The sequence below is a fragment of the Symphalangus syndactylus genome, chromosome 17 (genome assembly GCF_028878055.3).
Source record: "Symphalangus syndactylus isolate Jambi chromosome 17, NHGRI_mSymSyn1-v2.1_pri, whole genome shotgun sequence".
Classification (NCBI taxonomy): Eukaryota; Metazoa; Chordata; class Mammalia; order Primates; family Hylobatidae; genus Symphalangus; species Symphalangus syndactylus.
In genome coordinates, this window is record NC_072439.2 from 64164863 (window position 1) to 64309041 (window position 144179).

At 35.6% G+C, this 144179-nt stretch overlaps 2 long non-coding RNA genes across 2 annotated transcripts; one reads left to right on the top strand and one right to left on the bottom strand.

Annotated features, from left to right (window-relative positions):
- The first annotated feature begins 786 nt into the window (after positions 1 to 786).
- LOC134733301 (uncharacterized) lies at positions 787 to 99491 on the top strand. Its single transcript, XR_010116784.1, has 6 exons — positions 787 to 909; positions 2285 to 2423; positions 90506 to 90559; positions 96242 to 96371; positions 98130 to 98281; positions 99330 to 99491. It is a non-coding gene; the product is annotated as an uncharacterized lncRNA (long non-coding RNA).
- On the bottom strand, positions 80769 to 104661 carry LOC134733302 (uncharacterized). The gene is made up of 3 exons (XR_010116785.1): positions 104578 to 104661; positions 97458 to 97531; positions 80769 to 80842 (listed from the first exon to the last, which is right to left on the bottom strand). It is a non-coding gene; the product is annotated as an uncharacterized lncRNA (long non-coding RNA).
- Positions 104662 to 144179: the final 39518 nt, after the last annotated feature.

The following is a 144179-nucleotide window of genomic DNA, read 5'->3' on the forward strand; positions in this document are numbered from 1 at the left end:
TATTATGAAAAGTGTATAAAATAATAGATGAAGTATCTAAGACACATGCTTAAACCTTGAGGTACAAATAAGTTGAGTGAGGCAATGAAGACTTATTAATGGAAAGTAGCATCAAAATTAAATATATGTTTGAAAGAGTAGAAGACAAATTACACAGAAGTAGATAGCAATTTCCTAGGCAGAGAAAATGGTGTATGCAGAAGCCTTAAGAGAGAAATCATGGGAAATGCAAGTTATTGAAAGAAGTCTATCATGAAGGGAAAATCAATTTAGATAGTGGAAGAAGAGAGCATTAGGTTTGCTGCTACTTCCCCAGAAGTTTAACTATTGCATCAAAAGAAAGAAGGTTCTCTGGAACTTCATAGTATTTGTTGTCATCATTCATGTCTTGCTTGGCTGCTGCTCTTTCTCCTACATGTCTACACCACCAGTGTGGCTCTCTCTGGCCTTCGTCAGGGTTTCTAAACTTTGTGTGAGCACCTAGTGGAAGTCCAAGGGAAATATCTTGCAAAAGGTTACTCACTCCCCTTGTATCAGGGCCTTCAGGATATTCTAGACTGACAAGCTACCCACATTTGATGTTTAGAAAATTGTTCAATTTCTTTTTACCATCTTGTGTGTTGGCTTTGCTCATTGTCCCAGCTCTTCTTTGAGGGTTCTGTCTTTTCCTAAAGTTCAGAATACTCAGTTGCTTTATGACCTCAGTTCTTTGAATGACTCAATAAAAGCTATAACTTGACATTTATCCAACTTTTTCTCACTTTTATGGAGGGACCGACATTTTTGAATGTCATTCATCTTAAAAAGATGAATATATGATTTTAAGAATATTAGTCTCCTTTTGGTGTGGGAAGTAAACTGCAATTTGGAGTAAAGGAGAGAAGTTATTTGTGCCACGTTGTAAAACAGGTAAAAAATTATTATAGTCTAGATCAGAGTAATACTACTAAAAGTGGGAACAATGTATACGAATTCAAGAGAGATTCAGAAGGGAAAATTGGCAAGGGTCAATAATTAATTAGAGATTTGACAGAGAAAAATTCAAAGATAATTTTCAGGTTTCTGGCTTATAAATAAAGGAGAGTTTTAAACCAGTGGATATTTTTCTCATTTTATCTTCTTGATTTTCTTTTTTTGCAATCTCAAGTTGTATTTTTTAATTAATATGTTGGAACCAAAAAATAATAACTTGTCAATTCAATCAAAAACATATGTGCTTATGTTGCCAATGTAAGTGCTTTGTGAAAGTTCTTTTTTCTTTTTAATTATATGCATACTTATGTGCCAGACTCTTCTAGTCACATCTTTTGTTCACATAAAAGGGCTCGATTTGTTCAGGGATTTTCCCTCATACTTTTCACTTTTCTGGGAGACATCAAATTTTGATTTCTTTATCTGACTTGAAAACTCAAATAGGAGCCTTGGCATGTGTTTGTAAAGCTCAATTTTTCCAAAAGTCAGCTTAGAAACAAACTGAAGTTTCACCTGGACAATTTGGCTTTATTTCATCCAAGAAATACAGAAGCAGACAGTATTTAAAGCAGTTAAAATATATTGTATTCAGGACCTATTTCAATAGGGGGAAAAATACCTCAGTATGGAACTAGGCTCAATTCTGAATACAGCGTGGACAAGTGAGGATTTATAACTAAGAAGCAGAGGAGGGGTCAGAAGATAGAAGCATCAGGGATAAGGCGGGGATTGGGGAGTGGGGGTGGAATTCTTGCTAAACTGACCTAACAGAATTCCTGCTGAAGGCAGGCCAGGTTAATCAGATATCACCTAAGGGGTGGTGGGGATTGAAAAATTTGATCAGATATTGAGGATGATCAGATATAGGGGTGGGATTCTGACTAAACCAACTTGACAAGATTCTTGCTAAAACTGAGTGATGTACAGATGAACATGAAAGTCCAAAGGTTGAGGTCTAATTGAAAAGAGAACTCTGAGGAGCCTAACTAAAGTTTGGTAAAGGGAGACCATCTTGGTAATTGAAAGAAGGACACACCTGACTTGTATTATAGACAGATGACTTATAAATTCTTCATAAAAAGTTGTTTTGTCCTTAGGAGTTTTACAGTATGTAATTCAAAAGCAACACATATTAATCAAGTCTAACATTAATTTCCATTGAAATTGAGTCGGAATAGTTCTACAAATTTGTGAGCTGGAAAGAATCAATTACTTATTCTGTCTCTCAGGATTAAAAACGATGCAGCATTTCAAATTATTCTTGACTTTGAGGTTTTCTGACATGGCGATGCTACTTTGCTTCGTCCCAAAGGATGGCATGGAGCATATAGGCCATCTTGGCAGTACAGGGGTGTGTGGCTATCCATCACTGTGCAGTCTGTCAGCAAGGATCTTCAACCAGCCAGGAACATGTAGCCCTCACACAGAGCAGGTATCGATGATGGACAATGGTGAGCAGTGAGAGACAGGAAACCAATTTATTAAATTGGATCAGGAAATTTAAAATCTAAATACTATTCTCAATTAGCTGCTTATTATTCCTATAAGACTTCCAAAGGAAATAAGAGCAGGGAAAATAAATATTTAATTAGTTTCACTAGAACTTAAATCCAGGCATCCTTCTGTCTTTCTAGACCCCGTGTTGTCCTAGCATTGATATGAAGTCTGGATAAATTCTTTTTGCCATGCTTTACTCTGGTTCATCCTTGGCTTTTAGAGAGTGAGAAGGGAGTGAAATGTCTCTAGAAGTGAGAGGGATCCTCTGGCTTCTTTTTTAACACCAGACATCAAATTACAACAGTTCTGAAAGTCAGGACTGTGAAATTCTTAGTTACCAATAGAAAAGTGAGGTGTGTTAGAGTAGAATAAATCAGCTTGAAATCTTAACAATTTGTCTTTTAAAATGTATTTATAGTGAGGAGTTTTTAAGTAAATGATTAAAAACTATTTAATAAATTAGTATTAGAATACTTGACAAATAAAACAAGGATAAGACGACATTTATATTTCTTAGAAATTTGGCTTTTATTTTCTCTGCATTTTATGGTGTACTCACATAAAATGAGAATCGAACTAGCTAAAGACTAAATGAGAATTCACTATATGAAACTTCAAAATGTTAAAAAAGAAACAGAAATAAAAAGCCTAAAGGTATAAAAAAATACATTTCACTTTCTTTTTTTTTTTTTTTTTTACTTTTATGGATTTTTAATCTCACTCAGCTGTCACTCATTCTCATTATTTTGGGCACATTCTTCAAGCCATCTAAATTGTTCCCACAGTGGCAGCCAAACCAAATAAACAGTCAAACACTGAAGAGTGTGTGATTTCACCAGAGACCTTAAACAATAGAGTGGCCCAGAAGTTTTCTATTAAATGAAAAGAGGTAGGAAACCTCAATGGCAGCTTTAAACATAGACGGCAAACAAACATTCTTTGTAGTTTCCCTTCAATGTGTCCCATTAAAACCAAAACATTCTAATAACCCCAAATAAAAAACAATAACAGTGAAAATCTTCTTGCTATGCACTAGATAAGAATTATATTTTAACATGCAGAAAGTTGTACTTTGAAATGCAATGTAGCTCATTTCATATATGTTTAAAAGAGAGTGAAATCCTTAGCAAAAGAATAAATTTATTTAACCTTTTAAAAATTATGAAATATATGTGCTTAACTAGAATTTTATTTTTTCTAGGTTTTTGCTTTATAACGTGAAGTATCACAAATCATTTCACAAAGAAAAATACCTACATAATGAAGGCTTATACAAGTTATTTTTTAAAAAAATTAAGAATCATACTTTCCATATCTCTGAACATACACATTGTCATGTTCTCCTACCTCCAAGAGCCAAGTTAAATCCAAACCTAAATATTTGAAAGTCTTTATTTCTGATACAGAAAAATAAAAAGTATATACATTGTGTAGGTGAAAATTAAAATGACTTAAAATTTATGAACTCTTGTCCAACAACCAAAACTGTAGACTCTACCACTACAGTCTATTCATTTGAAGTAGGAAAAAACTTAAGTTTTATTGTTGGGTGAAATGATTTAAAACTAATACACATGTAGATTAAGAGTTTGTTGTAAATAAATGTAAAACTCTTTCATTTTTATTTAAATATTGTAGCTAAATAATTTCTTTCTCAGCTTTCTTTACATTAGAAACAAATTCATCAGTATTTGCAAATCTATTCAGTATGTGTCCATTTGTTTATTTTTCCTAAAATGTTTCCCTAAATTATCTCCCATAAGTACATGAACATGAGAAAATAACCAGTAAAAATTTCAGTAACGCTTCACACTTAAACACAAATTACTCTTGTTGAAAAATAATGCCATGAGGAAGCTCAAGTTATGTTGAAGCTCAAGTTATTTTTAAGCTCCATGTTAAAATTCTAGCCACATGTTAACATTTTCTAAATTTCAAATACGAAATGTTGGCTTTTGCTCTGAATTTAATTAGTTTTATTTGAAAAAGTTTTAGGAAGCAAAATAACAGTAGGCTAATTTTATATATTTTAGCAAATAATGAAATGTTTCAAAAGCAGTGAAGAATTAACAATATTTTGAATTTTCTTTATAATATGAAAGTTAATCCACACCTTCTTTCTATGTATTTAGTACTGACCTTTGATTTCATTACATCAAGCCATATTGCACTTTTGTAAACCTTACATTCATTCTACGGTTCTCATTTTAATTTCAGGTACAAGAGAAAAATAATTAAATCATTTAAATCGCTATATATATTTTTTAATTACAAAAGTAATACAAGCTCATTGTAGATGGAATAGCAATACTGATGATTAAGATCAAGAAAAAATGATTTATGATTCACCACTCATATTCTTAACGTTATTTTGTGTTTTCTTATTTATTAATAAACATCTGTACATCTAAAAATAGATTGTATGTTTATGTAAAGGTTCTAAAAATAAATATGTAATAATATAAAAGCATGAAAAAAATAGATTGTATGTTTCTGTGTCATGTCAGGGGTCACCAAGAGTAAACCCAGCTTTGGGTACTCATGAGAATGAGTCAACAGGTAATATACTTAAGACTACGATTTCTTACAGAAAAGGATACAAAGAAAAATCAGCAATGGAAAAAAGTACATGAGGCAGAGCCTAGGAAAACCATGGGCAAGCTCCCAAGGGTTCTCTCCTTAGCAGAGTTACACAGGATTCAGGACAACCTTAATTCCATGAGCAATGAGTTTTGACAGCACATGTGAAATGTTGTCAACCAGGGAAGTTCTTAAGAAACTAAGTGCCCAGGATTTTTATTGGTAGTTGAACATGCAGGCACCCTGCCTAGTGCATACCTGAATTCCAGACTTCCAGAAGACAAACAGATATTCACTATAAACCATAGTTTTTGCACAGTTTACGCAAATGAGCCATTCTTATCTGTCTTGGTGGGAACCCTCCTGAAATCTACATTCCCTGATGTCATCCAAGAGTCAATTTTGTAAACACATCTTTCAAAGAATAGCAGTTAGGTCTGCTATGTTAACTCTTTTCTGCACATTTTTATATTATGTTGTTGATTGTTTAATTTTTAATATCAACATCTTTCAATGTCAATAAATATTACATTTAATGACTGCACTGTTTTGAATTTTACGCATATACCGTTGTTTAGCTGATAATTTACTGGTGGATTTTCCTATGTGGGTTCATATTTTCACTGTAATAAACAAAAAGGCAATGAACATTGTAATTCTTTCCTTGGGACAAATTCCCAAAGTAAGATTGCACATTGTAAAGGGTTTTGATTAATACTACTCAGCAGCCCAAATTGTCCTCCAGGACTCAGAATTTCTCACTATTGAAGAAGGATACACATGGTACCCCTTTCTTCTATATTAGTACAGATGATGATTTTTTTTTAACCTTCAGTAACAAGTTTTTGGGGCTTATTTAAACAAAATCTTATACACTAATGGATGTTTATAAGATCTTTTAAACCTTCCATTTTAAGTATTCTAAGATTTGATTTGTTTTTAAGGTTGAAGAGTTGAGTTTTTAAAATAACAATTACATTATTTAAATACACTTGATGGAAAAGTAAAACCTATTTCCAATTACATTATATATGAAAATGTAAGATATAATTTATTATTTGTGAAATTTGTGTTTTTTTTTCTCATGAATTAAGCCCGCTTTCTCCCTAATTACTCTGTTCTTGGGAGCTTTTCTTTTGATGCTATTAAATAGTTTTGAGGGTTAATTCTTTTGGGGGAAAATGCCTAAAATATAATCTCAAATATTTCAAGTATTTGTGTTGATATAAGCTGTTTGTATGCAAGTTTATAACTGGCTGTGGTAAATCTCTCTCAGTCCCACTATTAGCCTGAAAAAACAATCAAATTCTGTATCAAAGTATGTTTTTATTTTAAATTCAATAGTCAAGTTTGTTTACTTTAAATTTAAAGGGTTGATTAAGCAAGTTGAGAAGTAGAATAGTCCCAATAAAAAGCACAAGGTTGCCCTTTATTTAGAAATAATTAAAAATATTTGAAAATATTGTCATTATTTACCTAAGAGAGAAAAGAAAGCGAATGACAGATATAATGATGAGGGCTACACAATAGCTATGATTATAATGGAAATCAGTGAGGTCTACTTTATTCTGCCTCATATTATAAGAACGGGGTATTCTGAACTGGAAAGGCAATAAATTAGAAGTCGATATTAACCTTTTTTTAAAATATAGAGAGTGAGCTAGCCAAATAGTGATTAGAAAAAAACAATGAATACTTAAACATTAGTAAATATTTAATACTAAAAATCCTTGAAACACTGAAAGAAATTTCTTTTCAGTTAATCCTTTGCACATAATCCAATAGAAGTTATAATAAAGCATGTTTGCTTGGCATTTAGAAGGCCACTGTAAGTTGGTAGTCTAAATGAAGACTTCTATATTTGGAGGAAATTATTCTAAATTAATTCAAGAAAGAGTTCACAGGGTGTGCTTTTTGACAGTCATGAAAGAATTCTATTGCACCTGCTTAGGAACGTTTTCCCCTTGTATAAAGTTGTCTGCTATTTTGCTTAGTTTGTGGTAAGTAATTTGCATAAATCCATAATGTAGCTGTTAGATTATTTTTTCTTGTAGCATTATAATGCTAACAAAGCAGTGAAAAAGAGAATTTAAAAAATCTTTTTAGGCCCAACGCCACTACACTTGACATCTACATACTCTGTGATAAATATAGCATGAGACTTTCTATGGTAATGCTTTCATGATCTTCACTTCTGGGCATTAGTGCCACGCAGTACTTGCAGAGGACCATAATATGGAAGTTAGAGAGATGTTTTGTAGTGTGTAAGGTATTCTCCTTTTATTTAAATGGGTGGGAGCAGATTGTGGGTAAATAGTTAAATTAATGTTTAAAAGCTTATAGGCATCATTAGCCAGTCATTCCCTCAGCATTTTTCATTTAAGAGTCATCTATTAAAATGTTTAAGTGAAACTGAGATATAGAAATATTAACATAAAAAATAGACAAACTTATGAGCCCTTTAAATTGTTTATAATTTGCAACCTAGAAAAATATATCTTAAATTATTCACCCCCAAGATTTAAATCTACGAGTTTTTTTTTTTGACTGCTTATGATATTGAAAAAAAAAAAAAAAGTATTTACCACAAACAGGTTTGACTTTCACAAATGTAAAATTTAATCTTGTCTTAATAAGGCACCTTTAAGTTGTCAGGCTTAGAATAAGCAGTCATATTATATTTAAACAGATTCCAGAGCATCTAATCAGAAATTATTTTCTTTTTACATTTATTTTTTCCTTTTAAAATATAATTTTACCTACAATAGGACTACAAGCTGTATCTATGAGTACAAGTTAGATTGATGTAAGGAGGAAGCCAAGTTCTTAATGAATTTTATAACATGTCAGGAAAAACATGAGGCAGTGCAATGCAGAAGTGATTCTTAAGAGAGCATCTAAAAAGCCACCTTCCTTTCAACTGATGAAGGAAGATTTTAGTATACTGTAAAAAGAATAAAAAAAGATTTCAGAGGAGAAAAACATATTATACAGAGATAAATCTATAAACAAAAGCAAGTATGCAATGAGAGAAGAAGTGAGTCCCTGAGCAATATGGCACATCAAATTGTCAAAGAACAAAATTTCAACAAATTGAGTTTTAAAGATCTAATTGGCTTTCTTAGCAACTTATAAACCGGGCAGCATCCAATGTACACAATAGAAAGAAGCTCTATTAGTTTTTGTAAGGTAGCTTGAGTAGGAACAAGGAAACGTCATAGCACAAAAAGCAGATGGCTAACATCAGATTACTTCAGGTTACTTTCTTTGTAAGGGTTAAAACAGAGGGGACTTACTTATCAGGCTGGCTCAAGTTGACTGGACCTCTTGCTTGGTAGCTACAACCCTTTTATTCTTTTGAAAACTAGCATTTTTGGTGATTTTCTTGGTTTCTTTTTTTAAGTTTCAGTTCGGTAATGTGGCATTTAACATGAGTGACATTATTTTGGTTTGGTCTGTTTGGGGACTAGTACAGGAGCTCAGTCTAAAACAATGGCCTCTCATACATTTAATTTAACAAAATAAAGGGCTTACAATTGCAACTAACATACAAAGTTATCAATCCATCCCGGACTGGAAGAGAAGAGGATTCTGAGATTCTTTCTGTTTTTTTTTTTTTTTTTTTTTTTTGACTTTGGTTTGATAACCCTTTCACACATTAACATGCACACACACACACACACACTAACCAAAAATAAATTTTAAAAGGCCCAACTGTTCTTAAACAAAAACAACAATTCAAAACATCTATATGTATACATACAGAAGGATTGATAGGATAACTGGATACACATCTAGATAAACATGTAATTGTGCTGTTTGCTATTTTTGTTTTGTTTTACTATATCTTTAGCAGATTATTAGATATTTAATTACTTTTGTAATTCATCTTTAGTGTAAGTTACTGAGTCATTACTAGTAGTTTACAGAAATTATTAAAACTGTTTTTCCCCCTGAAATGTTTTCTAATGCTTCTTTTATACCTCTTGCCCTTTGCACAATTTTGTAAGTAATAAATCCTCTGCATAAATTCATTCCTGCTTAAAAATGTCCATAATGTTACTGTGGCTTGCTGGTAATGGCCTGATAAATTAGTGTAGAGAATCTTTATATGCTTGTTCATAAATATATTTGTTTCTGCTTTTGTTACTAATATTATTATTTCTCATTGTTTTGTGCCAGGCATGATGTTATATGATTTCACATATTCTACAATCCCCATCACAGACCTGAACAAATGGACATGTGTAGCTACTATTTTTAGGGTTGAGAACACTAGGTATCAACAAGTTTAAATAAATTTCCAAAACTAACTGTTAAGTTATAATCCAGGATTTGAACTCTCATTTTTGTGGCTTGAAATCATTTACTCTTTAATATAAAATAACACTTCTTACAAATGGCTTCATTCAGAAATTTTTTTTTCACTTTTGCTTCTATTAAATTTAGGTCATTCTTATTTAGGATATTTTTTCCAAGTAATATTGTTTACATAAACTTGTATTATTATTACTATTATTCCAAGTTATTTTAGAAAACTTTTATGTAGCCTAATCAAATCACTCATTTTCTTAGTATATTAGCAGCGATGCAACTTCTACTAACAGTATCAGAAAATTAACACCTCTTTAATGTAACATATTGCAAACTGAACTGTGGTGACAAGAAGTCATGGTAGCAAACTAATTAATAGAATGAAACTGATTCTTGCTTAATATTTAAGAGGAAATAAAATTTAGCAGTGAAAAAACTGAAATGGCTTTATGTTCAGCCAATTTAAATACTGAATGTGTATTAGCAGGTGAGAAGGGGGACTTAGTTGTATAGCTAACATAAGTTAAAAGTTTCTTGTTTTGACAGTCACAAAAAGAGATTCTTTAAAGATTTCCTCTTGAAAGGAAGTGGGTAGGCTTATTCTTTCTTTAAAGATACGTGAAAATCTTTAAACCTTTCTTAGTCAGAAGTCTTTCTGCAGCAAGTGATAGAAACCCGTATTACAAACATTTTAGCAAAAGAAAACAATACAAAAAGAGGACTTTCTTGGTGTCTCTATCTGGGAAGTGTAAGGGTTATGTTATCTTCAACCACAGTTGGACACAAGGACTAACACAACGTTTTTAGGGCTTTGTTTCTGCAGGTGGTAATGTACATGTTTGCTGAGTGCTCACAGTTACTTCTCTATTCCATTCATCTCCATCCTGCATCTTACCTTAGCAGCCCCAGTGACATGTCCACATGTCAATCCTGAGAAGGATACTGAATAATTGCATATGTTTTTAAACAAATCTGTTTATGTAACAAATATTTACATACCACATTCTATATTTCAGACATCCTTCTAAGTATTACAGACATTAACTTATCAATCCTCATAACAATGTAAAGATAGTTGTACTATTGTTTTCTCCCTTTTACCCATGAGGGAGTTGAGACGGAGGTTAAAGTCACACATTTCATGAGTGGCATAGCCAGGATTAGAACAGTGCAGTCTGATAAAATTCTATACTGATTCTCCATGTAGGACAAAAAAAAAAAAAAAAAAAGTTGCCAATGCCAAAATGTTGTTCTAATTATGTCACTATTAGGCTAAATTTACATCTGAGATTGAGGTAATTGTCACTACTAGGATTACAGAAAAATGAGGAGGAAACACTTCCCATAGAAATATATATGCTGAGCAGAAAAAAAAAATGCCAATAGATGTTCACAAAAATAAAAGAGTGCTATCTTAAGTTTGTACATGTATACATATGCATATTTATAAACATACATCATGTATATCTAGGTGTATTATACATATATTTCTATTTGAGGATTATATGATGTTTTGTCACATATGTGCTAAGTAGCAAATGTTAATAGTAAAAACACAGCAAAAATATATATAGTGGTATAGTCCTGAAATTATAATGGGAGATTATCAAGCTAAGTGAGTTTATGTTTATTTACTGATAATTAAATATGATTGTGTTGTCAAATAAATGGAAAATTTAACCCCCAGAAATAAAAAATTTATTGTTTCTTTGTGTTCTTTCCTCCATTTAATCACAAATCTTCAATGTTTTGAGCCAGAACTAGAAGAGAACATTTACTGATGAGACTTCAGACAAGGTATTAGATTCTAATGAAGTCTTCTCTGAACCATTCTAAATAAGATGACTTGTTATTATAGTTTAATTATACTTTTTGAATTGTAAAAAATAGGCTGCCATAGTACAATCCATGTGCATTTTCAAAACTCCTGTAACTTAGTGTCTCTATCTGAACTCTTGGCAGAATGTTTTCCTCCTTTTCCATTTTTAATCAGTTCCTTTTACCCATTTGCGCTGATGAACGTGAATGAGTTAATCTCCTTCCACTTCTTCATTGGGTGAAAGTGATGATTATCTGTGTGCTTTGAGGTCTCCACCCTGACTCTGTAGACACACCTGTGCGCAGCCAATGAGAGCACGTCCCCAAGGAATGTGCTTTGTTCTTTCAACCAACCTGCTTCTTCCACGCCACAATCTGGGTCTCAATGTTGGGTGGGGTAAATGAAAGCTGTGTTACATTCCTTTCTAAACTGCTGCTGAATAGCATATGCTAGTGATGATAATGATCACTTTCCTACCCTCAGAGTTCTGAATATTTAGTCATTTTTTGTTACATGGCTTTATTTTGAATACTTAATTTTTTTATTTCATGTGTCCAAAAAAATAAAAAAATCATGAATTATTTCCTTCTAGGATTGTTAAGGAAGCTCCCTTTATGTGAGTGCTTAGTGGAAGATGAATTAAAATACAGATAAAGGAGGGATCTTATACTGCAAGTAGAATAATTCAAATTATTCTATAAAATTGTAGAAATTAGTAGTGCTTACAATCAACTGGACCTGAGTTAATTTCTTTGGTATACTAATTGCTGATGAGACCCTGAATCCCTTCATCTGCAATGTGGAGATGATAATACCTATGCTTTCATATCTAAGGATTAAGTGAGGCTTTATGTACTGATCACATAGTGAATAATAGTAACGCACATTTATTAGTAAGTGGCATTTATTTTTATTTTCTTTGCAACCTAGTTTACAACCTTATTGATAGGAAATCCATTTTCTGACTTAGGCTTCATTCTCATCACGCACCCTAATAACCTCTCACAGGCTTTCATTCTCTCATTTTGACAAACTCATTTGACACACAGAACTATTTAGAGTCCTCCAAAGCATCAGCCTTTTTTCTCCTACCTTACATCTATTTAAGCCCTGGGGTATCTATGCTTAGATTATATTGCTTCAAAGGGAGTAAACTGAGAAGGAATCTTTTCAGATATTTTATTTCTTAGTAAATTTGGCATAATTGGCCAAAATTTGGAGCTCTTTAATTTGGTATGTCAAGAAAAAAATAGAGTTATGATGAATCAGTAAATGACAATATTTTATCTAGCATCAAAAATTTATGGATTTTATTATTCATATGATATTACACAGGCTAAACATGTAAAATGAATTCAAGAAGAAATTAAATTTATGAATGAGAACGAGTAATAGTTTATAAGAGAAAACAAATCTTGCCATGTCCCACAAAGTCTCCCTGACATCACTGTTTAAAGTGAAGACACTTTTGGGTAAGATGCGCTGAGACTTTCTCATACTCTTCATTTTCACTGTAGAATTATTTGTTTAAATATTTTATAAACGGCTACATCAAAGTAGATAAATTAAAGCTATTCTAGTGTTTGCTTTTTCTCTTCTTTTCTGAGCTTTGCTATTGACTTTCAGGGACATTCCCTAGATAAACATTTTATATCACCCTTCTTTCAGTTTTTAAGCATGTTTTAAACCAAAAAGGTTTTGTTTAAAGATGTTTCAGCAGATTGATTTGAAATAGAGAACTGGCCTAAGGAGTCCATTCTTGGCCTATCCTGAGGAAATCTGTTTTCTCAGAAATTTTGTCTCAAAGTCACACTGTGCCCTCAGCAATGTGAACTAAAAGACACAGAGACTAAGAGCAGCAAGAGCTTGATCTAGAAGGCCACACAGGACTGGATTGCGACATGGAATATGTGCAAGATGGATAAACAAAGTGAGCTAGTCAAGGAGGGGGAAGAATGGAGCAGATGCACACATGCATAGGTGGAAGTGACAGACACCTTGTAGGTCTCTCTCTGAGGGAGGATTGGATTGCTCTTGGTTTTTAATGAAGTTCTTGGTCTTTAAGTACATTTTGCAGCAGGTCTGGTATGTCTTGGACTATCTCAGATATCTGCATTTATACACAAAATGTAACTTTTATTTCACCCATGATGAGTGGAGTTTTGTTTCTTCTAATCAAAGGGTTCTACACTAAAAAAGACATTTGAGCTATAAATGTGGTTGCAAGCAGTGGGACCTAGAAAACATTGAGAGATTGGTTAAGGTATCATGGCTGATAAGAAGACACTCAGAATCCTTCAACCAGGAAGAAAGCTATCAGTTCATAGATTTTTCATAGACAAACGCTTAACACAAACTTTCAGAAACCAGAACATACAACTACTTAGGGGGAAGAATTGGGGAAATTTAGTAGAAAAATGTCAGGTTAGTGATATTGTTATTTCTTGGTTACTCCTTATACCTATAAGAACACTAAGAACACAGAAACACTCCTGTTTGGGAGGATCTGGCTGGAAACAGATGATTAAAAAAAGAAAATAATTATATAAAATTGCTTTACAAAGACATTTCTACTGGTTGCAGGCACTCTGAGACCATTGAGGTTCATGTACAAAAATGCAGCTTGCCAATTGAGCCTGACATAGCAAAGGTATCATTTTCGGTTAAAGTCAATGCTTTCATTGAAACAAATAAAAACCAAAAAAACAACAACAAAAACACAGTAAAAGTAAAAACACCCTGGATATTGCAGTAATGTACCTGGAATAAGAAGGATTCCCTGTGTTGTTGGCAAACTCTTCTTGGGGAATCCTAGAAGGACCAGGGTGGTCGTTTCATGGGTGGTCAGGCTGCAAACTCACACATCATCTGGGGGCAGTTGAGGTTGTTAGAAAGTTATGGCTAGGCTGGTGCTCTGATATGGGCAGTAACTAGAAATATTTACATATCAGAAGTTGGCTTTTAACACACTCAGTCTCCAAGAATAAAAATAATAAACATATCCTAGAAGAATTTTATCATCAGAAAATTTTCTTTAACAGGGACAGGTGACTGACTCAAAGTAGCATGGGAATGAGTCCCGAATGCTCATGTAATGATGGGCACTGAGCTGAAAGGCCTGGGATGCAAATACAGAATTCTACAGCTGTACAACCTTGAGGGAAGCATATTCTCCATTGTCCTTCTCAATGCTGATTCTTCTCAGGCAATTGAAGAATTTCACTCTCCTGCTTCAATTGAGCAACAAGAGATTCATCTGGAAACTAAGATAAGCCCATCAGATTATTTATCACAGAAATAAATGTACCCAAATATTGTAGCCAGTTGACAGTATTTTCCCAAAGGGACTTGTAGATTTGAGTAATGCTCAATCTCATGAAAACTAAACAGCGAGAGAAGCTCCCAAATAGAGGAGAATGGATCAGATTTGCTGAGAAAATCAGAGGTGCAGAAACACTGTAGTCCCCTAGAGAAAGACAGAATACATAATTCATTATCCATGGCATCATTCCATTTCCACTTCCCAGGAAGCTGCCTCTACTTTGGATCCATGGTATCTCTAGCCGTACCATAGAACCTCTTTTCAGCTAACTCATTTGAAAGGGCTTATATTGCTTTCATTTAAGAGACCTGGCTAGCAGAATTGGGGAACTCATTATTACTTTTTTATCTTACTTCAGACTGCCAGTCACTCCACCATAATTATCACTGTTTCTCCACTTTAAAGTCTATCCATTTTCTTGAGAACTTTTTGGAACTGAACCAAATACAGTAGTTAGTACACTACAGACTTACGGATTGCTGAAGGACTTTCATTGCCCCGTTCCAGGGCCTTTGTGTATAAAACCCTAAATTACTTCTGTGCCTTTGGATCACTATATCCTATTTCAAGTGCATTTTGACATTTCAGATATTTCCTGAGTTCTCTCTGACATTTCAAAAACAACTGGCCATTGATTTTTTTCATTAGTTATGTCTCCCAAGCCCATGTGACACTTAGTGCCAGATCCAAAGCACCCTATATTAAAATATAGCAGCTCACAAGCTGCAAGGTCAGGTCTGGACCAACCGACCTTCTTTCATTCTCTGCCATGATGTAATAAACATTATCCTGCCACAAAGCTGAGAAGCCTCTTGTCTTATGACACCTACTGAGAATGCACAGTTTGAAACTGCCACCATGGTGAACAGGAGAAATGTACTCTGGTGACTAGGGACTATTTACTAATGATAGTTTAACAGAGGGCAATGGCAGATATTCATGCTGTATAATGAGTATTTATTAAGTGCTGCTTGTAACTGAAGGCACTTGTTATCATTTATGTGAAAATCATCTTTACAAAAGCAATCAAAGCAATAAAATAGCAGCTTATGCATAACAAAGCAGCAAACTGAGATCTGGTAAGTCTACTATTAAGATAATTTATTTATATATTAAAATTCTATTTCTCATGTATGACTTTAGTGAAGTAATATTACTTTGTGTCATATGTAGAGTTCAGGACATCTATGATTTTAAATACATTTTAAAATTATAAATCATTTCTTATAAGGTCCTTTTTAAGGAGATTTTAAAACTTATTCCTATTGATGGCAACAGTGGCTGGAAGGAGCAGAGCAAGAAATATTTCTTTTCAAACTCATCCTTGTAGTGTTTCAAGGAAAGGTCTTCAATTGGTCTATTTCCTGATCAAGATGTTTGTTCTCACAAAATAATAAAAGTTTTCTATTTGCAAACCAGCTCTGCTTGTAGTGAGCTGATTATCTATGTTAACCCATTCCATTTACACCCTAGAAGATGCAGATAGAGGGAAAGGAAAGCAAATAGAGGGGTTTCAAAATGATTCAATGAGTTGGGAAAGAATCAGGGACAGAAAGAAAAAGTCCCACAGTCTTATATCCTGCATGAACTTGGCAGGTCCTGGTCATGTGGACATGAGCCCACATATTTTCTATTCTATGAAAATTTCTATCTCAAACAAATTACTTAAGCTGATGTATTTTTTTCAGGCTTAATTTTATCAATTGTAAAATACAAAAATAATACTTGCCTCACAGAGTTGTTAGGATTAGATGGGCTGTCATATGAGAAAGGCCCTGTAAGATACTTGAGACTTAGCTGAGACTATATATATATACACACACGCACACATTATATATATATAGAGTATAGTTATAATATAACTGTAGTATTATATATTATAATTTTAAATGCTTCATTGAACATTTCATTATTTTCAAGAGTCCAAATCATTTCTAAAATAATATATTTCGATTGTGAGCAAAAATAAATCATTCTGCAGATATGAAGTAGGTATCCATACATAAATTAAAGTATATTTTTAACTTTCTGAAATGTTTCATAATCCTTATCCAAGGAGTTTGTGTTTCATGTGGTTGGTTAAACTTGTAATTTTCTTTCTGAATTATTATTTCTATATTTTGTTCTTTAAAAATTCTGCATAAATCTAATAGAAAATTTATTTTAATTTTTAATATTGTGCAGCGAAATATTTACTACAAGGACTTATGTATGTGACTTACTTACTATTAAAAATCAATAAATGTTTAAAATTTGGTGAAATTCAGACAGCATATCACAAGTAAATGCTACACTGGAGACGTAATAATTTATTATTTCACAGTATTTATTGGCATTGTTGGAATAATTGGACTGTTGTATTTTATTTGTTAACTAACACCTTGGCTGATGCTTATGATATCAGCACTAAGGGATACAAAACCATATGCTACAGCTTCATACTGCTGAATTTCTGGCAATTGAAACCAACAGGGATGGCTTGAGCGACGTTTCAAAATTGTTTCTTTCCTCTGAGTGGTTTTCACTTAATCACAATAATACTCTGGGTTCTATCTTAGGCTCTGAAGTCTTTTGAAGGAACACAGCTAACAAGACATATGTCCTTTTATACTATTTTCATTTGTTAATGTCATGGGATTGTCTTTGCAGTGACCACAATGAGTTTATTCAAGGAAATTAAATGCAGCTAGATGAAAAACAGGAAAAAACAGGTTGGTAATAAAAATAAAATATTGCCCAACAGGGGCTTTTGGCAAAATAGACTTATCAGTTTTGTCAAACATTGTTAAAGTAGCTATTTGGAACATTGTCTATGGAGAGTGTGTTCATGTTTAAGGTCAATAATGAAGTAGGCTGCCTGTGGGAATACCTCCCACGATCTCCTTCTAGCTATATACCCCCAGGTCTACTCCTGGCTTCTCACCAACAAAAGAAACTTACCACTAATTTAGCCTATGTTACTTTATCCATATAGGTGCCAATCTGTTCTATTACTTTGAGTTTCTATCTTAAAAATAGAATGGATAAAGGTCTCCAGCGCTAGTTTTCCTGAATGCACTGTCTTCTACTACTCCCCCATCTCACTTACGTTCCTCTTGTATGTGTTATGGCCTTTGGTTGACCATTCTGATGTGGAGGGGTTTTGGAGGGTGCAGGTTATAAGGGTTTCCATGAATTTGTTTATTCCAACTGTTGCTTTCAGCAACTTGGGAAATTACCCTAGGATGGGTTGAAAAATTCACCGGGTCCACTGAGAGAACAACTTAGGCCATAATTCTATCAGCCAATTTCCAAAAGCCTAAACTTTGGCTAGTTGATTCCAGTAGTGTTTTTGGTACCTAGAAATTAAATCAACTCAGTGTCACTGTTTATAGATCTCTGAATGTTGTATTCTCTCTTTTACCAGTGTGTATGTAGCCATGTTGATAAATGACCTGAGTCCCTTTAGGGAAAACTTTAAGGAAGATTTACAGACCTTTCTTGGCAAAGCATTTCAGTGTCCTTCTTTAAGTGGACCTTCTGGTTTTTCATTTAAAGGGTTTGGCTCTATGACATAGCTCTGGAATAGAAACTTGGTTGGAGGGATGAGACTCTGTGTTATGGTGACCAAAATTAGACGTCTGCTCATGAATCCTAGTGTTTCTCTGTGATTATTCATTAACAAATTATTTAAAAGGCTTACCCTCTATTTTATTTCTAGTGATTAATTAGCTACTGCCAAAAATGTCAGTGGGTCAAAATATTCTGACGACTGCTCTGGACCTGTTCTCCATTATAGCAGCTGTGCTCACCCTACTTCAGGTGATGAGGTAGTGAGGTCATATCTTGTGTCCTCTGCCATCCCAGAAACTTATATTTCAATGGTAGCACCTCCCGGCTTTATCGCTAACCTGGGGAGAACAATCATGAGATTTTCTAAGAATGTCAGAACCTGTCTCATTCCCGCATCTCTCAAATTTGGGAGATAATGGGAGACTGGTGGGTGGGTCGCACATGAAACAATAATGCACTTCAATATTTGTATCTCCGTATGCCTTTGGATCTTTCTTCTAGTAATATATTATCATCAGGAAATTTTGGCATCTTAAGCTCATTTGATGTAATTCACCGTTAGGTCCTGTTCCCAGTCAACCAACCAATAATTGTTAAAGCCACTCTGAGCAGCTGAAGCAAACACATTGATTGAGGGACTTTGGGAAGTTAATCGTAGTAATAAATTCAGACATTTAACCCTTTTCCCGTTTAGGAAAAAAGTGCAGCTCTCTGCCAGTGCTCATTTAATTTTACACAAACACTCTTTTGAAGGCTGAAGCAAATCTGATTGATTTTCAATGTGAAAATAAAATATGCAAATGGTTCTTGGAGTTATTTATAAACAGAACCAACATCAGAATCATCTGAATCATCAGAATCATCCATTTCAGAAAAATAGAACTCATCAAATGAATCTTTGGCCTACAACTGTTCGAGAGCAATGTTAACATCACATGTAGGAAGGAGTGCTACATTTTCTTGGATTTGACATTTTCAGTGATCATAAATTACTATGTTTTGTAAACGGAAATACCATTACTTAAAACAGAATGCTATGAATAGAATGATGTCTTTTGTTTCCAAAGTTGATATACTAGAGTGATGGGAAAATAATAATAAAAGGAAAAGATTTCATGGCAAAGTTATCTCAGAGTAAAGACTGCAGCCACAAGTGCTTTCGAGTATATTCTCATGGCAAACGGAATTAATATAGGAAATTGATTACTTAAACTGACTGCAGGAGCAGGAAGGTTGTGTTATCCAGAGCTCACAAAACCGTGCTACTGAGGCTCCTACAGCTATGTTGTCACTGCTGCTGTTAAAACCACTGCCTCTGACACAGGGCAGGAAGCCGGAAGCCCGCAGTCATGACATCTCCTTTTCTCCTACCACCTATTCTCCAGCTAGTGCTACTTATCAGCAGAACCACATGGAAACCTTTTAGGCAAGTGCACAGGATGACTTCAGTTGGGAGGCTTCCTCTATCTGGCTGAATAGAGGGAAGAACAAATGGGTGAGCGTGGAGGTTAACACCCACCCTTCAGTGCACTTATACTCATTCCCTTTTTTTAGAATGTACCACAAAGCTCTCCAGGCAAACTGCCAGATGTAATAAACAGCAATTGAAGGAATTTCTAAATTTTAAGAAATTTAGAAGATTCAGTGACCTTCTTTTCTTCTTTTGCTTTACAGACTCAGGTGATTCTGGACATTTTACTTCCTTCTTACTGCAGCCCTTCTTTACCTAAGGGTAGAGTCTTTTGACTCTTTTTTTCATTCTCCTAATAATTACATTCTTTTTGCTTTACTTAGAAATGGAGAAAAAAGTTATTTCATCATAATGTTGACACAAAGTGAAGTATTTATTATTAACCTATTTTTAAAAAATATTGATATAATGAATTAACATTTATTAGATATTAAAATATAAACAATGTTTCCACTAGTTTACATCAATGAAATACTGTAGTAACATGCATTTCTCTCCCACTGCACATATTCAAGTAATGAAAAATTTCTGAGACAGCTAACCTATGATTTTTAAATTGTCACCATTGTAACTTATTTAGATTTTCCAGTTTTATGAAAAATGTGTACTGAATAGGGTTTACTTCTATTTCTTTTATTATCTCCTTTCAGATCCATTTGGTCACCTTCTTGGTGATGAGCTCTGTCCTTGGTCTGTTGCTAGTCCTTCCTGAGGCAGTGGTCACTACCATCTAGGATATCTTGGTCATGATGAGTTTACAGGCTTACTCAAGTTCTATTTTTTCACATCAATTTCCACTACCCTGAAATATCCATAATCTTAGGTTTGTCCTCATGATTTATTTTATTTGGAAATTCAGCATTTCACACAGTGGTCTTATTTGCAATGAAATAACACTCAAGTGGTTTATAATTACTTGGTTAACATTAGTCTGTTTCTCATAATTATAGACTACCTAAGTGCAGGACTGATATCTGTTCTGGCTTACCATAAAATCTCTTGGAACCTAAAAAATGCAGTGTGCCATGCTTGACATTCAATAAATAATTTTTACATAAAAATATGGGAAGGAAACAATATTTGGGATATTAGAGTTAGGTTCAGAGAAATGTGTATAGTTTTCATAGGAAGTAAACAAAAAGATAGACTTTGGAATGGAATAGGAGAGTACACTATGTTTTCATGTAATGTCCGATGCCAGTTGAGCTGTCAATGGCAGGAGGTGAGGTGTAATTTCTGATTTTAAGCAGGGCCAGGGCAACAAAAAGAAATGGAAAAAGTCAGGATACTTGGGGGATAATTCAAGAACAGGGCTTGTTGATGATAAGCTGTGGGAGGCTATATGTACCTAGGGAAAGAATGGTGCTTTTGGTTAAAGTAGGGAATGCAGAAGGAAGAGCTGATTTGGAGAAACAAGCATTTGTTCAGTTTTTAATGTTCAGTTTGTGATGTTGCTGGGATACCCCGCTGGTTGACAATTTAGACCTATTGAAGAGAAGGTGGGTTGGGATGTCATTGAATCAGAATCAATTTTGCTGCTGACTGCTTGAATTATAGGAAACCAACTTGGGCCTGTAGTTTTTATGTTTTAAATAAGGATCCTGTTTAGGGGCTAGACGATTACTACGTTTTCTGTTTTCAAGTTTGCTTTTCCACTCTTCTAGAATTTGTAAAAATTCTGGAAGAGCATAAAATATACTTAAAATTTTTTTATTTTTCTGATTGTGATAAAAATATAAATAACATAACATTTATTATATTAACCATTTTTAAGAGTACAATTCAGTGGAATTATGAACCTTCATAATGTTGTATAGCCATCATCACTATCCATTTCTGGAATGTTTTTTCACAATCCCAAACAGAAACTCTCTACACATTAAACAATAACTCTCTCTTTCCCCTTTTTTCTAGTTCTTGTAACCTACATCATACTTTCTGCCTGGCTGAATGAGGTACATAGAATAAGGAAGTTCATAGAAAATGTACTTTTTAAATTAGCATTTAGAAACTTATGAATGTCTGCACGATATTATTCTCATGTACAATATACAATTACATACAAATATAGTATCAGGAATATTACAATATATTATCATTAAAGGGGTTATTAGAACATATTATCATAGAAGTTGTATAGAAGGCTTTTAATAGGGCTTTTAAATCTAACAATTATAATTCAGTTCTAAGAACACTGTCATCTCTAACAATAATATATAAAGGCTATGTATATAAAGGATATTATATCCAATTATAATAATATAATTGCATATCTATTATATCCAATAATTATATGTATAATTGTACAGTCTTAAAGTATGTGTAAGCAATGGAATACATATTTCCAACAATGAATTGTTTTTTGAGTCTAGATGTCATAGTTTATCAGAAAAATGTCTTTGAGAGAGCACCTTTAGAATTTCAAGGATTCCAATCAAGGCCTAGAAAAATAAAGTTTGGCAGTAGGATCAAAATGAATGCTTGATAAAAGTTCTTCTACAAAAAAGTGCAATTTTTCAGTGGTCTGACTTTTCCTTTCTCAGGCAGTGAATAAATATAGCATACAAAAAGCGTGACTTTGATGGTTTATAGCTCAAGCATTAAAAATATCTAACATGAGCCCATAGCTCATGCTTTATATTCAGAAAATGAAAATGCCTTTGACATTGTCTAATATTAATTATCCTAACTAGGTTTGTGAATTCTTGTTAAGATTCATTCAGATAATATTTAAGATCTACTAATTACAAATGTAATATTCTCTATACATGCTCTAAAATTAATCTGGCAATATTTCACCTAAACATTTAGATAAGCTAATCCTAAAATATACCTACTTTTCAGATTTAATTTTATATGTGGGTCATATATCACAGATATTCACCACTTTGATATCCTCTTCTCCCTAAACGCTCAAGAGCAGTTGCTATGTGTGGTATTATAAGCACATGTGTGAGTGTGTTGGGGTGTGGTGGTGGGGCAATGGAAAAACAGGCAGTTGTGCTTTCAAATAACTTACAGTTTAAAGTCAAACTAGTAATATTCATAATATATTTAAGGGAGCCCAGGAAATGGTATGATAATATAAAAAAGAATAAGGTAGATCAAATTCCTGTAGTTTGTGAGCTAAAGTCATAAGACACATTTACATTATTTTATTTTTCTGAATATTACCTTTGGGAGAAAATTATCTTTTTTCCTCTCTACTATATATTTCTTATTTCTTCTGTCAGAAAATGGATTAGTATTTATGTATTCATTTATTTACTCATCAAATATATAATGAGCTTCCCTGTAGGTCCTGGGGATACAGTGGTGAACAAGATGCCTAAGTTTTTGCCTGCAAGAAGATTATATTGTAAAGAGACAGAGAAAGAGATATGAAATAGCATTAACTGCTTTGTAGTGAATTAAAATAGAGGGATGTAGTGGTATATGAATAGTTGGGTGGGTTGTCAAGCCAGGCTTCTTTATGGAGGTGACCTGCAAGCTGAGATCTGTGTATTTGAGAGTAGCCAGCCATGTGATGATCAAAGAGAAGGGCATTCTAGGCACATAGGCCAGTCGGTGCACGAAGCCCTGAAGTAGGACAGAGATTTGGCAGAGAGCAGCAATGAGAGAAATATAACTGAGAAGAGTGAGTCAATGAGGAAAGTAGTATAAGTTGAGGTTACAGAGGTAGACAGGGGTCACATAACTTATGGTAAAAACTTCCGTCACTAGTTGGGCATTAAAGACCCTCCATAATCGGTCACAATCTACTTATCTCACTAAACTTCCACTATACTCTAAAATAATAATTTTGCTCATAGTATTCTAAACAAACCTGTGGCTTTTTCATCTCTGTCATTTTATAGCAGAATTCTGCCCACTTAGAATGTATTTCCCATTTTTCTACATATCCAGATACCAATAATTCTTCAAAGTCTGTTTCTTTATAAACCACAGTATAAAACTGATACTATTTTTAATGTAAAATCCTGTGGAAAATATTTTAGAACAATTAATTTTTGTCTGGTATTTTGATATACTGTCTAGGTTGATGTAATTATATATATATATATTTTTTTTTCTTTTTTGTTGTTCTTTTCTCATTAAAAATGAAATATATGCTCCTAGTAAGACTGTTTGAAATCAAATATACAAAAGAACACAAGGAAATGAAAATCAAATTGTTTTATTACTACCACCCAGAGATATCACTGTCAACATTTTAATCAGGAAACCACTTGCTATTTTTAACTTAAAGATATTTTAAACATTTTATTAATCCATTTATATTTAAGTATAAACAACCTGCTATTTTTAACTTAAAACTATTAGATTTAATGTTATAAATTTTTTATTTTAGATAAGTTATCATTTCATTTTTTGTATATAAAGTATTTTAATCAACCCTAGAATTATATGTTTGGTTGTTTTCTGATTATTCACAGACTAGAAACATTTCAATGAAAAAAATTTTTTTGGCTAAGTCTTTGTTCAATTATATGCTTATGTTTTCAAGATAAATTTTTATGAATGGAATGACTAGCTCAAATGTTATGCAAAATTTCAAAGTTTATGATACTTATTAATAAATGGGCTATTCTGAATTCAACAACAGTCTTATAATTATTTTATTGTTACCTAAGATTGTACACATTAGCAACTTATACTCTTTACTGGTGAAGACAGCACCTTTAATTTAAATTCTTCATATAATTTAACAGAGTGCTTTTTCTTTTAAAGCAGTGAACATATTAAACCATAATTTTACCAGACGATAAGCAATGAAAATAATCTTTGCATACCTATGAGCTTCATACTGTGCTGATTTCTCTCATACCCAGTTCTTCATAGAGATGATCTTGACATTACACACTGGCTTAATGCTGGCACTAGATTTGCTGGCAATAATAAAGGCTGTGTTCTGAATTCAAGAAATCCTGTCCTAATAGGAAATTAATCAAACCACACTGTTTATATTGTCAGTAATGCTGAATTATTTAATGAGTCATAAGAACAGTGTTTATCTTTTGAAATTATGCAAAATTAAAAATATGTCCATAGAATAATACTTTATTTTTTATGGCAGTAAACACTGCCTAGCTCTTTGCTCATTCTTAAATTCAGTATAGAATTAAAATGAATGAATAAAAAAGTTTATAAACAACCTCCCTTAATCCCATTTAGCAGTAGCCTATAAATGTAGCCAATATCTTCATACAGTTGCATCCTCAAATTTAAAAATTCAATATACATTTGGCCATTTAAATCTCATTAGATAGTACTTGAGTAAGAACCATTGCCTTAGAGGTGCTAGAAATATTTCTGTCGTCTATTTTCACAATGTTCACTTAATAAATAGTGAGTATTAAAATACCAATGTTATTTTATAAAAAATCTTCACATAAACAACATAAGCAGAATTAAGCTAAAAATCAAGTATTAAGAAAAGGAAAGGCTTTTCTTTCCTCCTGCTGAGAAGGGCACTTTAGTTGATGATGGTTCTACTCCTGCTGCTCTTAAGTAAATGTCCACTCCAGGGGTCAAACAAATATAAAATAATATATGAAAACAATCATACCAATGTGCTAATTTACAAGTGATTTGGAATGTCTGAGAGATTACCTACTGTTCTCTATAACTTTTTGTGGCATGAGACAGTGTTCTCAAAACTTGAAACAGGTTTGCAAAAGAAAAATTGCCTTTTTACTTCTTATATATTAATACTTTCAATTTAAGATTTTCTTTAGAATTAGAAAAAAATAATAGGAAGAAAGTTTAAATAAATTTTATGTGAAATGTCAAATTTCTGATATTCTATATTTCAAATAAAGTATAAACGATTATAAAATAATTCTAAAACTACAGAATATTACAGAATACTACTTATTTTTGACAAAACACAGCAATGCAAAAGCTCATTAACATGTAAATTTTGACCATTTTAGTATTATTATACGACAGTGTACAATGCAGTGTACAGCCTATGGCATGGCAGATTTGGATTGAATTATTGTCAATAAGATGACTATTTAGACACACTGGGGGAAGTGAGTGTTATACAACATACAAATGTCTGCAGTCTTTCTCTATGCTATTATTTTCTTTAAAAATTTTGGTGTACTATTCTCTCTTAAACCGGTTTTTAAGCATTTTTACTGCCAAAAGCACTAGGTATCTGCAGATTCAAATAACAATCTCATTTAGCATTTTACAGTCATGACAAATGAATTACTTGGCTAAAAATTTAGAGAATTTGAACTAACCACAGACATGTTGCCAAATACCTATGGCATACTATCACTGTTACATCACTAACCAACCATATATAAAAATACACTAAGGAGAACATTTTTAGAAGAGAGAAAAAAATACAAATATTTAGGTGCTTTCTTTTTCACTCACTCAGATACTTGGCACAGGGCCCAAAGCAAAACAGATCATTTTTCTTTTATAAAAACACTTCATATGACTTCCAAATTTCTGTTGAAAAGGTTACCAATATTTAAATCACTCATATTTATAACCGTGAAGTTATGCTTTAATTATCCATTTCCTTCACTCTGTCATCAAGTCTGTCACCAAGTTTGTCTATTTAACTTCTGTACTATTTTGTCATTATTTTTTCTATTCCCATTGCCAGAACTCCTACTGCATATCCCCTGAACTATTTCAATAAACTCCTGAGATTAGTGAAAAATAATAACTCCTGAGAAAATAAGCTCATAACTTCTTTTGGCAGTTTATCGTTTATACTGTCTCATTAATCTTCCCAAAGTAAGATTTGATCAGAGCATTCCTTTCTCAAAAAACATTAAAATCTTTAGTTTTTTTTTTTGTTTTTTACAAATTTAAATGCAGACTTCTGTTATCTGTCATTAATAAGGAAATTTCAGCCAAGACACTCAGATTTCACTTTTAACTTCTTTCCATATCTTGTGCTTAGAGCAAACTAGATGGCTGGTTTTTTCCTAGGAAAACCACAAATATTTCATCTTTGTGACAGGAATTTGCACTGAACAGAAAACTGTGTCAGGGTGGAGATTTAGCTACTCATCTGGAACACAGTAAAATACATCGTAGACACAAGAAACAGACTGAGTTGGAGGAAGCATTAATATAGCTAAAATGTGAGTTATATAAAAGTTTGTCAGTAATAGTTTTTTTTTCTTAAATAATAATTTACTAAGCAGAAAATAAACTCACAGAATGACTTCATGGGCTGCTGTGTCATTTTCCAACATCTATGTCCCTAAACATAGAAAGATGCAAGCCCTATAAATAGAGAATTTCTGAATAATTACTCCTCGTTTTGCTCAGTTCAGTGTACCTTGGTAACTCCAGAGGTATAGTAAGGTCTCTGGAACAGAGTTTCTGAAGAAATATTAAGGAAATCTACAGAACTTATTACCAGATGCATGAAGTTCTAAAATATAGATCTGGTAAGGACAGAAGAGACAAAAGTTACATCCAGATTTTTTTTTTTTTCACAATTCCATTAGTGACTTAGAAACTAACTAAAAGCAAATATAAAATTGTTGTGTTCTTATCTTGAGAAAGTGTTTCCTGGTCAGTGAAAAAGAATCATTTTCACAGGTGGCCACTCAGATTCTGTGACCCAATTCTACCATACGTGTTCTAATTCCATATAGAGAGGGTACAAAAGGGAAATCAAAGACTTTCATTAATTGTGATAAGTGGGTAAATGGAGAGAATGAAGTATAATAACTACATTACTGAAAAAAACAGATAATGTGTGGCAAAGTGTTAGTTTGAGAGAACATGTATGTTAGTTTTGGAGACCCTACAGCAAGATGGAGTGACTACAGGGAAATCATAATAAGGATATATTGCAGTAGTTGAGTTGGAGGACTTGAGCAGCCTCTGTAAAGCAGTGAAGCTGTGGTAATGATGACACATTCGGAACTATTCATGTGTTGGTATTTTGAAGTGTGTGGCAGAGAAAGAAGGAGCCAATGAATGAAGTCTCTACATTTCACAATTGAAAACAAGAAAAACAAAAATATGGAAATCTCATCAGTCTCCTGAAAGGGTAAACTATGAGTCAGGGATAAAATGAAAGCATTTGTTCCTGGCGGGCTTAATGTCTTGGTAGTTTTTCAGGTTTAAAACTTGAAAATTAAAAGCCGAGTTAGAGAATTAATAATCCCAAAGCTTGAGGTGATATGAGGAAAATTAAGTTTACTCAGGATTCAATACTTAAGACTTAAATTTGCTACATATTGTTTAATAAGAACAGGTGCTACATCTATTTTGGACCATAAATAAAAATTCACTGAATGGACATCAGGTCTAAATTCACTAAATATATTCTATATCATTGCATAGATTGTCTTCATGTTTACAGCATAAAGGAATTTGTTCAAATGTTTGAATAACAATGTTATTAACTTATTTTATGGGAAGTTAGCACTAGAACAAGTTTTTCATATGAATAGTGAAGGAAATCTTGGTTTTGAAGTAAATTATAGCTCAATTTTATAGATTAAGAAACAATGAAATAAACATAATATGTTTCTGTGTATATGAGCATGTGTATGAGCATGTGTGTGTGTCTTATCTTTTGAATGTTTGAATGCACATAAGATTTGTCATCTGCTCCATGGTGAATCACACTCTGGAGAATAGGGAATTGAAATTGAAATAGAGTAGAATCTACTAATTACTTTCATTATGGTCATATTAGTTTTCTATTGGTACTATAAAAAATAACCACAAGTATCACGTTTCAAGACAACATAAACTTACTATTTTATAGTGATGTGGGCCAGGAGACTGGAATGGTTCTTACCAGAAACAATCAAGATAGCAGAGCTGCTCTTTTTTTAAATTTTTTTTTAGTTTTGTTTTCTGGACTTTCTAAAGGAGATTCCATTTCCTGCTCATTGAAGCTGTTGGCAGAACCCAGATTTTTGTGTTTGTAACACTGAGGACCCCACCTTCTTGTAGCTGTTAGCTGAGGGCTATTTCCCACTTTTAGAGGGTGCCATAAGCTTTGACACATGGCCTCCTTCCTCCCTCTTTAAATAAAGCAAATGTGAACTAAATCCCTCCCACGCTTTGCATCTCTCCTGCCTCTATTTCCTAACTTGAATCTCTCTGACCTCCCCATTTGCCTTCCTCGCCCACTTATAAGACTTTTTGTGACTAGATTGAGCCCACCCAGTTAACTCAGGAAAAACTTCCCATTTTAAGGCCTGTAACCATAATCACATCTGTACAATTCTTTTGCCCAATAAGGTAACATATTACAGGTTCGGAAGATTGGACGTAGACATCTTTAGGAAGTTATTATAATGCCTATCACAGGGTCAAAATAAATTTTTTTTGAGAATCTCATAGAGAGAAAGACAAACTCTACATAGAAAATTTAGGGTAAATTGTTAACTAATTGGACCTTGGAGTAAGGCACTTGATGCACAGTAAGTCAGATAAAGGCATTTAGAACAATGAATAAGCTTAAACAGAGATTCAACACTGGAGAATCTGAAAAAACAGTTTAGAAATAGTAGCAACTGGTGTAGTTAAAGACAAAGATTTAGTGAGAGAAGATACTGGAAACTGAGATACAATTGATCCTCAATATTTGCAGATTCCCTATCTGAGAACTTTCTTACTTGCTAAAAATGTATTTGAAACCCCAAAATCAATACTCATAGTGTTTTCCTGGTCACTTGCAGACATGCACAAAGCAGCAAAGAATTTGAGTTGAGGGATGCATGCTTTCCCAGCTTAGGGAGAATAAGACTGTGTTCTGTCTTGTTGCTTTAGCTCTCATATATTCATATATGTTGAGAATACTCAACATATGTCTTTTTGGTGGCCTATTCAGTACCACATTTTTCACATTTCTGTGCTTTTTGTTGGTGATTTTACAGTTTAAAATAACCCTAAGCATAGTGTTAACGTGCTATCTAAGGTTCTTAAGAGCAAGAAGTCTGTGCTGTTCCTTATGGAGGAAATACATGTATTATAGAAGCATTATTCAGGGATGAGTCATAGTCCTATTGATCATGAGTTCAATGCTAATGAATTAACATTATGGTACATCCAGGAAAAAAAGCAAACATTATCTAACGTATACAGATACCATCCCAAAAAAGTATTAAATAACACTTGTAGTGTATGATGAAGATATGGAAAGATGGAAACATGGCTAAAATTGTCATGAGATGAAAATTAGTGGACAGCATTGTTATGAGGCTGAAAGCCAAATAAATTTTGGTCATGTTATCTAGGGTCAGGAAAATGTTAAATCCTGCTCAGCTAAAATGTTAAAAGTTTGCTAAGTTTAGAATGTTAAACTCAGCTCTGGAAAATATTTATGTGGAAGAGTAGGTTTCCAAAGTTGAGGAAAGTAGCTTGTTTTACAAAGACATTGGTGAACACATTTATATTAGGCAAATGGCCTCCAAAGTCTCTGGCTTTGGACTTTGGAATCTCTGAGAGACCAGTTTATCACTTTTAAAAATACATTTTAAATAACGTGTCTTCAAATGGAAATACACCAAAAAAGGACTATGATTACAATGTTGTGACCAGAAATGTGCAGGAATGTAACCTGTATTTCTTCTAGGAGCAATGATTGTAAATTGACTAATTTAGTATTTGCAGCAACTTTGTAGAACATAATCATTGTAAATAGTAAGAACCAACTGCAGATGATTTCAGCCACCACTGTGAAGAGTTATGAGATTATTCTGCATGAAGCGAAAAACCATTAAATGCTTTTAGAGAGAAGAATTATTCTGATCAAATATGGATTTTATAAAAATTATTGAAAACCGTTTGAAAATTGTGTGCTGTCGGGTAAAAATCCAGATTTGTGGAGACTGTTAAGAAGCACATCAATTTTCATGGCAATTGATTATAAAGGTTTGAATTAAAGGAATAGGAATGAAAAAGTTTGGATCATTTGTAAAAAATAGCTTGGAAGTAGATTAAACAAAATTGGTCCATTGATTAGCCATGAAGGTGAGGGAGGTGTTATGGACGACGGTTTATGACATGTTTCCCTCATTAAAGAGATAGTGAGAAATAGAATTTCTATGCTATTGTCAAGGATAAAGCTGAGTCAAATTCCTCTCACAAACCCAGCAACTTTATAGATCTTAATCATAATGTGAAAAATTGCTCATTGTGCTAATTTTAATAATTTTATAATTATTTAAATTAATATAATTTAAATTAATATTTAATATATTTAATATAATTAATATAAATTAAATAAATTTATAATTAAATTAATAATTAATAAACTCTCTTTAGTTATCTGATTAAATTTAGCAAAAGGTAGTAAAGGAGAGTGGTTGATCCTGTGTAACACGCAGCCATCATTGCTGGGTTCAAATCCTATTCCTGCTACTTACTAGCTGTGTGGTAAATCAATTTCATTATCATGAGAGTCGTAGGCTGTTTTGTGAAGAATTAATAAGTTAATACATAAAGCCAGTTAGGTAGCATCTGGCTCTGGCAAGTACTTAATAAATGTTAGTTGTATCATTTTAGTGGAAATTTATTTTCACTGATGTCAGGAAGCTATATTATACTTTGAACATAGAGGAGTGAAAGTCAAACTGTTCTGCTGATGAAGGAGACACTACATTTTCTTTGTGATTTAAAAAAAGTTACATATTTACTTAATAATGAAAATATATTTTATGGATTAGCTTCACACTTCAAGATGCAAATATGGTGAAGATGAAGGGAAAATGAAAAACATTTATGTTCAATTCATTCTTATTGTAACATGAGTCTTGAAAATGTTTTTCCTTAGAAGTTTCTTTTTGCCTTATAGTGCTTAAAACCATCTCCGATTGATTGCTTTCTATAAGGACATGTTTAGACCTTATAGAGTATTTTTAAGTATTATATATTATATATTACTATATAAAGTACATGATAAAACATATATATATATATTTGTATTTAATTTTTTCAAACAATTATTTGAATTCCCTCTGCCTCATTTCTTAGGCTAGTCAATAACTCCCCTATGAAGTCATTCCCTCTCTTCTAAATTGGCCAGTAATAATAAAGTTTTCCATAGTTCAAGTAAAATCAGTCAGACATCTGTGCCTAAGTAAATTACAAATAGACTATACTCTTTACTTCTATGAGATCAACTTTGTAGTTTCCCCATGTGAATGAGAACATGCAGTATCTGTCTTTCCGTGCCTGACTTATTTCACTTAACAATGTCCTCCAAGTTAATTAATGTTGCATCAATGACAGTATTTTGTTATTTTTTATAGCTTTCTTATGGCTGAATGGTACTTTGTTTTATATATATATATATATATATATATATATATATATATATATATAACATTTTCTTTATCCTTTCATCTGTTGATGGACATTTAGGTTGATTTCCATATCTTGTCTATTGTGAATGGTGCTAAATAAACATGGGTGTGCAGATGTCTCTTTATTATACTAATTCTATTTTCTTTGGTTATATATACTCAGTAGTGGGATTCCTGGATCTTGTGATAGTTCTATTTTTACTTTTCTGAGGAACTTCTATGCATTTACTGCCAATTAATTTTCATCAGAAGTGCCTAGAACACTCATTGGGGAAAGGACATTCTCTTTAATAAATGGTGCTGGAAAAACTGGATATCCATATGCAGAAGTATGAAACGAGATCTCTGTCGCTCAATGTATACAAAAAAATGACTCAATATGAATTCAAGACTAAAATATAAGACCTGAAACTGAATCTACAAGAAATAATTTTTAATTGAAACAGACACCTTCTTTTTAAAAAATTATAAAATCTTTAAATTTTATTTTTTTCTTTAGAAATAAAAACCCTATTAATGTCTTAAATAAAAGACTTCCTTGGCTCTAGTATGAGGGTTGCTACACATGGCACATAGTTGATTCCTTTAAATTACTCCATGTTTGGGAAAGTTATGAAGAACTCTGTAAGGTTTGTTTATCCTTGTCAAGAACTAATTATTTTAGAAACCAAATATAGATTACATAGAAAAGTGTTATAAAATCATCTTGGGAACATCTCGAGGATTTGAGAAATCATTCTTCACCCTGATCAGGAAGAATTAGAACATAACACAAGGTAAATATTAAAGTTTCAGGCTGGGAATCAATAAATATCAGAGTATAGCTATTCTGTTCCAACTCTATTTACAATCAAGCATAATATACTAAATGAGTGCACAGGTTTATAAGTACACAAAAGATGATTAGAAGTAAACTGAATCCATCCAAGATGAGGCTGCACAACATGAGAACCAGATTGAGCTATAGGAACTGAGGCTGGCAGCAAGGAAGTAGAAAAATCACTTCACAAATCTATTCTCTCTACCAAGGCCAGAGGGATCATTATGGAACAAAACTCAATCTCGTGTTCCTCCTTGAAACCATCCAAACGTTCTCCATTGTTTTTAATAAAATGCAAAGTTTCACATGTCCCATATGCCACTTTGTCCTGCATCGCTGTCTTCTTACCACAAACCCACATGATGTTTACTTTTTCTTTGTTCTTCACACTGAGCTTGCTTCTGTTTAGGGGCTTGGCATTTGCTAATTCCTGTACATGGCATGTAAACTTCAGAACTACTCCCCCTCTAAAAAAGACATCTAAAGGTTTATAAAGAGAGTACAATCTATGGCAAATAATAGATATATGAGACTCAGCAAAGAAATACTAGCAAATGAAAGACTGAGGGACTCATATGTCTGATACAGGAGAAACTAGCATAACTATCAGTGACTTGCGAATAGATTATAAGTAAAATATAATGGGAAAGGAAAATAATGTTTTATAACAAGTAATGTCTATTAAAATAATTCAAAATAGTATTATATTTTTTGACATGGGAATATCATCTATAAGACAGTAGAAAAACTGTTTATGCCTTAACCATAATTAGTTAATACTCAGCAAACAAGTTTAAGTATTTAAAGTTAAGTATTTTTTTAAAAAGTTATTCTAGTACTCTACTGAATTACTTCCAAATTTTGTGCAAAAAATTACAACTACTTTATTTTAACACAATTTTTAGGGTAACGTATTTCTATAGAAATCAGCTGGGTGATTCTTCTGCTCTGTATGGATTTTACTGAGGCCACTTTTTAGGAGTTAGCTAGTAAATGGTTGGTCTGAAGGGTCCCAGATAATTTCATTCAAAAGTCTAGTTCCTTGGTAGAGACAATTGGAAGGCTTGGTGCAACATTAACTATCTACCATAGTGCCTACGTGTGTTCTCTCTATCATAATATTCTTAGTAGAGTAAGATTTCTTATGAGGCTGCTTATGACTCCCAGAGACAGAAAGTGGAGGCTGCTAGTCTTTAAATACCAAAGCCCAATAACTGAAATAACATCATTTCCATGTATTCTATTGGGCAGTGCAGGCCTCCTGTCCGGATTCAAAAGGAGAGGAACAAAGATCCCAATTCCCTTTGAAAAGAGAGTTAATGAATTAGTAGCCTTCTTTAATTTGCCCAAGGAGTTTATGTATTCCTGCTGTATTCACAAGGCAATGCATAATATAAAGTGCAGATAGATTTCTAGATTAAAAAGCAATGATATGTGTATATCTTTGGAGGTATACCAAATGATTTATGAAGAAACAGATAATTTTAGAATTTTTATTTTTGCATTAAAAAATTATACATTGATCTCACTAATTTTATGTTTTCCTCTCCAAATGAATTTTGTTTGTGTATATCATGATTTCTGTTTTAACTTTCATATATATGTTTTACTAAATAATAACACAATTTTGAAATACTTAAAACTTTTTAACTAGTATATTGTGCATATTTTCTGCAATCTATTTGCTTAATATGTTACTGAGGTTTTTGTGTGTTGACATATATGTCACCATAGTTCATTCATTTTAACCATAATGTAGTATTCTGTGATTTAAATATAACGTAATTCTACTGTTGTTGAACATTTTAAACATTTTTTATTTTAAAACATTTTTTTATTTTTCACGATTGTACATCGTTACTAAGAGCATCGTTATAAAGTCTTTTCCCACCTCTCTGTAAGAGGTTTTTCAATGCAATTTCATCAGGAATTGGAATATAGGTCATAGAGTATGAAGTAACTTCTGCTTTACTATATAATGTTTCCATTACCTCCAAAATGGTTTTATCAATGCACTATCAGCAGTATATGAGGGCTGCAGTTCTTCATTTCTTCAAAAACATTAGGAATTGTCTCAATGTTAAATTGTTGTCAATGACATAGGTGTGAAAAGTCATCTTATTGAGGTTTAAATTTCTATTTTTCTTTATAAATACATTTATGAAAATATTTATCTTTATAAATTGTTTATATTATATAATAAATGTAAATATAATTCATATTTTAAAAAGTTTACTACAGAGGGAGGCTATGTGGTTATTTGCCCATTTGGGTTTTTTTTTAACTCTATGAATGGATATCCTATTGATACCCATTGTCCATTTTTCTGTTGTTTTATTGTTGTTATTGTCATTTTGATGTGTTATTACAAAATTTTTCATTCTAAACAAATATTTTTCATAGTCTTTGTGTAGTTATATGTGTTGCAAAATTACCTAGTAGTCTGTAGTTTGTATTGTCATGACATCTTTTATTTGTGTGTATGTGTCCATCCACAAAATTACTTAATGGCAATACAGTTGAATTCATTCATCTTGATGGCTAATGCTTTCTAAAACTTGTTTGACAAATCCATTTCTACTACAAATTCATTAAGGTATTTTATACATGGTTCTGAAGAAAATTTTATTATTTGTATACTCATTTCCTTTATATTTTATGTCTGAATTGGTTTTGCAAGTTAGGTGTGAGGTAGTAATCTAATTTTATATTTTCCTGTAGATAACCAGTTGCACCAGTATCATTTATTGAACAACAGACTGATTTTCAAACCTCTTCTCTCACATATCAAGTTCCCAGTACAAAGTTGAGCGAGAGAAGCTACAGGGAATACTTTCATATATTTCTTATTTTAAAATAATGTCTTATAATATGTTACCAATAAGTATGACATGTACAGATTTTTGGTAGATGTCAGTTTTTTCTTTAAATGAATTATTCTCAATTTTCAGTTTGCTAAAATAGTTTATAAAACATCATGAGTAAACATTGATTTTTAACAATTTTTCATATATTGAGTTAATTATGGAGTTATTCTTTTATAATCACTTAATATAATTACATTAATTGATTTCCTATGTTAAATCATCATTGAAATGCTAGAATAACCTGAGTCCTGATATAAATATTGCTTAGCATTGCTAAATTTTTATTAATATTTTGCTTAGAATTTTGCATTAATTCTCACAAGTGATGTTGCCCTATAATTTTTTTATTTTTATAGAATCCTTGTTGAATGTTGGCATAAAATGACTCAAATGTGAACGTTTTTGTTGTTGTTGTTATTTTAATTTATTTTAGATCTGGAGGTAAATATGCTGGTTTGATACATGAATATATTGCATATTGGTGAGGTTTGGGTTTTTAGTGAACCCATCACCCAAATAGTGAGCATTGTACCAAATAGGTAAATTTTCAACCCTCATCCTGTTTCTCCCTCCCCACTTTTGAGTCCTCAATGTCTTTAATTTACATCTTTATGTCCATGTGTACTCATTCTTTAGTTTCTACTTGTAAGTGTGAACATGAGGTATTTGATTTTCCATTTCTCAGTTATTTCATTTAGGATACTGTCCTTCAGCTCCATCCATGTTGCTGCAAAATACATGATTTTATTATTTTTTTTATGACCGCATGGTATTCAGTGGTGAATATATACCACATTTTATTTATCCAATCAATCATTGATGGACACTTTGATTCCAATACATGGCTATTGTAAATAATGCCCTGATAAACTAGTGCAGGTGTCATTTTGATAAAACAATTTCTTTACCTTTCTTTACCTGTGGGTAGATGATACCCAGTAGTGGGATGACTGGGTCAAATGGCAGGAGAATCGCTGGAACTCGGGAGGCAGAAGTTGCAGTGAACCGAGATCGTGCCACTGAACTCCAGCCTGGGCAACAAGAGCCAAACTTTATTTGTTATTGTTTTTCTTCTGGTAGTTTTGGGTTTGGTTTATTCTTGTTTCGCTAGTTCCTTGAGGTGTGACTTTAGGTTGTTAATTTTAGATATATCTATTTTTCAACATAGATATTTAATACTATAAACATTCTTAACATTGCCTTTGATAAATCCCAGAAGTATATTGTGTCTGTATTTTCATTTATTTCAAGAATTTTTTTTATTTCTTTCCCAATTTTATTGTTTACTCAAAAGTCATTTAAGAGCAAGTTGTTTAGTTTTCATGGACTTGTGTGGTTTTGTTAGTTCTGTGTATTGATTTCTAACATTATTCCACTATGGTCCAAGAGAGGACTTGATATGATTTTAATTTTGCTTAAATTTATTGAGACTTACTTTATGGCCATGTATATGTTCAATTTTAGAGAATATTACATGCACAGATAAGAAAAAAGTATATTCTGCAGTTGTTGGGTGGATGTTTAGTAGATGTCTATTAAGTTCATTTAGTCAGGAGTCTAGTTTAAGTCGAGTTTCTTTGTAAGTTTTCTGCTTTCATGATCTATCTTGTGCTGTCAATTAGGTGTTGAAGTCTCTATTATTATGTGGCTATCAATCTCTTTTCTTAGGTCTGATAGTATTTGTTTTGTAAATTTGGGTGCTCCAGTGTTGGGTGTGTACATATTTAAGACAGTTAAATCTTCTCATTGAATTGTACCCTTTATCATTATATAATGCTTTCTTTCTTTCTTTTTTTTTTTTTTTTTTACTGTTGTTGGTTTAGTCTGTTTTACCTGACATAAGAATAGCAACTCTTGCATTTTTTTGTTTTCCTTTTGCATGGTATATCTTTCCCTCCTCTTTTCTTTGAGCCTATATATGTCAGGTGGATCTTTTGTAGGCAGCAGATGGTTACATCTTACTTTTTAAATCCAATTTGTCAATCTGTATATTTTAAGTGGAGCATTTAGACCATTTACATTCAAGCTTAACATTGATATGTGAGGTTTTGTTCCTGTCATAGTGTTGTTGGCTATTTGCTTTGTAGTCTCAATTGTGTAATTGCTTTAGAGGGTCTATGAACTTTGTACTCATGTATACTTTTATGGTAGCAAGTATCATCCTTTCATTTCTGTGTTTAGACTTCTTTGAACATTTCTTATAGGGCTGATCTAGTGGGGATGAATTATCTTATCATTTGCTTCTCTGGAAAATAAATTATTTCTCCTTCATTTATGAAGTTTAGTTTGGGAAGATACAAAATTCTCAGCACTTTTTTTTTTTTTCAGGAAGGCTAAAAATAGGCCCCTAATATTTTCTGGCTTGTAAATTTTCTGTTGAGAAGTTCACAGCTAGCCTGATGGGACTCCCTTTATAGGTGATTTAACTCTTCTCTCTAGCTGCATTTTGGATTTTTGTAAGTTTACAATTGACCTTGATTCTTCTGATGACTATATGACTTTGTGACATTTGCCCCATATAGTATCCCTTAGGTGTTTTCTGAGTTTCTTGTGTCTAGAGGTCTACCTCTCTAGAAACAGAAGAAAAATATTCTTGAATTTTTTTTCTCCAATATGTTTTCCAAATTTACTTTTTCTTCTTCTCTGTCAGGAATGCCTATAGGTCATTGGTTTGAACACTTTACATAATCTTATTTTCTCACAGGTCCGTGTGAGGAGACCACCAAACAGGCTTTGTGTGAGCAACAAGGCTGTTTATTTCACATGAGTGCAGGCAGGCTGAGTCTGAAAAAGGAATCAGCAGAGGGTGGTGGATTATCATTAGTTCTTACAGGTTTTGGGATAGGCCGTGGAGATAGGAGCAAGTATTGCAGGTAGGCAGTGGATCTCACAAAGTACATTTTCAAGGGTGGGAAGAATTATAAAGAACCTTCTTAAGGATAGGGGAGATTACAAAGTACATTGATCAGTTAGGGTGGGGCAGAAACAAATCACAATGGTGGAATGTCATCAGTTAAGGCTATTTTCACTTATTTTGTGGATCTTCAGTTGCTTCAGGCCATCTGGATGTATACATGCAGGTCACAGGGGATATGATGGTTTAACTTGGTCTCAGAGGCCTGACACTCCTGTCTTCTTATATTAATAAGAAAAATAACATAAAATAGTATTGAAGTGTTGGGGCAGGGAAACATTTTTGGGGGTGGTATGGAGAGATAATAGGCGATGTTTCTTAGGGCTGCTTCCAGAGGGATCGGGGCAGTGTGGGAACATAGAGTGGGAGAGATTAAGGTGAAGGAAGATTTTGTGGTAAGGGGTGATATTGTGGGGTTGTTAGAAGGAGCATTTGTCATATAGAATTATTGGTGATGGCCTGGATGTGGTTTTGTATGGATTGAGAAACTAAACAAAAGACACAAGGTCCAAATAAGAGAAGGAGAAAAACAGGTATTAAAGGACTAAGAATTGGGAATACCCAGGACATCCAATTACAGAGTGTCAAAGGGGCTTCAGCATAATTATTTGCTTGGTTGGCGAGTTTTTGGGCTCTATCCTTGAGTTTTTTTATGTTGTCATATACCAGGCCAGATTGATTTAGGTAAAAACAACACTCTTCATTTAAAAATATACAGAGTCTCCCCCCCCTTTTTTTTTTTAGCAGCGAGTAAGTCAGGGCCTCAGCGATTTTGGAGAAAAGAGAAATGCAAAGCCAGCAATTGTTTGTTAAAGAAGGATTAGAAACAGCTAGGAGAGAGTGACTGAGATTGATAGTATGGTGGAGATAGCTGGGGAGAGGTAGAGGGTGGCATGAGAACAGGAACGAGAATAAGAGTAAGTATAAAAGTAAAGAATAGGACTTCATCAGGGTGAAAGTATTGGAGGGTACCTTGTCACTGAAGATCTTCTATCCACTTAAAGAGAGACTTAAGGGTGGCAGTTTGAGGTAAAACCAGGCACCACTGAATATCAAGAGCCTGAGAAACTCCTTGGATGATTTGACTAGTAAAGGCTGGTCTGTTATCAGACTGTATAGAGGTGGGAAGGCCAAACCCAGGAATTATGTCTGACAGAAGGGAAGAAATGACCACAGTGGCCTTCTCAGACCCTGTGGGAAAGGCCTCTACCTATCCAGTGAAAGTGTCTACCCAGACCAAGAGTTATTTTAGTTTCCTGACTCGGGGCATGTGAGTAAAGTTAATTTGCCAGTCCTGGGCCAGGGCAAATCCCCGAGCTTGGTGTGTAGGGAAGGGAGGGGGCCTGAACACTCCCTGAGGAGTAGTAGAATAGCAGATGGAACACTGAGAAGTGATTTCCTTGAGGATAGATTTCCACGATGGAAAGGAAATGAGAGGTTCTAAGAGGTGGGCTAGCGGCTTGTAACCTACATGGAAGAGGTTATGAAATGACGGCAGAATAGAATGGGCCTGTGAGGCTGGAAGGAGATCCTTGGTCCAAGAACCATTTGCCTTGTGTGGGAAAAGACTGATAGGTGGAAGTTTCAGTGGGGGAGTAGATGGGAGTGACCAGATGAGAAGGAGAAAAACTGCCATGAAGGATAGAAGTTGGAAAGCTAGCTGCTTTTTTAGCTACCTTATCAGCATAAGCATTGCCCTGAGCGATGGGATCTGATGCCTTTTGATGGCCCTTGCAGTGAGTGACTCCAGCTTCCTTTGTAAGTAAAGTGGCCTTGAGAAGAGTTTTTATTAAAGAGGGATTGATGATGGAGGACCCTTGTGTAGTGAGGAAACCTCTTTTTGCCCATATAACAACATGGTGGTGCAGGATATGGAAGGCATTTTTAGAGTCAGTATAAATATTGGCATGTAATTCCTCTGCTAGAATGAGGGCTTGAGTTAAGGCAATGAGTTCGGCTTGCTGAGAGGTAGTGGAGGGGGGCAGAGCAGTAGCCTGAATGATAGATGTGGAAGATACTATAGCATAGCCTGCCTTTGCTGGTGAGTGGTGATTAGGCCTGGTGGAACTGCCATCAACAAACCAAGTGTGTTCAAGGTGAGGAACAGGAAAGAAGGAAATATGGGGAAATGGGGTGATTGTCAGGTGGATCAGAGAGATAGTCATAGGGGTCACGTGTGGTGTCCGGAATAATGTGGGAGGATGGATTGAAGTCCGGGCCAGGAACAATGGTAACTGTGGGAGACTCAACAAACAGTGAGTATAGCTGAAAGAGCCGGAGGGCAGAAAATATACGTGTCAGGTGTGAGGAAGAAAATGGATTTTGAAAGTTATGAGAACCGTAGAGAGTGAGTTAAGCATAGTTTGTGATTTTGAGGGCTTCTAAAAGTATTAGGGCAGCAGCATCCACTGCACGCAGATGTGAGGGCTAGGCTAAAACAGTAAGGTCAAGTTGTTTGGACAGAAAGGCTACAAGGCATGGTGCTGGCTCTTGTGAAAGAACTCCAACCGCACAGCCCTGCACTTTGGCTATGTGTAATGAAAAGGGTTGGGATGAGTTAGGGAAAGCTAGTGTGGGGGCAGCTTCTAGGGCTGTTTTTAAGGAACAGAAAGAGGAGTGGCAAAAGGATTTAGGATCTATGGGGTCAGCTAGGTTTGGTTTTGTGAGTTTATATAATGGTTTTTTTAGGATGGCAAAACCAGGTATTTAAAGGTGAAAGTATCCTACCACACCCAGGAAGGAAAGGAGTTGTTGTAGAAGGGATTGGGGTTTTGGAGATTAGCCAGACACAATCAGCAGGGAGAGCATGTGTGATTTCACGAAGAGTTATGTCGAGATAGGCTATGGATAAGGAAGAAATTTGGGCTTGACTGAAGTAATGGGGGCTGTCCGTGAAGCCTTGAGGCAGTACAGCCCAGGTAATTTGCTGAGCCTGATGTGTGTCAGGGTCAGTCCAAATGAAAGCAAAGAAAGGCTGGGATGAAGGGTGCAAGGAATAGTAAAGAAAGCATGTTTGAGATCCAGAACAGAATAATGGGTTGTGGAGGGAGGTATTTAGGATAGGAGAGTATATGGGTTTGGCACCACAGAGTGGATAGGCAAAACAATTTGGTTGATAAGGCGCAGATCCCAAACTAACCTGTAAGACTTGTCTGGTTTTTGGACAGGTAAAATGGGGAAATTGTAAGGAGAGTTTATAGGCTTTAAAAGACCACACTGTAACAGGCAAGTGATAACAGGCTTTAGTCCTTTTAAAGCGTGCTGTGGGATGGGATATTGGCATTGAGTGGGGTAAGGGTGATTAGGTTTTAATGTGATGGTAAGGGGTGCGTCATTTGTCGCCAAGGAGGGAGTAGAGGTATCCTATACTTGTGGATTAAGGTGGGGAGATACAAGGAGAGGATGTGAAGGAGGCTTTGACCTGGGGCAAAAGGTAGCAATGAGGTGTGGCTATAGCCCAGGAATAGTCAGGGAAGTAGATAATTTAGTTAAAATGTCTTGACCTAATAAGGGAGCTGGGCAGGTGGGGATAACTAAAAAAGAGTGCATAAAAGAATGTTGTCCAAGTTGGCACCAGAGTGGGGGAGTTTTAAGGGGTTTAGAAGCCTGGCCGTCAATACCCACAACAGTTATGGAGGCAAGGGAAACAGGCCCTTGAAAAGAAGGTAATGTGGAGTGGGTAGCCTTTGTATTGATTAAGAAGGGGACGGACTTACCTTCTACTGTAAGAGTTACCTAAAGCATCTGTGATGGTCCAGGATGCTTCCGAGGCAATCAGGCAGCGTCAGTCTTCAGCTGTTGAGCCGAGAAGATCTGGGAAGGAGTCAGTCAGAGAGGCTTAGGTCAGAGTTTCAAGGGCTATGGAAGTGGCTGCCAGGTAAGTTGAACAGTCCAATTTTCAATGGAGTCCTGTACAGATGGGACACGGCTTAGAAGGAATCCTGGGCTGTGGGCATTCCTTGGCCCAGTGGCCAGATTTCCGGCACTTGTAGCAAGCTCTTGGGAGAGGAGGTTCTGGATGAACCCCTGGCAGCTGCAGTTCAGGCATTTGGAGTTCTTGTGTGCTGGAGATGTGGTTGGAGTTTGTCTCAGAGTGGAGGCAAGGAATTGCAACTCAGAAATACATTGCTACTTGGCTGCCTCTACTCTATTATTGTACACCTTGAAGGTGAGGTTAATTAAGTCCTGTTGTGGGGTTTGAGCACCGGAATTTAATTTTTGGAGCTTTATTTAATGTCAGGAGCAGATTGGGTAATAAAATGCATATTGTGAATAAGATGGACTTCTGGCCTTTCAGGGTCTAGGGCTGTAAAGCATCTCAGGGTTGCTGCCCAACGGACCATGAACTGGGCTGGGTTTTTGTATTTGATGAAAAAGAGCCTAAATGCTAACTGATTTAGGAGAGGTCAGATAAAGATAAAGGAGCATTAACCTTGACTATGCCTTTAGCTCCAGCCACCTTTTTAAGAGGAAATTGCTGGGTAAGTGAGGGAGGGCTAGTCACCGAACAAAACTGTAAGCCGGACCAGGTGTGAGGAGGGGAGGTGATAAAAGGATTATAGGGTTGGGCAGCAGAGGCTGAGGAAAAATTGGGACCTAGCTCGGCCTGGCGAGGAGCAGCCTAGGGAGGAGGGGAGAGGTCAGTTGGGTCTGTAGAAAAGGAAGATTCAAAAGACTCAGAGACGCTTGGCGTTGGGACTGAAGGGACAGGTGGGAGGGAAAGAAGCAAGATTTGGGATGAGTTGCATTGGGAACAGAGACTAGGGAGGGACCGATGTGTAAAAGAATGCCTGGTCGTCAGGCACATCAGACCATTTTATGACAAGAATTATTCAGATCTCATAGGATGGAAAAATCAAAAGTGCCATTTTATGGCTATTTGGAACCACTGTGCAGTTTGTATTGGGGTAAAGCAGCATTGTAGAAGAAAATAAGGTGTTTAGGTTTTAGTTCAGGTGTGAGTTGAAGAGGTTTAAGTTCTTGAGAATACAGGCTAAGGCAGAAGAAGGAGGAATGGAGGGTGGAAGTTTGCCTGTGGTGTAGGAGACAAGTTTAAAGAGAAGGGTAGAGACATAGAGAGAAGAGGTGGGGGAAGCTTGCCCCTCAGGAAAGTGGAGAAGGTGTGGGAGGTGCCTGCCCTCCAGGAAAGTAGAAACGGGGTGGGTGGTGCTTGCCCCCCAGGAGAGCAGAAAAGGGGTGGGAGGTGCTTGCTTCCCAGGAGAGTGGAAAAGGGGTGGGAGGTGCTTTCCCCCCAGGAAAGTGGAAAAGCGGTGGGAGGTGCTTGCCCCCTAGTAAAGTGGAAATGGAGTGGGAGGTGCTTGACCCCTGGGAAATTGGAAAAGGGGTGGAGACATGGAGAGAAGGGGTGGCGGGTGCTTGCCCCCCAGGAAAGTGGAAACGGGGTGGGAGGTGCTTGTCCACCAGAAAAGTGGAGAAGGGGTGGGAGGTTCTTGCCCCCCAGGAAAGTGGAAATGGGGTGGGAGGTGCTTGCCCTCCAGGAAAGTGGAAATGGGGTGGGAGGTGCTTGCCCTCCAGGAAAGTGGAAATGGGGTGGGAGGTGCTTGCCCCCCAGCAAAATGGAAAAGGGGCAGAGACACAGAGAGAAGGGGTGGGGGGTGCTTGCCCCCCAGGAAAGTGGAAAAGGGGTGGGAGGTGCTTTCCCCCCAGGAAAGTGGAAAAGCGGTGGGAGGTGCTTGCCCCCTAGTAAAGTGGAAATGGAGTGGGAGGTGCTTGACCCCTGGGAAATTGGAAAAGGGGTGGAGACATGGAGAGAAGGGGTGGCGGGTGCTTGCCCCCCAGGAAAGTGGAAACGGGGTGGGAGGTGCTTGTCCACCAGAAAAGTGGAGAAGGGGTGGGAGGTTCTTGCCCCCCAGGAAAGTGGAAATGGGGTGGGAGGTGCTTGCCCTCCAGGAAAGTGGAAATGGGGTGGGAGGTGCTTGCCCTCCAGGAAAGTGGAAATGGGGTGGGAGGTGCTTGCCCCCCAGCAAAATGGAAAAGGGGCAGAGACACAGAGGGAAGGGGTGGGGGGTGCTTGCCCCCCAGGAAAGTGGAAAAGGGGTGGGAGGTGCTTGCCCCCCAGGAAAGTGGAAAAGGGGTAGAGACATGGAGAGAAGGGGTGGGGAGCAGCCCTCGGCTGCAATGTGGGTGAGCAGTCAAAGCAGGCATCCCTGCAATTGACTTGCCACCAAGGGAATGTGGGTGAATGACCAAAGCAAGTGTCCCCGTGAAGATCAGACACCAGTGGAATGTGGGTGAATAATTAGGCAGGCATCCCACAATGATTAAACACCAATGGAAGGCTGCCTTCCTGAGTCCCTGACTGGCACCAGAGTTTTGGGTCCACTGATAAAATGTGTCTCCTTTGTCTCTACCAGAAAATGAAAGGAATTGAAATTAATTGAAATTAATACATGTATTAGTATACATACATGTAATATAGTAATACATACTGTATTACACACTGTATACATACTGTGTTATTTCAACTATATTTATTATATAGTGACTATATTACTATATCTCATATATAACTATGTAACATGTTACATAGTTAATAGAGAATGTATAGTTACATAGTTTCTGTAAAATAAATATCTATATTTTATTTATACATCTAAATATATAATTTAATATTTATATAACATATAAATATATATTCATTATATATAATAAATATATATAGTAAAAGGCTAAACAGCATGTAGCATTTTCAGATGGTTCTTCTTTCACTTAGTAATATGCATTTAAGATTCCTTCATGTCTTTTCATGGATTGGTAGCTCATACCTTTTAATGCTGAATAATATTCTATATTCTGGATGTACCAGTTTACTTATCCATTCATCTACTAAAGGACATCTTGGTGGTTTCAAGTTTTGGCAATTATGAATGAAGTATCTATGAACATCTGTATGTAAGTTTTTGTGTTTTAAATTTTCAATTCATTGGGATAAATATGAAGAACATTAGCTAGATTGTATGTTTAGTTTTTAAAAAAATTGACAAACTATCTTCTAAAGTGGCTGCCTCATGTTGCATTTTCTATCAGTAATGCATGAGAGTTCTTGCTACTTCACATCCTTGCTAGCATTTGTTGTTAGTGTGTTGGATTTTCTTTGTTTTGTTTTGAGACGGAGTTTCTCTCTTAGTGCCCAGGCTGGAGTGCAATGGTGCAATCTCAGTTCACTGCAAACTCTGCCTCCCAGGTTTAAATAATTCTCCTGCCTCAGCCTCCCAAGTAGCTGAGATTATAGGCATGCGCCACCACGCCTGGCTAATTTTTGTATTTTTAGTAGAGACAGGGTTTCTCCACGTTGGCCAGGCTGGTCTCGAACTCCTGACCTCAGGTGATCCACCCACCTCGGCCTCTCAAAGTGCTGGGATTACAGGGGTGAGCCACTGTGCCCCACCTCATTCTTTTTTAACTTGCTATTCTCTGATGATTTATGATTTTAAGCATATTTTCCCATTCTTATTTTCTATCTGTACATCTTCTCTGTTAAGGCATCCGTTCAGCTTTTTTTTTTTTCCATGTTAAAGTGGGGTTTTCACTTTCTTGTTGAGTTTGAGTTCTATGTATATTTTGAATAACAGTTCTTTATCAGATATGTCTGTTGCAAACATTTTCTCCTAATGTATGTCTTGTCTTCTCATTATGTTGACATCTTTTGCAGAACACAAGTTTTTTATTTTAGTGAAGTCTAGCTTATCAATTATTTTATTCATTAATCATGCATTCAACATTGTATCTAAAAAGTTATCACCATACCCAAGATAATCTAGATTTTCTTCTGTGGGTTATTGTCTAGGAATTTTATAGGTTTTCATTTAACATTTACTTCCATTTCAAGTTAATTTTTGTAGATGGTGTGAGGCCTGTATCTAGATGTATTTTTTTGGCATGGGATGGCCAGTTTTTCCAGCACCATTTGTTGAAGAGACTACCTTTTCCCCATTGTGTTTCATTCGCTCTTTTGTCAAAAATTAGTTGATTGTATTTATGAGTGCCTATTTTTGGGCTCTCTATTCTATTATATTGCGTTTTTTCACCAATTCCACACTGCATAAACTACTGTAGTTTTACAGTAAGTCTTGAAGATGAGTGGTGTCAGTCCTACAATTTTGTTCTTCAATATTGAGCTTATCATTCTCTGAGTCTTTTGCCTCTCCCTATAAAATTTAGACTCAATTTATTAATATTCACAAAGTAACATGCTGAGATTTTGATTGGGATTACATTACATCACATTTATAGATCAAGTTGGTAAGAACTGACATCTTGACAATATTGAATCTTTCTATGCATGTACATAAAATATTTCTCCATTTATTTAGTTTCTTAAAATTTCTTTCATCAGAAGTTTGTAATTTTCTTCATATAGATCTTGCACGTATTTTGTTAAATGTATACCTAAGTATTTAATTTTTGGATTGCTAGTATAAATGGTAATGTTTTTTAAATTTCAAATTCCACTTGTTTATATCTAGTATATAGGAAACCAATTGATTTTTGCATATTAACCTTGTATTGTGCAATATTGCTATAATATTAGTTCCAGGACTTTTTTTAATGTTGATTATTCCAGATATTCTATATATAAATGATCATGCCATCTGTGAAGCGATACAATTTTATTTTGTTTTTCACAGTCTGTATACCTTTTCTTTCTTACTGTATTATCTAGGACTTCTAGTATGATATTGAAAAGCAATGATGAGAAAAGACATCCTTACCTTGTGTCTGATCTTAGTAGGAAAGCTTTTAGTTTCTCATCATTTAGCATGATGTTGACTTTAAGTGTTTTATAGATATTCTTTATTAAATCAAGGACATTCCTTTCTATTTCTGGTTTTCAAAGAGTTTTTATCATGAATGAGAGTTGGATTTTGTCAAATGTTCTTTCTGCATCTACTAATATGATCATGTGATTTTTTTCACTCTTGTTATTTAGCAAAAAGATATGAAAAATTACATAGTTTACTTTTGAATGTTTAACTTGTCATGAATATTTGGAATAAAACCTATTTAATCATAGCGTATAATTATTCTTATAGATTGTTGGATCCAATCTGCTATTTTTGAGGGTTTTCACATCTATACTTATGAGAGATACAGGTTTTTAGTTTTTTTTTCTTTTGATATCTTTATCTGACTTTGGTTATTAGGGTGATACTGGCTTCATAAAATGAGTCAGGAAACATTCCCTTTGGTTATATCTCTTAGATGTAAAGTATTGTTGTAAATTCATCCTGAAATATTTGGTAGAATTCACAAGTGAATCTACCTTGGCATGACGTTTCCTGGTTTGGAAGGTTTTTAAATATTGGTTCAATGTATTTAATAAATGTAGGCCTATTCAGATTGTGTCTTTTTGTTTAAGTTTTCCAAATTTAATTTTTCAAGGTATGAGTCTATTCATCTAGGTTGCCAAATCCATGGGCATAGAGTTGTTCATAATATTCCTTTATTATCCCTTTAATGTTTGTAGGATAGACAATAATGTCTTTCCTTTATATCTGATAACAGTTTGTGTTTCCCTTTTTTTTTTTCTCAGCCTGTCTGGAGACTTATTCATTTTTATTGACATTTTCAAAGAACCAGCCTTTGGTTGTGTTGATTTTCTCTATTAGTTTACGGTTTTCAATTCACTAATTTCTGCTGTAATTTTTATTTTTATTATTTTTTTCTTTCTGCTTACTTTCTTTGTTTCTCTCTCTCTCTCCTCCACTCCCCCACCCTCAGTTTCCTAGGGTGAAAGCTTAGATCATTAATTTTAGATATTTCTTCTTTTCTAATATATGCATTCAATGCTGTGAATTTTCCTCTAAGCACTGCTTTCACAGTACCTCACAAATTTTGATGTTTTAATTTAGTTCAAAATATATTTAAATTGTCCTTGAGATTTCTATTTTGACCTGTACATTTATTAATTTGTTGCTTAGTCTCTAAGTATTTTGCATTTTCTAGCTATCTTTCTCTAATTTATTTTCTAAAACAATCACTGGAACTCTATACATGTATAGCTCCCTGACAGTAGATGATTCTTTGGACTAAAGCTCACTATCTTTATTTTAAAAAAGATGTAATCTTAAATAAATAGTTTTAAGGATTCTTCCTGGGTAATGTGCTATAGTTTACTTGAATATTCTCTTTGGATTTTGAAGCCTTTCTGTATATTATATGAGTTAATGTCTACAAACTCAAAATAGAATTTCCAGATTGCATTAGACAAATTTCTAAACAAGCAAAAACCAATCTTTTTTTAATTAACCATTTTTGACTGTGGTTGATATATGTAGTTATTTATTTAAGATATTTCTTGGTGAATTAAAAGAAGGGAACTAACTTCCTAATCATCATAGCTCAAATAACAGTCATAATTTTGTCAATATGTGTTGCTGATGCCTATCTCTAATAACAGAATTTATACCCTAAATTTTAGGTGCCAATTAATATTTCAAAATTTTTAAAGAGTGAAATGAATCATTTAATTAGTATTCACAAACTTTTTAAAATAAAAATTGCCAGATTTTATAGTGTCTTAAAACTTAAACTTTGAATCCTTTCTCCACAAATTGTTGTCCTAATTTTTTCTCCACAAATTCTTGTTCTTTCTCACATAACTGTAGATCACTGCCATTTTTAAATACATTACTGTAGATTTTCTTGCCCAGTTGAGAAAATTAAGGACTAATTTCATATTTTATACCCAGTTACTGTGAATAATGTATCCCATTTACTTCATTTTCTGCTTTTTTTGGAGCCACATCATTCATATACAATAATTTTTGTGTGCGTGCTGTGTACCAGATATTATATTAGAAGCTTCTATATCATGGCAGGCCAAGTCTCTGTCCTCATGGAGCCTATAGTCCAGTAGGGAAGATAATCAGCAAATATTGTAATTTCAATAATGCTTATTGGATTTGATGATTAATCCAAAATTAATGTGCTCCCCAAACATGTCCCCTTGTGTTTCACTGGTCTGGGCAGGAATGCCTTCTTTCTTGACAAATACTCTTCGCTGCATTTCCAATTTAAGTCCTATATTGCATTAACATTCTAGCTCAGACTGAACTTCCTCCATTAGTTATTTCAGAATTTCCACAGAAGAGAATCAAGCATCCACACTCCTGTTCCTGCATTATAAATCATATTATATATTACCACACTAAGTATCATATATTTGTTTTCCCTCCCAGAACTTTCCCTCTAGATCATTCTTAACATGAATTCAACATGTGAATCACAGTGGGGCTTTAAAAATGCCAATGTCTGTCCGCAGTGGCCTGCTGGTAAACGTTTAAAAACTAGCTCCTATGGGAAGGAGAATGGAAGGGGGGAATCTCTGATTTGTATCATTTGTAGATTTCTGCAGTTTAAATGCTCCCACCGTGGCTGATTTCAACCTATCAAAAGGATATTCCTGAACGTGGAGCAGAGAAAAGATCTGCAGTAGCAACCACAGCATTTTGCATTGTATTTTAAGCAAATTCTTAAGCCCACCTCAGACCTATTGATTCAGAAACTGTGGGAGTGGGGCACAGTGATTCATGTATTAACAAACTTTCCAGGTGATTCTGATGCATGCTAAAGCCTCAGAACCACTTATCCAACATAATACCTGGCATGTAATAGAATCTTAATGCATATCTTTTGAGTTTGCTTGCTTCAATGATAATGTAACCAGTTTCATAAACACCATTTACACTAACCACCTTATCCTACCTGATCTTATGCTTTAGACAATAATAAAGAAAGTGATTTAAATAAAAATAATGTATGAATGATCATGGGATGGAAAATGAATATTATTCTTGAGCTTAAATTACTCAAAGGAAAACAATCTGCACTAAGTTCAAATTGTAGCTGTGGAAAATCTGCATTGTGTGAGGTCAAATACTCAGGCCAAAGAGAAAACAAAGTCTCTTCAGTATAGAGTCACATGCAAAATGAATTAAAAAACAAAAGACAAAGAATATGCCAATATCTCAGCTTATATTGTCTCACAACTGTGACCCTAGGTTTTTGGTAAGCTGAGAAACATTTTATTATTCTGTCTTATCTCTCCTATGATAATTTACTAGCATAAATATTCACAATCAAGCATTGAGAAAAGAACAAGAAGAAAATTCTTGTTTTCGCAGTTGTTGAAAAAAGATATGCCATTTAAATAATGCTGTATGTAACTTGATTAGTCAGTAAATCTTTGTTGTGAGAGAGCATGCTAACAGAGCAGAAGAGAAAGTAAAAGTACCAATCTAATCAGACAGCTTATTATGTCCTTTCCTCAAACTGAAGCTGTCTACTCTTGTGCCCCATTGGCCTTTTAAGTTTTATATTGAAATTTAGTAAACTGCCCTTTGTGTATTTGCCTTACCTTAACCACTAGACTTTTTTAACTCAAAATTTCTGGTTTCCTCATAGAAATGCATTTCCAATAATCTTTACCCACTTAGTGTGGAGTAAAAATCGAATCTCCCCACAGCCAGTGCAGTTATGTGTCTTTAAGCTGCTTCTTCCCAAACACACACACACACACTCACTCACACTCTCACACACACACTCAAAACCACCAGCATCAACTCCACTGTAGCCACAACACAGCATCAGAATGCTTTCTTTCTTGTTGTCTTAGGGTTACTTAGATTCCACTTTGGTGAAATTACTATTTTTATCTTGCCAGTTGAGCTCATTGATAATTAACTCTGGCTATATTAGAATCGCCGTGAGAAGTGGCTTCAAGTATCAAAAACCAATGTTTGAACTGCACATGAACCAAATAAATAACAATATCTGAAGGTGAGAACAAGGCATGTGTATCTGTTATGTGTATGATGAATATTTGCAGCCTTCCTTGAGAACTACTGTATGCATGGCATACCTGAACAGGAATGTCATTCTACTTAGCTGGACAGCCTGAGCTGGGCACCAATGCTGACATAACAAAAGGAAATTGAATCCACCTGTGTGAAGAATGCCCCCTTAAAAGCTGAGTGGATCCCTTTAGCTTGGGGTATTGCAATGCCAACTAAAACATTAGTTTAAAATGTATAAACCAACACTGTGAAAGTAGTTATTTCTATTTTATTGTAAAGTTGACTAAATCAGATTCTAGATACTCAAGAAAATATGGGAAATCCAAATAAAAACACCCAAAGTGTGTCATTGTTTTCCCTCTCATCCGTGATATATTAATAAAACTGGCATCCTGGGGTGGGCATTCTACTCCACTGTACATCTGCTTTCCAGTGAGCTTTGGCCTCCTTAGGATATCTTATAACATTTGAAGAAGAACCTTCGTCCCAAGCTCAAAAAAAGCCTAAAAGTAATTCATTTACCCCAATTTCTTACTCAACTGGATGTTTACACAGGAAATCTCTGATTCATGCATAAGACCTAAACTAAAATTACGATGTCCAGATTGCAATAGACAAAGAAGGACAAAGTCTATCTATTTTCCACTTTTCTCAGCTTGGTGCCAGGTCAGCATACCTCAGGATATATTTTTACTAACAGATACAAAGTAGTTACTCATCTTGCATAGTGGTTTATTCGACTTAACTCCTCTGATTCTTGGTTTCCTTATCTTAATGTACCAATAGTAACATCTAAGTCATTAAGAATTTTATAAGGATTAAATTAGATGATAATGAATACTACCCAATAAGTGATGACTATTGGTTGGAGAAAATATGTTCATAGAGAAGTATCAGGAAATAGAGACAGCTCACAATAAACTAACAGAAAGACACAAGACAGATAGTAGTCTTCTCTAGTATATGTGATATCTGGATTCCTCAATTTGATATTCATATAAAGGACAAGATGAACTATTTCCTCTTGTATAAAAGAACACCAACCCCTCACACACACTCATCATCACAGTGAAGCCAAAACACCAAATACTGTCATTTCAAGATGGTCAGTGAGGGCAGGTGCCAGTTAAGTAGTCAAAGAGGTGGTGGGATGCCTTAAAAAGATTTTTGCAGACATTCCCAGAATAATTTTAACAAAGAGTATCCACTATAATATACGTTGAAAACATCGTGTGCTCCTTCACTGAGTGTTTTCCACTTGTAAGTTGTATAATTAATTGCTCAATTATTTGTGCAATTTGATGTTCCCTAGACTCTAATATGTCTGAGGGCAGGGATTTTTGTCTGTCTTATTTATTGCCGTAAACCCTGCACCTGACACTTAATAGTTCAGTAAATGTGATGAGTAAAAAAATTTTGAAATGTTTCCACAACTTTTTCTTTTTTTCAGGATATATTCCATTATAATAGTGTTTAAATATTTAATTTTAATTTTATTTAGTTTTCTTGATCAAGAATGACTAGGGGAGTGCTGTTGTTGTGGTGTTGGGTTGATTTTTTTTTTTTTTTGATTGCTATTTCAGAAGTCTGTGTATATTCTGGAGGTACAAGTTTCCTAACTGCCTCTGCTAAGTCCGTCTATTAAAATGCTATCACAATATGACCTTATAAAAGTCTATTCCTGGGAATGAATATCTTCTTTGACTACAGTTGGGAAAATATGATCTCTTAGCTTCATTACTATTTGTAAGCACCCCCCCAGCCCAACATTAGGTGAAGACATTTACTCTATGGGTGTTTGCTCGGTTCCATGGTAAAATCCCCTTTCATTTTTCTTCTCCATGCCAACCTCTACTCTAGGTAGTCATTAAAAGCTAGTTGCTTCCTCACTGGGTAATGGTTATTTTATTATTCTTGTGAAGGTGGCTGTTTTCAAAAACTAAATGTTTGTATCAAAACAACTTAATCCATGATTGTAGACAGCTTACATTTTCTTTTTGACCAGACACTTCACATACATTTGACTATTATTTATGACTTTTCCTTTATCAATTTTTGAAAAAAACTTTATTTTTAGGCCTGTTGAGAAGCTTTATTTCCTCAAGAACACTTTAATTCTCTTGAAATACTAGAATTTCAAGCATTAAAATATAACAAAGTAACTTTATTACGTTTCTCAGTGTCAAGTTTTGGCCACATAAGTATAGGAAACAAAACATTTGCTGAGGGTAATATTGCTTTGGGAAGGACCTTTAGCCATGAATAATGTACATAAAACTGTTATTTTGCTGAACTGTAAAATAGTGGATGAATATTCACAAAATGGTATTAACCTACAGATGTCTGAACAAGATAATTCTAAATTCTTTCAACCATCATCTTTTACAGATTAGCAATGTGACTTTATGTAGTCCATCAGAATATATTGTGGATCCAAAGTAAGTTCTAGAAAATGTTACTGTATAATTTTTTCAAACTCCATATACTTCAAAGGAAAATATCTTTACTACTGAATATACTGAAATAGTATCTCTATTCCATTCTTCATAGGATCTCATATTTGTTGTACATGCATTCCCTCAGCATGAGACAGTATCTGCCCAAAGTAGAATAATTATTCCTCCTTATGGAGAAATGATCTAGGAAAATCTCTGGGAATTTTTCTAAGTAAGTGCAATTTTTTCAACCATAACTAGAAAAATATATTATGCAATCTGCTATTTTCATATAATTTGCACAACACTTAAATAGGACAAGTTGAAAGCTGCCACTTGTCTTGGGAAATCAGGACATTTAAAGAGCTTAGTGAACCTCTGGCATAATTTTGTGTTATTTTTTAGTTCTCTCTAATAGGAGTAAATTTCATAAGTCCCTTTTCTTTCACAGTACTATTTTTCTAACATTTCAATTTCAGTGAAAACTTTGATTTTTTCATATATGTAGTTATATTTCTAATAAAAATGTGGCTTCTGGGGAAGCGAGTGCCCAGATCACAGAGGTTCTTGAAGGCCATGGTAAAATAAATCTCAGAAGACATGATACTTAAAAAATTCATCATGTTATTCACGTATATTATATGATATATAGGATGATTACCATTAGAAGATTATGCATTATATAATTGGAACTCTAAGGTAATTTGCAGTAATTCATGTTTATTGAAACGGGAGGAAAAATCCATCTTCTGGGTGGGGGAAGGAGAGTACTTCTGAAGCTGAAGGTACCTCCGTCTCTTTGTTGTGTATGCAGTATTCATCCTGCTCTTAAATACAGAAAAGAAAAGTTACTAATACAATTGATTAGAGTAAATAGTGCCAATTGAGCCACAATTATTGACTTGCATTTTATCTATGAATATAGTATTATTTTGCATTTGAAAATGCTACCTTGAATTCAAGTCAGCCCCGGTTATGTTTTTGTTTGTTTGCTTGTTTGTTTGTTTTTGTGTTCATTGTTTTTGTGTCCATGAAGCTTCAGTCATCACGTTGACTTGTCTTCTCAGTGCACCTATCATTATGGGCTCTTCATCACTCTGCCTCCTCCGGTACTCAGAAATAATCAGAAGAAAGGATGATCTTAAAGGTCTGGTTTTGAGGAAGAAAGTAGCATTTATACTTTGAGACCAGGTTTCCATGGGGAGACAGTGGGAAGATCTTGCTTCTCTATTGTACATCACACATGTGGACTCATGACAGTGGGCCAAAGTGGAGTTCAAACAATCTGCACGTTGCCCTGGCAACTATACCTTTTTAATCTCATAAGAACCCTCTCTAACCTTTACTCATTGTGTAAAGTATTTTGAAGGTTTTGAGGAAAGCATTAATGACTAAGACAAAGTCCCTTTCTTCAAAAAGTTTTCAATCATTTCGTTCCTCCTTCCCTTCTTTTCTTCCTTCTTTCCTTGCTTTTTTCCTTGCTTTTTTATTTTCAGTATAGCAGGAATTGAAAGCATGAAGAAAACCATTAAAAATATACCTATGTTAGAATGTGATGAGTATTAGAGGAGAGGTACAGAAAATATTCAATGACTACTTATATGAAGAAGAGAATCCCACGGTATGGAAAGAAGAACAGAGGTTTTGAAAGAAAAAGTTTTTTCCTAAGCTGCATAAATTTCTGGCCAGTCCTTATGGCAGGGTAGTATTCTATAGTGAAAAACATGATATGTAAAACCGTGGTAGCAAGAAAGAGAAGAGGTTCAAATTCTTTAGAGGAAGTCTTACATGAATTAACAAACCATTAGGATACAAATTCTTTTAAAGATAGTATAGGAAAAGTCAGGATCAGACAATGAAATCAGATAGGAACACATTCCATATATTATTTTAAATAATGACTTAGTAATTTAGAGCTTAGCGGGTTCTGAGCTTTAAAGGTTTCTGAGTTATACGCTCATCTTTGGGGAATAATTGTTTCTAGTAACAGTTTACAGAATTAATTTAAAGTGTGGATGCTAGAGACAAAATAGTTTTCTTTTTGTTATACTGTGTTATATTGGTTGAATAAGCAGTAGAAAGAGTGCTGGAATTAGGGAAATGAAAGAGCAGCTAGAACGGAGGTGCTATAGATGTAAAAAGGCCTTACTTATTAACCTACTGGAAACAATGAGTAGGATAATAGAGAAAATGAGTCAAAATAGACTTTACTATTTTAAGTCTGGGGGTCTGAGAGAACAGTGATGCATTCACTGGAAATGCAAAAGATTGGAGGTACAGCTTAAGAGGAGCTCAGTTTAGGACAGACTGAATTTAACGTGTTCATTAGCTATACAGATAGAAATATCAGTAAATATTGCTCTGATGTTCCTGAATGAATGAGTGTATCAGCTGTATGTTTTGGGGGCCTGTGAAGCTCATTTTCTTTTCTTTAAGAAAAATTAATCATTGACCTCTCTTAACACACCTCTCTTTGTTTTTAGTTTTTGATGCAGATTCTTACTCTTTCACCCAGGCTGCAGTGCAGTGACGCCATCTAGGCTCACTGCAACCTCTGCCTCCTGGGTCCAAGTGATCCTCCCACCTCAGCTTCCTAAGTAGCTGGGACTACAGGTGTGCACCATCATGCCTGGATAATTTTTGTATTTTTTGTAGAGCCCAGGTTTCATCATGCCGATGACTGGTCTCGAATTCCTGAGCTCAAGTCATCTGCCCTCCCCTGCCTCTCAAAGTGCTGAGATTACAGGCATGAGCCATTGTACTCGGCCTGTTTAAAGACCACTCTGAAAGCACTGCTGAGTAGAGAGCCGGCCATGTAACTTGCCTCTCAGCTATAGCTGAACAGATACCTGGCCCAAGTTAGGCTAAATCGGCATCTCTCCTAGGAACCTGAATTTGGGTTTAATAGACATTTCTTACTCTTTAGTTTTCTGTTTAAAATTGGCTTGGAACAGCAGTATGTACACAAAGACCAAGAAATATGCCCAATAAGCAAACAACAGTATTAAGTAATACAAAGAAGTATAGATATGGGAGAACATAGGGAATCAGAGGAAAATGATGTTTTGATAACATGTATATGCAAGCAAATTCCCTATGATCAATCGAACTTAATGTAGAAAAAAATGAATATAGGCATACCTACTTATACTTGTTTGATTGTATTATGCTTTGGAGACATAGTGGGTTTTTTTTTTTTGCAAATTAAATGTTTGATGCAACCTGTCTTCAAGTAAGTCTATCAGTCTTAGTTTTCCAACAACATATGCTGATTTTATGTCTCTGTGTTCAAACTTTGTCGTTATTATTATATCTTTTATGGTGGTCTGTAATCAATGTTCTACTACTCTAATTGTTTTGGGCCACCATGAATCAGGCCCATATAAGGCAGTGAAGTTAAGTGATAAGTGTTATGTGTTTTTCAGTTGTTCTGCTCACTGTCCATTCTCCCATTTCTCTCCCTTTCCTCGGGCCTCCCTGTTCTTCAAGATACAACAATATTGAAAGTTGCCAACTAATAACTCTACAATGGCCTCTAAGTGTTCTTGTAAAAGCATGAGTCACACATCTTTCACTTTAAATAAAAAGGTAGCAATGATTAAGCTTAGTGAAGAAGGCATGTCAAAAGTCAAGATAGGCTGAAAGCTAAGACTCTTGTGCCAACGAGTTAGCCAAGCTGTGAGTGAAAAGAAAAAAAAGTTCTCAAATATAATTAAAAGTGGTACACAAGTGATAAGAAAATGAAACAGCCTTATTGCTGCTATGGAGAAAGTTCTAGTAGTTTGGATAGAAGAACAAACCAGCCACAACCCTCTGTTAATCTAAAGCTTAATCCTGGCAAGTTCTGAAGCCTCTTCAATTCTACGAAGGCTAAGAGAGTTAAGGAAGCTGCATAACAGAAGTTTGAATCTAACAGAGGTTGGTTCATGATGTTTGAGGAAGGAAGCAATCTCCATAACATAAAAGTGCCAGGTGAAGCAGCAAGTGCTGATGTAGAAGCTATAGCAAGTTATCCAGAAGATCTGAATAAAAAGTTAATTGATGAAAGTAGCTGAACAACAGATTTTCACTGTAGAAGAAAAAGCCTTCTTTTGGATGAAGATGCCATCTAAGATGTTCATAGCTAGAGAGGAGAAATCAGTGCCTAGCTTCAAAACTTCAAAGGGCAGGCTGACTCTTTTGTTAGTGACTAGTGCAGCTGGTGGTTTTAAATTGAAGCCGATGTTCATTTACTATCTCCAAAACACTAAGACCCTTAAGAATTGTGATACTCTACTCATGCTCTATAAATGGAACAGCAATACCTGGATGACAACACATCTCTTTACAGCATGATTTATTTAATATTTTAAGCCCACTGTTGAGACCTACTGCTCCAAAAAACATATTATTTTCAAAATACTACTGCATATTGAGAATGCACCTGGTCACTCAAGAGCTCTCATGGAGAAGTACAAGGAGATTGATGTTGTTTTTATATCTGCTAATACAATATTCATTCTGCAGCCCATGGATCAAGAAGTAACTTAGACTTTCAAGCCTTATTATTACAGAAAAAAATTTTGTAAGGCTATAGCTGCCATAGATAGTGATTCCTTTGATGGATCTGGACAAAGTACAATGAAAATCTTCTAGAAAGGATTCACCATTTTAAATACCACGAAAAACATTTATGATTCATGGGAAGAGGTTGAAATATTAACCTGAATTAGAGCTTGGAAGAAGTTGATTCTAACTCTCATAGGTGATTTTGAGGGTTTCAAGACTTTAGTAGATAGGATAAGTCACTGCAGATATGTTAGAAATAGCAAGAGAACTAGAATTTTAAGTGGAACCTGAAGATGTAACTAAATTATTGCAATCTTATAACCAAACTTGAATAGATGAGGAGTTTCTTGTTATAGATGAGCAAAGAAAGTGTTCTTTTTCTTTTTAAGACAGAATCTACTCCTGATGTCTGAGATGCTGTGAATGTGAATTAACAACAAATAATATAGAACATTAGATAAACATACTTGATAAAGGAGCAGCACAGTTTGAGAGGACTTACTCTATTGACTCCAGTTTTACTTATTTATTTGGAGATGAGTTCTCATGATGTTGTCCAGGCTGGAGTGCAGTGACCATTCACAGTCATATAGTGCACTACAGCCTTGAACTCCTGCAGTCTAACAATCCTCCTTTTCAGCCTTCTGAGCAGCTATAGCTATAGGCATGCCACCATGCCAGGCTTGACTTCTACCAATACCAAGGTTGGGCCCTAAGAACTATATTTTTGCTATGCAACCATAACAGACTCAGAGTTACATATATTAACCAAGATGGGTTAATTCCCAGTTTCTTTTGCATAATTTGGATCTATTTCAACTTAGTGGCACTTAGAAGAGATGTGATTGTGGCTTTTTCACCTATATTGTCTAGTGGATATTATTTGAACTTGCCAAGGTCTCTAGCACTAGCTTAGATTCTGCCCCTCATGATAGTTGGTTGGGACTTGGATCCTGTAATTTAATTTAGTATCTTTCCATTAAGTTTCTTGTTTATTCAAGCAATAATTATTTTTTGATACATGCAAGTAAAAGAAACATATCTAATTCAGTATATGAGAGTATTATTTTTTCTTTTTTTTGAGACAGGGTCTTGCTCTTTTGCCCAGGCTAGAGTGCAGTGGCACGATCTTGGCTCACTACAAGCTCCACCTCCCAGGTTCACGCCATTCTCCTGCCTCAGCCTCCCGAGTAGCTGGGACTACAGGCTCCCACCACCACACCCGGCTAATATTTTTGTATTTTTTTTTAGTAGAGACGGGGTTTCACCGTGTTAGCCAGGATGGTCTGGATCTCCTGACCTCGTGATCTGCCCGCCTCAGCCTCCCAAAGTGCTGGGATTACAGGCATTAGCCACCACGCCTGGCCAGTATATGAGAGTATTAAAAAAAAAAAAGTTCTAATACAAATGGATGTTTGTCAATGGACATTTGATAACCATGCACTTTCCATGTACCAATTACAGAGCTCTATGTAAGTCATTATTGGGGTTACAACAAGGTAATGTGGCATTAATTTCAGCATTTATTTTACATCACTTTCCAGTTTTTGAGGCCCTATCCCTTCAATTTTTTTTTGTCTTCACATTAGTTTTACTCACATTTTACAAATAAAAAATATTAGAGTAAGGGAGTTTATATGACTTACCCAGGATGATGTGACTAGGTAGTGGCAGGGGTGCTTCATCTCCAGGTTTTCTCATTTCAAAACTCATTTACTTATCTCACTGTAACTGTAGTTATCATTTCAAATGGTTATAAAGCATTTTCTAGATATTAATACTTTAATCCAATTTAAAATTAAATAAATTTTAAAAATAAAGTAAAATAAGTCTATTTTAATAGCTTTTAATAAAGCAATGACAATTTGAAATTTATAGAGCTTTAAGATTTTGCATTAGAAATACTGAAAATTTCTTCATTGTTCTCACATCCCTTTTCTAAAGACCCTGCCTTTTCTATAACTTTTGAGTTTGTAGCCCTATGAACCGTGTAAACTCAATCCTTTGAGTTCATAGTTTATAAATTTAGAGATCAGTGTTTAACTTAAGCCAGACATAGTTTTATTCTACCAAGATCTTTTATTTAGGGCATACACTAAGTTCTAAGTTCTGGGCACAAGGCCCGTAAGGTCAAATAGACTCAGGAGCTGAGATGGCAGTTTAGGGTGGCCATGATGGACAGTGTGCAAATTGTTGAATCAGCTGAGAACTCTAATATGCAAAAACAAATAAGGTAAATAGAGAAAAGAAGAAATGACAGATTATTTAACTCCAGGGAGAAAGAGAGGGAGAGCAAGAGAAAGTTTATGATGTGATTACTGGTGTGGATGTTTATCTCCCAGGTATCTTTCTATCAAGGCTGAGATTTACTCATTGTTCTTGCATTCTAAGTGAAATTCCTGTATCCTTCCTTCAAATTCCCCTTGGTTGGAATGGATTTCTGTAATAACATATTCTCTGTTTAAGAAAAAAAAATATTCTAAGATAAAGGGATATTCAGCCCAATTTTCATTTAAATATGACATAAACAAATGGCCATAATATATAAAGTGATCTATCAATAATGAATGAAATGCAAGTTTGTGTCTCTACAGATTTTATTTTAAGTGACATTCTGGATACTATCTTCAACCTACAATATAAATAATATGAATTTATTTTACATCATTATTTATAAAATAATGCATGAAATAATTTCCTATTTCTGACGTACTGCCAAACAAAGTATAAACAGCCTTGTCAAATCATAATTATTGACTGTATGTGATAGCAGCTTGGTAGTTCTCCAAACAAAGGTATCAAGTTGCCCTCTGAATTAGATTCCTAGGAGCTGCAATAAACAGCAAACAGGATGGCTTAAAACAACAGTAATTTATTTCCTCACAGTTCTAGAGGCCAGAAGTCGCTGAAGACACTAGGGAAGAATCTGTTCCCTTCCTTTGTCTTAGCTTTGTGGGTTGCTGGCAATCCTTGGCATTCCTGCTTTGCAGATGCATCACTCTAATTTCTGTCTCTGTTGTCACATAGTGTCCCCTAAGTGTGTCTGACTCTGTCTCTTCTCCTTTTCTTATAAGGGCACTGTTTCTATTGGATTTGGGCCCATCCTGATTCAATATGACCTCGTCTTAATTCACCTGCAAAGACCCAATTTCCAAATAAGATCACCTTCATAAGTACAATGGCTTAGGACTTCAACATATTTTTTTGGTGGACACAATTCAACTCATAACACCTTCAGGAGAAGGGAAAATCATGCTAAACAGGTAGTAAAAACAGATATCACTAACAGAAACATTACTCCTCCTACACAGAAAATGCTTCTTGGCATTAAAAACAAAAATATAATATGATAAATAATAAGCAATATGGACAGAACGAAATTATCTTTCCACCATCCATGGTAAGTAAATATATTGTTGGAGTTTCTCAGGTAACAACTGCCTATCACAGAAAGAAGGGAAGGATTGAGTGAAGAAGGAAACACATTTCCTTATCAACTTGACAAAGTAAAAGCTACGCTAATGAGTTTTTGTCATCTAAGGGAGAGTAAATACTAGATGATGGTATGTAGGAGGATCTCATTGCTAACCAGGTGGACTTACAACTGGCCTGATACAGTGACCCACACATGACACTGAATGAGAGTTAGCATCTGTTCAAAGGAAAGAGGCTGAAATCTGAGTGGCTTGCTGATTCAAATCACTCTTGTACTCTCCGTTCATACTTTCATTGAGAAAATGACTTAAAAAGAATTAAAAAACTGCATTAAAAAATGAAAAAAGAATGAGATAATGTCCTTTGCAGGGACGTGGATAGAACTGGAACCATTATCCTCAGCAAATTAACACAGGAAGAGAAAACCAAATACCGCATGTTCTCACTTATAAGTGGGAGCTGAATAGTGATAACACATGGATCCAGGGAGGGGAACAGCACACACTAGGGCCTGTCCGGTTTGGGGGTTGGGGGAGGGAGAGCATCAGGAAAAATAAATAGCTAATGCATGCTGGGCTTAATACCTAGGTGGTGTGTTAAGTGCACCAAACCACCATGGCACACATTTACCTGTGTAACAAAACTCCACATATGGCACATGTACCCCAGAACTTAGAAAATAAAGCAGCCATAGACAGTTTTAAAGGACTAATTATGCTGTGTTCCAGTAAAACTTTAATTACAAACATAAAAAAGAAAAAGAGCAACAACCACAAAATTAGCAGGGGACTTAAGGAAAGATATGTAAAGATTCAAAAACAAAATGAACAAGACAACTAAAACAGAGATAAAAAGCATGCATGATAATAATTTTATAAAAAGCAGATGAGAAGGATGGCCAAGGGTTAATAATGGAGTTTTACAGGAACACTGACTAATCAGAATGGGCAGCAGCCAATCACAGTGGACCCTTATGTTTTCTGGGTGCTTAAAGGAGACATCATTCCTGGTGATGTAGAGTAAAGGAAGAGGTGATAAGGCATGGAAACAGATGAAATGTGAGCTGGAATGTGTCAGAATAAGCGGAAATATAGAGTTATAATGTCACCTTAGAATCTGACTAAAGAATGGACAATGCTAAAAACAGGGACATTTAGTATAAATATGAGAAAATCAAGCAAAGTAAATGAGGGAAAAGTAATAGATATGGAAGGGAAAGGAGATTCAAAGTAAATTGAAGTTTCCTGAAGAAAAGATTGGAATGTGTATTAAAGGTTATAGAGGACAACGTTCCTCATAATAAGTCTTATAAGGAGTTGAGGCACATTCAACATTGTTGGGTATCTTATTTATCATTCTGGATATTAAAGAACTCTATTGGCAAGGATACTTCCTTGAACCTGAAAAAAACAATTCTATGGGGTCATCAGGGCCAAAACTCACATTACATGTAGGAAAATTACATCTCTACAGCAACATTCAGTGGGAGAAGACAGTGGTATAAATTCTACAGAAGTTCTTGGCAAGAGACATAGTGTGCAAGTCATACAAATTCATGGAACATTATTCATAAACTCTTCTTTAAAACAAACAAAAATATAAACTATGATAATATAATCTCACCAATAAACATGAATAGGAAATCTATCTAACCAGCTTCAACTATAGAACTCTAGGGGAAAGTACGGGGGAGGGAGGGGCGGGGCAACATTCACTGCTGAGACCACATCCAAGTCATTAAATCTCACTACTATCAATAATAATGGGGGCAAACTGCTACAAATTACCCCAGATCTTCTCAGACTCACGGTTACAAAGCAATGCTATTAAGCAATATGTTTCATGCCATGAGTAAGGGTCAATGCCATGAAGGAAACTCAGTAAAGCATCACTGGCCAAAAAATCTACACCTGTTGAGGAAAATTCTAGTAACACAGTTTCCATCCCAGTACTACTGAGAATTTTGGGGGGTTGTTTACTCATAATGCATACCTCCAAATCTTAGGATGCACATATACTTAGTTTCAATATAATCTTCCAGATTGTCTTGCAGAATAGCTGCATCAATGTACACCCTCAATTACTACACAAGAATTCTTGACTATTCATATTGTTGCCAACACTATTAGGTAATATTACTTTTCTACTATATAAAAATAAAATACTTTTTTGCTGTTTAATTTTCTCATTAAACAACACCATGTTTAATGATGATGGGGGAGATTCAGCATTTCTTTACTTTCACGTTGATACTTCTGTGAAATTGCTGTACATCTTCTTTGATCCTAATTTATACTGAATTTTCTATAATTATCTTCTGTATTTTGAGAAGTTTTTGGTAGATATTAATACCAACTATATTTTGTAGATATTAATCTCATAACTTGGACATATTTTATTTTATCTATTTTTTTCACTTTGTGATTGAATGGAACAAGCTCTAATTTTGCTATAGTCAAATCCTTCTTTTTATGTTCCCAGATTTTGTACATTTCAGAACTTTTTGAATAAATCTATCCTATTTCTAAATCTGGTGCTTTTACCATTTTTTATTTCTAGAAAACGTTTATATGTTTTTTTAAATTATTATTATACTTTAAGTTTTAGGGTACATGTGCACAATGTGCAGGTTTGTTACATATGTATCCATGTGCCATGTTGGTTTGCTGCACCCATTAACTCGTCATTTAGCATTAGGTATATCTCCTAAAGCTCTCCCTTCCCCCTCTCCCCACCCCACAACAGTCCCTGGAGTGTGATGTTCCCCTTCCTGTGTCCATGAGTTCTCATTGTTCAATTCCCACCTATGAGTGAGAACATGTGGTGTTTGGTTTTTTGTCCTTGCAATAGTTTACTGAGAATGATGGTTTCCAGTTTCATCCATGTCACAAAGGACATGAACTCATCATTTTTTATGGCTGCATAGTATTCCATGGTGTATATGTGCCACATTTTCTTAATCCAGTCTATCACTGTTGGACATTTGGCTTGGTTCCAAGTCTTTGCTATTGTGAATGGTGCCACAATAAACATACGTGTGCATGTGTCTTTATAGCAGCATGATTTATAATGCTTTGGGTATATACCCAGTAATGGGATGGCTGGGTCAAATGGTATTTCTAGTTCTAGATCCCTGAGGAATCGCCACACTGACTTCCACAATGGTTGAACTAGTTTACAGTCCCACCAACAGTGTAAAAGTGTTCCTATTTCTCCACATCCTCTCCAGCACCTGTTGTTTCCTGACTTTTTAATGATGGCCATTCTAACTGGTGTGAGATGGTATCTCATTGTGGTTTTGATTTACATTTCTCTGATGGCCAGTGAAGATGAGCATTTTTTCATGTGTTTTTTGGCTGCATAAATGTCTTCTTTTGAGAAGTGTCTGTTCATGTCCTTTGCCCACTTTTTGATGGGGTTGTTTGTTTTTTTCTTTTAAATTTGTTTGAGTTCATTGTAGATTCTGGATATTAGCCCTTTGTCAGATGAGTAGGTTGCGAAAATTTTCTCCCAATTTGTAGGTTGCCTGTTCACTCTGATGGTAGTTTCTTTTGCTGTGCAGAAGCTCTTTAGTTTAATTAGATCCTGTTTTAATGCGTGTGAAGCCCACTTTTGTATAGTATTTATTTTAAATAATTGCCTTCAGTATGCTAATTCTCCCAATATCAATCTACCAAGCAATCTGTAATTTCCATTACTTTTTGTTATCATTGTTACTATAATTTCAAATATGTCAACTACATATCAGAATTCTATGTTTTATTCCATTTGTTTCCTCAAGAGGCGATTCCACGCTATCTCCATTACTTAGACTTGGCATTATGGCTAATTATCTGGTATAAAGAATTTGTCTCTGTAATTCTCCTTTATTTAAGCTGGATTAGCTCTCTATTGAAATTTTTTGTCTTTTTACATATATTTTTCAATGAGCAATACACATTCCAGCTGAAATTGTGATTGAGATGTATTGAATTTGTAGATAAACTTGGGGCAATTGTCATTTTTTCCATGTTACATCATATTAACATTGTATATTATATCCCTACATTATTTAAATATTCCTTTATTTCTTATATTCGAATTTTAACTTTTTTTTACAAGATCTTTTATTTTCACAAATAAATTTAAACAGCATGTGTTTTATAACCTTCCTATTATGCAATAAAGTAAACACAATATGTGGAAATATATGACAGATGACAAATCATAATCAACATATATTTCTCAGTCCAAATACATTTTTCCTACTAATATTACCAATTTTATAGTTTTGTATAGTGTTTATATGCAATCACTATAATTTGTATATTTATATAATGTATTTATATACATTTATATTGAAATAATATAAATGCTTGTATAAAATAAAAAAATATAAAACATAAACATGAAATAAATACTAAAATTACTTTATTCCCACTAGGTAAATGTAAACTGTTATTTGTCCACTTTTATAGATTTAAAATAATAGGGCTTTATACTGTTAATACTATTCTTAAATTTGAAAAGATGAAGCTCCTAAAATATTATAAAATAATTTTGGGCAATTTTTATATTATGGTCATTATTTCTTTCCTTCTGAAAAATAAAAACTACAGTTAACATTATATAAGAAAAAAATTTGCAGGGATAAAAGTATGTCACATATGGCCAAATCTATCCATAATTAATATTTGCTGTTTTATAACCACTGGAATTCAATGTAGATAATTACCTTATAAGAACAAGAAGAATAGTTTGCATTTATGAAATGCAAATAAAATGGTTAGTATATGCAACATTGCATTTTCTGGATGATAAATTTATAAAGAAAAACAACCTAAAAGATTTGGTGATAGATGAATACCTTACTCTTAGAATATAGTATAAAGCATGAACTTATTTGACTTAAATTATGATTTTTAGGCACATAATTGTTAATTATTAATTTCTTTTGATGAAAAGATCAAATGGAATGAGTACAGAAAACTGTGATATTTATACTCTATATCACGTGCTAACTCACACATTATTTTGAGTTTGAATGTATTTTCGAATGATTTGGCGTCATTTTTTTGTTGTTTTAAAAAATTGCCAAAGTCACATAACCCTATGTTATAGCTATTTATTTTTATCTAGCTTTCTGGCTCCTTCTTATTACGTAATCAGGCTTTTTACTCTCCTGGGATGTAAGTCTTAAAGAGCTCACAAACACATGTAAAAGGATTTAGATTCTCTCCTTGAGGCTAACAGGTTATTCCATAGTTCCTGTTTCTTCTTTTTTTTTCTTTTTTTTTTTTTTGAGTCATAACTGATATCTGCTAACAGAAATTTTTCGCTCATGTTATTTAAAATTTATAATTATTTTAAAGTAAGCATTTAGGCATCTTGATGTATACTATACCAGAACATTGAGAACTAGAGACCTAAATTTGAAAAGCAATACCTTAAAATATTTAGAAGAAATATCTAAAAAAAAAGACATTGATTTGAGGAAACAAAATATTTATTTAAAATGATTTTTTATTTAAAAAGTAAGCACAAATTATTAAAATATTGATTAATTTGCTTATAATAACATAATTTACATATATTTGTGTTTATAAATAAAGGGCAAGCTACAGACAGGAAAACATACTTGCAAAAATCACAAAAATGAGGTTTGCAATGGAGAACTTGAAAAAATTTCTGAGTCAATTAAGAAAAAAACAAAAGGTAAATCATACATTGCAAATATTGTAATTAGTTAACAGTAAAGGAAAACAAACAGTCAATAAATGTATTATGCTTAAATTTATTACTAATTTTACTAATCAGGTATCATTTCACACCTATCAGAAAAAGGACCTGGCCATCTTGGCCAGTATTATGAGAAACAAGAGAAATTCTTTCTTCCCCATGAAAAGTTTGAATAATGTAGTACATATTTAAAAGCATGTGTTCTAGAATTAGTCCTTTTCTGTTTCAAAACTGTTATACCCCTCAGCATTATATGCTTTGAGCAAGCTACTTATCTTGCTACGAGACAATGCTGTATGTGTCTCCTGCATTTCCGCACGTCCTGTGAGTAGAGCACTAAGTACTCTTCATTCAGAATTTTTGAGGATATTTGAATAGTAAACAGTCTTTGAAGATACAATGTCTCCCTCTGGAACAAAGCCCGTTATTAAAGGTTCTCGAAGCTCAGTGTTCCTCTTCTATCATGCAGCCCACTGGACATGCTGACATTACATGACCCTTCTCATGGGAATTGGGTTTTGGGGAGTCACTGCAATAAATGCTGATATTGTGGCTACTGTTATTGCTGTAAGCAATAAATGGTCCTTTGTCTAACCTAGGAGTCTTATGTCTTCTACAGGTGAATTTTTGGTAGACTAACTAGTGAGCTTGCAAGTGGGGTGACATCTCAGACCTTTACAATCCATTGCAAATGTCTCTGCTTAACTTGTTTTTATCGTCTGTAAAATGGCAGTCTGTGTGTGGAAATATTTTTTATTTATAGGATTGTAATATTTACCTAAATTAAAATGCAAAATGTTTAGAGCAGTGCTTTGGTACCGAGTAAGTGTTCAATATTATTCTGTGAATGTGAAGTTCCAAAAACTATAAAGTAAATATTTTTCTCCCATTCTGTAGGTTGTCTCTTCACTTGGTTGATTGTTTCATTTGCTGTGTTTTTCCTTGATGTAATCCATTGGTCAATTTTTGCTTATGTTGCCCGTGCTTTTCAGCTCTTACTTCAAATAGCTTTGCCTGGACAAATGTTCTAAAGCATTTCACCCAAGTTTTCTTCTTAGAGTTTTCTAGCTTTGGCTCTTACATTTAAGTCTTTAATACATTTTGGCTTTAGTTTTTGTATATGATGAGATATAGGAATCTAATTTATTTGCCCTGTATATGGATATTTGTTTTCTCAGATAATTTATTGAAAAAACTGCCCTTTCTTCAATGTGTATTCTTGGTGTCTTTGTTGAAAATGTGTTGGTTGTTAATGCGGGATTTATTTCTGGGTTCCCTGTTTTGTTCCATTGGTCTGTGTATCTGTTTTATGCTAGTTCCATGGCGTTTTGGTTACCACAGTTTTATAGTATATTTTGAAGTCAGGTAGTGTGATGATTCCAGCTTTATCTTTGTGTTCAAGATTGTTTTGACTATTTCAGTTCTTTTGTGACTCCATGAGAATTTTAGGATTGTTTATTCTACTTTTGTGAAGAATATCATTGGTATTTTGAGAGGAATTGCATTCAATCTTCAGATCAGTTTGAGTAGGATTAACATTTTTAACAACATTAATTTTCCCAAACCATGAACATGGACTATCTTTTCACTTATTTTGTGTCCTCTTTAATATCTTGCATCAATGTTTTATCGTTTTAATTGTAGAAATCTTCACTTCTTTGGGTAAATTTATTCTTAGGTATTTTTGGAAGTTATGTGAATGGAATTGCTTTCTTGATTTCTATTTCAGATTGTTCATTTTTGCCATATAGAAATGTTACTGGTTTGTATATATCGATTTTGTATCCTGGAAATTTATTGAATTTATTTATCAGTTATAAGAGCTTTTTGGTAGAAGCTTTATGTGTTCTTAAATATAAGATTATGTCATCTGCAAACAAGGACAAGGGATTAATAACTAAAATACATAAATAAGCCAAACAATAGCAAAAAAAAATCTGATTAAAAATGGGCAAAATATGTGAACAAACATTTCTCAAAAGAAAACATACAAATGGCCAACAGTTGTATAAAAAATGTTTAACATCCCTAATCATTAACAAACTGCAGGTCAAAACCACACTGAGATACCATCTCATCTCAGTTAAAATAGCTGTTATCAAAAAGATGGAAAATAATAGATGCTGGTGAGAATGTGGAGAAAGGGGAATACTTGTACTACTGGTGGAAATGTGAATCAGCATAGAAACTATGGAAAACACTATTGATGCAGCTCAAAAAACTCAAAGTAGAGTTGCCGTATGTTCCCACAATCTCACTACTGAGTATATATCCAAAAGGAAGGAAATCAGTGTATAAAAGTGATATCTGCATATCCAAATTTATTGCGCAATCTTCACAATATTCAAGATATAGAATTAACCTAAATGTTCACCACCAAATGAATGGATTAAAAATATGGTATAAGTTTGCAATGGAATATTCTTTAGCCATAAGAAAGAATGAAATCCTAACATTTGCAGCAACATGGATGGAACTGGAGGACATTGAGTTAAGTGAAATAAACCAGGCAGAGAAAAATAAAATATCACATATTCTCACTCATATTTGGAATCTAAAATATTTGATCTTATGGAAGTAGTAAGTAGAGTGATGGTGACCAAAGGCAGGGAAGGGTGAGGTTGGGGGCGTGTGAAAAGAAGATAGTTAATCAGTATTAAAATACAGTTTAAGAAGAAATTATGAATTCTAGTGTGCAATAGCACTTTAGGATGACTGTAGTTAACAATAACTTATTACATATTTTCAAGTAGGTAGAAGAGAAGATTGAGAATTTTCTAATACAAATAAATAATAAATGTTTGAAGTGGTGAATATGCAAATTACTCTGGTTTTACACATTGTACACATGTATTGAAATATTATATGTATGCCAAGAATATTTACAACTATCCTGTATCAACAAAAATTATGAAACATTAATTACTATTTCCTTTCTATAGATGTATACATGTGTAATAACACAATTTTAAAATATGTGATAATGGACTCCAAATTAATTGTAGTTGTTAATGGGAGGTAAGAAGACAAGTGGGATCAAGAGGCATTGTGCAGAGTGCTTTGGCTCTATCTACTCTGTTGTAGTGTTTTTTAAAAAAGTCTCTGCAAACAACACAAAAAATATGTTAAGATTTCAAAAGACTGAATGTTGTGAACATGGTTTTTTACTTTAGCACTATATATACTTACATATATATTGAAAATATTTTATAAAATACATTTTTTAAATATATGCAGCACATTATTTTGAGTGACAATTTTAAGACTCCAGAGTTGTTATTTTTTAAATGTGAAAAAGCACATTTAGAAAAAACTTTCTACTTATTTGAAAGACAATCTAGGCCGGGCGCAGTGGCTCACACTTGTAATCCCAGCACTTTGGGAGGCCGAGGCGGGCGGATCACGAGGTCAGGAGATCGAGACCATGGTGAAACCCCATCTCTACTAAAAATACAAAAAAATTAGCCGGGTGTGGTGGCGGGTGCCTGTAGTCCCAGCTACTTGGGGAGGCTGAGGCAGGAGAATGGCGTGAACCTGGGAGGCGGAGCTTGCAGTGAGCTGAGATCACGCCACTGCACTCCAGCCTGGGCGACAGAGCGAGACTCCATCTCAAAAAAAAAAAAAGAAAGACAATCTAAACCACTGTGAACGTTTTACCTATTTTCCTATCTCTTTATCTTTATTCATAATTTTTTTTCCTGGCACTTCCTTAGCTTATTACATTCTGTGATATTTGTAAAGATGATCATAGATTTTTGACACTCTTTACATCTTCTCCCTGGTCTAAATGACTTGCTTGTAATTACTGAATGCAGCTGCAGGGACCCCAAGAGCAGGTCACTGATGCCATGCAGCTTCCACCCTGCTTGCTGGACTACCGACTCTTGGAACCCTGAGCTACCACGTAAAACATCAAAGCACTCTGAGTCTATTGTGCTGAGATTGACCCAAGCGCGGGTTCTCTGGGACACTCAAGTCCACTGCCAGACATGTGAAAAGCATCATATATCTGACCCTTGCCCTCAGATATTTAAGTCATCCCTTTCCTCTCCCACTCCCATCCCACCTAGTCTCCTGAGTTTGTGTTGCGGAGAAAAACCATCCCCACTATGGCCTCACAGAATTCCTTTGAACATAATAGAATTTTATTGTCGCTCACTGATATGGTTTGGCTGTGTGCCCAGCAAATCTCATATTGAATTCCCACCTGTTGTGGGAGGGACCTGGTGTGAGGTAATCAAATCACGGGGGCAGATCTTTCCTGTGCTGTTCTCGTGATAGTGAATAAGTCTAATGAGATCTGATGATTATATAAGGGAGAGTTTCCCTGCGCAAGCTCTCTTCTCATCTGCTGCCATGTAAGACATACCTTTCACCTTCTGCCATGATTGTGAGGCTTTCCCAGCCACAAGGAATTGTGAGTTCTCCATTAAACCTTTTTCCTTTGTAAATTGCCCAGTCTCAGGTATGTCTTTATCAGCAGCATGAAAACAGACTAATACACTAAGTTTGAGCATGTTCACATGTGGCAATAGATAACTAATAAACTTCCCTTAAAAATACCTTATTTGATGGTTACAATGGTGGTAGAGGTGAGCTGAGTGTACATCTCATTTAAACAAAGTCAGCATTTGTGCAGATGATCAGAGTACAAGAATAAGGAGAACAACAAGGAGCAGCAAAGGATGGCTGAAATAAAAACAAAATCAGAAAAAAATTCAAAATGGTATTGAGCATGGTAATATGGTTTGGTATGAGATAACTGTTGGAAAAACATGAGAATGTTTTGAGTGTAACATTTCTAAAACCAAAATGGTCATAACTGAAATGTGTTAGCATTTGATTAAGTTATAGGCAGCAATTTCAGAAGGTCAAATTATTTAATTAACCAGGGATGAATCTAGTCTTTTTCCCCCTTTTGCGAGATTTTATCAGAATATTGTAATGCTTAAAATTATTTCTATGAATATATAATTTGGATCTAATAGGAATAAATGTTATTATTATTTTTCCTTTTGATAGGTTGTTGGTAACACCTGTTCTCTGAGTTGTTCAAGCTAAATCTTTATAAAGCAAGTGCTGAAATTTGGGATCTTCCATCATATTATTTCATTTCTAAATTAATAGACTTTATTTATATAGAGTCATCTATCAATTTTTGTTTTTGAGAAGATCCAAATCATTTTCTGAGGAAATTTTTGCTCACCTATAGAACCTCTTTTTCTCAGGTTCCTATTTTGATTAGATACTTATTTATATTAAAAATAAAAGAGGACAGCTTTGTTCCTTTTCATTGATTTTATTATTAGTCAAACAAATGTAAGTTCTTTAGATTTTTACTAGAAATTATAACTTTACACTTTCTGCAGCTAAAACTTATCCAAGATTGTGTATAACTACATGAATGCTTTTCTTTCTTTTTTTTTTAATTACACTTCAAGTTTTAGGGTACATGTGCAGGTTAGATACATATGTATACATGTGCCATGTTGGTGTGCTTTTTTTTTATTATTATACCTTAAGTTTTAGGGTACATGTGCAGGTTAGTTACATATGTATACATGTGCCATGTTGGTGTGCTGCACCCATTAACTTGTCATTTAACATTCAGTATATCTCCTAATGCTAACCGTCCCCACTACCCCCGCCCCACAACAGGCCCCAGTGTGTGATGTTCTCCTTCCTGTGTCCATGTGTTCTCATTGTTAATTCCCTCCTATGAGTGAGAACATGCGGTGTTTGGTTTTTTGTCCTTGTGATAGTTTGCTGAGAATGATGGTTTCCAGCTTCATACATGTCCCTAGAAAGGACGTGAACTCATCCTTTTTTATGGCTGCATAGTATTCCATGGTGTATATGTGCCACATTTTCTTAATCCAGTCTATCACTGTTGGACATTTGGCTTGGTTCCAAGTCTTTGCTATTGTGAATAGTGCTGCAATAAACATACGTGTGCATGTGTCTTTATAGCAACATGTTTTATAATCCTTTGGGTATATACCCAGTAATGGGATGGCTGGGTTAAATGGTATTTCTAGTTCTAGATCCCTGAGGAATCGCCATACTGACTTCCACAATGGTTGAACTAGTTTACAGTCCCACCAACAGTATAAAAGTGTTCCTATTTCTCCACATCCTCTCCAGCACCTGTTGTTTCCTGACTTTTTAATGATGGCCATTCTAACTGGTGTGAGATGCTATCTCACTGCAGTTTTGATTTGCATTTCTCTGATGGCCAGTGATGATGAGCATTTTTTCATGGGTCTTTTGGCTGCATAAATGTCTTCTTTTGAGAAGTGTCTGTTCATATCCTTTGCCCACTTTTTGATGGGGTTGTTTCATTCTTTTTTTTATTATTATTATACTTTAAGTTTTGAGGTACATGTATACAACGTGCAGGTTTGTTACATATGTATACCTGTGCCATGTTAGTGTGCTGCACCCATTAACTTGTCATTTAGCATTACGTATACCTCCTAATGCTATCCCTCCCCCCACCCCACAACTGTCCCTGGTGTGTGATGTTCCCCTTCCTGTGTCCATGTGTTCTCATTGTTCACTTCCCACCTATGAGTGAGAACATGCGGTGTTTGGTTTTTTGTCCTTGTGATCGTTTTCTGAGAATGATGGTTTCCAGTTTCATCCATGTCCCTACAAAGGACATGAACTCATCCTTTTTTATGGCTGCATAGTATTCCATGGTGTATATGTGCCACATTTTCTTAATCCAGTCTATCATTGTTGGACATTTGGGTTGGTTCCAAGTCTTTGCTATTGTGAATAGTGCCGCAGTAAACACACGTGTGCATGTGTCTTTATAGCAGCATGATTTATAATCCTTCGGATATATACCCAGTAATGGGATGGCTGGGTCAAATGGTATTTCTAGTTCTAGATCCTTGAGGAATTGCCACACTGCCTTCCACAATGAGGCCTAGGAGGCAAAAGTGGTTTCCTGAGCTGGGCCAGGGTCCCCTTTCAGTGTGCAGCCTAGGGACTTGGTGCCCTGCATCCCAGCCACTCCAACTGCAGATAAAAGGGCCAACATAGAGTTCTGGCTATGGCAGAAGGTGCAAGCCACAAGCCTTGGCAGCTTCCACATGTTGTTGAGCCTGCCAGTGTACAGAAGTCAAGAATTGGGGTTTAGGAACCTCCACCTAGATTTCAAAGGATGTATGGAAATGCCTGGATGTCCAGGCAGATGTTTGCGGCAGGGGCAGGGCTCTCATGGAGAACCTGTGCTAGGGCAGTATGGAAGGGAAATGTGGGGTCAGAACCCTCATTAAGTCCCTACTGGGGCACCACCTACTGGAGCTTTGAGAAGTGGACCACTGTCCTCCAGACCACAGAATGGTAGATCCACTGATGGCTTGCATGGTGCACCTGAAAAAGCCAGCCACTTAATGCCAGCCCATGAAAGCAGCCAGGAAGGAAGCTGTACCCTGAAAAGCTACAGGGGTAGAGCTGCCTAAGACCCTGGGAACCCACCTCTTGCATCAGTGTGACCTGGATGTAAGACATGGAGTCAAAGAAGATCATTTTGCAGCTTTAAGATTTGACTGCCCCACTGGATTTTGGACTTGAATGGGTCTTGTAGCCCCTTTGTTTTGGTCAATTTCTCCCATTTGGAATGGCTGTATTTACCCAATGTCTGTAACCCCATTGTATCTATGAAGTAACTAACTTGCTTTTGATTTTACATATGAAAGTCCATACATGGAATGGACTTTCCTTGTCTCAGATGAAACTTTGGGCTGTGGACTTTTGAATTAATGCTGAAATGAGTTAAGACTTTGTGGGACTGTTAGGAAGGCATGATTGGTTTTGAAATGTGAAGACATGAGATTTGGGAGGGGCTGAGGTGGAATGACATGGTTTGGCTGTGTCCCCACCAAAATCTCATCTTGAATTCCCACGTGTTGTAGGAGGGACCTGGTGGGAGATAATTTAATTTGAGGGCAGGTTTCTCCCCTCCTGTTTCTGTGATGGTGAGTCACAAGATCTGATAGTTCTATAGAGGAGTTCCCCTGCACAAGCTCTCTCTCTCTTTGCCTGCTGCCATCCATGTAAGATGTGACTTACTCCTCTTTGCCTTCCACTATGATTGTGAGGCTTCCCCAGCCATATAAAAACATAAGTCCAATTAAGCCTCTTTCTTTTATAAATTGTCCAGTTTCAGATATGTCTTTATGAGCAGTGTGAAAATAGAGTAATACATGCTTATTATACAAAAATAGGTTGGGATCTAAGATTAATATCTAAGTTGACATTTTAAAAGAATTGTTAAGAATCCAAAGGTTAGAAGTGGTTGAAAGTAAGAGTCAATAAGAACTGAAAGAAGGTCATAGAGACCTTCATAAAAGTAATAAATTGATGACATCTATTTTTGAGAAGGCTACCATAGTGACTCTACATATTTTTATTTATTCCTTGACTTTTGATCAAGTGTTCATTTTGAGTGCTAAAATTTTGAACTCCAGATAACTGAGCTTCACTGTAATATAGTTTTTGTCAAATACTTTGTATTTATTAGAAATAATATATGATATATTACATTGTGTATTATATGTGTATACTTATTTTTATAATGACAAAATATTTAAAATGAGCATAATACAATATAAATAAACTAATATAGTAATATAATTAAATATTACATGCATACTTATATAAACTTAGAGGATATCTCCATGTAGAAATGTTGAACACCAAAATAGGGTATGCTTAGAATATTTGTCATGTGGCATATTGGTGAATGTGGCTAAGATGAAAGGTAATAAGCTAATAAAAAACACAAAGGCTAAGTGTTTTGAAGGCACAAGATCCAGAGTGATGGCGACAGGGATACATAGAAAAGCATCCCCCCCAACAACACAAACATCTACATCAATATATCACCCTTTCCTTTTCCTTTCTAACTTTGCGAAAACTTGGACACCAGAATACTGGCAACTGTAGAAGAGCGTATCAAAAAATAGAATTTAAAGTGTTATCTAACTCTAAGCACATCTGTTCTCTAAATCAGCTTCTCAAAGATACATTTCATTAAAATCAATCTTGCAACCCTTGTCACTTAGTCATTGACTCTCTGTCACTCTTTTACTGTCACCTTTCTTGACAGGATTCTGACAAGATCCAGAAGGTCAGTTAACTTCTTTGCTGCTCTTTTCCATTAATGGTTTATTAACTAGGCAAGGCTAAATATATTATTTTCTTTTTTTTTTTTTTTTTTTTTATTATACTTTAGGGTTTTAGGGTACATGTGCACAATGTGCAGGTTTGTTACATATGTATCCATGTGCCATGTTGATTTCCTGCACCCATTAATTCGTCATTTAGCATTAGGTGTATCTCCTAATGCTGTCCCTCCCCCCTCCCCCCACCCCACAACAGTCCCCGGAGCGTGATGTTCCCCTTCCTGTGTCCATGAGTTCTCATTGTTCAATTCCCACCTATGAGTGAGAACATGCGGTGTTTGGTTTTTTGTCCTTGCGATAGTTTACTGAGAATGATGTTTTCCAGTTTCATCCATGTCCCTACAAAGGACACTAACTCATCATTTTTTATGGCTGCATAGTATTCCATGGTGTATATGTGCCACATTTTCTTAATCCAGTCTATCGTTGTTGGACATTTGGGTTGGTTCCAAGTCTTTGCTATTGTGAATAGTGCCGCAATAAACATACGTGTGCATGTGTCTTTATAGCAGCATGATTTATAGTCCTTTGGGTATATACCCAGTAATGGGATGGCTGGGTCAAATGGTATTTCTAGTTCGAGATCCCTGAGGAATCGCCACACTGACTTCCACAATGGTTGAACTAGTTTACAGTCCCACCAACAGTGTAAAAGTGTTCCTATTTCTCCACATCCTCTCCAGCACCTGTTGTTTCCTGATTTTTTAATGATGGCCATTCTAACTGGTGTGAGATGGTATCTCACTGTGGTTTTGATTTGCATTTCTCTGATGGCCAGTTATGATGAGCATTTCTTCATGTGTTTTTTGGCTGCATAAATGTCTTCTTTTGAGAAGTGTCTGTTCATGTCCTCTGCCCACTTTTTGATGGGGTTGTTTGTTTTTTTCTTGTAAATTTGTTTGAGTTCATTGTAGATTCTGGATATTAGCCCTTTGTCAGATGAGTAGGTTGCAAAAATTTTCTCCCATTGTGTAGGTTGCCTGTTCACTCTGATGATAGTTTCTTTTGCTGTGCAGAAGCTCTTTAGTTTAATGAGATCCCATTTGTCGATTTTGGCTTTTGTTGCCATTGCTTTTGGTGTTTTAGACATGAAGTCCTTGCCCACGCCTATGTCCTGAATGGTATTGCCTAGGTTTTCTTGTAGGATTTTAATGGTTTTAGGTCTAACATATAAGTCTTTAATCCATCTTGAATTAATTTTTGTATAAGGTGTAAGGAAGGGATCGAGTTGCAGCTTTCTACATATGGCTAGCCAGTTTTCCCAGCACCATTTATTAAATAGGGAATCCTTTCCCCATTTCTTGTTTTTGTCAGGTTTGTCAAAGATCAGATAGTTGTAGCTATGCGGCATCATTTCTGAGGGCTCTCTTATCCACCATGATCAAGTGGGCTTCATCCCTGGGATGCAAGGCTGGTTCAACATACGCAAATCAATAAATGTAATCCAGCATATAAACAGAACCAAAGACAAAAACCACATGATTATCTCAATAGATGCAGAAAAGGCCTTTGACAAAATTCAACAACCCTTCATGCTAAAAACTCTCAATAAATTAGGTATTGATGGGACGTATCTCAAAATAATAAGAGCTATCTACAACAAACCCACAGCCAATATCATACTGAATGGGCAAAAACTGGAAGCATTCCCTCTGAAAACTGGCACAAGACAGGGATGCCCTCTCTCACCGCTACTATTCAACATAGTGCTGGAAGTTCTGGCCAGGGCAATCAGGCAGGAGAAGGAAATAAAGGGTATTCGATTAGGAAAAGAGGAAGTCAAATTGTCCCTGTTTGCAGATGACATGATTGTATATCTAGAAAACCCCATTGTCTCAGCCCAAAATCTCCTTAAGCTGATTAGCAACTTCAGCAAAGTCTCAGGATACAAAATTAATGTACAAAAATCACAAGCATTCTTGTACACCAATAACAGACAAACAGAGAGCCAAATCATGAGTGAACTCCCATTCACAATTGCTTCAAAGAGAATAAAATACCTAGGAATCCAACTTACCAGGGATGTGAAGGACCTCTTCAAGGAGAACTACAAACCACTGCTCAATGAAATAAAAGAGGATACAAACAAATGGAAGAATATTCCATGCTCATGGGTTGGAAGAATCAATATCGTGAAAATGGCCATACTGCCCAAGGTAATTTATAGATTCAATGCCATCCCCATCAAGCTACCAATGACTTTCTTCACAGAATTGGAAAAAACTACTTTAAAGTTCATATGGAACCAAAAAAGAGCCCACATCGCCAAGTCAATCCTAAGCCAAAAGAACAAAGCTGGAGGCATCACGCTACCTGACTTTAAACTATACTACAAGGCTACAGTAACCAAAACAGCATGGTACTGGTACCACAACAGAGACATAAATATATTATTTTCTATTATGTGTCTCCAGCCAAAAACCGGCTCTGCAGAACAGTAGATTTCTTCCCAAATACCATCGAAGTATCATCTCCCTCAGTCTTAGAAAGAACATGCATGCCGATGTTTTCAGTTACATTTAGACATAGTTTTTGTCTTATTAACTACAGTGGTCTTGAGACGTTTTTCTCTTTCTGATAAAATCAGCATTTTTTTCAGAGTTCTTTTAAATTAATTTGAAAATATCATCTTTTTCACTTTTCCTTCCAGATTGCTTTTTTCCTTTCTCTCAGACCTGGATTTAGAATATTTCTCTTATTCTTAATTATATTCAGTAGAAGTCACTAAAATATCTCTCTCAGTTAACACCCAATTAACTGAAGGACTTTAGAAGTAACCTTCCTCTGAAGCATACTCTGCATATTCATGGATCCCTTTCTACAGTTTGCATTGCTATAGTGTTTCTCGCACTGCAGAGCTAACAAAAGGAAATTCCCTGAGGTCTAGTTCTAGGAGGATCTACTATTATTGCCTCTGCCAGGGGCCTTACCTCTTATCAAAAGGAGGGCCATTGCCATCAAAATATTTTTTAGAAAAAGAGATTTTTAAAATACAGGATTCTTGAAATGCAGGGGTCTATAAAACAGCCTTCAGAGTAACTATGAATCCTTAGATAGTATATGCTAAAGGGAGTCTTAAATGTAAATTTCTAGGAAGATTAGTCATAGCTGTTTATCAAATTCTAGATGAATCTACAGCATTACCAAAATTAAATACTCTAAAATGATGCACAAATCTTGTATTTACATATTTAAGAGATGGCATATGGTAACATGTATAAGTACAAACTTTTTAGCAAAATAAAAATCCATGGAATTTACAGCAAATTTAGAATTTGGGTATCACCACTATGCTTTCATTCCTTAATTTAGTCAAAAATGGCAAACAACTTCCAGCCTTTATCTGCCCTTCAGCACACTGCTTGGGAGCTCACATAAATATTCACATGCTGCTGCATTCACATACATATGTATCACATGAAGATTTGTCCTGACATTACTGAAAACTCCATCTACATACTCTGTTCATTCTTCTACATCTAACATTTTTTTTATAATCTAAAAAACTTCTATAGTAAAAAGTTATCTTATTCATGGTAACATCTGTTTTGTTTTTTAATTTCCTATGTATACATTCTTTGTTCTAAGATAAACTTTCGCTTTTTTTGTTTTTCTTTGTATTGATTTCATTTCAAAAGATTTAATTTTATTCCATATATCTGTACAAGAAACAAGCAGTATCCAGTCAATTTTAATACTAAATGACTTAACACTGGAGAAAAATCAAATAAATGTAAAAATATCAGAACGCAAATTAAAAGATAAATTAATACAGAGTGTTTGATAATATTAAATTTGTGGACACATTGCATTGAAAAAGCAGCTTCAGTTTATTTTGAGGAAGTCACAGATCTACAAGTGTGACAAATGGTGTCCACATGAGAACAAAGCATTCTGCCAGACTGAAAAGTAGAACACTCCCTGTTTGGTAACAGTAGCTGATTGGTTACTGGTTGAAATTGTTTCTAAATGTTCTTTCTCAATTATCTATAAAACCTACTACTTAATTTCCTACTGTGTTTGTATTAAATTTCAGTGTAACTAACATTTTGAAATTCAATTGTCTTTCTTCTCTGTTTAATAAGTGAGGCCCCTCCAAAAACAAACATCAAGGAGAATTCGTCTTTACCTTTGTAGTCCAGTGGCTGGAGAGAGTCAGTGGAGAATTACTCTGATGGTTGATTAAGCACATGTCAAAAACAACAGAAACAGGCACAACATGGTGCACACAAGAGAAAGAGGGAGACTGAAAGAAAGGAAAAAAGAAAAGTCAGCCTCAATGAAATTATTTCGGAATATGTAGATGTTTGCTTCATTTCAAAATAAAAACTTTATTTTCTAACACATACGGTAGCATGTTAGTATGTGGTGGGCTGTGGGGAGGGGGTGCCGTAATACATTGAGGGGGCCTCCAAGGCTCTCCCTTTACCCAAGATAGATAGAGTGCATCTGAATTCAGATATTATAATTCTTCTTAGAAGGCAACTAATTCACTTTAGCCAGATGTTTTTACTTTTGAAGTTATTTGAGATTATTCATATTAGAGAGAAATGATGAAATGAATTTATTCAGCAATTATTAAGTTAGATATAAAGGAGTGGTTATGTAAAACTACATATCTTGAGTTTAATTTTCATCACCAATCCATTTTCACTGATATCCTAGCTTTGGGTCTTTCTTCATTTGGGGTCTCATTGTTTTTCATCTTTATCTATTGGCATCACCTCTCCGGGTTGCCGATGTTCTTGCAAGGGACTCTCACACTTTATACTGTGCCACAAATCACTGCTTGAGAATTGACCAGAATCTGGGGTGGGAGTGGAACAGCAGGGTAAACGTATCTCAGTTGATCATGTGCCTTCTTAGCCGCACATATCTTGGTTGGTAAACCATTGCAACTCATTCACCGTCCAATTTCCTAGTACATACTTAGTATGTAGGCTTTATTGTCACTGTTGAAAATCCATGAACTCAGACATCCTACTCTCCTCTGGGGACTTGCTCTCTTGCATCTTTTCTGTCTCACAGCCTATAGCGAGTACACTCCGTTTTAGCATAAGGTGTGCTACCTCAACCTGATTCCTCTGCTGCTACAGCCACTCTCTGGCTTCTGTGCTCTAAGTCAGCAAATAGCTCTCTTTTATGCTGCTCTTTTGTTAAAGAGCTCTTTCCACAACTTGACTTTGATTTTGTTGACCTCAGGGAGCACATTCTGTGCCCCATTGCTGTGTATTCCTGCCTCTGGAATAATTCCTAATTCCTTAATCAATGTATCCAATCAACATTAATTACTAAGGAACTTTTATATGCCAAGAGGTGTGATGATGAGTGCTAAGAATAAAATAATACATATGATAGATACATACCCTGCCCTTGTGAAGTCTTCTGTCTGGCAGAACTAATAGTGATTCTTAGGATATCTTTATTTTCATCAGGAGAGATCTTTGTTTATTTAGGATAGAATTAAATTCTTCCTGGGAAACTGTCAAATATTGGTCTCTCTCCCAGCAAGCAAATCAAACATACATTTTTTGGTGTTTTTTTTGTGTGTGTGTGCGACACTTGCTATAAGCAAATATTGTACATTCTTAGAATTTCAAATGTTTCTTATTGAAGTAGAGCCCTGGTACTGTATTACTATAGCAGAATTTTGAATGTAGAAACAGCATTCTGCTTCTTTATTTTCATCCAAATTATTAATTCTGAATGCCTTATCCATTCTGTTCTCATATTCCCATTTCCATACAGATCTGCAATGCGTGCACCCCTGAGAGGGGTAATCAATTGTGAGATAACAAGGTTAACCAATTATCAATATCCTTGATTGACTGTTTATTCTATTATTTTCATTGCCAACTACTACAGACTGCAGGTTTTTAGCCTAATAAACATCTCTAAAATCCATAACTTTCCTCTTCATTCTTACCTTGTCCTCAAGTTCAGGACTCAGCTGGAAGTTGTCCCTAAACTAAACTACACTCTTTTATCCCTCACAAACATCAACCATATATTCACCAGGAAATATATGTTAAAGGAAATTCAAGCCATATTATTTCACGCATAAAATTTTTAAGTAAGTCTTATTGCTTACAGAATTAACTCCAATCTTAATGGACTTAACATAGCTTGAGTTTCTGCCTTGTAGTCCTGACTCACTTTTCTCTCTTCTGGTTAAAGTCCGCTACCCAAAGACCTTGAAGAATATACCTGTCGTCAACCAAAGCTGTAGTCTTAGTACTATAGCAAGGCAAATGGTACATCATAGAGAATAATAGGATATCTCAGTGAAAAGTGTGAGAATAGGCTGGTTACAGCATTAGTTTGTGTGAGGTGAATAGGGGTGAGTTTAAGGAAGTGGGAAGTTTCCTCTGGTTTGAATGTTGGCAGGAAGTAGGCTAAATATACAAATTGTTATTTTAATTCTCTTTCTCTTTTATTTTAAATCTGGGAGGCAGAAGCAGTGAATAGGAACTAAAACTGTAGTTAGTTAAGAAGCAACAGTCATTTATGTCAGCCAGGTAAGAAAGATGTTCAGTCAGTTTTTTAATTTAAACACTGTCCTTGTTTTTCTCTCTTTTCAGACACAGTTACAGTGTAGTTTTGGTTTTGTTTCACTCCTTCATATTAGAGAACACCTGTCTGATACTGTTGTTGTGGGAATCATTTATGATTAAGTAGAAGACATCATGAACTACCTGTTGTTGCCAGGTCAGCCATCAGCTAACACTGGCCGAGGATGCTTTTCTTTTTCTGCATAAATAATTTGGAACTATTATGCAAGGGAATTTTTTCACTTCTCCTTTACCTATTTATTTATTCATTCAACCATTTATGTCAGTATAGACTTATGATTATTTGTTTTGTAATTTGGATTATAATACTATACTACTTTATTAATTCTACTTATTTTGTTTTCCAAATTGTTTTCTAGCTTTGGCCATTGGGAGGTCTTTTCAATTGGCTCCTGTGCCCCTTTGACATTCCCCAAGGAGTGTTTTCATTTGTTTGTTTCGTTACTGAGCATGTCTTCACTTTCTAGTGCCTCAAAATGCTCTATGTTCACCTTATATATTTTCTGCACCAGCAAAATATATTACTTAGAACCAGCTATTTATCCAAGAAGGCTAGTTTCTTTTCATTAGAGAATAATATTAGAAACCAATATCTGTGTTCTGTCCTACTGGGTAGCAGGTATTTTCAGTTGACAGAAGAAGGAAACACATGTGCGTATAGACTATGTGTGTGTGTGTATGTGTATATATATATGATGTAACTACATGTATATATATATGATGTAACTACATGTGTATATATATTACACTAAACATGAGTTTATGCTGATGTCTTAGATTCTAACCCATTACTACATCATTCATTCTAAATTCCTCCCTTATCTGTAAATTTGCACTCCAAGGGTAAGAAATCTAGCTGCCGTCATCTGCCATACGTTTCCTCAACTTTTCACTTCCAATGTAAATGAACAGCTGTATCAAAATTGTGAACCCACACGCTCACAGGAAACAACTTTAATTACGAGAATACAGCTTTATGTGCATTTTCTTTTACTATTGGTCCACTCATTTCCAGACTCCACATATTTCCCCAGTTACTTAGGTCAATATTTTTTTCTCCCACTCCTTTTACTGAGCTGGTTTCATATGTTTGTAATAAAGTTTCTTCTTTTGTCACAGTTTACATTCCTTCTTTGGTCTCCCACCTTTCTAAATGATGTCGTCTTTTTTAGTTTGCATATATTAAAGTCTACTCTGTGTTGTAACCATCTATGAATTTTGACAAATCTGTAATGTCTTGTATCCACCATTACAGTATCACATAGAATAGTTTTGCTGCCCTCAAAATCCCCTTTGTTTCATAAATTCAACCTTCCATCTTTCTTTCCCTCAACCCTCGGTAACCATGAATTTTTAAATTGTGTATATAGTTTTGCCTTTCCCAGAATGTTATATAATTGAAATCATACAGTACGTAACTTTTCACACTGGCTTAGTAGTGCACTTAGCAATATTGGCTTAAGGGTTCTCTGTCTTTTCATTGCTTTATAGCTCACTTATTTTTACTATTAAATAATGTTCCATTATATAAATGAGCCACAGTTCATTTATCCACTCACCTTTTAGGACACTTTGGTTGTTAACAGTGTTTTGCGACTATGAATAAAGCTGTTATCTTACTCTTTTCTAAAATGTAGTTTAGGTGTGCTCATTCCTTAGGTTGAGTTCACCTAAAGTGCATTTTAGATAAATTAATCATCTCTGTTTCTGTAATGTCATTATCATTAAAAACATCACATTGTGTTATATTTATATGCTTATAATTCTTTTTTCCTTATAGTCAACTGTAAATCTCTTAAGGACTTAGACCACGTCTAATACATCTTTGTATTCCTGGTTCCTAAACTGGATTTCAGAGAATATTTTTAGCTGAATGAATTTGCCAGGCAGTGTATGTAACAATTTATATTTCTTGTGCATTATATCATTTAACACCATACACACACACACACACATATTCACAAGTAGGTTAAATGAATCACCCCAGATAAAGAACGTGAAATTCAAAATACTTTTCTTTAATGACTACCATATTCTGAGTTTTACATATGAGGCTACTTTGGTAAACTTAGTCTAGTAGTTAAAAGAAAATTATATAAGTAAGTATTTAAAACTGTTGGAAAAAACTACTTTAGTCTCTCTCTAGCTGTATTATTTGAAATAATATAAAACAAACTCATTAATATTAATGGATTAGAAATTTTCTCTATTTAAAAAATAGTTATTTTGTCTTATTTTTATCCTTAAAAATAATCTTTTTTGGCTGGGCGAGGTGGCTCACGCCTGTAATCCCAGCACTTTGGGAGGCCGAGGCAGGCGGATCACGAGGTCAGGAGACGGAGACCATCCTGGCTAACATGGTGAAAGCCCGTCTCTACTAAAAATACAAAAAATTAGCTGGGCGTAGTGGCGGGTGCCTGTAGTCCCAGCTACTCGAGAGGCTGAGGCAGAAGAATGGCATGAACCCGGGAGGCAGAGCTTTCAGTGGGCCAAGATCATGCCACTGCACTCTAGCCTGGGCGACAGAGCAAGACTCTGTCTCAAAAAAAAAAAAAAAAAAAAAATATATATATATATATATATATATATATATACATCTTTTTTGATTGGGTGTTTTGTGCCAAACAATATTAATGCAGTAGACAGTTGTGAAATATCATTTTCAGAACAAACAAAAATGCAATTCTCTTCTCTTAATTTAGTTCCATTAAAATTACAAGTCATCTGAAAGAAGATAAACTATGTGCTACTTTTAAAGTCCCAAATATAAAGAGTCAAATCAATAATTCATTTCTCTATGAAAGAAGAGACATATTGAACATTTTAAAGAAATTTTCTAAATTACCCAGATGCACTTAGAGTGACTTTATGTAATTCTTTGTATATCAAGTTCTTGTGTTTTACTGAGAACATTTAAAATTATTTTTATACATTTTATTAACAATGGAAAGATACAACATTAGCTATAGACAATTCTCATTATTTGTGGTAGTTATGTTCTATAAAGTAACTATAAACACTGAATTAGGAAACATTGACCCTTTGCTCCTAGAAGAAATACAGGGTTAGATTCCTGCAAACCTGTAGTCATATTTTCATCAACCAATCAATACATAACCCTTTTTTATGTGTGTTTCTGCTTGATTTCTTTTTTACTGCATATTGTTGATTCATTAACATTGGCTTAGAGTTAACAGCACTTAAATCATCCCTAAATAAAATCTATCTAATACATATATTTTGTCAATAGGGCACATTACAGCTTTCTTGTCCTTAGGAACTGTATCAGTCCGATTTCATGCTGCTGATAAAGACATAGTAGAGGCTGAACAGTTTAAAAAGAAAAAGAGGTTTAATTGGAGTTACAATTCCATGTGGTTGGGAAAGTCTCACAATTATGGTGGAAGCCAAGGAGGAGCAAGTCACATGTTATGTGGATGACAGCAGGCAAAAAGAGAAAGAGAGCTTGTCTAGGGGAACTTCTCTAAAACCATCAGATCTCATGAGACTTATTCATTAATTATGATGAGAATAACACAGGAAAAACCTGACCCCATGATTAAATTACTTCGCACTGGGTTTCTCACACAACACGTGGGAATTCAAGATAAGATATAGAGAGGGACACAGCCAAACCATATCAGAAACACTAAACAATTCTTTAGCACTATGCTTGGGGGCCAGTTTATACAGTGAAATCAGCAACAGAAAGCATGCACACACACACGCAAACCAGAAACAGCTTTAGCTGATGTGCTTGTTTACAGCACATCAGCTAAAACAGGAAGGCAGAGCAGTTCCATTTTGGCCTCACTTTTTTCTTACAGCAACTCTGTGTGGATGATTATTATTTTCCTAATTTTACAAATGAGGATGCTGAAGTTTCATGAGCAACAAGAAGGTTTTACAAATGAGGATGCTGAAGTTTCATGAGGAACAAGAAGGAAAGTTTCCAGGAAGAAGGCGAGGTTAATATAAAATTTAGATTTAAATGCTGAATTATTAGAATGAAAAAGGGAAAGTGAACTTTTTAAAGCTGACTAATGGAAGGAAGGTTTGTTCAGAGCAGTACTTAGTCTACAGCTTATTATCTCTCAATATTGGGAAACTGCCTTCTGAGAACTCTACCAAATGACCATCAAATTATGAAGTTTCCAGCATGGTTAACAGATACAAGCACTGTTTCCTTCTTGAGGCAAGGAAATAACCATTTCAGGTAATTGGAGAGAACATTACTTGAAGAGCTGGGGATATTAAGCTTTAGACTAGGGACCATATGAAATCCACCTAACATATCATAAAAGCAAGACCTAAAAGGATCAAGGTGTGTTCCAAATAACTACATGCTAGAACAAATTTCAATAATATTTACAAGAATACAAAAATATCTGGCACTTCAAATATAAAACTCACAATTGCTGGTATCAATCAAAGATTACCAGGTATATTAGTCTGTTCTCACACTGCTATAAAGATACTACCCAAGACTGGGTAATTTATAAACAAAGGAGATTTAATTGATTCACAGTTCCCCATGGCTGGAGAGGCATCAGGAAACTTACAATCATGGTGGAAGGGGAAGCAGGCAACTTCTTCACAGGTGGCAGGAGACAGTGTGTGTGAGAAGGAGCAAGTGCCACACTTTAAAACCATCAGCTCTCATGAGAACTCCATCACTATCCTGAAAACAGTGTGGGGGAAACTGCCCCCATGATCCAATCACCTCCCACCTAATCCCTCTTCTGATATATGGGGATTACAATTTGAGATGAGATTTGTGCGGTGACATAGAGCCAAACCATATCACCAGGAATACAAAAAAGCAGGAAAATATAACTCATAGTGAGAAAAGTAATGAATCACTTGACACCCACCCCAAACAACTACAGATGTCAGAATTAGCAGACAATGGCATTAAGACAATTTTTACTGCAGCTATATAAACTACAGAAGTAACGTGGGGTTAATTGACCTTAAAAGATGATTATTAAATAAGTAGGCCAGACATGGTGGCTCATGTCTGTAATCCCAGCACTTTGGGAGGCCGAGGCAGGTTGATCTCGACGTCAAGAGTTGGAGACCAGCCTAGCCAATATGGTGAAACCCTGTCTCTACTAAAAATACAAAAATTAGCTGGACATGGTGGTGCAAGCCTCTAATCCCAGCTACTCAGGAGTCTGAGGCAGGAGAATCGCCTGAGCCCATGAGGCAGAGGTTGTAGTGAGCCGAGATCATGCAACTGTACTCTAGCCTGGGCAACAGAGTGAGACTCCGTCTAAAAAATCATAAAAAATGAGTAATTAGTTCTTGGACCAGAACCCTCATATTAGAAAATAACATGATCAGATAGATTAAAAGAAGGGAAAATTAAAAGAAATTCTCACAGGATTGTGTTGAAAAGAGGAAATTATTATTGTAGAAATAGTGTCAGGTTTGTAGTCACTCCAAATGAGTTTCAGTCTTTACTCTGCCATTTACTATTTATATGACTTTAGAAAAAATATCAATTACTGTGAGTCTCAGTTTTCTTATCTGTAACGAAGGAATAATAATAATAACTTACACTGGTATAAATATGTAGTAAAACCAATACTATACTTCATATATATGCATATAGACACATACCTTTATACTTACAGACTTCACTTATACACATATGCACAAACACATATAAGTACATTCTCATGACAGTTTAAAGTGTGATTTGCCCATAACATAGTAAATGAGTTTACATGGGTAGAAGTCATAAAATACTGATAAAACAGAGCATAACTTTTTTCATCGGCATTGAAAGGTCCATTATTTTAGGTATGTTTTTTAGATTATATTATTAAGGAACAAAATTATTTTATAGTTTTGTTCAGGACATGTGATGGACACGAAGGCTTTAAAAATAAGGGGAGACTAGAGACAATGTTCAACCTACAGCTTACAAATAAGAATGGGTTCAGGGAAGCCAATATAATTATCCACATTAGAAAAAGAGCTCTTCAGCTCTTCTAACCCTGACAGGTTGTCAGGATTACAACAATAAAATAACTTTTTAAAAAATGTTAATAACTGGGGAAAGAAAAAAATGTAACTTTTTAATTTTAGCTGTGAGGTCACAGGGGGTCAATCAGAATCTAAGACATATGATTAAAAAGACCAAAAATGTAACTGCAAGTTTGGATTATTCATTTCTGCTATCACCTCAGTTTTTGAATTCTAAAGCAACCTAGGAAAGAGCTTAGCTCTTGCAGTAGGTGGTGGGGCAGAGTTACAGACCTTATTTGGTACTCTCATTGCACTATTTATAATTCTGCACAAAAAGAAACATTTTTACAGCGTAATTTTGTAGTTGTCCTATCTCTAGGGGATTTGTAAAAACAAAATAACAAGCATTTTTGTTAGGTTAGACTGGATATGTAAATTTATGACTAAGATAGATCGATATTTTCTTCAGACTAGTGATTTTTTTCTCTTCATAATATAAACATAATTTTAATGAGATAACAGAAACAAAGTTTAGTTAAGAGGCATAAAAGTTGTAGACATGTCAGAATTTCCTGATAAATTCAGATTTTCAGCCTACTTACAGCTATGACTAAATAACAAAATTCAGGCCAAGTGTGGTGGCTCATGCCTGTAATCCCAGCACTGTGGGAGGCCAAGCGAGTGGATCAAGAGGTCAGGAGATCGAGACCATCCTGGCTAACATGGTGAAACCTCATCTCTACTAAAAATACAAAAAATTAGCCGGGCTTGGTGGCAGGCGCAATATTCCCAGCTACTCGGGAGGCTGAGGCAGGAGAATGGCGTGAACCCCGGGAGGTGGAGTTTGCAGTGAGCTGAGATCACGCCACTGCACTCCAGCCTGGGCGACAGAGCGAGACTCCGTCTCAAAAAAAAAAAAAAAAAAAAAGAAAAAAAAATTCAAAGATATATCTAGAACATACTATCACAAAATAAATAATTATACATGCTGCTACACTTTGATAGAGTGTTGGTTATTTTTAAAAACATTAGTTTTTATTGTACAAGTTCCCATCCTCCCCCTTTCATTTGGATAAAAGAATTCCAACAAAAGGGTTGAAATTGAAAGCAAATATCTTTGCCATATTTTGGATCTTATTAATGATGCTACTTGGGGGGGAAATCTGCATCCTGTAGCTTGACTTTTCATGCTGATTTTGACTTGTTAGATTTAAGTAAAATGACATATCATAGGTTAATATGAAGTAATAAAATAAAAGCTTAGCTTAGGATTTTGTAATCTTCATCAGTGGATCTGTTCTGAGGTGCTAAAGAATTTTCTATAGGGATTTACTTATTTATTTTTGTTTTTACTTTTACAGCAATATAAAAGGACGTTGGAAGCATTCTGAATCCTCAGGATGAGCACTTTGCTGGTGAGTTCTGTTAACTGATTTTATAGCTGTATTTGTGATTATCTTTCTTGCTTGTGTATTGGGGCTAAAGAACTACTAAAATGGCATTAGGATTTAATGTGTTGCTTCTCAAACTGGGATCTTTAGATATCTGAGGATCTATTGAGATATTTTTGGGAATCAGTGAGTTCTCGCTTTACTACTATTACTACTACAATACACACACACATACACGCACGCACAGTAGTTTCATTTAGTTACTTTATAAAAAAATAGATGTTGAAACACTGTTGATTCTTGGATCCTGTTAAATATGCTTCTACTTCTTCCTCTCCTAACTTGTGAACATCTACTCAGGGGAAAAAAAGCAAAATGTACCATATGATGGGCAGGAATGCTGGCAAGAATCTTGTAATCTCTCTTCATCAATGGATCTGTTCTGAGGTGCATCAGAATTTTCTATAAGGATTTACTCATTTATCTTGCTTTTACTTTTAGAGCATATTGTTGGCAAAAAACTCAGCTGGCAAGAAACTCACAAAATTATTTTCAAAATGTAAAGTTTCATGACAACAAATCATTCGTTTTTATTAAAATGAATAGTGAAAAAGGCAATGATGACATTTTGCATGGATAAAATAGTAAGAAGCAATTTCAACAAATAAAGCGTAAAGCAATGACTCAAGTAAGATTTATGAGTTCAAAGCTCATGCTTATTTCACCTGGTTTGTGAAATATGCGTAGCACTTCTCAACTACAGCTTTTCATCTCTTGAAGTGCCTTACTTATAATGCTTTGCAGTCATTGTATGCCACATAATGAATATGAGTTGCACATCTTACTTCAAAATAATACACTATACCTTACTATGAATAATCCAAATACCTAGAATAAAAAATCATAACTTAATAGTGTCTCCAAATATATTTAGTTCCATGGTGAATCTAAACATTAAGTGAAAATAGCATATATATATTCTAATTTTGCTCAAAATATGTTAATTTTGCACAAATTCTTGAAACTGCCTTTGACCCACCCCACCCCCAAATCCTTCTGGTGTACATAACTCTTTTGGGTGATAATGAGGTGTAGGAGAGCAATTTTAGCAAGAGTCTGATAATGTTTTTCTGATACCACACTAATTGGTACAGATCATAAGGACATTATATTTTTGTGATCTACCCCTCTCAGTTTCCTTCTAACCATTCGTGTCAGTGGGTAGAACTGGCTATACATGATGAACATACAGCTATATAATTAGTTATCCACACTGACCTTGACAACTGTGACCGAGAAAAACAACAAATTGTGCCATACCAGGAGACTCTTTGGCATATAAGCTGAACCTAGCCCCTTAACCCTTTTATAAATAATTCAAATTAATACCTTCTTATCCTCATTCTTTTTCTGTGGTTCAGTTCAACTCAGACTTCTCTCTAGATTTTCCCCCATGTTAGGGGTAGATTATCACTAAATACTCTTATCTCTAAATACTGCTTATTTAATTTCCATGTGTTTTTTTTTTTTTCATAATAAAAGCATTATATGGTGGGAATCCTATTGCCATGGCTACCAGGAGTGGCAGCATCACATCATCTGAAACCTAAATAATGCTTAACAAAACCACTGCTGCGTTCTCATCTTACCTAGTTAAAATGATGTACAATCTCTGTAGTGCCTGCATTGTTATTTTGTTTGTTTCTTCACAAGGTCTCAGTAACCTGTAATACATTCTCATGATTTCATATCTATTTTTTTCACTAATTAACATTGATTCATTTTTCCCCACATAATTATATGTTATCCACATCAATATTGCACATGCATTCCTATTTTTAAGAGTGAAATACACTGAGTCAAGTTAAAGTGAAAAATTTTAAATGATTTTGATGTAACTCATGTTATGTACATTTCTATAGAAATAGCTAATGTCATTCAGAAATGAAAAAAATTTTTAGATAACACATTAAAGCTGTTCAGGCTGACATAGTATGCACTTACAGTATGAACTATGTAAATAGTATATGCTGCTTAATTGGGCACCAGAGTGATTTATCATATTTCACCACACATACAAGGATTGTAACAATCTTAGGATATAGAATGTAGTATGTGTCTATTGAACCATACACACAGTATTGTCTCAGTGTTAGTGCTAGGATGAATAAAAGTATTTCAGTTTGCTTATATTTTGAATTTCTTAAGTTCCTGCAGCATTAGGGATAAAGAAAAGTTATGAAAATACAAAGGTGAATAAGACAAAGTACTACTCTTCAACAATCTAGTTTTAGTTGGCAAGTATAACTATTAATTTCCTTGGTTATCAAACTATTATTTGTTATCCTACTGATTTGAAAATCAATATTTATCTTAAAACTTATTTTTTTCATCATTTTAGAGTCAAAGAAGTGCTTTACTATTCATTTGTAATTTAGATGCTATTTAAGGGAGGAGACAAGGACCCGACTCATGCTGGAATCTGGAGTGGGTTTTTCAGGGGCAGACAGAAAACTGTTTTACTATGAAAAAAGATCAGCGGGGCATCTTATGCACATTATTGGATTGTGTGCACATATTGACAAGGAGACCTCATGTTTTTGTTAAATATATTAGTAAAGGCTTTTGGAAATGCTCAAGCAAAGGAACTATACTATACTATAGAGACTACTCCACGTCCCTAGAGTATTGACTTCAGTAAAACCTCATGGTCCCTCACCCAAAGTCATATAAGTGTCTTACTTCTCAGACCAATATTTAGTCTTCCCATAATATATGTAATAAGACATTCTAGGGGAGGTTGAATTAAAAATACAATTAAATTTTGTCAGAAATCAGAATTTTCTTCATTTGTGAGATATATAAATTATCAGCAGAAAAGTTCTGTTAGCTGTTCTAACATACCTTGTTTCTGACAGAAAAATGATGCCCTTGGTTATCCCTACTTCCACTTGCAAAATACAGTATTATTGAAAAAAAAATTATCCCTGTGACCATTAAGATTTTCTTAAAATGGGATTTGGTCTTTAGCAGAAAATCGTATTACATTTCATCCTTACTAAGCAATTTACTCCTATGCTTGATACACATTTCAATTGCCACTTTGGGAGGAAGCTATATTTTGAGATGGTTGGAAAAAAACCTTACCATTCTGTCTAGTGACTCATGCTACTTTTTGTAAAGGCTTATACAGAAGTTTTGATAAAAGGAATATTTAACTACCTTCATGGTCAGTCCTTTATAGATTTAAGAATAAAAAAGTGATTGCGGAATTGTTTAACTTTTATTATTTTTTTCATTCTTATTACCCCTTTTCCCCATAATATCCACACACTGTATTCTTGTCTAGTTCCATTCACTGAGATCATTCTCATTCATCTAAGAAGTCTTGGTCTTCTTTTGTGATTGGGTTATGAAGAGTTTAAGGTCAAGATGGCATGACATTTTGATGAAACCCTTTGACATTTGCAACTTTTTTAACAAAAGCATTTTAATGCCAGGAGCTTTTTGACATAGCACTGTGATGTGCAATTTTCACATAACGTTGTTTTTGACATGGCTTAGGAAAACCATTAATTTTTCAGCTTGTATTATTATTATTGGCCTCGCCATATCACTGAGCTAACCTCACCCTACAATGAGGATAGGAGATAAGGTAGGTTCTATGCAAAAAGCAGGTGTTAGTGCTGGAGTAAAGTTTAGGCAAGGGTTACAGAAAGGGGCTTAATCCCAATCCAGATGAAACATCATGTATCTAGGAATCAATACTTAACCCCTTTTCACATATCACAATGCCCATCAATTGTTAAAATAAGTATGTGCTCATTCTCTCAGGACTCACCTGCATCTGTGATTGCTTTATTTCAAATTTTCTTATTTATTTGCATCAACTATAAGACCTGGAGAAAGATGGTATTTGAACACAGCAAGATCACTTATTATCATTTCAAATGGCCTAGGAAATCCAGTTTTTCATTTTATTTCTAATAAATAGTTCTCTGTATACAAATTACATATAATATTATTAAACGGAAAATTTGGGAGATAAACCTGATACCCCTTAAAGACTAATGTATATCTCATATTAACATATATCTTTATTTTGTATTCTAGAGGTAGCATCTAATTATACAAATGTTTAAATAAGATATAATGTATAATACTTTGGTAATCGAGGTCTGGGCTAGACATGTCTGTAGTGGATATATTTTAGTAAAAAGAAATGAGATTTAAATCTAATGCCTTAACAAGGTTATTTTTTTTAACTCCATGTTAAAATGACTGAATCAAAATGGCAATGTCAAAATATACTGTTTCAAAATAGTCAAGCCAAAAATGATTGATTGCTATTAAAGAGTTGGGCATTTTAAGAGATAACTACAGTTGAATTTCTTTACCTTATTTTTTTCTATGTAAGCTTTATTAAATCCTGTGCCTATGTTGTCACTGAGGTGTGAACATTAGCTGAATGATCTTTGCACCAAGATGTCATCAACAGCATCATGGTTCAGAAGAGGGATTACAAATGCCATGTAGTCAGTACAAATGCTATGTGGTCAGTCCCCATAGCAAAACCCACTGCATTACTGGATGAGATCCTTGAGGACTGAACCAGAGGAAGCTTGCCATCTTTCTTAATAATTGCCCGATCCTATTGCTTACATTTCGCCATGGGAGAAAGGTGAAATAGGAAGTAGTTGAAAAGATTTTGTAGAAAGAGATATAGGATACACAAAATTTAATGAATCTTTATTTTCCTGAAATGAGCTTCCGGTATTGCTCACTCCTAGGACACTGGTTTACACCATGCTGTAGTCAAGTCTACCTAGGCTATGAAAAGAAGATTAATCTTTTCTTCCATATCTCCTTATTTACATTAGGAAAGTAAGTTATAAATTCTGAAGAAACTGTGGGTGTTTAGGAGAGGGCCATGGTGGGAAGTCTTCAATATTGAATTAAATATTTATTTTTAAAAAATAATTTCTAAATAAATTCATGACTGTACATGTTACTTGGGTACTCTTTGGTTGACAGTAGTGGAAAATGAAGTTTTTTTTTCTTCCTTGGGGATACCTAACCTCTTCATGACTTTCCTATTTTTTATATTTTATTTGATTTTTCATTCCTCTTATTAGCCAAAGTTTTAATACTTTTGCATTGTGGTATATTTTCCTCTTGGAAGACTGTCATTGAATACATAAAACACATACATGCACACAGTTTACAATCATTCAGATTCTCTCCTGCCTCAGTCTAGGGACTTGAATCACAATATGTTGAAATACAGAATATAAAACCAAGTTGGTTAATTTGCTGACAGCTTATTTTGTTTGGAAGTAGTTGCTTGTAGATGGGATATAAATTATAATTATTTCACAAATAGATGAAGAAAAGCTCCTGAACCAGGGAGAATAAGATTCTCTGGTATATGATGAGATGTCCTTTTTATATAGCTTGAAACTCTGATTTAGCTATCAAAATTGTTTTCAGTTCTGAGATAAACATAATATGAAAAAAGAAATAAAGCTAATTTAGTCTGGTGGTTGTCTCAATATAAACAGTCTAGATATAAAAAACATGGTTTTGTTATTGAATCACTAATTTTCCTTTTTAGCCTAGAAATCTGATAATCTGAAGGCCTTACCATATTATTTATACAGGACTAGAACACTCATATTCAAGTGTCTATTTTGTTTTCTCCCATAGGCATAAAGAAGCCAACCTAAAAGAAGGACTGAGTGGGAAATACAGGACAGTAAGAGGCCCTAACTAAATCCAGCCATTTTAGTATGTGGCTGGCACACACTGAAGGCAAGAGCAGAAGACACTTCTCTGGGTAAGATAAGATTTGCAGGCCGGGCGCGGTGGCTCACACTTGTAATCCCAGCACTTTGGGAGGCCGAGGCGGGTGGATCACGAGGTCAGGAGATCGAGACCACGGTGAAACCCCGTCTCTACTAAAAAATACAAAAAATTAGCCGGGCGCGGTGGCGGGCGCCTGTAGTCCCAGCTACTCGGAGGCTGAGGCAGGAGAATGGCGTGAACCCGGGAGGCGGAGCTTGCAGTGAGCCGAGATTGCGCCACTGCACTCCAGCCCGGGCGACAGAGCGAGACTCTGTCTCAAAAAAAAACAAAACAACAAAAAAAACAAACAAACAAAAAAAAGATTTGCATAGAACTCAGAGAATTGTATTCTGGTCAGGGGAGAAATGGCACTTCCTTCCATCAGTTGAAAAAGTATTATTACAGTTAGAACTTGATATTGCTAAAAGCTATCCCAAAAAGAGAGTGTGCTTCTTTCATCTACTTAGGAATGGAATTGAGGCTAGCTGCGTTTCTCAAACATCGTAAGATCTGCTCAGATATTTCACTCTCTTCTTTATTCCAACTAATCAAGGACACATATTCAATATTTTGTCCAACATTTAAATCATTATTACTCAGCTATTTCCAGTTTAGGGCTGCTAATACCATACGTTTATTTCAATATATGGTGTCCATAGAAGATGAATTTATTATGTGGTTTATAGATAAGATAATGCCATCTGAAAAATAGCTATTTAAGAATTCCACTGGTAATGTGCTTTTTTTAACTATGAAGAATTCTTTTTATTTGTAGACTATTTTATGGTTGCCAAATGCTTGCTCTCTCACATGTTTTTGCAGTTTCCTGTGAGAGAGGCAAACTGCAGCAGCTCTGGAAACCACTTGGTCAGGCAGTGGCTGTCACATATTGTGCTTGAAATGATGAGATGCCTCACTTCTCCCTCGTCACCACTGAATAGAAATCCACGCAGCTTGCAAAGAATTATACGTGCAAAGAATTATACTTGATTTCCTTTTAGTTGTGGCTAATGCTTTTCACAAGAAGAGTGGGAGAACTGGAAATGGGGAGAAGCCATCCTTGACAGTTGCATCTTACCTTCAGGGTAATGTTCCAAGAGGCATAGCTGGAAGATATTTGGAGGTGTTCAAGAATCCAGGAGCTCACAAATTCTAGCAACATATGAAAAAAGAAGTCTTAGGGCAGTGATGCTGGACTCAAAAGCTCAGCACAGCTTTGTTTTGTTCCTAATTTAGTTTTTTTCTCTCATCACTTTCCCTCCACACTGCTCCCAGCTCAAGAATCCACCAAAGACTCTGTTTTCCCTTTCTCTTTATGTGGATGACAAGAGAATGAAGCTGCTTTTGAATGCATGCCTGAACATTTTTATGTGCTATAATTTCTACACTCACTATAAAAGCCACTCAAAATAGCTTCAGATGCCACAGGTTACTCATCTATGCAATGAAATAGAAAAGGCTTATAGTTTACTTTCTGAAATATTTATGTAATGTAGCTAGACTTTCATGTCTCTCTCACAAGTTTTAAGTCTTGTTTATTAGTAATCATTTAAATATTTGAAGGAAATAATTATACATTTTCATACTTACTAGTTTTATTAAAGAAATTAGCATATGACATCCAAGATTATAGCTTAAAAATTAATATTTTCTATTCCCTAAGGTTTTACATTTTAAAAATATAATATAATTGCATGAAATTTCATTTCACATTTCATAAAATGCTGGCTTGTATCTTAATTTATTTTAGGTCTGTGTAAACATGCTAACACATCTGACTGGAATATAATAAAGTGATTATTTCTACGTCTGATTGAAAGTTATAAAGTCCTTAGGACCAGAAGCTGAATGCAGGAAACCCATGGTTGTCATAGTAGCCATGAAATCTTTAGATGCTTCAGAGTGAGTATTGATCAAAAAGACAAATACAGACCATTATCAAAATTTTGTGATCTTACTGTCTGAGGTCATTTGAAAGTCCCTATTAGAAATATCTATCTTAAAAATTACAAAAAATCTATACAAATGGTTTACTAAAGAGAATGTATGTATTTCCTATTAGAAATATCTATCTTAAAAATTACAAAAAATCTATACAAATGGGTTACTAAAGAGAATGTATGTATTTCCTATAGATGAAGATCAAGTAATATTAATTACATCCTTTTTATGATTGGGAAAGGAAAGGGCATTTATATCAAATAATATACATGAATCAAGTTGAACATATTCCTATAATTTCTAGATATTCAAAGTCAGACAGAACACTAGAACTAGAGTCAGTTCACTAATTTTCAGCTATCACCTTTATACATTTTCATCCTACTGAAATATATGTAAACAGATATAATAGCTATGCTCTTTAAAGTAATACTGTTATCACTCTCATTTCACATATGGAGAAACTAAGGTTAAGAGAGATTAAATTGCATCTCTGAGGGTTTTTTAAGTTCCTATTTCTATATATAAGTATATATATTTTTTAAATTACTGAAATTAGGGTAAAGATTTCAGGCAGAAAGTCATTTTTCTCTATATATCCTTTTCTCTTGTCTTACATTAATCAAACTTATCAGTGAAATACATTTTAAGGCGGCACAATATAATTTTAAGAGAATTTAAAAAATATGATATCAACTTAAAGTATCATACACATTTGTGATATTGCCCCAGTGCATTCTATTTCCATTTATACTTCTTTAAAATATAGTGCCATTTTTTCTTCTGTGAATAAAAGTATCTAAAATATAGATGAGCCAATTTAAGATAATATAGAAAGGAAAACTTGTTTAAAACTATAAAGCAAAAATTATTCACAGATTTTGCTTGCTTTATACTTTCATGAACTTTAATTACCATATTTAATATCCTTCCAAAGAGTTTATACAGAAAATGCTAAAATAAACCAAGTTTCCTTCCAGGTAAATATCTCTTATTATTTAACTCTTAGGCTGTGAAAAAAGTACCACGTGCAGGCACAGGGCAGTAAATCTTCAATACTTTTTATCACTTCTCATCATCTCAGAATATTATATGAAACTTAAAAGGTTTCAAAATGAAACCTTAAATATCAAAAGGCAGTAAAGAAATCATAGAGCCTGAGGGAATAACCATGGAGATCCTTAGAAAAGTGATTCTTTAGGTAAGTGGAAGATTTGGAGATGTCTACTTTCATATGAACCCAAGGCATTTTCTACAATCAGCTGGTGGAGCCCTCTCCATTCTTCCCTTTAGGCTTTCTTTGGGAATTACTGCTGCGCTTTAGCTCTGTAAAGGAAGAACTGAGGCAATCATCTAGGACGGGAAAGGGAAGAGCTCTCTTATTCATCCAAAAGGATGAATTTTCAGTTACAGCAAATAAGCTTAGAATTTATTCTGTGATATGGGGGGTTTTAAGCAAATGATTTAACATCAGCTCTACTGAAATCATAACTACTGAAATCATAAGTACTGATTGGAAACTATAAAAATCCTAAATACTTTCTTCCTGTGCGTACCTAGGTTTCAGGTTGCTTTCCAAAAACTTGTATACAGCCCAGTACACAGATACACAGTACCACATGGAGATACACAGAAACTTGTCTTCTCTTGGAGGTCCAAGACAGTTTTAGAGCCAAAACATATGCTACAAAAGTTTTGTTCTATCAAGACTGAAACTTTGAATGTTAGCATCCATGATCACAGCTGCATGTTCTACAATATCTGACATATTTGCATTACTGGTATTTTCCATACTGTTGTCTGTTTCTCCTCGGTAAATTATGTGACAGTTTATAATCTCATCGCCTTTAGTCTTTCCATTAAGTACTGCAAGAGAAATATGCCTATCAAACCTATCACACATCTGCTCATATCTTCCTCCTGTACAAAATTCTTGGCTGTGTCATAAATAGTAATACCTAATAAATATTTGTTCGATGAGTGAATATCTCCCAAAGGCTTGCAGCAGAGATTCTAAAACTTTGGGAGACCGAAATAAGTGACTCGTCCCCCATAAGAATAAATCAGTGGGAGGAGGTGGCAGTATGTAATACAAAAAAAAAATTTACATGTTCAATAGAGCTATTATTTTTCTAATGCAAACTACTAAAATACAACTTGTTTTGCCTAGTAGATATGTGTAGAGGATTGACTGAAAACAAATATTAGAGGGAATACAATTTTTAAAAGGTTGAGAAATATTGGTTTGGTTTGAAGTTAAAAATTTTAAACTTTTTTTGTTTGGCATCGGAATCCTTCATTGTGACCCTTGTGAGTGATCCAGGCTCACTTCCACTCACTCCACATGTGGATACTGCCCCCTTCTGCTCCTCATAAACGGAAGCATTATGACCTTCCTGGAATATACAGTGCGTCTAACACTTCCATTATGAAGCTTCTCCTAACTCTCACAAACAATTTTAACAGCACTGTCTCCTAGTCTCTCCTCTTAACATGGCCAAAAATAATCAATTCAATTATTTCCAGAGTATGTTTGTCTTGACATTAATTAAACTAGTGCCAAAGATTATAATACTAATTGTGAAACTAATTTAAAGAATTTAACAGACCTTAGCATTACACACTAAATAAGATATTGGTGATTTTAAAGAAGTATTGAAAGTGACTTTAAATAGTTTTATAGGCTAAAGTTTCCATGGCAACTATGTCAAGTTGAACTCACTTTGAATACTATTTATATGATATATATAATGAAAATAGATATGTGATCAATAGAATATCCTGAAATACTCATGAGTTACTTTCAGCCAATTGTTTCAGACACTGATAATTTTTTAAAGTGGAATTTCAGTTAGTACTCTTAGTTGTTTTGAAAATAAATTTTAATATGTGAATTTAAAACTAAATATATTTTTGCTAATCAAATATATTTAAGATAAAATTTTAATAAATATCACATCTTAAACTACTATTAGGATATTTAAAATGTACTACCTATATTTGCTGATATTTCTTCTCTGCTTGAATCTTAGTTGACCCTTCTCACCTCTTAATTTGGAAAATAATATCTTCCCCAGAAGATTGCTCTTACAGAGCAGTAAAAAGAGCTTTGTAAGTATTCTCAAAAATACTTGGAAGAGCATCTTTTGGTTTGGTTAAAATTATGACTTTTTTTTCCAAGTATAAAATCTGTTCTTACTGAGAGACATCACTATTTTGTGAACATTAATCACAAAATATATTATTGTGACTTAATATTGCTCTAAGAACCTATTTACATATACCAGCAGTATAAATAAAATCTAAAAACTGTAGAAAAATAGCCCTGTGTGTGCATGTTTGTGTGAAAATTTGTGTAGATCAAGACCAAGTCAAATTTATAAACAATGCAATTTTTGATCACTAAAGTATAAAAAGATTTTGGAGACAGAAATGGTCAATACTTGCAAAAGCAAATGTTTTATCACTTAACTTCTGAATTTGGAGTTTTTCTCTGATTAACCTTCTACTCTATGATTATAAGCACATTTACAAATGTTATTCTAGCATGCATTTTTAAAAATTTCTAATGCATGTGGACATTATTTTTGTGGAAGTCCAGAGTTATTGAGTAAAACTTTCCTATTTAGTGTTTATCTATTTTATTTGTAAAATATGTTTCAGTTACTTATAGAACGAATCCTTTTGTTCTCACTAAATTGGTATAATATCATTATCTACTAGATTTTACATATTTAGATCTGTGTTTAAACTTTTAATTTTGCCAGAAGAAAAGAACAAAAGCAGTTAAATCATAGAAAACAAAAAAGAACTTAATTTTGCAAAATAAAAGTGCTCTTATTAATAATAGTTTAGCCCCATACAAAACTAAAGAAATGACATTAATAGGAAAGTTTTACAAAAATTATAAACATTATCAATAAGCATGAAACAAAATCTCTTTTCATTTATAATTCAATAAAAACAAGTTAAAATAACAGCAAACAAGTTAAAATAACAGCAAACAAGTTAAAATAACAGCAAGATAATTGTTTCTTCTTTTTAGTAAATAAAAATTTAATGAAACCCAGTTTTGGCAACAGTGCTGTATTAGTTCGTTCTCACACTGCTATGAAGAAATACTCAAGACTGCGTAATTTATAAAGAAAAGAAGTTTAACTGACTCACAGTTCTGCATGGCTGGGGAACCCTCAGGAAGCTTAAAATCATGGCGGAAGGCACCTCTTCACAGGGCAGCAGGAGAAAGAATGAGGGGAAATGCCAGATGCTTACAAAACCATCAGATCTTGTGAGAACTCACTCACTAGCTGGAGAACAGAATGGGAGAAACTGCCTCCATGATCTAATTACCTTCACCTGGTCCTGCCCTTGACACGTGGGGCTTATGAGGATTATAATTCAAGGGGAGATTTGGATGAGAACACAGAACCAAACCATATCAGATGCCCCAAAACAAACTTTTGTGTACTTCTTGCTGAAGAATTGAGTTGATGTGGATTCTTTGGAAACAATTTAAAAATGTCTGTTACTTAATTGGCATTGGTAATATGTGTCACAGTAATTGCAGTTTAGAAATATATTTTAAGATTTAGCTGCACTCCAGAAAATGCCACCTAAATTTATAGTGCCAGAAAACAGATCATTGGTTGCCTAGGGAAGGGGATAGGAGGAAGGGTGTCAATTCAAAGGGACAACTTTTGGGGCTGGTATATATGTTCACTGTGTTGATTTTCACGATGGTTTGAAGGGTGGCAAAATCTAGAAAATTCTATGCTTCATATGCAATCATTACATTTCAATTATACCTCAATAAATCTCTTGATAAAGGGAGCTTATGTACAAATATAAAAAATAATTTGTCAAAGAAGGTCCCTTGCATGATCATTTGAAAAAGGAACAACCTGTAAGCAATCTCCTACATGCACTGTATCTACAAAAAAATTAACTGGAAAATATTCACAAACTACCCTTTATTCATGTTATTTTAAAAAACAGAATAAATAAAAGTATGTACAAAACAGCACTAGAAGCAAATGGATAGAAAACTTATAATGTTTTCTTTATTCAAAATACGCACATTTTCTAATATTGTTTAATTTATTTTTTAAAATGAAGAAATTTTTTTTTTTTTTTTTTTTTTGAGATGGAGTCTCGCTCTGTTGCCCAGGCTGGAGTGCAGTGGCGCAATCTCGGTTCACTGCAAGCTCCGCCTCCCGGGTTCACGCCATTCTCCTGCCTCAGCCTCTCCGAGTAGCTGGGACTACAGGCGCCCGCCACCACACCCGGCTAATTTTTTGTAGTTTTAGTAGAGACAGGGTTTCACCGTGGTCTCGATCTCCTGACCTTGTGATCCGCCCGCCTTGGCCTCCCAAAGTGCTAGGATTACAAGCGTGAGCCACCGCGCCCGGCCGAAGAAAAATATTTTAGCAGATAAATAAGAATGGACACTATGAAAGACTGTATTCACTGAGTAAATCATGCCAAATTATTTCTTTTGTTGCTACAGGGCAACTAAACTGTTATATTCTGCTGTTAAACTAATGAGAAAGCATTTTAATTTAAGCAAAGTATACAGCAAAGTGTTGATTGTATGTTGTTTGAGAAAAAAAAATGATAGCTCAGTGTGCTTCACTTTGGCTATGGTTTGAATGTCCGTTCAGTTTTAAAGTCTGTGCAGTGCTATTGGGATCTATCCTGCATGTTTATCCCCCATGGATATGTATGGGACTGGAAGGTTTTCTGTTACTTCACTTCTCAAAGTCTTTATTTAGTTTGCTGACTAGGATCAGATTCACACATGTGCAGCTCTGGGAAAGAAGCCCAGGATTTTTATAAATAACTTTATGGCTTTGACTTCCTGAGCCTTCTTTGCAATTTCTGCAGCACTTTCTGGTTCCCCTGGGCTTCCCTTTTTAGTCCTTTGGCCAGAAAGTTGGCATTTTTGTTACTTCACTCTGGCATATTCTTCTGTGGCTGTGTGCACATCTGGGGCCAAAACAAAATAGCAAGGAACAATTGTGACGATAGCTCACACTTTTAGGACCATAGCACCATTGATCGGACAGGAAGATTTTGATCCCTAATACGTTTGGTTCCTGTGGGGTCCCTTGGAGGTGTTACTGTCATAGACAGGATTGCTTGGACCTAGGAATAAAGGACCTCTGCTAGAACTCTCTATGCCTCAGTGCTCACTTCAGGTTTTGGGCTAATATGACCTTAGGCAGGGGGTAATAGAAAAATAAAACTGGTAGACTCACCACTGACTCCTTGATGCTTCAAATTGCCATTCTTTTCCTGATCTTCTGGCAACTATTTAATATTCAGAGTTCTCAAACAGCAACTGCATGCATTCTGCCCAGATTTCATAGCTGCATTCAGAGGGAAAGACATGATGGAGTGTGCTTGCCCTAACGCTTGGAACTAAAACCCAAACAAATACTTTTTATTTAATAAATTTGCTACAAGTCTTTTTCTATTAAATTCAGTTCAAGTGGGCCCCTTAACTGTTCCTTTGACTAAAGCATATGATTGGAGTCAATAAGATTTACATATTGTTACGATTTTACTTAAGAATATGTGCATATAAATATTTCACTTTAAAATTAGCTTTATGAATATCCATTTTTCTCAAGCTCTCCCTTGGTTCACTTCAGCAGTGGTCCAGCCCTGGCTGTCTCTTTAAGTACGCTTGCCTGCAGTTCATAAATCATAACGTGTAGTTCATATCAATGATATCAGCAAGCTTTATTTTAAATTTAAAACTTAGTTTTGCATTTTAAAAAGCTTTAGAACAGAGACTATTTCTGTAGATGCCAGAAAGCCTGTCATTTTCTTTACGTAATTCAATTAAATGCATGTGTACTAGATGTGAAAAATTGACAGAAGAGTTCTAAGGGTATAGAATGAACTAGCTGGGAAATCTTTGAATATTCACATGAATGGTGGATTATTCCTGGATAAGGGAGATGTTTTACTAATTAGCATGCACATATCAATTTATACAGTTTAGCCAAGGTTATCCTATGCTTTGGAAGCAAGCTTCATGAATTTGGAGACCATGAACCATTGGCCAGGGCCCAGGGGAGATAGAATATCTGAATAGTCTGGCTTAAAATTATTGTTTAATTTAAAGCACTTTAAGGCCCAAATATTCATCTTTATACTCATATAACAAACAGAAATTTGTTCATGAAAGCTGGGGCTAAGTAGATTTTCTTTTTTCTATCATTTAACACAGATGCAAAGCTTGACCACTTCTGACCACCTTGACTGCTATCTACCCGGTCCAGGCCAATGTCTTCTATTATCTTATCACTGCAATAGCCTCCTAACTAGTCTCCTTGCTGCTGCTCTGTGCTCTCTACAGTTGAAGATCCAGAACAGATAAAGTCATCCTTTTAGGACTTAAATCAGATCATACTACTCCTCTGTTGAAAACTCTTCAGTGAGATCCCTTCTTCACTGCAGTAAAGCTGAACTCAAAGTCCTTACAATGGCCCACAACACCATTTGTTGGACTCAAGACGTCTCTAACCATATCTCCTACTAATATTTTCTCTATCTTCCCTGCTTCAGCCTTGTGGACAACTCTGCATTTGTCTGAACATACCAGAGACTTCTGTCTCAGCAAGACCTTTGTACTGGCTGTTCCCTCTATTTGGAATTCTCTTGTCCCCTTAACTCATATGGTTCATTCCTCCCCTCCTTAAGTTGGAGCTTAAAGGATAGCTTTCAACGAGGCCTTCCTGGCCACTATATTTAGAATTGCAACTTTCTATACCATTGATCCTTACTATTCCTCTTCCTGGCTTTGCTTTTTTCTATAATTCTTATCATTATCTGATATATAGTGTATTTAATTTATACATTAACGTATTATCTGTTTACCATCTCCTAGATGGTAAGCTACAAGAGAGCATAAATTAATGTCTGTTTTGTTCACTGCTGTTATATCCTCAGAGGGTATAAGTGTGAATAGCCCTTAACAAAATCTAATAAATATTTATCAAATTAATAGGTAAATTCTTTAACAGGTGCTTGTAGGTATAAGGGCATAGTGCTTACAATACTTATACACTGGAAACACAAAACTGATTCTGACAGCTCTCCAATATCGATAGATTTCTAATCAATATTATTCAACAAAGTTCTTCAGATAAGAAGTGGAGTGATTTCTGCCTCTTCTGGAGTTCCTTTGCAATACAGGGGAGTTTGATTATAGTTATATGGGGTTGTTGCAAAGCCACTGGAGTCCATCTCTGGAACATTTTTCATACTTATCTTTGTCTTTCCAGGCTTAAGGCAATTGCCCTAGATTCTGGCCTCATTAACTCTCAGCTTTTTTATTACAGTAACTTCATAACTGGCCTTCCAATTTGTCTTATCCCTCTAGTCTATCATACACATTGCTTTTTAAGTACTCTTCATAAAGGATGGCTCCAATTTTGTCAGCACCCCCACTGAAATGTTATTTCATAGCATTCAGGGACTTTCATTATCTGTTTGTTTTTTTGCCTTAACTACCAGAAATGATTCCATACTAAATGTATTTTCTTCTATGCAATTAGAATGTCTTTACTCTCTAAATCTATCTGATATTTTTCATCTTCCAAGCTTTTATCCAATGCTATTCCTGTATTTGTCAGTGTGTAATCCCACCCAAGTAGTCCTGGGTCATAAGTATGTATATAAAATTGAAATCTGTGTTAATGTCATTCTGTGGGAGCACCCCATCTATAGCTTCCTTCATGTAACTCACAGATTGTCTATAAGGAGGGATCTAAAAAATTTGCTCATTCCATTCAAGCTGTCCACTGGATTGTCTTCCATCTTCCAAACTCCAAGGAATACGTCCATCCATATTCCATGAGGAAGTGGGAGAATGAAGAATGGGGGTGCCCATATTCAAAGCAATGACTCTGCTCTTCAGCAGTACTTGGTATCAGTATTTAGTTGGTTCTAACTTGACCCCCCTCAAAGTTTCCTCTCAGCCAATATCCTAGGAAAACCCATCCTCATTACACACGTTAAATGTTTCAAAAGCTATAAACTTTGTGACTTCTTCTTACAGCTGGGAGTGGTAAGTATGCCTTTAACAAACCTATTAGGGAGCTCAACGAATAAACAGAAAATTAAAGTCCTACTGCTAAGATATTTTAAAACATGGTCAGCACACAGGATGGGCATTTGACTCCACGGGAGAGATTGTGAAAAAGCTTTAGGATGGGTTTAACTTTTCTTTCTTTTCTTCTTTTCCTGATTTCAGTCTCTGCTCCCCCTCCTCTTTCTCTCTCATTCTGTGTGTGTGTGTGTCTTAGTAGATGTGTAGAGAGCAGCATATAAATTGAATAGAGATGAAGTTAAAATGGAGGTTGAGATTTTATTGGAAGGCATGAAATAAGAATTATAATTTTCATTGTTATAAAAATGATTATGAATTTGGAAGGACCTTCCAAATCAATCATTTACAGGATGAAATAACCCATAACAGGCACATATGGCAAAACATGTGGCCTAATTATTGGTCATACTGTAAATGGCAGAGGTACCCTGTGAAGGCCTGGATTGTTAACAAAAAGAATGACAGAGTTATTTAAAATGACTAATGAAGTAAGGGGAAGAAGGAAGTGAGATAAAGTGTGGTATGTGGGAAAAAATCTCTAGATTTAAGTTTCTACTGAGTTCACCCCCCCAACCCCCACTTTGTAAAATAGAAATTACAGTTCATGGCTGCTGCCTGGACATAGAGCTTTTGTCAAGATGAAATGAGATAATATTTGTGAGAGCATTTTGAAAAACTCATACATTTTCTACAGATTATGTTATTAGTAGCAAATCTTTAAAAGTCAAGGCACTTACCATATCTCAAAGTATTAAAAGATAAAGTACTTATTTTCAAAATTAAGTTTTAGACCATGTACAATTATGCAATTTTTAGTTTGTTAAAATGATTTTTAAGCTTGGAAAAATTTGGGGACAATTCTAGAAAGGCTAAAATTTGGGCTGCTCCTTGACCCAGGTCTCCTAAATGGTGCCCCAGATCAATCACCTATAGTTAAGTAGATGGAAAAAGTATAGCATGATTGTAAAGCTTCATAATAAGCCCAAGCCATTATTGAGAAATGATGTAATGTTAGATTCTTTTGATGTATGATGTATTCTTGGCAGGTCTCTTTAGCCATTTCCAATTTTGAACACTTTTGCTCTCTTGGTTTCTTTGTTTTCTTACTAATCGATTTTATTTGGGATAATAAAAAAGAACCAAAAAAGCAGCTTAAAAATAATTTAATCCTTCTTTTTAGTTTTATGTTTTATCAATTTTAGTTTTGCTTTTTATCATTTATTTCTTCCTACTTTCCGTTGTGGGAAGTCAGGGACCCCAAACGGAGGGACCAGCTGAAGCCATGGCAGGAGAACGTGGATTGTGAAGATTTCGTGGACATTTATTAGTTCCCCAAATTAATACTTTTACAATTTCTTACGCCTGTCTTTACTGCAGTCTCTGAACATAAATTGCGAAGATTTCATGGACGCTTATCACTTCCCCAATCAACACCCTTGTGATTTCCTATGCCTGTCTTTAATCTCTTAATCCTGTCATCTTCATAAGCTGAGGAGGATGTATGTCGCCTCAGGACCCTGTGATGATTGCGTTAACTGCACAAATTGTTTGTAGAGCATGTGTGTTTGTACAATATGAAATCTGGGCACCTTGAAAAAAGAACAGGATAACAGCAATATTCAGGGAACAAGAGAGATAACCTTAAACTCTGACCGCTGGTGAGATGGGCGGAACAGAGCCGTATTTCTCTTCTTTCAAGGGCAAATGGGAGAAATATCATTGAATTCTTTTTCTCAGCAAGGAACATCCCTGAGAAAGAGAATGTGTCCCCGAGGGTAGTCCTCTGAAACAGCTGCTTCAGGAGCAGCATCTTTTATGGTCATAGCTATAGGGATGAAATAAGCCCCAGTCTCCCATAGCACTCCCAGGCTTAGTAGGACAAGGAAATTCCTGCCTAATAAATTTTGGTCAGACCGGTTGTCTGCTCTCAAACCCTGTCTCCTGATAAGATGTTATCAATGACAATGAGTGCCCGGAAACTTCATTAGCAATTTTAATTTTGCCCCTGTCCTGTGGTCCTGTGATCTCGCCCTGGCTCCATTTGCCTTGTGATATTCTATTACCTTGTGAAACATGTGATCTCTGTGACCCACACCCTATTTGAACACTCCCTCCCCTTTTGAAAATCACTAATAAAAACTTGCTGGTTTTACAGCTCGGGGGCATCACGGAACCTGCCGACATGTGATGTCTCCCCCAGACACCCAGCTTTAAAATTTGTCTCTTTTTTACTCTGTCCCTTTATTTCTCAGACCAACTGACACTTAGGGAAAATAGAAAAGAAACTACATGAAATATCGGGGGTGAATTTTGCCTGATGTCTGGCTGAATTTCCCCTGATAACTTTCTTTGGTTTTTAAACTTTTTTTATTTTCTTTAATATCTCTTCATTAAGGCTATAGTCATTTTGATGGTACATTTTGCTGTCTTCTACACACTCTGATAAGACAGTGTTTTCTCTTTGTTGTTTTCTAGATAATGAGTGATTTCAGTTTTTGATTTATTCTTTGACATTGGCATATTTAGAAATATTTTTCTTAATTTTCAAAGAGTCAGAATGTTTGTGGTTAACACTAAAGCTCTTTTTCTAAATTTTGGGGGAACAAAGGTTATACTTTTTGAAATTTTATTAGTTATTTGGCTAAATAAAACACTTTTTAAAGATTTAGGAAATGGTCATGGTGTCCTAAAAATGTATATTTTATGATAGATTTATTAAATAGAGTTGTTTTTATTTAATTCCCCTATGTCCTTGCTTATTTTTACTTGCTAGTTCTGTCAGATTTTTAAATAGTTAGTAAAATATTACCATTGTTCCCATTTAGCCAATTTTCATTGCATTTATAATACTTTTTGAATTAATGTTGAGCAAATATTATAATATTGTTTCAGTGTTTATATTTCATAAGTTAAGCATTGTATCATTATATCATTTTTCTTTTTTACTGTGTTTTGTGTTTTCATCCATTTTTGTTTTACTTATGTGGATAAAAGTTTTCTGTCTTCCATTGTCTACTTTATAGCTTTGTCAATTTACACAGATTTCAACAATGCTCACCCTCTCCTTCAATTCATCTCTAGAATATTTTTATTGCAAAACGATGTTTTCAATTCTTAGAAGGTATTTTTTTTTATGCTGGAACTGAACAAATGCCCTTGCTATTCTTTTTTTTTTGTTCAAGTGATCAACTGTTTTTTCATACAGTTACATTCCACTTGGAGCAATTTTTATGGAAATGTTGTCTTCCTACTTCCGTAACGTGGACTTCTTCATTGAGGATCATGTTTAGCAGCTGAGATAATTTACACAGAAGGGATCTTCTAAGTAAAGGCAGGACTAGCATCTGTCCCTATAGGCCAGCTGCTACAGACCTGAAAATTGTCATTCCTCTGTTAGGGCATCAGATGCAAAGGCTGTCACACTCTGGCACTCAAGATTCAGGCAGAATCTGCTGGGCTTTTTAGCTCTCTGCAGCTCTCCTGTAGCCAGATCACCCCAGGATACTTATGAGCCTTAGCTACTCCTCCACTCAGGGCAAGATTGCAACTTACAGTTGTGTTTTGAAGGAAAATAAATACAGGCCAAATTCTTGCCTTTGCTCTGCTCCCCAAGCCTGAACACCGGCATTAGACTATATACAGGGGCACCTAGTTTTTTATATAAAGAGCGCTTCCTGCTTAGCAAGCTGTCTGCCCAGAGGAGGGGGTTTTATTTTGAATCACCCCTCTGAAATAGGCACCTTTTCCTAGTTTCCCAAAGGCAGTGTATAGGCAAGTGAAGGCCCTCCCTTTGGCATCTACAAATCTTCTTATACAAAATGTTCTCTCTTTCTCTCTGTCTGTCATGAATCATTACCCTGGAATTCTCAACTGCAAGTCTCCTGGCTTATTTTAGGATCCAGGACCGAAAGAAAAAAGGATGAGAATCCTTTACTAGCTCTAGTCATCCTGGACCCTCACAGTTTCAAAAGTCTCACTTGGGCCCTCCAGACCACTTCCTTGAGACTCTAGAGTCAGTTTAGCTCACAAGAAGTAATTAATTATTAAATTGGAGGTGAATGGGTATGAACAACACAGACTCATTTAGGAAGCCATTTTTGCAACATCCTATAGAATCTCTCTGGATTTTGAATTCTCAAAGGCTGTTTAAGTATCAACTATGGCAGAGTATAAACTAAATAACATTCATTTCATGCATGCCGGACCCACCTGGCACGTCTCTTTTACTTGCTTTGTCAGTCTAGCCACTCCAACTTCTTTTAGTGTCTCCTCAAATATTCTGTGCTTCTTAAAGACCCAAAGGTCTCGATTCATGTACTCTGTTCCTTTTACATTGCTCTCCATACTGCATTTCTCAGACCAGATACTCATTCCAGGTAGGCTTTCTTGAAGATCTCAACCAGGTGAGGGCTGTGGACTAGGCCACCCTCTGCATTACACCTATCATAGCATCTGGTATGAGCATCCATCTCTTGCACTAGATTGCAAGCTCCATGCAGACGAGAGACCACATCTGTTCTATTTCTTCTTGTATCTACAGCAACTAAGTGAAACAGTGCTTAAACAGCAGAAACCAATGGGGTTTTTTGCATGACTAAAACCAGGAAGAAACCCAGGTGCTGCATGAAAGTTTTTCTAAGAAATTAAAAATCTCAAGAATATTTGAAGATAAAATTTGATGGTTGTTAAGTGGAGGAATCTCATGCTAAATATTCTTACATTAAGAAATGACATTGCCCAACGTTTTGCTGTGAAAAAATTCAAACATACAGCCAAGTTAAAGTTATAGTGATCATCCAATACACCTAAATTCTACACTAGCATTTGGCATTGCTTGTTTTATTACAAATCTGTCCATCTACCTATTCCTATATCTATCCTTTAATTCATAATATTCAATAAATTGCAAAGTAAATTGCAGACTTAAGTACATTTCTCCTTAAATATTTCTATGTACATTATTATAGTTAAAACTTTTTAATTCTTTTACTCTTTTGAAGTAATAATTCACAACGAAATGCACAAATCTTATTAATTTACTGAATTTTTGATGAATGCACACACGTCACACAGATACAATGTCAACATATATAGATTATTATCACCTCAGAGAGTTACTGCATACCCTTTCTGAAAGTCATTTGTAAAAATAGTATAATTAGTACACTGCATTTTTCACTAAACTCTTATAAATTTAAATGAGTGATAAAGAAATACATAAAGATAGTAATACAACTAAGCAACACTACTATTGGACAATGTAATTTAATTTAGCTGAAATCTTAAAAATTGAGAGAATGTATCCTTTATTATCTGTAATATGCTTTTTTTATTGACTTCCTCCTCCATAATTATCTAAGATCCTACTATTTTTGAGGATTTCACCTTAGTAGAAAAAGAAAGATATCCGTTTGTACTCTTTCAATACATGAATCAAGCTGATAGTCTCACTTCCTTTTAAGGAGGCTTTTGGGAATAATAGACAGAGCATAAATTTTGGTGAATAATCTATTTTATCCAGGTGAATGACTTTAGTAAGTTATCTAACTTTTTGATACATAGTTTCATTATTTGTAAAATGTAGAAGATAATACTCATAGAATTTGGGAAGTGATTGAGAAGTAAGTGTCGATCATCAAATGAAATAATACACTATAAAACTGAAATCTAGTTCATTTTTCTCTTGAGATCCTTATATTTGGGTGCTTTATGTGTTAAAAGATTATAAAACAAAATTAATCTATGCTTAGAGCAATGGCAGGAAGAGAAAAATGAAGATGCTTTTAAGTTTTTTAATATAAGCACCAAAACCTATATTATTTCTACTATAGCCTGAAGCCTTCTTAAAAAGAGGTAAGACTAAAAGTCTTATCTATCATCTATCTATCTATCTATCTCTCTATCTAAACAGTGTGTGTTTTTCAGGGTACCTTTGATTTATACCACATAGGTACCTCTATGTATGACACCGCCAAATGATCTTCTAATTAAGTGCTTTGAATCTCAAAACAGTTTGTTTTCAATTACTTCATAATGCTAGTGTAGAAAAAAAGAATAGAAAAAAAGAGTGGCTCTAGAGCAAGGTGGCACAGAAATGATTCTCCAGAATGCTTATCTTCATATCTCTATCACCTACTAAATGCATAATAGTGGGCCAGTTACCACCATTCTGTGCCTCAGTGTTTTTTTAATGTGTGAAAGACAAGCAATAATATTTCTTACTTCATTGTGTTGTTGTATTGATATAATGTCTTTATGTAAGTTCTTAGAATACTACCTGGCATATAGTAAAGCCTCAATAAAATGAGTTATTATTAAAAACAGGCAGACAAAGGTTGAAATATATTACTTGTATACTGTGTGACCTTGAACAAGTTACTTCTCTGAGATTGTTAGCATATTAGTACATATAATTAATAAAATATGAAATAATATTTGGAGGACAGTGTCTGTCATATAGTCAGTGACTAATAATTGTTTTTGTTGCACTTTTCTGTTTTAAATCAAGATTTTATCTTGATTGAAAATTAGATTTTTCAAACACATTGATGCCCACAATGACTGTTTCACCAGCTGCTGAAGACCAGAATTTTGGGAACCATTGCCCCAGAGAAACCATAAACACTGGCCAGAGAGAATTAAATTAAGAAATGTTAGATCACATTTAATTCTACTGCATTAGCATTAATTTTGCCATATCTTTGCAGAAAAATGCTGGGGATTAGATGCATTATTAAATTTATTGTTCTAATTATTATTATTGTTGCTTGTCGGGTTCTTGAGAGTGTTTTTATTTCCCTTCTTACTTTTCATATAATAAATGGCTTTGGAGTTTACCTTACATGATGGGTATATTTTTAAAATATTATATCTTTGTTTTTACAATTCTATTTAAAATTATTTTTTTCTAAATCATATAATTTCTATAATGTTCTATGTGTATCTAATATTATTTGCCACTTTTGACAAAACTTTGTAAAATTACTGTCTTACACTTTTGCTACTAGTGCCTATTACAAATAGATTTTTAAACTAAGATTTTTTAAAAAGGAAAAAATAAAGAGCATTTTTAATGTTTTCTGTGCACATTTGCAATGTGAAATCACTTGTAACAGACCTATACAACAAATTAGCAGATCTTTATTTTGCCAGGTTTCTGACCAAGTCAATGTGACAGTGCATGGGAAACCATACCAATTAACAGGCCTGAGCAAGCTCCTCATTTGACAAACATTTAATATGCAATAAAATAGGAACTTGGAAGTACTGAAACTCACTGATGGAAAAAAAGAGAGAGAGGAGCTCTGTTGCTTATCTGGAATAAAGATGAAACTTAATTAAGCTAACAAGGTGCAAGCTATAAAATATATTTTTTCTTTTCAGAGTTGAGCTGAATTTTACTTTAACAGGCAACTATGAGAGGTCATCTCATCCTTCCTTCCCTTCCCAGTCTACATTAAAGCACAACTGTGGAGTCCACTGCCTGCTTTCTTTCTGAGAAGTGGTCATTCTTATTGGGAATGATTATGTTAGAATATGAAATTTTTGTTTAAAATTCTATTGAAGATATCCTATTTCAAGACATAGTTTTGAACTTTTGCAAATTTCTAGTGACTATCTTTTATAACTGCAAGGGCGGGCCATGTCTGTGCCTCTTGCTGCCTTCTTCCTGGAAGATTGGTGTGTATCTAAGAGTCTCTCAGGCAGTTCACTAAACTTGAAATTGATTCACACCATTTGTGTATTCTCCAGGCATTTGTTTATGAATAAGCCCTTCCCACTTTGCTTTGTCATTCAATAAAAAGATTATGCTTCAGTCAATAATTAAAAAAATTATCAAAACCCATGTTTCTTAAATAATAATATCAATATTTTAGGAAATTTTAATTTACATGTTGTCCATATTTATTTTATTTGCAACTGGTATACGTTTAAAAAACTTATTATAGATAATATGAACTGATAAGACAAAGCAGAAGTTCATTATTCACATTAAAATTTATTATCTATTAAATAGCTATACATAGCATTTTTATCATAAGATTTAATGCATCTTAAATGTGAATCAATTAATTTTCAATTTTAAATATTTTATGAATGTTGATATTTTATAACTGAATTCAGTTGTAATCTCTATTTTTTAAAGTGAATAAAGTGACATTAAAGGCACTAAAGCCAAGATTAATCAATGTGGGGCTTTTTAACTAATTCAGAATGAATTTATTTATTCAAACATATGTTATTATGTATTACCCAATTCATATAACTTTTAATTGAAAAAATAAATTCCTTCAGCACAGACTCTAAATCAGGCATTTTATTAAGCCTTGGGTACAGAAGGTAACAAATAGATATGGCCATTGTACTCTCTATGCTAAGAAAGGAATATAAGAGAACAATCAGAAGTAGCATCTGTAAGCTCAGAGTTTAAGGTCATGATCTTTGTTTTTCTACTGTGTTTGGCTTACATTAATTTGATTTTGAAAGGCCACTTATAATTTGTGAAGTATATTTTGTATACAGACTCTATACTGTTCAAAAGAAAGAAAATAATATTGTAATTAGCAGTGCCATTAACAAGAACAAGACTATAAATGCCTATTTTATACCTTACAAAAAATTATCAGTTGCCATATTTTGATATTTAGACAGTCTTTAGATACCTTTTATATGCCACAGAGTGTTCTCATAGCCTTCTTGTTGAAAAGGCTTTATGCTTTTTATTGATATCCCAGGTGCAAAACTGATCTAAAATTCATTAATATTAAGACGAGAGAAACTATATTGCTGAAAATCAAGGCAGTATTACATTTTAAAGACAAGAAATTCCCTTATCAATGAATTGGGAATAATCTCAGAGCAAAGGACTCCCAATTAAACATTATTCTTTTGTAAAGAATATGTCTTCATTTACTTTGATAAGTTGATGGTAATCACTAAAACTGCAAGAAATTATCTATTTAGGACAGCACTAGGAGTTTGAAATAAAAAATTTTAGAATTATGAATACATTCTCTAATACTAAAAAAAGATAAACTGTATCATTGGTACGTAGATTGACTTTTTTTCCCACTTTTGTTTCTTTTATTGCACTTTCTGCTTTAGATTCTTTTATGTACCAAGCTCTGATATGCTTATTCATGTTTGCTAATATTAAATTAAACAATTTTTTCTGCATGGGAGGCATTAGTAATGTTATCAGGAAGAAAAAGAGAAAAGAGGGAGAAAAAAGAAAGAAGTAAGTCCTAAGATCTTTGTTTTTTTTTTTTTGTGTGTGTGTGTGTGTGTGTGTGTGTGTGTGTGATATAGTGGCACATAAAATAGAAACAAAGGCACAATAAGCCTACAATAATCTAAAAATTTATGCAGACTTTGGTGATTGGGTTGAGATAGGTATTTGGCAGGATCAGTTTCCAAGACAACAGTCCACAAAACCTTGCTGTAAGACAGGAGAAAGTAAAAGAAACCAGCTAAGACAAACTAGAACCAAGATGTTTCTGCCACTGCTCATTAAATGCTAATCGTAATACATTAAAATACTAAAAAAATACCTCCCACCAGCCCATGACAGTTTACAAATGCCATAGCAATATTCAGAAGTTACTCTGTATTATCTGGACAGAGATAAAATCCGGGTTCCAGGTGCTCTTTGCTGCTTTCCCAGAAAAACGCATGCATAATTCACCCCATATTCAACATATGATCCAGAAGTAATCATAGATATAATCAGCAAGCAGCCCAGAGGGGCGGCTCTGCCTATGGAGTATCATCCTTTTGTTCTCTTGCTTTTCCAACAAACTTGCTTTCAATTTTCTCTATCAGCATTCTCTAGAATTGTTTTCTATGTGAAGCCAAGGACCCACCCAGACTCCTGGGTTGAACCCCAATTTGGGGGTTTGCCCTGCAACGTACTCCTACTGCCCAACATGAGACAAGATGAGGAAAGACCTTCACCCAGACCCCAAATTACGAACAATCAGCTCCATTTGGCCACCACAGATGGGTGAGTGTCCTTTTTGTTCCCCCTTGACATCAAACTCTTTGCTCTGATATTCCTTTCTCTTTCACTCTCTTCTCTCCTTCTTTACCTTTCTGGGTGGACCAGGCAATGGGAACAGGGTATCTGGCTTCATAGTCAGTTCACTGTTCCCCCTTCTGTTGTCTGGGTGCTTCAGATGGGAGCATGCCTGGCCAGCCGTGTCATTTATAACCCACCTTGTTGCTCCTCCTCTCCGACATTTTCTCTTTCCAATAACTGGCTGTTTTACTTTTCTGCTCTTAGGGACAAAATGCATGTTTGCGGTTGTCGTCACACTTGTAACCTTTGCCTATTTGGGCAATTGGTTTTATTCTGTGTAAGGCAAGACACTTTCTTTGTTTGTCAGAGGTCCCCCATTGTTCTCACTCTGGGTTGTCAGGGTCACATTGTTCTGTGGTCCCAATTGTGCCTTTGATGTTCATTGTTGGGCACCTTCTGGATGCTCCAGGGCTTTCAGCATGTGAGGTGGGGAGCTTCGTTGGCTGATACCTGGATGCTCCAGGTCTTTCAGTATTTGGTGCCCTGGATACGGATCGGGTGATTGTGTTGGCAGCAAGTCCAAATTTGTTTTATTTTTACTGGAGACTGTGGAACCACACTGCATCGTTTGTCAGTGTTGTTCTTGATATTTTTCCCTATACTGATTATTTTCAGGACTTTTTTTTCAGTCTGTTCTGAAGTTAGAAGTTACTATTTTCTGCAATAACCAGCCGACTACCCACTCTGGGCTGTTTGCTCTGCCATTGCAGATTGCCACTGGAAAGAATCATATCAAAAGGATTTGCTTCTAATTTATTACTACCATTCTTTTAATCAATGGTGTATGCTTACGACTCTAAAACTCCCACTTTACCTCTGGTTTCTAAAATGGGCAGGAACCTTAATCTATTTATGTTGCTTGGAGACCTGGAGCCTCCACTTTCTTGTCTGAAGTTTCAGCCTGCTGGCATTCTGGTCATTATTATTGCTGCCAACTTTCCCTCTTTTGCTTATAACCGAGATGCTTTCTTCACTCTTTGTGGAATTCAGACCATAGTTGCTCCTTGGGTCCGCACTGCTGTATCTGCACTGAAAACTCTGATTTTGGTCACCCTATTTTCACCTCACCCTCTGTACTGAGCTTGTTCAAACAACTCTGTCATATTCTGTATACTGGTGTACACAGTCATCATTCCTCTGTTCACTGGTATCTCATAATCCACTTTCAGCACACTCTGCTAAGTATACCTATGCCCTCTCTGCAGGAATTGGTAGTAATAGCTTTACTGACTTTTGTTGAGGAAAACAGGAGGCAGAAATTTGAAAGAGAAAACAGCTGGGCTCTCACTAAACTCAGAACAATCCCTGTGTTTAGTAAAATTCCTTGTCAAAAATGAGAACAACAGCTACCATTTTGAAGGACTCATAACTAGAGTGACTTTTAGGCAACTGGAATAAATTCAAATGCAATGGTCAAAGGAAAAATAAACTTACTTTCTATTCAAATATTGCCTGGGTCCATTACAAACTGAAAGACCAGGAAGTTTGGCCTGAAAATGGTTCTTTGCACTATAACACTACTTTACAATTGGACTTCTGTAAAGGAGAACAAAAATGGGGAGAGGTCCCTTATATTCAGGCTTTTATGGCCTTCTACCAAGATCCTGACTTGAAGGACACATGTAGAATGTGTCTGGCTCGTGTTATGTCCAGGCACCAAGAAACTGTGCTGGACATCCTGGGTGATCCCCTCCTATGCTGCTCCTTTCCCTAGAAGGCTTACATTCTCCCTGAAGCTTCCTTAGCCTCCCAGCTCTGACCGAAGGGAGTCCTGAGAGTTTTCAGCACAGAATTCCACCACAACGTCATCAGATACCTCTCCTCCTTATTCAGTCTGCCCCAGCCTATACCCCCACTGCCTAAGGAAAGAAGCCCAACTAGTATTGCCAAAAGTGGGGCCTCATATCAGCCCCTAATGCTGAACATGTGTCCATTGTGGGAAGTAGCTGATGGAGAGGGGGGAACAGTCAGAGTACATGTGCCTTTTCTATGATTGGTTTGGCTTTATGTAAGTATATGTTTAGCTGGTTTTTGGAGGATTCAGGAAAGTTTGTTGAGGAGTTTGTTAAGTTGGCCATATCCTTTGACTTGACTTAACATGACTTACAGATACGACTGTCTACCTGCTTTACAGTGGAGGTAAAACAAAGGATTCTAGGCACTGCCCGTGAACATGCAGATGGAATGGCCACTTGCAAGCAAGGCTGTGCTGTTTATTGTGTGGGAGGAGATGCAGTCCCAGATTTGGACCCCCAGTAGAATTACCAGAGGGGCTTTTAAGGTCTTGAACACAGAAACCAAATATACTTGTTTAATAGAAGGCATAAAGTAATGTGTAATTAAGCCCATTGATTGTGATAAGGTTAGGTAAATAATGCAAGGGAAAGATGAAAATCCCACTCGGTTTTAGGACTTCTTAGTTGAAGCAATCAGGAAATATTAATGCAGACCCAGACTCTTTGAAAGGGCAAGCTCTCCTGGATGTGCACTTTATTACCCAATCTGTCCGTCATATCAGGAGAAAGCTATAAAAGTCAGCACTGGGACCTCAAACCCCTATGCACCAATGTAGACACGGCCTTTGGAGTTTACAACAATAGGGACAGAGCAGAGAAGGCGGAGGAAAACAAAAGAAATAACCAAAAGGCACAGCTGCTAGCAGCTGCTGCAAACCCCCTGCCACCTCAGGGTAACCCACTCTGCCCAAAATTGTGGGATAGGTGCCTGGGATTCCCAGACAAGAGCCCCCAACTTTCTGGCCCTTGTGCCAAAATCAGTGTGCTTTCTGCAGGCAAGATGACTATTGGAGGAAGGACTGTTGAGCCGTCAAATGGAGCCAAGTGGCCAAGAGAACAGCGGCCAAAAGAAAAAAAAAACAAAAACAGAGTACTGATGGGGCCTGAGGCCTCCCAAGGCTCCCACTGAACACCTTATTATCTCCACAGAGGAGCCTCAGGTAACCCTTACATGACAGGTAAGAATATTGAATTTTCATTAGATACAGGAGCTGTCATCTAAATTCGGACCCATTCCTCAGGGCCACTGTCTATCTTAATGGGGGTTGATGGTCAGCCAAAGATCAGAACATTTACCCAGCCCATTGGTGTCACCATGGTAAACCATACATTTTCCCAAGGTTTCTGATTACACCCGAATTCCCTATTCCTTTACTGGGAAGAGCCTTACTTTCCTGATTACAGGCCACGATTCAATTTAGTTAGTGCCATAAGAAAGTTGCAAGTCAGGAGGGGCCACTACTAACACTAACTGCATTGCATGCCCTAACAAAAGTAAATAAGAGGCATCCCTTACACCATTATTACTTCTCAAGTAGACCCCCCCCAATTTGGGATATGAAAGCTCCTAGTAGACGTATTAATGAACCTTCAGTCCAGATTACTTTTTAAACCCAGTATTAGTTATCTATGGATAAAACAGTAACCTTTGAGACCTGAACTCCAATGGGGATTCCAACCACTGATAACAAAGTTTTAAAAGCCCCCATTCTGCCTGTCAAAAAAAAAAAAAAGAAGGGAATACGGGTTTGTCCAGGATCTGAGGGCAGTCAATGAGCAGTGATTTCAGTCCATCCAATAGTTTCTAACCCTTATACAATGCTGACTCAAGTTCCAAAAATGCTAATTGATTCATGGTATTAGACTTAAAAGATGCTCTCTTTTGTATACATTGCACCCAGGTTCTCAGTACATTTTTACTTTTGAATGGACTGATCCAGACACATGACACATCCTAGCTTCTCTGAGCTGTCCTCCCCTAAGTTCTTAGGGACAGTCTCCATCTTTTTGGGAATGTTACAATTAACCGATGGATCCCTCCTACAATGTGTAGATAACCTATAAATTTCCAGCCCTACTAGGGAGGACTTGAATAAAAAGTCCTTAATACTTTGTGAAAATGACAGTATTGGGTATTCCCCAATAAGTCCCAAATTTCTGTCCAAAGGGTAAAAATTTGTAGCCCATGCTCGCTCCTGGGACAAGGATCATAGTTCAGAAATGAGAAGACCATCCTCGCCCTCCAGCCTCCTCAGACTAAGAAGCAATTAAGTACAGGTTTGGGAATGGCAGGGATATGCCAGGTTTGGATTCCTGGGCTTATGTTCACAGCAGAACCACTTTAGGAAGCTCTAAAAGGGAATGATCATGGGCTTTTGTGTGAGGGTAGAACCTGCCAACAGGCATTCCTAATCCTAAAAGAAAAACTGTGAATAGCTTCTGCCTTTGGACTCCCAAACTTAGAAAAACCTTTCACCCTCTATGTGGCTGATAGATAAGGGACAACTTCGGGTACAACTCAAATCCTAGGAAATAATCCTAGGCCAGTGGCTTCTTCTTCTAAATAGGTAGACCAGGTGGTGGCCAGATGGCCAGGGTATTTGCTAGCCTTGGCTGCCACTGCTCTATTAGTAGAAAAAGCCAATATGTTTACCTTGGGATGACAATTAGAAGTCATGACTTCCCATCAAGTACAGGTATTTTAGAGGCAAGACGACATCCATGGCTAACAGAGGGTGGGTTACTTAAATATCAAACCCTTTTGCTTGATACCCCAGTTGTTACCCTTAAAGTATGTGAAGTTTTAAATCCTGTTGCCCTGTTACTGGACCCCACGTTTTAAGAAACAGATCCCTTATTTATTCACTCCTGTGTAGAAATCATAAAACAGACCTCTACTAGTAGGCCTGGCCTTAAAGATAAACCCCTACATAACCTTGATGTTGAATGGTTTACAAATGGGAGTAGCTTTGTTCTTGAGGGAATAAGAAAGACACATCATGCTGTGGTTAGCCAACAAGAAATTATTGATGCTAAGAATTTACCTTCCCAGACTTCTGCTCAAAAAGTGGAATTAATTGCTCTAATTAGGGCCCTCTAACTAGGAAAAGACTTAAGAGCCAATATATTTACTGATGCCAAATATGGGTTCCTGTTGCTTCATGCTCATTCTGCCATATGGAATGGAAGAGGACTACTAACAACTAAGAGATCTTTGAACTTTTGGATGCTATCCAACTCTCAAGAGAAATGCAGTTATTCATCGAAGAGAATACCAAAAGGGAGACACCTCTATTGTTAAAAGAAATACCCTGGCAGACAGAGCAGCCAAGCCCACAGCTGAAGGAAGATTGGAACTATAGGCCACTGCACTGATACCTACTCCTCAACCCATGTCAGCAGCACCATACTATACACCCGAAGAAATTAAATGGGCTTGCAAAGAGACTTGCAAAAAAGACCATCAGGATGGTTGCTAAGAAACAACAAACAGTTTTCTCCCTGAGGCTGAACAATTGAAAACAGTTAAACATTTTCATGACTCCTCAACTTTGGGCTGAGAGTCTCTATTCAAATATACTTACTGAATGTTCCCAGTAAAGGGACTGTTTCAGACTGTGAAAAGGGTCATCAGGGCCTGTGAACTCTGTGCCTGTAATAACCATGAAGCCTCCCCTTTACTCTCTTCCTTACTCAACACCATGGAACATTCCTATGGAAGAGTGGCAAACAGACTTCACCCAGATGCCGCCTTGCAGGGGAATAAAACATTTGCTAGTACTTATAGACACTTTTACTGGGTGGACTGAAGCTTTCCCCACAAGGAGAGAAAGGGCATTGGCATGGTCAGAATTCTTAATTAAACACATCAGCCCAAGGTTTGGATTATCAAGAAATTTCCCAAGTGATAATGGACCCTCCTTCACAGCCAAAATAACCTGACAGATTCCCTCAGCCTTAGGTATTGCTTATCAGCCTTAGGCCTTCTGGAGGCCTCCATCCTCAGGTAATATAGAAAAAGGCAATCATGTCCTAAAGAGAATATTGTTGAAATTCTGCCAGAGAGCCTTGGAGGCCTGGATTTCTCATCCTATGCATAAGGATGGCCCCAAAGGGAACCCCATAACTTAGCCCATTTGAAATGACCTATGGGAGACCTTTTTTAACTTCAGATCTCCTGTTTCACAAAGAGACACATAAAATGTTTACTCACATCATCAACTTAGGCCAGGTTCAAAAGGCCCTTCAAGAATATGGATGAAACTGGAAAACATCATTCTCAGTAAACTATCGCAAGGACAAAAAACCAAACACCGCATGTTCTCACTCATAGGTGGGAATTGAACAATGAGAACTCATGGACACAGGAAGGGGAACATCACACTCCGGGGACTGTTGTGGGGTGGGGGGAGGGGGGAGGGACAGCATTAGGAGATACACCTAATGCTAAATGATGAGTTAATGGGTGCAGGAAATCAACATGGCACATGGATACATATGTAACAAACCTGCACATTGTGCACATGTACCCTAAAACCCTAAAGTATAATAAAAAAAAAAAAAAAAAAAGAATATGGAAATAATGTATTGTCCTTTCCCACGAAGGAAAATAATAGCTTCCTTGTTCAACCAAGAGACTTAGTCTTATTTAAAACATGGAAGGAAGGAACCCACAAGGATCAGTTACAACCAAAGTGGAAGGGCCCCTATCAAGTATTGTTCAATCTCTCTACTACATTTAAACTTCAGGGAATCACTAGAGGGGTACAACTGTCCAGAGTTAAACCTGTTTCTTATGAGTCCCTGCATGCGCCAGAAGAAAACACAACAACCTACACTTGTGAACCTCTAGAAGACTTAAAAAGCTGTTGTGTCATTCTCAGTTCCCCCTACTAACAATGATATTTTTTTCCTTTCCCTCTTAGGCATTGCTATACATAACATTCTCCACCCCAGTTATTTACTAGACACTCCAAAAACTCTGGCAAGGGGACAAAATTTCTGTCGAAGTTGGATATATTTTTACATCCTGGTAGAGGTAGGGTCGTCCTTTCAGGCCATACCTTCCCAGCCACCTAATGTCTACAAACGTCAGCACTACCTACCGAGTAAATCCTACACATATTTGTCCTTATGATACCACCAATTACAACTCTTCTTACTCCCCCCTTTGGAGGATCTTAGTCCCTCTACAGACCACTGTGTCTTTCTCAACTCCCATAGCTGCTTCCCGTGATAATGGCATTGCTTTAAATTACTACTTTCTCCCCCTATTCATGCTTAAATCTAAGCACCCCTAGGATAACACAAGTACTCAACTTTCTTAACAACTCTTATCCCATACGAGGTTTATACCCCCAATGGATACCTATAGCTGTATGGACACCTATCCAATCAGGCTATAACTTGTCTCTCATTTGAAATCTTAAATGTATGGTTACCAGTGTATTGAAAATGTTTGGTTCAGGGGACAACATACAATAACAAAGACAAAGCCTTCTAATATACAATTATTTAACATTACTCACCCGAGAGCTAAGTGGGCAACTGTTCCTATATTGGCTGGAGTTAAGGGTGCTGTCAGCTGGTTGGCCCCATGGGGAGGATTTGCCTATCACAAGGCAACTCTTCAAAACTTTACTTCTTCACTCTACATGTTGTCTCATAGAATGGGGGGATGTTCAGATAAATTGAGACACTCCCTTAATTCCTTAGCAGATGTACCAATGAGTAAGATTAGTATTGGACTATGTGTTGTTGGAATGAGGAGAGGTATGTACTATGATTAATAAAAACCTCAAGTCAAATAGAGGAAGATATCAGCAAGATATAGAAAAACAAATTACCTGGCTATGTGGAATTCTCATCCCCAATACCCAGACCTTATGGAATTCAATAAAAGGAGTTCTACCTCAGTCAGTTGGTTTCTACACTTCCTGGAACCTTTAATATATATCTTGTTATTACTAATATTTGGCCTTTGCTTATTTAACCTCCTTGTAAAGTTTGTGTCTTCTAGATTACAATGATTTCATGTAAAGAAGATGCTGGCACAAGGCTTCCAACCCATCCCACCTTCTGACCTGGGAAATAAAGACACCCTCTCTTTGGACCCCTTAGATTAGGCATGCAGAAATTTTTACTGCTCCCATAGGAAGCAAGGCCTACACCTATAAAATCAGCAGGAGGCAGTTACATTGGATAGATCTTTGTTCTTCTACAACCCCTTAAAATTAAAAAAGAATATATAATCTCTGAGCAGGAACTGGGATGGGTATTTGGCAGGACTAGTTACCAAGACAACAGTCCAATATAACCAACTGATAAGACAGGAGACAATAAACAACAGGTCACAAGACCCCACTGATAAGACAGGAGATAGTAAAAGAGACCAGCCAAAACCAGCTAGAACCAACATGGTGATGAAAGGGACTTCTAGTTACATTTACTGCTCATTATATGCTAATTATAATGCATTACCATGTTAAAAACCACTTCTACCAGCATGACAGTTTACGAATGCCATGGGAATGAACGGAAGTTACCCCATGTAGTCTGGATGGGGAGAAAAACCCCAGTTTTGGGAGATCCCCACCCCTTTCCTGGAAAACTCATGCATAATCTACTTCTCATTAAGCATATAATCAAGAAATAACCACAAATATAACCAGTGAGTAGTGCAGGGGGTCTGCTCTGCCTATGGAGTAGCTTTCTTTTTGTTCCATTCTTCCTCCAATAAACATGCTTTTGCTTTATGCTCAGTCTTGAATTCTTTCCTGGGCAAAACCAAAGACCCACTTGGTCTCTCAGGCCAAATCTCAATTTTGAGATTTGCCCTGAGACAAGGTTACCATTTCACTGCAGTCAGAAGTACTAATGCTAATCTGGGTCAGCACGAAAAATCCCCTGAGCTATAAAGAATACTTTTCTTATCAGACTGTTCACCATACAGCAAACTTGGGTGTTTAGTAGCCATTTTAATATAATAATGCTACCAGGTTGCCCACATAAACTGATTTATCATTGGAACAGGCTTTTGTGTAGCCAACCAAGTTTCATCTGCATTAGTGACTAAGCATGATCTTCTGCATAATACGTTATTGACACATTTTTGGTTAAAGAGAAAAATAACATTAGATTAGTTTAGAGGATTATATCTGGGCATACTAGAGTTTTTCACTTTTATCAGTATATTCAATTATTGTTAGAGGTGGTCAAAAATTATGCTCTGCTTCAGATCTACCTTGGAGAGTTACCTTTTCTATCTTAATTTAGATGAAAATACAATATAAATTTTTATTATTAGACACAGTTTATGTTATACAAAACAATACCCCAAATATTATACTCACTGTTTTCATGCAGTTTTATACTGAAGTATTAAATGGTAACACTTAAAAACCCAAGTGTCTGAGCAATGGCTTCAAATATTTTGAATAAGAAATGGATATAAGAATATTTAGGAAAATGTTTCTGAGCAATGCATTTGTGTCATCAACTATCACAGGCCATCTGAATTGGATTCCCATATATTTTCCAAATTTATTAATGACTAAAGAATATTAATTGCAAAGATAATTAACTATTATAGAATAAAATTTTGGAAAACATGCAATTTGATTACTTCCACTTAATAAGTGAACAATTATTTATTTTGAACTTGTTTTAGTGAAATGAAGTTACACACCCTGGATTTGACATTTAAGTTATTAGTAATCATAGCCACTGGTTTGTAGGCGGTTTTCCTGAGAATGGGTGAGCACACACATGCACACAGAAAAACGGATAGTTTATAAAAAGACATTTTAATAGGTTAAATAATATGACTGAAACTTTGCAACAGCAGAGACAGAAAGGAAGGCAAAAGAGTTTATGTTTTAAGGCTATTGTGCTGAGCTCATAAGACCTTTGAGCAAAGTAAGCAAACATTTTCCTTTTGTAATTAATTCGAAGAGTCTAAAATTTAAACAAAGCTAGAGTCGAAGGCACATCCCTCAGCCAAATCCTGTTAAAAGACTTTAGAGTGGGTTTGATTTAAAGTACTGGCAAGATTATTTCCATACACAGGTAGTACATACATATAATAACAGTATATAATAATCATCACCATAAAACAGGACATTGTATCGCCTTTTACCTTCCTTGTTTCAAAAGTCTGTCCCACACAACAGTCCCTCCAGGCCTTGGTCAATTTATCATGTGGTCGAATTGGCAAAAATAATGCCTAAGATACTGCCCAACAGATTTTTTTTAATCATTAAAGGACTTATAAAACAATTTTTAATTGCAAAGTCCTTTATAGATATAAGATACTGTTACTTTTTGGTTTTTTTCATATTTATTTTTATTTAGTTTTTCTTGCCAGTTTATAATTTTTTTTCTTTTTTTTTTTTTTTTGAGAAGGAGTCTCGCTCTTTCACCCAGGCTGGAGTGCAGTGGGATCTCGGCTCACTGCAGGCTCTGCCCCCCAGTGTTCACACCATTCTCCTGCCTCAGCCTCCCGCGTAGCTGGGACTACAGGCGCCCGCCACCTCGCCCGGCTAATTTCTTTGTATTTTTAGTAGAGACGGGGTTTCACCATGTTAGCCAGGATGGTCCCGATCTCCTGACCTCGTGATCCGCCCACCTCGGCCTCCCAAAGTGCTGGGATTACAGGCGTGAGCCACCGCACCCGGCCCAGTTTATAATATTTTTATTATATATTTGGCTAAATGAACCCAGGATGATTTAAAAATTGACCCCAAGGGTAAGCTTTTTACCTAATAGCTTGACTTTAAAAATTAACCAGAGAATTTTAAAGGTGTCTTTAAAACATGCTCTCTGTAACACCTGCAAATGTGGTATCTAAAGTAATAGGCACTGAAATCTGTGAATATTATATTATTCATTAAAGATCTCAAAAAAACAACTGGAAAACCTTATAGACTTGAAAAAAAAAACCTATTAAATCCCGGAGAAATCTGACTTATATCCTTTATTTTGGTAAGAATAATAGTGTTTTAAAATAAAATGTAATTTTTCTCATTAAATAAAATGAAATATTTATAACATGCTATGAATAATCATATTTCCTGAGAAATAAGCAGCAAACAAACCTTATGCCGATTTATTAGTGTGCTAAGGCTGCTGTAACAAAGCACCACGAGCTGACTGGTTTGAAAATAAATTCATCATCTCATAGTCCCACATGCTAGAAGCCCAAAACTAAGGTGTTGGCAGGGTTGATTCCTTCTTAGGACTATGAGGGAGACAGAATCTATTCCATGCCTCTTGCCTAGCTACTGGTGGTTTGCTGGCAGTCCTTGGCATTGCTTGGCTTGCAGAACCTTCACCCTGACCTCTGCCTTCATCTTCACGTGGTTTCTCTCTGTGTGTATGTCTGCTTCCAGATTTTTCCTTTTTATAAGGATACCAGTCAGATTAAAGCCCACTCTAATGAACTTCCTTTAATTTGATTACTTCTGTCAAGATCCCTGCCTTCATAATAAAGACACATTCTGAGGTACTAGGAGTTAGAACTTCAACATATAAATGTTTTAGTTGGCAGGGTGGGTAGGGGGGAACACAACAATAAAATCATTTAAAATAAATTACCAAAATCTATTTATTTAGGTGTAAAAAAGATCATGGGTTGGTAAGCATAGAAATTCTAAAAATTCATTTTGCCATTTTTTTCCGAAATGATTATTTCGTTTATTTTAAAATGTCTTTGATCATTTATATTATAAGCTTTGGGGCTATTCATTTTTATCAGTGGCAAAAACAAAAATACTTTTACCCTTATAGCACGTAGAATATGGCAGAAAGTTTGTTGTAATTTTGTAACTTTGAAGTTTTGCTTGAAATTGAGAAATATGTACTAATTTTAATCACTTTAAGATATTGACACAGGAGATTAATAATCATACTCTCACAAAGGGCTTTAGTACACATACTGTTTAAGAGAATTTTATTTAGTAGGGCACCAAATAAGGAAGAATTTAGTGTAACAATTTATTTTTAGATTTGGCTATTCTTCCTTTGCTTTTATATTTGTATTTTATAAGTTGTTTTCCCTTACAAATTGAGGTTAGAAAAAAATATGACTTCCTAGATTATATTTGAAGCCATTGCATTATAATGTTTTGTTGAAACTTACTATCTGAACTGACTCTCAGGCACTTACTCTTAAACCTGGAAAACAAATATGGAATGTGTTTTTAATTCCCTCATGAAGTCTTCATGATATTTCTATTCCTGCCTTTATGAAGCTTTCAAAGATATATTTCACCTCTCAGGCAATGATGGAACTCTTAATATTTCCTTCTATTGCTAAAGCTGAAGTGAGATGAGGTGCAGTAAGCTGGGCTGCCTGGGGAAATAGCATCATAAAACATGGAGGCTCAACTCATGTTCTAGTCTGTGGTATTTTGAAAGACTCTATTATTATAGCACAACATAGTTGTACTTAACACAATATTGAAATTCATAGACACAAAGGCAAGATTGTAAAAAACAGTCAACTGGAGGATAGAGTTGCTTTCACTTTATGTATCAGCCTTACCCATACTTAAATATCATCTTTTTATCTTTCTTAGTCTTCCGACAAATATTTTGAACGACAGAACAATTAGAAAGAAGCCAGAATGCAGTACCTATATCTGTCACTATAACTGCACCCTGGCAGACAAAAATTCCCTGCTGATTTTGCTGTAATGTGTTATATGAAAAACAAGCTAAATCTTAATCTAGTTTTTTTTTGCAATGTAGCACTACACTGGAAGAAATGCTTTCTTCATCCTGCTATGAAAGTTGCATTTTTCCCTTCTATATGATAGAATTTTGATGGATAAAGTCTACTTAGTTTGTTACAGAAAGTTTCTATTAAAAAAAAACAATGTGGCATGGCTGACACAGGAAACTACATGCTGCACAGTGGACTGTGTGAAATTGACTAGGAGTATCCAGATAATTTCAGAGGACATGAAGACCAGTTCTACAGGACCATGAAAATACCAGTGATCTCCCTGGATCACTAGTCTCAGTCCAATTTCCAAAGGCAGTTGTTCCATTGGCTGTTATTGCTTCAGTGATGCCAAAGTATATGTTTATTAGCTTACATAACCTTCTGACAGCCCTGTATACTGAGTTAAGTAAAACATCTCCTCACATAACTATCAATTGGGACAAAAATGAAAGTCAGCATTCTTGTAGGAACTACATTAGTAGATACAAATTCAGAAACTTATGGCTTCAGGAAATACGATACAATGGCTCTTTTTTGTGCCTTAATTAGCTGATTCGAATTTGTCATGGGTTTTGAGGGAAAAAGTTATCTTCTTCATTTATGACAAACGTGTCCCTTTACCATTTGTCATCATCATAATAAATTAAGATCTGTTCGCTTTTATTATTGAAAGCCTAAAGGTAACATTTTTAGACATAGCACAGAGCTATGGGTGGGAATATTGTTCATTAGACATCAGTGTACACAATGAACATTTTGACCCTGCCAGTTGGATGCCTACAGCTAGAGATTTTCCCAGTCATTCAATTAAGAAGGTAGCAACTGTTTATAATTATGCATATCTGATGCCTCACCAACGCCTTTATTCTTTAGATGAAAATATTTGTTGTCTTGATATCTCTCTATTGCTTTGAACTGAATGAGATTTTATGTTATAGACTTGATCAATATTTCCTACCCTTTTCCACAAAATGGAAAATAGAATTTCAAGGCACTTTATTGTACTGCAGAGGTCTCAACCATCAGCTGCAGCAAGAACATTAGTGTTTAGTTAATTGCTACAGATGGCCACAGCACTGATTTTACTACTTCATTCAGCTGAGGTCTAGAGACTGGGCCTGGAATGCAGATGTCAGACCAGAGGCTTTGCTGTTATTTACTGGTATGGCTTTCAAATACAATTCTCTCTCTCTCTCTCTTTCTCTCTCTCTTTATGTGTGTGTCTCACCACTCTTTTATAATTTTAAAACAAAGAATTTAAGAAATTTATATTCTTAGAGAAATGGATGTTGTTCATATACTGAACAATATTTTTAAATATGCATTTTTGTATATCACTATGTTCTGTTTCAGAATGTTCTAGGTAAAACAGTGAAACAAATGCATACTTTCAGAATATTCTAGGTAAAATAAAAACAAGTCAAGCACTTACAACTTAAAAAACACTATGAGGAGCAGTGAAGGAAATCAAGTTATAAGAGGGGTGGCCCCTATTTATTGGAAAGACATAATGTAATGTGAAGATTAGGGGTATGTACTTAAAGAGCAGTAAAATTTTTCAAAAAAATTACTTAACATTTAGAAACTTTAATGCAAAATGAAAAGAGAAAAGGATGATATATGGCAGAAAGTCACCTAGGAAAAGTGCTACAAAACAGAAGGAGAGGGGGAGCCAAGATGGCCGAATAGGAACAGCTTCGGTCTACAGCTCCCAGCGTGAGTGACACAGAAGACGGGTGATTTCTGCATTTCCATTTGAGGTACTGGGTTCATCTCACTAGGGGGTGCCAAACAGTGGGTGCAGGACAGTTGGTGCAGCGCACTGTGCGCAAGCCAAAGCAGGGAGAGGCATTGCCTCGGGAAGTGCAAGGGGTCAGGGAGTTCCCTTTCCTAGTCAAAGAAAGGGGTAACAGGCGGCACCTGGAAAATTGGGTCAGTCCCACCCTAATACTGCGCTTTTCCAACGGGCCTGGAAAACTGCACAACAGGAGATTGTGTCCCGCACCTGGCTTGGAGGGTCCTATGCCCACGGAGTCTTGCTAATTGCTAGCACAGCAGTCTGAGTTCAAACTGCAAGGTGGCAGTGAGGCTGAGGGAGGCGCACCAGCCATTGACCAGGCTTGCTTAGGTAAACAAAGCAGCCAGGAAGCTCGAACTGGGTGGAGCCCACCACAGCTCAAGGAGGCCTGCCTGCCTCTGTAGGCTCCACCTCTGGGGGCAGGGCACAGACACACGAAAAGTCAGCAGGAACCTCTGCAGACTTAAATGTCCCTGTCCGATGGCTTTGAAGAGAGTAGTGGTTCTCCCAGCACGCAGCTGGAGATCTGAGAACGGGCAGACTGCCTCCTAAAGTGGGTCCCTGACCCCCGAGCAGCCTAGCTGGGAGGCACCCCCCAGTAGGGAGAGACTGACACCTCACTTGGCCAGGTACTCCTCTGAGACAAAACTTCCAGAGGAACTATCAGACAGCTGAATTTGTGGTCTCATGAAAATTCCACTGTTCTGCAGCCACCGCTGCTGACACCCAGCCAAACAGGGTCTGGAGTGGACCTCTAGCAAACTCCAACAGACCGGCAGCTGAGGGTCCCGTCTGGTAGAAGGAAAACTAAGAAACAGAAAGGACGTCCACACCAAAAACCCATCTGTACATCACCATCATCAAAGACCAAATGTAGATAAAACCACAAAGATGGTGAAGAAACAGAGCAGAAAAACTGGAAACTCTAAAAAGCAGAGCACCTCTCCTCCCCCAAAGGAGCGCAGTTCCTCACCAGCAACGGAACAAAGCTGGATGGAGAATGACTTTGACGAGTTGAAAGAAGAAGGCTTCAGACGATCAAACTACTCTGAGCTACGGGAGGAAATTCAAAACAATAGCAAAGAAGTTAAAAACTTTGAAAAATAATTAGATGAATGGATAACTAGAATAACCAATGAAGAGAAGGGCTTAAAGGAGCTGATGGAGCTGAAAGCCAAGTTTCGAGAACTACGCAAAGATTGCAGAAGCCTCGGTAGCTGATGCGATCAAGTGGAAGAAAGGGTATCAGTGATGGAAAATGAAACGAATGAAATGAAGCGAGAAGGGAAGTTTAGAGAAAAAAGAATAAAAAGAAATGAACAAAGCCTCCAAGAAATATGGGACTATGTGAAGAGACCAAACCTACGTCTGATTGGTGTACCTGAAAGTGACGGGGAGAATGGAACCAAGTTGGAAAACACTCTGCAAGATATTATCCTGGAGAACTTCCCCAATCTAGCAAAGCAGGCCAACATTCAGATTCAGGAAATACAGAGAACACCACAAAGATCCTCCTCGAGAAGAGCAACTCCAAGGCACATAATTGTCAGATTCACCAAAGTTGAAATAAAGGCAAAAATGTTAAGGGTGGCCAGAGAGAAAGGTCGGGTTACCCACAAAGGGAAGCCCATCAGACTAACAGCTGATCTCTCAGCTGAAACTCTACAAGCCAGAAGAGAGTGGGGGCCGATATTCAACATTCTTAAAGAAAAGAATTTTCAACCCAGAATTTCATATCCAGCCAAACTAAGCTTCATAAGTGAAGGAGAAATAAAATACTTTACGAACAACCAAATGCTGAGTGATTTTGTCACCACCAGGCCTGCCCTAAAAGAGCTCCTGAAGGAAGCACTAAACATGGAAAGGAACAACCAGTACCAGCCACTGCAAAAACATGCCAAATTCTAAAGACCACTGAGGCTAGGAAGAAACTGCATCAACTAACGAGCAAAATAACCAAGTAACATCATAATGACAGGATTATATTCACACATAACAATATTAACTTTAAGTGTAAATGGGCTAAATGCTTCAATTAAAAGACACAGACTGGCAAATTGGATAAGGAGTCAAGACCCATCAGTGTTCTGTATTCAGGAAACCCATCTCACGTGCAGAGACACACATAGACTCAAAATAAAGGGGTGGAGGAAGATCTATCAAGCAAATGGAAAACAAAAAAAGGCAGGGGTTGCAATCCTAGTCTCTGATAAAATAGACTTTAAACCAACAAAGATTAAAAGAGACAAAGAAGGCCATTACATAATGGTAAGGGGAACAATTCAACAAGAAGAGCTAACTATCCTAAACATATATGCACCCAACACAGGAGTGCCCAGATTCATAAAGCAAGTCCTCAGTGACCTACAAAGGGACTTAAACTCCCACACAATAATAATGGGAGATTTTAACACCCCACTGTCAACATTAAACAGATCAATGAGACAGAAAGTTAACAAGGATATCCAGGAATTAAACTCAGCTCTGCACAAAGTGGACCTAATAGACATCTACAGAACTCTCCACCCCAAATCAACAGAATATACATTTTTTTCAGCACCACATCACACCTATTCCAGAATTGACCACATAGTTGGAAGTAAAGCTCTCCTCAGCAAATGTAAAAGAACAAACAGAAATTATAACAAACTGTCTCTCAGACCACAATGCACTCAAAATAGAACTCAGGATTAAGAAACTCACTCAAAACCGCTCAACTACATGGAAACTGAACAACCTGCTCCTGAATGACTACTGGGTACATAATGAAATGAAGGCAGAAAGAAAGATGTTCTTTGAAACCAATGAGAACAAAGACACAACATACCAGAATCTCTGGGACACATTCAAAGCAGTGTGTAGAGGGAAATTTATAGCACTAAATGTCCACAAGAGAAAGCAGGAAAGATCCAAAATTGACACCCTAACATCACAATTAAAAGAACTGGAAAAGCAAGAGCAAACATATTCAAAAGCTAGCAGAAGGCTAGAAATAACTAAAATCAGAGCAGAACCTAAGGAAATAGAGACACAAAAATCCCTTCAAAAAATTAATGAATCCAGGAGCTGGTTTTTTGAAAAGATCAACAAAATTGATAGACCACTAGCAAGACTAATAAAGAAGAAAAGAGAGAAGAATTAAACAGATACAATAAAAAATGCAAAAGGGGTTATCACCACCAATCCCACAGAAATACAATCTACCATCAGAGAATACTACAAACACCTCTACGCAAATAAACTAGAAAATCTAGAAGAAATGGATAAATTCCTCGACAAATACACCCTCCCAAACTAAGCTTCATAAGTGAAGGAGAAATAAAATACTTTACAGAGAAGCAAACGCTGACAGATTTTGTCACCACCCGACCTGCCCTAAAAGAGCTCCTGAAGGAAGCACTAAACATAGAAAGGAACAACTGGTACCAGCCACTGCAAAATCATGCCAAATGGTAAAGACCATCCAGGCTAGGAAGAAACTGCATCAACTAACGAGCAAAATAACCAGCTAACATCATAATGACAGGATCAAATTCACACATAACAATACTAACTTTAAATGTAAATGGACTAAATGCTCCAATTAAAAGACACAGACTGGTAAACTGGATAAAGAGTCAAGACCCATCAGTGTGCTATATTCAGGACACCCATCTCACATGCAGAGACACACATAGGCTCAAAATAAAAGGATGGAGGAAGATCTACCAAGCAAATGGAAAACAAAAAAAGGCAGGGGTTGCAATCCTAGTCTCTGATAAAACAGACTTTAAACCAACAAAGATCAAAAGAGACAAAGAAGGCCATTACATAATGGTAAAGGGATCAACTCAACAAGAAGAGCTAACTATCCTAAATATATATGCACCCAACACAGGAGCACCCAGATTCATAAAGCAAGTCCTTAGTGACTTACAGAGAGACTTAGACTCCCACACAATAATAATGGAAGATTTTAACACCCCACTGTCAACATTAGACAGATTAACGAGACAGAAAGTTAACAAGGATGCCCAGGAATTGAACTCAGCTCTGCACCAAGAAGACCTAATATACATCTACAGAACTCTCCACCCCAAATCAACAGAATATACATTCTTTTCAGCACCACACCACACCTATTCCAAAATTGACCACATAGTTGGAAGTAAAGCACTCCTCAGCAAATGTAAAAGAACAGAAATTATAACAAACTGTCTCTCAGACCACAGTGCAATCAAACTAGAACTCAGGATTAAGAAACTCACTCAAAACCACTCAACTACATGGAAACTGAACAACCTGCTCCTGAATGACTACTGGGTACATAACGAAATGAAGACAGAAATAAAGATGTTCTTTGAAACCAACGAGAACAAAGACACAACATACCACAATTTCTGGGACACATTCAAAGCAGTGTGTAGAGGGAAATTTATAGCACTAAATGCCCACAAGAGAAAGCAGGAAAGATCCAAAATTGACATCCTAACGTCACAATTAAAAGATCTAGAGAAGCAAGAGCAAACACATTCAAAAGCTAGCAGAAGGCAAGAAATAACTAAAATCAGAGCGGAACTGAAGGAAATAGAGACACAAAAAAACCTTCAAAAAATTAATGAATCCAGGAGCTGGTTTTTAGTAAAGATCAACAAAATTGATAGACCACTAGCAAGACTAATAAAGAAGAAAGAGAGAAGAATCAAACAGATGCAATAAAAAATGATAAAGGGGATATCACCAGCGATCCCAAAGCAATACAAACTACCATCAGAGAATGCTACAAACACCTCTACATAAATAAACTAGAAAATCTAGAATGGATAAATTCCTGGACACATACACCCTCCCAAGACCAAACCAGGAAGAAGTTGAATCTCTGAATAGACCAATAACAGGCTCTGAAATTGTATCAATAATCAATAGCTTACCAAGCAAGAAAAAGTCCAGGACCAGATGACTTCACAGCCGAATTCTACCAGAGGTACAAGGAGGAACTGGTACCATTCTTTCTGAAACTATTCCAATCAACAGAAAAAGAGGGAATCCTCCCTAACTCATTTTATGAGGCCAGCATCATCCTGATACCAAAGCCGGGCAGAGACACAAGCAAAAAAGAGAATTTTAGACCAATATCCTTGATGAACACTGGATGCAAAAATCCTCAATAAAATACTGGCAAACCGAATCCAGCAGCACATCAAAAAGCTTATCCACCATGATCAAGTGGGCTTCATCCCTGTGATGCAAGGCTGGTTCAACATACGCAAATCAATAAATGTAATCCAGCATATAAACAGAACCAAAGACAAAAACCACATGATTATCTCAATAGATGCAGAAAAGGCCTTTGACAAAATTCAACAATGCTTCATGCTAAAAACTCTCAATAAATTAGATATTGATGGGACGTATCTCAAAAAGAGCTATCTATGACAAACTCACAGCCAATATCATACTGAATGGGCAAAAACTGGAAGCATTCCCTTTGAAAACTGGCACAAGACAGGGATGCCCTCTCTCACCACTCCTATTCAACATAGTGTTGGAAGTTCTGGCCAGGGCAATCAGGCAGGAGAAGGAAATAAAGGGTATTCAATTAGGAAAAGAAGAAGCCAAATTGTCCCTGTTTGCAGATGACATGATTGTATATATAGAAAACCCCATCATCTCAGCCCAAAATCTCCTTAAGCTGATTAGCAACTTCAGCAAAGTCTCAGGATACAAAATCAATGTACAAAAATCACAAGCATTCTTATACACCAATAACAGACAAGCAGAGAGCCAAATCATGAGTGAACTCCCATTCACAATTGCTTCAAAGAGAATACCTAGGAATCCAACTTACAAGGGACGTGAAGGACCTCTTCAAGAACTACAAACCACTGCTCAATCAAATAAAAGAGGATACAAACAAATGGAAGAACATTCCATGCTCATGGGCTGGAAGAATCAATATAATGAAAATGGCCATACTGCCCAAGGTAATTTATAGATTCAATGCCATCCCCATCAAGCTACCAATGACTTGCTTCACAGAATTGGAAAAAACTACTTTAAAGTTCATATGGAACCAAAAAAGAGCCCGCATCGCCAAGTCAATCCTAAGCCAAAAGAACAAAGCTGGAGGCATCACGCTACCTGACTTCAAACTATACTACAAGGCTACAGTAACCAAAACAGCATGGTACTGGTACCAAAACAGAGACATAGATCAATGGAACAGAACAGAGCCCTCAGAAATAACGCCACTTATCTACAACAATCTGATCTTTGACAAACCTGACTAAAACAAGCAATGGGGAAAGGATTCCCTATTTAATAAATGGTGCTGGGAAAACTGGCTAGCCATAAGTAGAAAGGTGAAACTGGATCCCTTCCTTACACCTTATACAAAAATTAATTCAAGATGGATTAAAGACTTAAATGTTAGACCTAAAACCATAAAAACCCTAGAAGAAAACCTAGGCATTACCATTCAGGACATAGGCATGGGCAAGGACTTCATGTCTCAAACACCAAAAGCAATGGCAACAAAAGCCAAAATTGACAAATGGGATCTAATTAAACTAAAGAGCTTCTGCACAGCAAAAGAAACCACCATCAGAGTGAACAGGCAACCTACAGAATGGGAGAAAATTTTTGCAACCTACTCATCTGACAAAGGGCTGATATCCAGAATCTACAATGAACTCAAACAAATTTACAAGAAAAAAACAAACAACCCCATCAAAAAGTGGGTGAAGAACATGAACAGACACTTCTCAGAAGAAGACATTTATGCAGCCAAAAAACACATGAAAAAATGCTCATCATCACTGGCCATCAGAGAAATGCAAATCAAAACCACAATGAGATACCATCTCATACCAGTTAGAATGTCCATCACTAAAAAGTCAGGAAACAAAAGGTGCTGGAGAGGATGTGGAGAAATAGTAACACTTTTACACTGTCGGTGGGACTGTAAACTAGTTCACCCATTGTGGAAGTCAGTGTGGCGATTCCTCAGGGATCTAGAATTAGAAATACCATTTGACCCAGCTATCCCATTACTAGGTATATATCCAAAGGACTATAAATCATGCTCCATAAAGACACATGCACATGTATGTTTATTGTGGCACTATTCACACTAGCAAAGACTTGGAACCAACCCAAATGTCCAACAATGATAGACTGGATTAAGAAAATGTGGCACATATACACCATGGAATACAGTGCAGCCATAAAAATGATGAGTTCATGTCCTTTGTAGGGACATGGATGAAACTGGAAATCATCATTCTCAGTAAACTATTGCAAGGACAAAAATCCAAATACCACATGTTCTCACTCATAGGTGGGAATTGAACAATGAGAACACATGGACACAGGAAGGGGAACATCACACTCTGGGGACTGTTGTGGGGTGGTGGGAGGGGGGAGGGACAGCATTAGGAGATATACCTAATGGTAAGTGACGAGTTAACAGGTGCAGCAAACCAACATGGCACTTGGATACATATGTAAAAAACCTGCACATTGTGCACATGTACCCTAAAACCTAAAGTATAATAAAAGAAGAAAAATTAGATGGAAGAGAAGATTATGTCTGGAAAACTATCAGATGCCTAAAAACATGTCTCATGAAATGGAAGACACTTGTCACTAGACACACAGATGGCAACTTTAAATCAGACACCTTCATGGGATGGAAAAGTGGAAGAATATTTCTAAATTGACTTATTTTATACAATGTGACTTTAAATATGTATACTTAATTAATAAATTAAACATTGAAATTAGAAAAAAACAAAAACAAAACAGAAGGAGAAATACCAATTTGGCCTAAAGTGAAATACAGTGATTCAATAGAAAAGAGAGATTTTGGCCGGGTGCAGGGGCTCACGCCTGTAATCTCAGCACTTTGGGAGGCCAGGGCGGGTGGATCATGATGTCAGGAGACTGACGCCATCCTGGCCAACATAGTGAAACCCTGTCTCTACTAAAAATACAAAAATTAGCTGGGCATGGTGGTGCATGCCTGTAATCCCAGCTACTTGGGAGGCTGAGGCAGGAGAATTGCTTGAACAAGGGAGTCGGAGGTTGCAGTGAGCTGAGATAACGCCATTGCACTCCAACCTGGTGACAGAGTGAGACTCTATCTCTAAATAAATAAATAAATAAATAAATAAATAAAATATTTTGAATAAAAGGTGGAGAACAGAGGATAGACTTTGCAGGAGCAGAAACTGGATGGCAAACCCACGAGATTTGTGAGGATGAGTAGCATCACAGCTTTTCAGGAACTGGTAGTTAATGGCTTATGAGCTAAAACCAGAAAGTTTTGTTCTTGCTAAATTTAAGAGGTTTGAAGTTCTACCTTGGGAATTTAAAATTTTTCCTTGTTAGTGATTCATTGAAGGTATGGAGAAAATTGAAACAGAGAAAGAGGGCAGAGACTGGGAGGTCTAAAGAGAGAGACTATAAATTCATGATTTATAAATATATTTATTTTATTTAGAAATATTATTTGTTTGGTTCAATCATCTATATTAGGGATTGGCAAATTTTTTCTGTAAAGGGCCAGGTAATAAATATTACAGGATTTGAAGGCCGTATGACCTCTGTCACAATTATTTAACTCTGCCATTGCAGCATGAAAACAGCCACAGGCAATACAAAGTGAATGGGTATAGGTGTATTCAACAAAAATTGTTTTTATGGACACTAATATTTTAATTTTATAAAATTTTCATGTGTCTCGAAATATTTTCTTTTTCTTGTGATTTCAACAATTAAAACATTTTAAAATTATTTTTAACTCATGGGCTATGCAAAAAGGGGCAGTAGACTATAGTTTGTCTACCTCAAGCTAAACAATAAAATATTTCTGCTTCAGTATATCTCCCATAGTAACTATGCTTTTTCATGAAAATATAGTTTCTTATTTTGTAATAAAAGTTTTAAAAAAGCAGTAGGTGTATATATTTATAGGGTGTGTGAGATATTTTGATATAGTCATACCATGTGTAATAATCACAACAGGATAAATGGGCTAAGCAACACCTCAAGCAATCATCTTTGTGTTACAATCTAATTATACTCTTTTAGTTATTCTAAAATGTTCAATAAATTATTGGTGGCTAAATTCACCATGCTATGCTATCAAATACTAGATCGTATTCATTCTACCTAACTGTATTTTTGCATCCATTAACTCGCCCCATTTTTCCCCTGACCACTATCCTTCTCAGCCTCTGGTAACCATCATTCTCTTCTCTATCTCCATGAGTTTAATTGTTTTCATTTTTTAGGTTCCTCAAATAAATGAGAACATTTTAACCCGGTAAAAATGGATTTTATCCAAAAGACAGGCAATAACAAATGCAGACAAGGATTGGAGAAATGGAACCCTTGAACACTGATGATGGGAATTTAAATTAGTACAACCACTATGGAGAAAATTAATTTCTTTCAATTCCAATTTGATTTAAGTAATTCCTGGACCACCTTTATATAATTATTATTTATTAAACTGCTGTTTTCTATGTTACGTACAGCCTAGGTATAAACACACTGGCAATGGATGTATATTTCACTTAGGAAAAATCATTCAGAGTGAGTTAGGTGTAATGTGGGCAATACCACATTTAACTCTTTCTTAGAATATAGTTTAGCTTTGAATCATTACTGGCACAAGTAATTGCAGTCGAATAGATTATAATTTTTTGATATAATGTGCAATAAAAAGAGTCACCCTCATGTCACTACCATTTACAATATAGTTATAAGTAGGGGATCACTTTTTGTTTTCTCACATCATTCAATACAGAAAATATAAAATAATTTAGTTAAAAAATAAATGGCTCATGAATCCACAGATCCAAACACTCATACAAATAACTTAGCTTCTACTAATCTCATAGGAGTATGCTGCTGAGGTATTGAAAGCTCTCTCATCCCAGACCACTTTCTCTGGCTCTCTAATGTCAATCTAGGTAGTTGACTGCATCTTAACCAAACCACTCCCATTGGGGCTGTTCCACTTACTAGTTGTCTGATGGTGGGTGAGTTGCTAAAACCAAGTTTTCTTTCTTCATATATAAGATGGAAATGACAGTGGAAATTACAATTACGTGACTCAATAATGGTTTTAAGAATTAAATGAGATAACACCTCTACAGTGCTAGGCACAGTATCCCATATATGGCAAACATCTAATAACTGCTCCCTGTTACTGCTTTTATTCCACTGTTGCCAACAGAAATCTACATTGATCCTCCTCATGTACCCCAATTAACTGCCCTGGATGCTCCTGTACAGTTTATTCTCTGCATCTGGAAATGAATCTTTGAAGCCCAAATGCTTCAGAAAAGTGCTATTTTTAAATAAGTAGCAGTAAAAGTGTAGTTATTATTTGCTTATGCTCTTACAGCAAATAAAAATTTAAATGGAATTTATAGGATCAGGAGAACCAATGATACAGTGTACAGCAGAGCTATGACTTGACCCCAGGATCCATGTGTACAGACCCTGGGACCAACTCATAGTTCTGTTATTTACTATGTTACTTTCTCAATTTTCTTATTTTATAGATGACAATGTCGACAATAATTCCCATGTCTCTCTAGTGAAGAAATTAAAATTATTTGTTAAGGTTTCATCAACGCTTATTGCTTTGTAGCTGAAGGTTAGTTTTAAACCTTTCCAATGGGCTAGCTCCTTCCTCCCTAGAGCAAGTGAGTTTACTTTTTCACCTCAGTATGATACTTTTTACAAAAGTTAACTATATCAAACACTTTTTATCTTTTTTTGACAGAGTCTTGCTCTGTTGCCTAGGCTGGAGTGCAATGGCACAATCTTGCCTCACCGCAACCTCCGCCTCCCGGGTTCAAGCGATTCTCGTGCCTCAGCCACCCAGGTAACTGGGATTACTAGCGCCCGCCACCATGCTTGGCTAATTTTTTGTATTTTTAGTAGAGACGGGGTTTTGCCATGTTGGCCAGGCTGGTCTCGAACTCCTGAACTCAGGCAATTCACCCACCTTGGCTTCCCACACTGCTAGGATTACTAAACGCTTCTTATTTATGTAAGGATGTATGTGTGACTACTAAAATATTACAGAAATCTATATATGCATCTGTGTATATTTATATGTATGTGTATGTGAAAGTAAAATATTCTTAGGGCCCCCAAATCACTAATCTACATGGAAAAGTCAATCTGGGAACTGCTTAGGGCAAACCTGCCACCCATTCTACTCAGTCATCCCTCTGCTCACTGAGATAAATGTATATCTGATTGCCTTCTTTGGGAAGTCTAATCAGAAACAAAGAATGCACCTATTTTTGTCTTATCTACCTATGACCTGGAAGTCTCCTCCCTGTTTTGAGTTGTCCTGTCTTTGCTTAGAGTCGTCCTGCCTTTCCGGACCAAACCAATGTTCATTCTACATATACTGATTGATGTCTCATGTCTTCCTAAAATGTGTAAAATCAAGATGTGCTCAAACCACCTTGGGGACATGTTGTCAGGACCACCTGAGGCTGTGTCATGGGGGCACTTCCTCAACCTTGGCAAAATAAACTTTCTTTTTTTTAAATTATAACTTTAAGTTCTAGGGTACACGTGCACAAAGTGCAGGTTTGTTACATATGTATACATGTGCCATGCTGGTGTGCTGCACCCACTAACTCATCATTTACATTAGGTATATCTCCTAATGCTATCCCTCCCCACTCCCCCAACCCCACGACAAGCCCCAGTGTGTGATGTTCCCCACCCTGTGTCCATGTGTTCTCATTGTTCAATTCCTATGAGTGAGAACATGCAGTGTTTGGTTTTCTGTCCTTGCGATAGTTTGCTGAGAATGATGGTTTCCAGCTTCATCCATGTCCCTACAAAGGACATGAACTCATCCTTTTTTATGGCTGCATAGTATTCCATAGTGTATATGTGCCACATTTTCTTAATCCAGTCTATCATTGGTGGACATTTGTGTTGGTTCCAAGTCTTTGCTATTGTGAATAGTGCTGCAATAAACATACATGTGCATGTGTCTTTATAGCAGCATGATTTATAATCCTTTGGGTATATACCCAGTAATGGGATGGCTGGGTCAAATGGAATTTCTAGCTCTAGATCCTTAAGGAATCACCACACTGTCTCCACAATGGTTGAACTGGTTTACAGTCCCACCAACAGTATAAAAGTGTTCCTATTTCTCCACATCCTCTCCAGCACCTGTTGTTTCCTGACTTTTTAATGATGGCCATTTTAACTGGTGTGAGATGGTATCTCATTGTGGTTTTGATTTGCATTTCTCTGATGGCCAGTGATGATGAGCATTTTTTCATGTTTGTTGGCTGTATAAATACCT